Here is a 121896-nt window from a genome sequence, read left to right as displayed (position 1 = left end):
TTGGTTTTGAGTGAGTGCCCCAGAAGAGCTGGGGTCTGTGTTCTGGACCAGACATTCGTGCCTGAGAATGGAACACTTGGCTACGAATAAAGATTCTTGAAAGAAATTCAGCCAAACAGCCCTCAAGCGGATCCGTGTCCTGTTCTGTGTACTGCAGTATTGCACGCTACTTGGACATTGTGTTGTCTTCTACATTCTCAAAAGATGTTTCAGTGTTTTTAGACTGGTATTGGTAAAAGCAATTCTAGGGTGTCAGACTTTCCCAAGGGTGAGAAGCCCATTTTGCAGCTGTTTCGTGGTGCAGTGATTGGTGCTTTGCGGCCATTTCCTGAGCCCAAGCAGCAGGAGAGGGCCTGCTCCATCCAATCACCTTTTCATTCATCGGCTGGCACCTTATGGCGAAGATTTCTCCTGTTTACAGCTGAATTCTCCACTTCATTAGCAGTGCTAACTGGCTGCTCTCTTCTGCTGGGCCTCAGGTGAAAGTGGCTCTTTCACGCTTCCAGGCTGCAGAGCCGTGTCCATTTACCTCTCAATGAGGTATAGTTCCTGCAGTAAATAGCACAAGCTGTTGGAGCAAAAGGCGGCAGCAGCAGCAACAGAGCTTTGTGCAGGTCCAGAGGAGGGAGCTTAGGGAGCTCGCTCAGACGCGGGCCTTGGCACAAGGGCTGCTTGACGGCCAAATCTCGCGCTTGCAGGGGCTGAGACAGCTCCTCCTGCCTGGCTGCAGCCGAGGGGCCTTGCTCTGCCCGCGAGCAGCAGCGGGACCGGGTGCCTGCGGCGTGCTGCCGCTGCGCAGCTTCAGCTCCCAGCAGGACAGAGCCGGGCCGCCCAGCCGCAGCAGCTTTCCGCAGCAGCCCTGCTCGCTCTCCTGCAAATTCCGTAGTTGGGGTTGGAATTCGTCCCTGGGGAAACGAGGTCTGCACGGCCCAGTCCCCGTTCTCAGCAACGTCTGGACCTGGAAAAGCTGCTCAGCAGCCGAGGGGCCTCCCAGAGCCGCTCCGGCTGTCGCGCCCCGGGGTGCCCCGGAGGCAGCGGGACCCGGCGCAGCAGCCCCCGGCTCTCACGGGCTCTGGATGCCCGCGGAGGAAGCCGGGGCTACCGGGCGTGCTCACGAGGCCGAGCCCGCGGGACCCTCCCGGTGCCTCCGCCCTCCCCGAGCCCCTTCCGACGGCCGCCCGTGCCGCAGGTGCGCGGGGCAGCCGCCCGCTCCCGCACCGGGGCGGCCCGGCGGCACGGCTGCGGCCGGGCCGGGCGCGTCCCCGCGGAGCGGCCCCGGGCCGGGAGCGCCCGTCGCGGGCGCGGGGCTGCGCTGCCGGGGCGCGGCGCCGTCGGGGCCCGGCCGGGGCGGCGCGGGGCGGGGCCGGGCCGGGCCGCGATTGGCTCCCGGGGCCGCTGATTGACAGCGGCGGGCGAGCGCGCGGCGGGCGGCAGCGCCCTGATTGGCTGCCGGGGGCGCACAAACCCGCGGCGCGGCGCGGCGGGGCCAGAGCGGGGCCGGGAGCGGGAGCGCTGCGGGAGGGGCGGCGGCGGCGGCGGCGGGCGTCCGACGGGAGGGGCCGCGGGCACCGGGCGGGGGCTCGCGCGGGGAGGGGTCCCCGGGGAGGCACCGGGCGGGGGTCTCGGGGAGCGGCGGGCGGTGCCGTCGGCGGGCAGGGCGAGCCCGGCGGCGCGGGGCGCAGCCATGGGCAGGGTGCGGGGCGCCTGCGGGCCGGCCCTGCGGGCGCTGCTGTCCCTGGCTGCCGGGCTGATGGCGTGCGGCGAGGGCAGCGAGTACGACTACGTGAGCTACCAGTCCGACCTGGGGCCCTACCCGGGCGGGCGCTTCTACACCAAGCCCCACCAGTGCGTGGCCATCCCGGCCGACCTGCGGCTCTGCCACAGCGTGGGCTACGACAAGATGGTGCTGCCCAACCTGCTGGACCACGAGACCATGGCCGAGGTGAAGCACCAGGCGAGCAGCTGGGTGCCGCTGCTTAACAAGAACTGCCACATGGGCACCCAGGTCTTCCTCTGCTCCCTCTTTGCCCCCGTCTGCCTGGACCGGCCGGTGTACCCGTGCCGCTGGCTCTGCGAGGCCGTGCGTGACTCCTGCGAGCCCGTCATGCAGTTCTTCGGCTTCTTCTGGCCAGAGATGCTCAAGTGCGACCAGTTTCCCCAGGACGACGTCTGCATTGCCATGACAGCTCCAAATGCCACTGAGGTCTCCAGGCCCAAAGGTAAGGCACAACCGGAGCTGGAGCCCCGCTTCTGGTGTTTTTTTCTGAACTGGTGAGGCAGGCATCAGCCTAGAAGTGGCTGTGTGGGACCAGGTAGGGTCCTGTGCAGGGCAAGGCTCGCCTGGGGTCTGCTTCTTGGGAGCAGCTCTCCCCAGCTGCTTCCAAGTGCTCTGTGAGCTGGCTGCTCCCAGCTGCTGTCTGCACCATCCTGAGGAAGGCAGGATGCGCTGCTGGCTTCTCACCTCCCTCTTGGAGTAGAAATCCAAGGGCAGGTGGAGCTGCGGGAGATGTGGTGGATGCACGGCTGCTCTGATCCCTGTGCAGGCATTGGGACCAGGCTCTGAGCCTGCCCTCTGGATGCTGCATCACCATGGGAAGAGCTTCTCTTCCCTGCTGGGCTCCCGTTGGGGCCACTCCTTAGCAGCAGGAGGGTGCCTGTTGGCACATGGCAGAAAACACCTGGCGGGAGTGGATGGTGGCGATGCTCCTGGCAGGGACGCCCCGATTCCCAAGGAGACCTGGGGCTTGGCAGTCTCGGTGGAGGATGCACGTGCCGTGGAAAGCCAGCTCTGCCTTCTCAGGGGGCTGTATGGTGGAGAGGGGGCTGCAGGCATGAGGTTTATCAAGAAGCAATTGGAGCAAGTGGGTGTGTTTCGTGTTTGCTTTGATTATGCTCAGCAAGTCTGTTTGTGTCAGATTGGCTTGTTTACAGTCAGTTGCAATGAGTCTCACTTGTTGCTGAAAACTTTTAAAATAAATAAATATCCTGGGGTAGCTTAGGCAGTCTGCATTAGAGCACCTCATAAAATTAACGAGAAAGGTGATTGTAGAGAGAGAAGACAGAGGTAGGTGGGGAGCGATAGCTGGGGACTGGGGCCAGGGCCAGTGCTTGCTGCAGGCAGGGCAGCACGCAGCGGGCACCCGAGCCCCCCTGTTGCACCCTGGCAGTGGTACCCAGGGCAGGTGGGGGCCAGGCAGGGGTCAAGGTTTGGCTCCCACGGCTTACCGTGGCTCATGCTTACTGATGCGATTGCTGGACAAAGCTCTTTGTTTTCAGGGAAGGCTCTGAGGTTGCTGTCCTGTATGAACCCAGACCCTTGGTCCAGACCGCTGTCACGTCCTGCGAGCAGGTCCGAAGGTTGCTTTTATTCCCCAGGGACTTGCAGCCAAGCGTGCTGCTGGGCAGCTGGACCAGAGCTGCTGCCTGTGGGGCTGCCCTGCCCTAGTCCACAGTGGGCTAGTTTGCAGCTAGAGGACGTAATAGCCCGAGATGTTTTCTAGGTGAGCAGCATCTGCTAGGCTTTTCCCTCGTGTAGTTTAACAGCTTACTGTTTGCTGAACTCTCAGACCTGACTTGGCAGCAGCACTAGAGTGGGATAGTTTTGCTTTCTTTTGGTGCTGCTAACGTGTCCAGCAGCATGGTATTTAGGCACCACAGGCAGCACTGAAGCGACTTCATTACAAGCTGTATCAGCTCAGGTTTGAGGCCTTCATGCATTTTCTTCTGCTCCTGTCAGGGGTGCAGAGAGGACTCATTCTGCACAGGCTTTAGGGGATATTAACAACGTGCTTTGAGTGAACTGGAAACCGGAGCTGGGGTGAGTGTTGCAAGAAAGTGTCGCAGCCCCTCCGATAAATGCACTGTCTGCTGTGCGGGTTCAGAAACTTACGTCCCATGCACTTCAAAATGAGCAATTTGTTTGCAGGGATGTTTACAGAAAGCAAGTCTTTAAAATTCTTGTGCAAGTGTGGACTCTCTAGAACATTCAGTGGAAGAATTTATGCAGCCATTTTCATATCCTCTTGGCTGCTTGCAAGCATTTCAAGAGACACTGCTGCCTTGGTGTAGCTGGGCTCCAGGGGAGAGTGGGGTAGAGCCCCTCGTGCCTGTCCTGTTGACTGAGGCACCGCTCTGGGAAGGGACCAGCACTTTGGCTAGAAACACTTCTTGAGGTGAGATGCTCTCTGGTAATCAGCTGGGCTGGACCTTCTGTCCTTGGGTCTGTGAGGTTTTGGGCAGTCAGTGCTAACTGACAGCTGAGGTGTCCGTAATGCCGTGCTGGCATGTATTCCACGAATAACCCTTGCTTGGTGGAACAGGCTCTGCTCACTGCACGCTGCATGTTGTGACCCTTCAGCCCCACGCAGCTGAGAGCAAGCAGAGCAAACCTGCAAGCTGCCTGCAGCCCCTGCTGTTGTCTGGTACAGCCCAGTGAGTCCTGCTCTGGCACCCAGCAGAAGACCTGCGATGGCACACCTTGTGGCTGCGGCACAGCCCTCCCTGGCTTGCAGCTTTCTGTCGGTGCAAACTCTCAGAGCCCTCGTAGGTTTTGGGTGCTGTTGATTTAAAGAAGGTCAGAGCCCAACAGTGTCCCCACTTTTCTCTGAGTATTAATAAGAACGAGCCCTTTCAGTATTTTTCTCCATTAACACCTTAAAATTGGAATTTGTTTCTGCCTCTCAAATAGCTGACCTGCTGAATTCCTTTCTCCTTAAGCATAAGGCGGTAAAGCCTGCAGGCCCACAGGATGCATCAGGGGAGTTGCAGATTAATATAGCATTACACATTCCTTCTCCTGCCCCTGGAGTAAGCTGGCTCTAAAGCCAGGCATTAGAAAATGGTCAGCAGGGAGAAAACAGGCTGGAAACAAGCTAATGTTGTGCCTTGAGTAAAGCTATCAAATGCAGACGATGGGCCCTGACCCAGCCATCGTAGGTCAGGAGGTGGGGTCTGAACTCTGGCCCTGGGGTGCTTGCGGGGTACCGTGAGCACACTGGGAGGCCTGTGCTGCACCAAACACCAGCCATGCTGGGCGTAGAGCTGTGCGGGAGCTGGCCTGTGCCTCTGGCTTTTGCATTTCTGACCGTGACAGAGTGGCCCATGGGTGTTTCCATCCCCTCGGGGCACAGGGTGAAGCGGCTGCTCGCAGCCCTGTGGGACACGGTGCAGGCCTGGCAGCAGGGCGAGGCTGCTTTGTGCTGCGCTGGGGGCTGGCGGCGCTTGTGGTGCTGGTGAAGCCAAGGGGAAGCATTTTTCTCTGGCGAGAGGAGTGTTGGCAGGATGTGAGCGCCAAGCGGCTCAGATGTGCTGTGGGGGGACAGATGTGGAGCCCCCAGGGCCCGTGGAAGGGGCTGCCCAGGGTGCGCTGCCCCTGCCTGAGTGGAGCTGGAGGTCCCTGCCACTGTGGTGCGCTACAGCATCCTGAAGGGCTGTGTAGCTAAAACAAAGCCCGTCTTTTCAGCAGGGAACAATGAGTCTTATTCCCCTTTTTTTGGGTGTGTGGAAAGCTCATAGGGTGCGTGTCATGGTGGCTTTCTTGCTGGGCATGGGTGGGCTCAGTCATTCTCCTAGCATGCGATTTGGCTACTTGGGCATGTTGAAATGGTTTACAGGATGGGATTTGCAGCGATCTGCCAGTGCATGGCAGGTACCCCTGCCATTCTTAGGGGACATGGGCTTGGGGTGGCCCCACATAACAGCTCACCCCCCGGTGTGGCAGCAGGGATGGACCAGTGGGGCCTCCTGCTGGCATCCCTGCTCCGTCATCATGAGCTCATTAAATGTGCAGGCCGGATGGCAATATTCATTTAAAAATAAAGTGTTGAGGATGTCGTCATGTCCCAGAAGCTGCCTCCTGCCTGTGTCACTCTAGGCTAAGCTAATAAAAGTGGCTATTGCATATTAGGGTCTTGAAGGAGGATGCTACCCAGCTCAGATATACCAGGAATGGGATTGTTAGGCCAGCTTTTGGGTGTGGTGAAGATTACCTCGTTACCAGCATATTGGGGCGATTGGAAGGCTGGTCGCTCGGCATATGTGATTAATAAAAACATGGTGCATGACCCAAGGAATTAGCATTTGGCACAGAGCAGATTGGGTGGCGGGAGGGGAAGAACAAGGCACGGAAAACAAATGTCTCGCCTGAGGTCCCGTGGCGCATCTGTGACTGAGAGGCTCAGTGCTGCGGTCTCTGCGGGTCACTGCAGTGCCTCCCTCGCCACCCGTGCGGGGTGTCTGGCTTCACACCCCTCCTGCTGGCAGGCAGCTCCCTTGTCTCTGCCCGGCCGTGCTGCAGGGCTGGAGGGGCGAGCGCTCTGTCTGCACGCAGGGACCGGCAGATGTGCTGCAGCGCAGCTCCTGAGAACAACTCTTGTGTGTGGGAAAGAGCCCTTCGTTCTGCTGGACCGAGAACAGAAGCAGCATCTCCCAGCTCAATAAATTCATCCGTCAGTAGCACAAATCTACGTCTGTGCTGCTGGGTGGTCTCTGCTCAGGCGGGAGGCAGGGACCTGGAAACAGTTTTTTATTCTCTGGGTGAGCTGAGCTTTCCTCCCAGGACGGGTCCTGGCAAAAAGAGGATGGCTGTGCTTGGGGTCATGCTGGAGAGGGACAGTGCACCTGAGAACTGTGTGTGTCCCTCTCCAAGCCGTCCCTGCTCTGGGGAGGAGCAGGAAGGAGGAGCGGCCCTTGCTATGCCTGGGTATCTGGCAGGGCCCCTGGGTTGTGCCTGTCCTGAGCTCTAGCCAGGCTCTGGAGCAGCTGCCAGCCTGGGATGCCCCTTGCAGTGTGAGCCATCCTCGTTTCTGGTCCTCCTCCTGCTGTGCTCTGGGCACCACATGCCAGCTTGGCACACTGCAGGGAGGCAGCATCAGCAGGCAGCTTGCCATGCCCCATGACGAGTGGTTGCCCCCGGCTGGGAGCCTGGCCCTGGAAGCCCCTCTCTGTGCCAGCCCTGTGCTCCTGAGCTCAGCAGCTGCCTGCTTCTGCCCGGTCCTGCAGCGCTGGGACCTGGCACCCCAGGGCACATGTCTTCTGAAAGCGTGTGCAGCCCAGCCCTCCGGTGATTCTCGAGCTTGCTCCTCATCACCTCTTCTCTCCTCTCACCAGGAACGACTGTGTGTCCCCCTTGCGACAACGAGATGAAGTCGGAAGCCATTGTTGAGCACCTGTGTGCCAGCGAGTTTGGTAAGGAAAGTGTTCCTGCTGCTTCTCCTCGATGGCAGGGCTCTGGAGTGCGGAAGGGAGGAGGCACTTGGTACCCTGGCACAAGAGCGTCCTGCTCCCTTTCCAGACGTTTGGGCCGGCCGCGACAGTGCCCAGGGCAGCAGGCTGGGTGCACGGTGTGCCTGGAGGGCATCTCCCCCCTGCCCCCCAAGCAGGAACCTGGGCACCAGCAGGGTGCCACAGCTGCTCCAGTTTCCCTGCCAACCCCGAGAGTGCCTGTGGACAGTTGCAGTCCTTGCCCGGAGGCGAGCGTGCCTCTAGATGTCAGTGTCGGCGCGCGGTGAGGGGGACGTGTCCAGGGACGTGTCCTGCTGGCGCAGCCCGGTGGGGATGGCAGGGGCTGGGGTCCTGGTTGCAGCGTGGTGCCTGCACTTGGCATCACCCCCGGCCTTGGTGCTGCAGCACGGCCAGCAGCTCTGTGGGGGGGTGTACCTGGACATCTCTCCTGCCCGGCTTCCTTGTAGCCTTGGGTTTCTTTTAGCAAAGTTATGCTCTGCTTGTCAAGTCCAGGTATAAAAACCAAGAGCAAGCCCTTGTCTTGCTAAGGCTGAGCAGTGAGGGGGAGAATACAGGGCTGTGTCCTAAATCCATTATGGCTAGCATGTGAGTCAGACTATCATAGGTAAACAGAACTCCATTTTAAAAAAAAGAAAGGAAGAAAAAAAAAAGAGAAAAAACACAACAACGAAAAGTATTGCAGGGAAGAGTAGCTTTTTTCAGATCAAGCACAGAATTAACTGGTTTTGACATCCTTGCTGGTGTATGTAGCTTTCCTGGAAAGTTATTAAAGGCGTATTGAACAAGGTGTGCATTCCTCGGGGATTAGCACTTGAATATGCCCTGTGCCAGAGCATGCTATGCAAACCCAAACCTGCTCTGCATGCTGTTGTATTACCCTTTCTGCTGGAAATGAATTCTCAACTCTCCTGCAGATTTGGTATGCCAAATGTCCTAAGTTCAGTGCAGACTTCTTGTAACAGGGAAAAGCATCAACAGGAGCAGCCATGTAATAGTTTCTCAGGAATGTGCGTACTTCCAGCTGGATCGGGTGATGGGTGCGTGAATCCAGTGCCGCAGCCTGGCTGATGCGGGAAGCACCCGGCTGGCCCTGAGCGCTGCCCCAGCAGCTCTGCTCCTTTTCTGCTCCCCATCTCCTCGCCTTCAGGGGCAAGCGACCAACAGGACAGGTACCAAGTACCTGGGAGGGTCAGGGGAGGTCTTCCATTCCCAGGCCTTCATCTTTTGCTGTGTTTGCTGTTTGCTCTGTAATTTGCCCCCCCTGCAGACAGAGTTGCTGGGTGGGAGCGGCGTGGGTCGTGCTGTGTCCCTGAGCCACAGCGGTGTCCTGCTGCTGGGCAGGCGCTGGGAAGGGGAGCACAGGCATAGCTGCGTGCTTGTCATCAGCCTCTGCTGTTACGTATCCTCCCTGCACTGCGGGGCAGTTGCACGACCGGCAGGAGAGGCCAAACCAGAAGTATTTGTGGGCTCGGTAGAGGGGCTTCAGACACTGACTTGCCCACAGGGTAGGCTGGTTATGGAGAAGTTTTGTGGTGACAATCCAGAGGGTGGAAATATTTCTTGGCAGGCGCTCCCTGGGTAGGGCTGTGGCGAGTGGCCAGATAGAGTTGCTGAGCAGCAGCGGAGCAGCAAACAGCAGCGACATCGACTGCCGTGCATACCCCCAGTTAATGCAAAACTCCTGCGAAGGCTTTCACAGAAACCTTCCTCCCGCTGCGGGCTTGGCCCTGCTGTGGTTTGGGGTGGCAGGGATGGGTCCCCCCACCGGAGGGAAGGAACGGGGCCAGCTCCGTGGCTGGGTGCTGGGGCTGGCTCTGCGCTTCTGGGGGCTCTGTGGTGTCGGGAGCTCGCTGGCAGGGGGCTGCAGCCCCGCGCTGTCCCCGGCTGTCCCGTGCCTGTGCTTAGGTGGCAGCAGCTGGCACAGATGAAGGCAGCCAGGTTTAAACCAGCTTGTATGAGCCTCGGGCCTGGCAGGATCCCTTTAGTTGCAATGCCAGGCACTGCTACTGCATCAGCACACCTGCCTGCCCCCCAGAGCAGTGTGTTTTCCAAGCTTTGTTTAAAACTGTTTGTTTTCTCTGCTGAAGCAGAATCTGGTGTTTTTTCAAGCCATTGCAAGTAATTTGGGATTGTTCTTTGTTCTGTGTACCAGCATGACTCCAACATATAGCTTTAGTCTTTAAACACATCAGAGCTCTTGCTGATGCTGAGGTTGCTTCTATTCCTTCTCCTTCCCATCGCTGCTTTCTTCTATCTCAATTTTTTTTTTGTGAAGACACAATGACCTTCCTACAGTGGAAAAATCCAAATGCAACTGAGCAGGACACAACTGGTGTCTGCTGTGTGTGAAGCATCATTCTTTCTTCACAACGGAAAGCTGGTTGCATCTTGGATATCCTTTTGTTCCCCTGTTCCTCCCTTGTCACCAGAACAAATAGCAGTGGAAAAGTTCATTTGCATGGATTTTCAGTGGTGTAGGTTTCATGCAGCTGCATTGGTATTTTCTTCCTTCTGTTGCTGTGTTTTTCCTCCCCATCCAGGAGAATTCCTGGGTGCATGTAACGCTGTTTCCAGATGTGCCAGCCTGTAGCAACCTGGGGAGCTGGTGTGCAGGAAGAGATGCAGTGCGAGTCTTCCCTCTGCTCCAAGGGAAGGTGGGGCAGGGTGCTCCTGGGGATGTCCCAGCCTATGGAGAGCAGCTGGCAAAGGATGAATTGACTTCAGGAAGTTTTCTCAAAGCACAGTGCGTGGTTCTTAGATCTCTGTTTAGTCTTCGGGGGTTACTGTCACAGGGGCAATTTCTCAAGGAGAGCTGTTTATCTGGCACTAAAATAAACTCCCAGCCATTCAGACTGAGATTTCTCATGCACATCCACCAAGGTAAACACTGGCAACTGACAGGTTACAGATCCTCATCAAAGCCAGACACATACAATAAATGTTTAAACTAACGTGTGCTGCAAGGGGCAGCTGTTTGGTGGGTCCTGCTCACCAGCTCTTCCTTGCTGATCCTCACGATGATGTTACCGCAGGCTTCACTACGTCCCAGCGGCTCGTGAGGTACGGGGTGCTTTGCCCACTGCTTATGTATGGCCTGCTGGGGCGGGAGGCAGCTGTGCAACAGCCCCGGGCACGATGTCGCTCTTGAGGACCACGGAGGACGAGCTGTGGCTCCAGCTGTGAACATGGAAAGGGAGCTCTGTCCCTGGGCAGGAGAGGGGGCCTGGGCAAGGTGCTGGTGCCGGCAGGGCTGCCAGCCTCGTGGGTGAGCAGGACTCTGGGTTTGGGTCTGTCTGAGCGGTGCTGAACGTGGCTTCTCGGTGCTGGTTTGAGGGCAGCCCCGCTTGTGCGACAGCTTGGTGGTTCCTCTGAGAGTGGGCACAGCCCGGCTGCGGGGCTGGCTGCGTCCTGCCTGCCGGTGGAGGCACCCAGAGGTTAGCTTCTCCTTTCTTTCTTTCAGCAGCGTCCAGCAGCTGTCTCCTCTCTTCTCCTCGGCAGCACCAGCAGAGCCCCTCCAGGAAAGGGGAACGTGCTCTGACCCAGCAGCTCGCAGCACTGCACCTCGTTTGCTGCTGGCTCGCTCGCGGCAGTAGCGTTCCCTGGTCCCGGAGAGGTCCTGGCGCACCTCTGGCTACGTGTGGCTGCTGCCCCGCAGCTGGGGCTGGGAGCAGGCAGCAGCAGCAGCATCTGCCATGCATGGAGCAGAGCTGTGGGACCTTCCTGGGGCACAGCAGTGCCGGGGGGGCCGGCAAGCATGCTCGGGTTAATTGCGGTTCAGGTTTTGGTGCAGCTCTGGTGTGCAAGGGACACGGCGATGGAGGTGTGGTGAAGTGCGAGTGCCCTCCTGTGCCCACCCGCACCTCCCTGGGCTGCAGCCAGGTTGTTTCTTACTCTTTGTGCAGGCTGGGCTGGCCACACGCTCTCCTGGAGTTCATTCTACTCTTTCTCTTGCTGATTTTATTTATTGTTTCTGCCCTTTCTCTGGGGTCTGAGGGGATCCTGCTGAACGGGCTCTTGCTGCACTGGAGACTGCAGTACAATCAATACATGCTGTTTATTTTTTCCCTTGACTGACAGTTCCTTGCCTGCAGCCTTCTCCTGTTACAGCCCTAATGTGTCTTCTGGCAGGTTTCCTTCTTCTGAGTGATTTCTAAAGGAAGGAGCAATGAGGCTGAAGGAACAGCAGAGCTTTCCGTTCTCTCACGTTCCCTTCCCTGCCCCTGAGGGTGCTGCAGTGGGGCCCCTGCCCGCGTGCGGGAGAGCGGTGGGGATGGAGTCCCAGGCTCCTGCGTGCTGACGAAGGGGGGCTGGAGGGGCCGGGGCAGGGGGGGCGCAGGCATTGCCGTGCAGCTGTAAAAGTGGGAGCTTACTCAGCAGGGCTGTGCCGGGCAGGGGGAGGTTGTCTTTCCAGCTTCTGGGAGGGCGCTTGGGTGCGCTTTGCTGCAGCGGTGCCTGCCTGTTGCGTGTCTTGCAGGGTGCCCTGTGCTGCACCATCACAGCCTGTGGCCGCGGTCCTGCGGTGCCCAGGACTTTCACCTGGTGAGTGAGCAAGAGTGATGCGGGAGAGGTTTTGCTTTTGTGCCGTGCATGGTGCTGAGCCCTCGTGGAGGGTAGGAGGGTGCTTTGCTCCCAGGGGCACTGGCAGTGCTCCCAGTTTGTCTGGGAGGTTGGGTTTCCTCTCTTCCCTCTGTGTGAGCGGGACTGGAAAGCCGGAGCTGCAGAGGTACCGATGAGAGTGTTTCAAGTGATGCAGTGCAAGTTGTGCTTTCAGGCTGGACCCCAACCATCTCCAGGGAGCCTTTGCTCTCCTTGGAGCTCTTGCTGCCGCAAGTAATTTTGCTCTGAGTGAACAAACACTTTCATATATCCTGCTTCATTTTAGTAGATATAAAGAAGACATTTTTATATCCTCAGTGCTCCCCTCTCTCTGCGTTAGAGATAGCAGAGCTATGCTACAGTCTGATAGGAGCTGTTTGTAGTTGGGGCCAAATTCCTGGTGTGGTTCGATGGGGTGAGCGTTACACAGGCGAGAGTCTTGCCCCATGCTTGGGGAGCCGTGGCCAGCAGTGGGGCACTGCCCTGCGCCCTCTCCCTATTGCATCCCCTCCCGCGGCATCTGGGCATCAGGGTAGATCTGGGGGGATGCACGGGGTGCTGGGGGAAAGGGTTCTGCCCTCCTCTGTGGCACAGGGTCTCAGGCTTTCCAGATGGCGAGGACAGCCCCAGTGATGTGCTTTTATGCTTCGGTGTGGCTCGGCTCTGAGCTCGAGGGAGCAGCGTCAGCCCCGGAGCTGCTGTGGGAGCCAGGCATTTGGCACCGCCTGTCCTGGCTGGCAGCGAGTGCCCGGGCAGGGACCACAGCCTCTTGGCACCAGGGCTGAGTGAGGGCAAGCCTGGGTTTAGCACCCCGGGAGGACTTGTGCTGCTGTCAACACAACGTGGCTGACGGCTGATGAGTCCCAAATTAGATCCTGAAATCTGCCTTTATTGTGTTTTATGTGTTCCCTCCCAGCCCGAATAAAGCTTTCACTTCTGTTCTCTGGGAAGAGCCCTTGGGGTGGGTGGCTGGACGCTGGCTTTCCCTGGTGCTCTGCCTCCACGCCTCGCCTGCGAGCAGATGTGCCAGCAGCTCACAAGGAGGGTGTTTCAGGACCAGATGCGGCCCCACAACAAAGCCTCTCCGTGCACCCTGCAGGAGTGGGTCAGATGCACGGCCCTGCGGCGTGCTCGCTGCTGGAGGGGAAGGGAGAGTCCCACAGGGTGGGTGCTGCAACTGGCCACTGCTACTGCTGGGATGGCAGAGAAAGGCTCTTGTCTGCCGTCACATCTCTGGTGGCTGCTGGGTTTGATGATAAAGATTTACTGGTTGGTTGGAGAGTGAAGGGGGAGGTGGGCTTGTGGCTGAGGTACTGATGAGCCTTCAAACCCCGTGGCTTTGGATCCTCCCTGGGGAGCAACACCCATCCCAGGTGCTGCCTTTCCGATGTGCGTGGAAAGTGCAGGAGCTGCGTGCCCATCTGGCTGCTTGTGAAACCTGCCCCTCGTGCCCAGGAGTCTCTGATCTTGGCTCTGAGCGCTGCTTTGCAGGAGTGAGACCTGGATACATTTTTTAGTTCCCAACTGGGTTTATGGTTCACCTGGGCAGCTCCCATGCTCCCTGAACCTGCATTGCTGGCTTGCAGAGACAACTGCTGCTGTGCAAGGCAGGGAGCTGTGAGCTCCCAATGCACAGGATTTCCAGACCCTCTTTGTCTTCTGTAGACACATGATACTGTATGATACTTGGAGCAGAACAACACCCCTGCTAGTTGCCAGCTTGTTTTCTTCCTCTAGCAACAAGGTTCTAAACTTGCAGCAATCACAGCAAAGCAATTTGCAAACAAGCCACTTCGGAAAAAGTCTCTAATTATGGGTATTACGCTGCTGGAAACTGCTGTGCTCAGTGCAAGAGTTCAAAGTCAGAACTGATAAAGAAATTGAGGCTCATTTTGAGGAATGCTGTTGTTGCTTCCCAAGTAATGTCATGGAGCTTAGAGCTGCCTGTAAACTACTTGCTCTATTTTCCAGATTCATTGCAAATTAACCTGGTTCAGTGTCTTTAGCTCCTTTAAAGCTTGCATCTCTTTAGCTCCTCGGACATCCTGAATTTGAAAAACAGATGGAATTAAAGTTTCACTTAGGTTTCTAGTCCGGAATTACTTTCTTGTACAGTAACAGTATAACACAACAGGGCTTTTGGCAAACGGTAGACCTTTTTAGCACACGGGCAGATAAATACCATTATTCCTTTTGCCAGTGTAGTGGCTGGGAGTGTGAGGGTAATACGCAGACTCTGCTGCATTCTCGGGATTGTCATTGCACTGTGCTGTTGCCATTTGTGTCTGAAACGGTGAACAGAGCTGCCGTCCAGAGGCAACGTGTATTTATTACTACAAGATCCAGCAGAGCAGGACTTCAAGGAACAGTGCTGCGGGGGATTCCTCTCCCTGCCAGAACCCAGGGCTTTTGCAGTGCTGTCTGCTACACACACATCTGAGAATCAAATGGAAAGGGACAGCAGACAATTAATCACCTATCCAAGCGCTATTTATCTGCAACTTTGAAGTAAACTCCCAAATGATGGAAATATGTTAGTAATTTTTGGCCATATGTGCTTTTCCCCCAAAATGAGGCAGAGCCAAATGGCACAGAAGTGATACTTTAATGTACAACACATTTTCATCATTTTTCCCATGCATACTAAATTCCTCTTCATGGTCAGGGCAAGGGAACATTATTATTATTATTATTATTATTATTATTATTTTAATTTGGGTTGTGATTAACTCAGGAAAATGCTGAACCCAAAGAGGAAGATATTTTCTATGGGAGTTGTGTGGGATTACCTCCCTTTGCTGGGGAAGGTGCCTATGCTGCTGGCTGCTCCCTGCTTCCCCATCGGGCACGGGTGCTTTCAACGGGCTTTGCTGCTCTCACGTAGACACATTCGGTGCTTGGGAACTTGTTTCATGAGCGCCCGAGGCCAGGAGTGACTGTACACAAATGTTTGAATGTTTGAGGAGCTAGGCTGACCTTTTAAATGGCCCTTGTAAGAGTCTCTCCGTGTGCAAAAGCTGGGAAATCATGTTCTTACTCAGCCAATGTTTTGCTAGCAAAGTTTGTGTTGCTCCACTGAACGAGTTTCCCTTCCAAATACAAAGTGCCTGGCACGTTTTGTGGTGGGGGACGGGAAGCAGAGAGGCCGATGTCTTACGGTGGTGCTCTGCCAGGCAGGCACGGCTCTGCCTCAGGGGGTGAGGGGTTTTGCACTGCGGCCTTGCAGGCAAGCTGGGGTCCGGGTGTCACGGGGAAGCTTTTGATTGTGCTGTCCTGGCACCCACTGTCCCTGGGGCACCTTCCTGGCAGTGCCTGTTGTGGGGGCAGTGCGGTGACACGGGTGGGTGGATAGCAAGTACTTTGCAAGCGAAGGCTGCTCAGGACTTTTCTGTTTTCCCCTTCTCCCGGGCTTGTTTTTCAGCTCTTAAGATGACCATAAAGGAAGTGAAGAAGGAGAATGGGGACAAGATGATCATCCCACGGAAGAGAAAGGCGCTGAAGCTGGGACCCATCAGGAAGAAGAACCTGAAGAAGCTGGTGCTGTTCCTGAAGAATGGTGCCGACTGCCCCTGCCATCAGCTGGACAACTTCGGCCACTACTTCCTGATCATGGGCCGCCAGGTGAAGACCCAGTACCTGCTGACAGCCATCTACAAGTGGGACAAGAAGAACAAAGAGTTCAAGAAGTTCATGAAGAAGATGAAGTCACCAGATTGCCCGACATTTCCATCCGTCTTCAAGTGATGAAGCGGGCGGCGGGAGAGCTGCTGGCCCGCGCCCCGGGCATGGCGGTTCCAGCCTCGCTCCCTCTGCCGTGGGCATGCAGGGGCCGAGCCCCTCCTGTTCCTCCTCATCCTTCTCAGAGCTTCCTCCCCAGGCCCCAGCCCTCCCGCATTCCCCCGCCGGCATTCTCCTGACTGCCAGAGCATGCGAGTGTGATGAGCGAGCACTGAGCTGTCTCTGAGGTCACAGACTATTTGCATCTGCAATAGCCAAAGACCTATTGCTGCAAGGATATGTAAATTCCTTTAAATAGCAGCTGTCAGGTAAAGAGGGCAGGCAGAGGGGTGTGAAGTTGTCAATTGCATGATTGCAGAAAGGACACTTGTGACCGCTTTCCTCCTGTGTTCACGGCTGCAAGAGCACCCTGAGTTAATTCCTGTTTGAACCAGAGCCAGCTTGTTAGAAAAACATCCCATCCTGACGATAAAAGTTAATAAATGAGTGATGGAGAATCTGCCACAACCTCGGATAAAACCTCCTAATGGCTAATTGCCCTCGCTGTAAAACAAACAAACAACATTCTAGTCTAAATTTGTTTGGTCTGGGCCTGAGCCCTGGCATCCTCGTGGTGCCTTGGTCGGCTGGATGGGAGAGGTCCCGGCCCTTGCGCCTCCCAGTGCCAACCCGCCAAGGCAGAGCCCCGTGCCCGGCTGGCCTCGTCCCTGTGGAAATGTGTGCTGCTTGGTGGCCAGCCCCACTGCTGGCAGAGCCTGTGGCCAGCCCCTCCTTTTTGTGTCACTTGCTCACTTTACCAGTGATATTTTTATGGTGTCTTCAGGCTGCTGGCCAAATATCGGATTGCAGAAGGGCAAGGATCGGTGCCCGTGGAGCACCGCAGGAAATGCATCATCTCCGCGTTTCCCTCCCTGCAGTCACCATGGGACCTATCGGTGTCTGGACTTCAGTCCATTTGATGTGTGACAACTTGGCTTTATATCATTCTGTTTGTTTTTTTTTTTCCTTAATCAAAATGTCACGTTAGCACGAGGTCAAGTCATTTATGAAAGACAAAGACTATTGCATCCAAATGATTACATTTATCGACCAAGCTGAAATTCATTATTCCATTAATTGGACAAGCTCTCTTTCCCATAGACCCATATTGCTCCACATTAATTATACTATCCTGCTTCCATTCATTATTCTCATCAATCATGATTGCTCTAAGAGAATGAATATCTTGCAATTTGAGATAATCCTGTTGCATTGCAGTTAAGTGAAATAACAAAAACTCATTTTTGAGGTTTAAACCAACCCTGCTCAAAGCTGGTGAATTAATTATTTTCTAGCTCAGGAGTGCTGTTTATTCCCTTTATGGGGTTTGAGATGTGGATTTTACTGTAGATAAATTCCATGAATAAGCCAAGCACCCAGATGAATGATGTTTCAAAACTACCAGAGAGCTGGAGTTAGGATGTGAACTCTTTAGAAAATCCCACAAAGTTGTCTTAGACCACCATGTGTAGTAGTGTTGTTTCTTCAATGCAAAGTTAATCATTGTAGACAATGTACCTTATCAGTGAATTAAAACAAAAAACACACAAAAACACCCTAAGCTTTTGCACCACAGATTGATGAGGCGAACTGATGGGGAAGGCGGACAAACGAAGCCTCATCAGAAGGAGGCCGTGGCCTGCAGTTGGGACCCTTTGAGCTACCAGCACGGTTCTCTCGGTGCACCCGTGGCACCAGCCGGTTTCTTCCCGCAACTGAGTGAAAATCAGCAGGACGGGAATTGGTTCTGCATCAGAGAGAGATGCTTAAAGGTTTAGTTGGGCTGGGATCTTCATACTCTCACCAGGCTGCTTGTATGGGTCCCGCTGGCCACTTCTAGAAAAGTGGGCTTTGATTTAGTGTTTTAAAAATGTGTATTTCAGCAGGAAATGTCAAATAAAAGGGAAAATCAGTTCATGTGTGTTTAGAGCCACTGCTCAGAGCTGCTTGATTTCCACCAGTGGCCCTTGAGCCTGAACGCCTGGCATCAGAGGTGGCTCATACAGATGGGGCAGCGCTGTGTTCCCTCACGCCAGCACACAGCATGCAGCGACACACATGAGTTTGTTAGTGCTGCTGGTGCTTTATTTTTCCACAAGCAGTTGGGAAGAACTGGTAATAAGAGAGTACCCAGGAAAGGTGCCTTTTTCTCTTTGCAGCTGTTTTGTTCGTCATCTCATGGACTTGGTCAGAGCTGCCCGGGAGCTCCCTTCCCACTGGTGGCCGTGCCAATGTGCGGCGTCGGGGGGCAAGGGGCAGCAGCGATCCTCCTGGCTGCATCCAGGGCTGAAGAAGTCCCGTTCCTCCACGTCACTTGGGGGAAGAAGAAATTATCACTGTAATTACAGGCTAAAAGCATACTATAATTGTATGTTACTGGCTGCTCTATCAGTTACTTTAAACAGCCCTCTGATCCTGTATGTTTGTCCTTGAGAAGCAGATCAGAGCAGCTGAGTGGATTCACACGTCGTATTTCAGACACAGTATTTTGGATGTTTCCATGTACCTGGACAGGAATTGCACCATTCTCTTGCCTAACTGCTCTGTGATCTGTCAGCAGTTCCTGCATGGATCTAGCTGGCAGATTGACTATGCATTGCTCTCTTCCCTTTGTACTCTCTTTGTATATGGAGGTTTTTGATAAAAATAACAGAACTAAAAGAAATATGTTTGATGTAACATCATGTTTTAGTCAGTTAAGGTATCTTTTTATTTTGTTTTAATGTAATTTTAGATAGTTAATTTAGAAAAGTGTGGCAGATTGGAGGGGATGCCTTTTCTGTTTGGAAGTTTTGAGAAAGAAAAAATGTAAAAGACGAGTGAAAATCAGCACTGTAAAGAGCCACCTTCTTGCAGCACTGAACAAGTGTAAGGCTTTTCATTGCTGTAGCTGGTGGGATGCTAGTGTTCACAGTATGTTATTTTAGTGGCTGTTTTTGATGTTGTGACTTACATTTATTTTCAAGCCTAATGTCGGTTCTGTATTTTTATGCTTTTTCTTCCATGTATCAATGTTCACTTAACCAAAATTGCTGAATTAATGAATTACAGTGTGATCCCCCCCCTCCACCCCTTTTTATAAAGAGATGTTGTTTTCTATCCTACATTGGTGCTGTCAGAGGTGGCTGCAGAGTGGCTGATGTGATGGGATGCTTGGGGTGGCCGTGCTAGGTCCTTCACGGGTGCACATGCTGCATGCTTACAGCAACGATGTTCCGGTCTTAATGCACCGCATTTGTCTTTGTAAAGCAGGTGGTAAGATCGAGACAGTTGGTCCCAGTAACGGAAGTCCCCATGTGAGATTTTTGGCATGTTCTTCTCTTGCATTCATTCCATTTGTGTTTATAGTATAATATGATTTACACTTTCGGCCATTCAGCCTATCTCGTTATTGTCCAGTTCTCTTTAACTTCGTGTCAGTGAAAAGTAATGTGGCTTCACTGTGTCCCATGCTACAACTTCAGATTATTGAAGGAAACTGCCATAGCTTTTCAATAATGAAATGCTGGGGCAAGAGCTGGCGGCCTGCTAGCTAACAAGATGCCATAAACCCAGTGGTGGTGGAAGGCGCCTGTCAGTACCCTCCCTGTCCGCAGGCAACACTGCCTGAGCCCCCACTGTCCCGAGCCCAAAACAGCATGGTGCTGGTAGTTGGTATTTTTATACATTAGCAACTTTTTGGACAAGGTGGGGGGGGAAGAGGCTTCTCGCAGGCCAAGCCTCACGCTCCCCACTGATGCATCCTTGCCATAGGAGCCCAGACTGGGAGACTTTGCCTTGCGGTGCAGCCTGTGCGGTCTCCAAAGAGGTTTGGGAGTGCGAGAGCCATGTGGGGCGAGTCGTGCCGGGAAAGGGGCAAGGCTGCAGAATGGGGGTCGTGGCGTGGCATGGCTCTGCCCCTCCTGCTGCACTGGGAGCTGTCAGCAGAGCACCCAGGCAGGGAGGGAGGCGGAGGGGCGACGGGGCTGGCACTGCGGAGCTGGAGCAGATGGTGGCATGCAGGTGAGGACAGCGGGTGCCAGCAGCTCCTGCGCTTCTGGGAGGCACTGGTGGTGTGGGAGCCCCGGTGCTCCCAGCTCTGTCTTGACTGCACAGTGCGGTACAAAGTCCTGTGGGCTCACCCAAGAGAAGGCCTCAGGGCCAGATCCCTGCCCGGGGACCTGCGGAGAGCTCCTCGTGGCAGTAGTGCCTGCAGCACGAAGTGGTGAGAGCTGCCCCTGGGAGCACCAGGGACTGCTACATGCTTGGCAGAGCTCCGCACTGCTTCAGGGCCTTTGCATGCCTCATTTACCTCCAAGGTGTGAGGGGAGCAGCCCAAGCTACATGTCAAATTTTTTAAGGGCAAATACTCAAGACATAATTGTGATGGAGAGCATAGAAGTGCACAGGCCCTGTTGAAGAGCGCTGATATGTGAGTGTTTCAGAGCAGGCACGGGCACAGGAGCTGTGCAAGAAGACCATGGTGCCTGTGGGAACCTTGCATGAGCACAATGCCTATTAAGGTACTAATGCTAACAAGCATTGCTTGTTTTTCTCACGGTATATTTTGACAAAGAAGTCTGTACTTGATTGTTTTGCTTTATTTTAAACTTGTGGTTGATATAAACACATTATAGCTTCTGTTTTCTTTCTTCTGTGATTGGAGCAAGAAGATCTCTCAATAAAATGTTTTTTTTTTTCTTTCAAAGTTGTTTTTATTATTGCCTTTTCCATATCAATTGCGTTACTCATTCCATGTGGTGCTGACATCTGAGGGCCTCAGTGCATTGTCTTTGTGTGTATCTCCACTGCTGCCTGGCAAGGAAGAATGCAAAAACTTAAACCATAGATTCACAGTGTTGGAGACAGAAAAGTCTGTGGTCAGATCACTACTGCTGGACAGTACTTCATCAGTACAGTTGTTCCCCACTAAATATCCCTGTTACACACCAGCTAGCTGAAGCTCACACCAATGCAAAGAAAGGGAGGCAGCAAGCCCCTTGTAGCAAACAGTATTGTCTGCAGGAATTGCTTTCCTGTTATTTCCTACAGAAACTTTGTATTTGGTGTAGCTAGTTGCAGGGAAAGCAAGCACCTATCCTGGAAACCCCTGCCCCCTTCAGCCAGGCAGTCCTGGCTGCTGCGCTCAGTTATTTTGATCAAAGTAATCACCCACCCATCATTTGAGAAACAACCAGCTGGTGTGAAGGCATTAAAGCCTGGGCTGGGGGTCAGGTGTATGGGAGAGGTTTGATAGCTGGGGGGAAACTATGGAGCTTTCACTTTATGGTGCTTGTGGCCGGAGACATCACCCCCAGGAGCACTATGATGTGACCATGAGAGCAGGTAAGGCCAGCAGCTCTGCTCTGCTGTCTTCCTCATGGTTCAGGCTTGGTGTCTGGGCTAGTTGGATGGGTGAAGCCAGGATTAAGGCTGAGCTTTTTCCTCCATGACTTCCTGCTGCTGGAGTTTCGCTGTGGCTTTTTCTGTAATTATGGATTAAAGCATAAGCATCAGGTTTGCAGAGATGCAGGAAGGTAGTCAATGTATTTATCAAAAATTTACAAGCAGTTCTTTTACTAGCTTCTGGTAAAATTTGATTAGAAAAGAAAACTGTTAATTCCTGGGGTATTTTTAGCTCACGTAGAAAGCAAGACTCGTAGCTGACTGTTGCATGTGGGTATGTTTGCTCTCCTTGTAGCTGTTTTGCTCTCCCCAAAGAGAAGGTTACTGAGGCTTGAAATGCGGTAAGTGTAAACTGTGGGGAAAAGATGTGTGAAATGAGAGTTATGCTTGTGCAGGTTTGTATGGAGGAGCAAACAAACACTTATTGATACAGGAAAGCATGAAAGACTGCTTAAATCAGAAGCTGGGTATCTGCCGACTTAGTGGTCCCTGGGAGCAGAAAGGCTGGTATTTGTGCAGTTTGAGGATGTATGTTATGCTAGAATTTGTTCAAATACCGATTGTTATCGTGAGTTCTATTTACATTACAGCGTTCAAGTAAATCTCAGTCTAAGACGCCTCTTTTTGCTGGGATACAACGTCCCTTTCTGCCTCACTGGGGACCATGGGGTGCTTGAGGAGGGGAACGTGCTGTCTGTGGGGTGTTGTGCTGTGACTGTATTATCTCGAGTCAGATGTATCATCCTTTTGCTTTACAAGGCTCTGCTCTGTATAACAAACGGGGGCTGAATTTCAGGTCTATTTTGTGTACCCCCTGTCTGTGTGAATGCTTTCAGTGACATTAGGACTGGGCAGAACATGCTGTGTGCTGAATGCTGGTGGTGGAAAGAAATGCCTCAAGTTAGGGCAGAACTTCAGATCTTTGCTGATCCCTGAATGTGCTTCATTTTAGGCTCCTGTTGTCAACTTGGAGACGAATCTCTCTATTCAGGAGGCTGAGAACGAGACTTGGTGATGCTTGGGTCTTGCACAGCAGTGCATCTATCATGCCTGTGTGTTGTCCCCCATAGAAAACTGCTTCTAACTTGGTTGAGGGTTGCAGCAGCTAACTGGGAGGACAAGGGCCTCAGGCTTGCTAACAGCCTGCTCTGGGCTTGTCTGAAGTATGAATCTTGCATAAAGTAAAATATCATCCTCTTGTGACTCAATTTATCCTCCCAATAATGTTTATCTTGTTTGCTCCAGCATGCTTTCTGTTGAGTATTGCCTGTTAATTGAGTTTCTGGCCTTCAGTTTGTAGTTAAGTTTTAAACAAATACAGTTTTCTTTTTATGTTATACAAAAGTCATCATCTATCCCACGATTAATTTTTTATGTCACTGGCAGTCTGTGTTCTGCTTTGACCCCTGCTGGGGAATGCGTGGCTGGAAAGAGCAGCTGAGCAATTAGGGAGGATTTCTTCTCCTGGAGAAGAGCAGATACCAGCCTGGTGTGTCTGACATGGAGCTCTATTAACATTGCGCAGGACGGGGAGGTGATGTGCCCCAGCTGCTCTGGCAGCCTGGTGACAGTGTCTGGAAGGGAAAATGCTTTCTGTGTTTACCTGCTGCTGGTCCTAGTGCAGCGCTGCTGCCCTCCAGGCAGGGTTTAACAGCAGTTCCCATCAAAGCCCTCCTCTGTTTTGGTGGTGCTCAGCTTTTGCTAGGACATGTGCTGATGCAGCCTGAAGTTGCAAAATGCCAACTGTCTTTCTTCATGCTTCTGACTGAGGATCTGATGTCCTACAGGAGTGGTAGAGAGCTGTGTAGTTTTGTGTTGTTTTTTTTTTTTTTTTTTTTTTTTTTTTTACAATTGGGAAGGATGTTTATGCTCCAACCTCGTAAAGCAAAGGGTGTCTTCCTTCATGTGGCCACACAAAGCATAGCCTGAGAGAGATGTACAGAGCACAAACAGGGAGCTTGTAATGTCCTGAGATGATGAACAGAACAGGAAGTGGGAGAGAAATGGTTCCTTTCCTTTCAGACACTTCTGTGGAAAAAAGATCCATCAAGGGTAAATGAATACCAAGCTCCCGGCTCTGTCTGAGTGAGCCTTGAGCCAAGGGAGGGCACGCGGACGTGGGAAGTGCTGCTCTGCTCACCCTGCTCCTGCCTCCCGCCTGAACAACTGCACTTGCGTGGGCATCACTTGTCCCCGAGGAGCTGGGAGGAGCACGCTGCCCTGCAGATACATTCTGCGCAGGCAGGGAAGGGTTCGTGGGTTGTGAGTGCATCCACGGGCAGCATCAGAAACACCCTTTCCTTCTGCCCCACTAATGTTACAGGGAAAATGCTGCGTGGTGTTTCAGTGGCTGCTGCTTTCTCAGTGAGCTGTGCTGGATGACCCTTAGGAAGGATGCATACACACATAATTAAAGCCAATCTCCACCCCAAGGCCAGAGCTGTGTTTGGAAACCATTATTCCCTGACGCACAGTCTCTTTTTTCCATTTCAGCCAAGAAATGCCCAGCCAAGCTGTGTACATGCTGCAACTGCCCTGCTGCAGAGAAAGTCCTCCATTAGTTGAAGTAGGGGAAAAAGTCTTCCAGGATCTTTTGCAAGTGCTTTAGCAATCTGTTTTGCAAGGGCTCAGACTTTTTATTTCCTAGCTGACTCCACCTGAGCCCCTGATCATGCTACCCCTTTTATAGTCTAGAGATGATCAAGTCACATTTGAATGCCCCTCTCAGGAGGGGAGCAGGGGGTCTGGCTGGCTCCTCCACTCATTTGAGACCTCTCGCCCCATGTGTGGGGCCCAGGGGCTCTGCAGCATGCAGCTTCCCTGAGCAGAGCCGCACAGGGCGAGCTGCAGGTCGACCTGTCAGGGTGGCCGGCTGTGCTCGGAAGCCTCCCAGCCTTTGGAAAATGAGAGCTTTGTTCCAAGACCTTCCCGGCGGAGGCTGGAATCTTCTCTGGACCGGCCGCCTGCCACAAGAATGCTGTCTCCGTCGCTGGCGTGGGGTCTGCTGCACCCCTGGCTCTGGGGCACAGGAGGTGCCAGCGACTGCCAGAGCCCGCAGGAGGCCTGGCCCTGTCTCCTCGCGGCGCATCGGCGTGATGGATCTGTCTGCTCCTGCCAGCGCGGGGGCATCAGCGCTCTGCTGCACAGTGGGTGCTGCTTGCAGCCTGCCAAGATCTGGAGAGCCGCGAGCAATCAGCAAACAGTCCCACTTTTCTGCAGAAATGTGCACAGCCTGGAAATTCGCTGGTGTTGGTAACATTTTTCCTTTAGAGACAAACAGGAGACGGTTGCCAAGTCGTTGCTCTGGCAAGGAGACGGAGGAAAGCCAGGATGTGGCTGGAAGGAGCCATGCCTGATGGCAGCCAGCATGGGCTGGGGCTTCTGGCTGTCTGTGGGACCTGGCTCTCCACTCCCACCTATACGTGCAGGGAGCCGCTTGGTTTGAGACCCTCTGTGGTTGCACTGCATGCGTCGGACCCAGTTTACAGAAGAAAGATCTGCTGGGAGCAATAGAAAGCAGCATGAGATGGCTGTGAGTCACATCGCACAAAGTGACCTCGGTGGTGTACTCTGCCCTGATCCGGTGTGTGCCTGGGGAGGATGCTCTGACTTGCTTGTCCCAACTGCACCCATGAATCTCAGATCACCCTAGGGTGTGCAACTCCCCGCTTTTGTGTGAGGAAGCCAAGTGGCCCTATCACAAAGTGCTTCCTAAACGGTAGCCTGTGCCCTGACAAAGTGCTCTGGCTGTCCCTGCTGCTGGCAGGGTCCCTGCCAAGGTGGTGTCCCTCATGGGGCTGCTGTCGGCGACAACCCTACCCTGCACTGTGGAGCACTGAAATGCTGACCTTTCCTCTAGGCTCTTGTCCACACAAATCCAAGTTTATGGGTCCTGATGGCCAGAATGGGATGTTCTGAGACCTCAGTCCATGTGCCAGACAGCTGCCACAGAACAGGTACTGATGGGCCATTTGTGCCTCAGCAAGGAGTGTTTCACAAATAATAAGAAAGGAAGATAACAAAAACAGATATGTTGACAGAGGCTTTCTGGGTGCGTGTGCCCTTGTTTCAGTGCTGATGGCAATCAGCTGGTCCCATTGCTGGTCCTACACTGCTGCCAGGAATCCTAAATGTGAAGGTACCTCGGTACAGTCACTAAAAGTGTTCTGTTTAGTTCAGCTTGGGGAACGTTTTACTGTTTGCAACCTATGCCTTTGAGCTTCACTATCTCAGTCTGACCTTCACCAAACTCTTGAGTTGTTAATGTGGTTGAGAGATTAATTTGCTAGAAGGGGTGGTGCTGTGTATTAATAAATTATAGCCCCAGCAGGATTGTGGAGAGCAAGTCTCCACTGTTTCTTGAAAAGAAATGGAGAGATTGGGGCGTTTGTCTTTGGCAGGCAGGCAAGCATGTGCACAGGCTCTCACATACAGTGCTCATAACTACATTAGACTACACAAAGAATGAACTACAATTTCTTTAGCCAAAGCAAATGATGCCTTTAAACCAGCTGTCCTCCAGGGTGGGTGATCACACCCAGCCCAGATGGTCTCCTTAGTTGTTTCACAGCAGGGGTAAATCATGGATTTGGAGAAGACTGAGCTTGTTTGTGGAAGGTCCAAGGTAATTTAGTATGTGGCCATGTGTGATCTAAATTGGGCTTAAATTGGGGAGTAACGGTTAATCTTAAATCTTGTTTCTGAGGGTAAAACTGACTGAGATGAATGCTAGGCTTTTTTGGTTTTGAGGGTCATTAATTTTGGCAATGGTGTCTAATATGGTGCACATCAGGAGGGATGGATCTGCAGACCCAGGTTTGATTTGCTTTTTAAGTCAAAGCCATGGGTTTATTTGCTGAGCAAGATGCTCTGTACCAAATAAAATCCCATTACTTAGGGTTTCCCAAGCTGCTGCCAGGAAGCTCTGCAGGTAGCTCTAAGGGGGTGCTCACACTCCTGGGAGATGTTGGGACGTGGAAGCTGAACCCTCACAGAAACCGTAAAGGGGTGTAGTGCGGCAGGGTGAGGGGCAGCGCTGCCAGAGCAGCACAGAGCGTGCGTGGTGCTGAGGGTTGTGCTGTCCCCACCACCCTGGGGCGTGGGCTCAGCTGAGCACCTATGGGGATGGGACCTTCTCAGCATCCTGTGGTGTGGGGCTGGGGCCATGGATCTGCTGCCAGCCCAGGTCTGAGAGAGGCATGTGGCAACTGTGGGCAGCCGAGATGACATGTGTAAGGTTTCATGTTAAATGGTCTCAATAAAATGTTAATACTAGGCTAAATGTTTATAAAAGTGTCTCCCCCTGAGTTAATACCTGCCAGAGAGCTGAGGCATAATTATGGGTGATACTACTTTAATTATTAAACATTGTGCTGCCCAGCTGAATTACTGTAGCCCCTAACCGCCTTCTCCAGAGTGTTTACAATTTCTTCACCATTTCATATTCTTCCCTCTCACTCACCCTAAATGTTTATTTAATAATCCTGAAAGACCTTTTAAGCTTCCTGGGTTTAATGTTTGCTAAACACCCTGTCACTTCCACTTCTATTGATAATTCCCGGGCTGCTGTGGAGCAGCCGGGACTCCGCTCGGCCTGAGGGCCTCTGCTGCAGGCTGGGGGCAGGCTCTGGCCCTGCGGCTTCCACCCCCGGGGGCCGGAGAGCCCCGCTCCTTCCTGGGAGCAGGGCTAATGGGGGGTAGAGGGGGGCTGGAAGCAGCCACACCAGCCCTGGATCAGCAGCTCAGAGCTGCCTTGCTGGGTTCAGCAGGGTGGGAGAAGGGGCGAAGGTCCCAGGACGGACACTGGGCAGCACAGACGTCTGTGGGCAGCCTCGCGTACGGGCTGTGCATGGAGCGCCAGTGTACGGAGCTGCTGGCTGGATAATCTCGCCTTTGCAGCGCATTACCTCAGTCTCTAAACTCTCTTTGTACTCCGGCAGTATTGGTTTCAGCAAATTCATTTTCCTTCACAAAAGCTTTTGGTTACTTTGGGATTAGGGACTGTTAGAGTTCATTGTTTTCCCGAGCTGCCTTGTTTTGCTGTACTGTTTAGACGCCTGGTCTGTAGGAACTTAATCTCCCTTCTCCTCCAGCGGTTCTGTTCTGTGAAAATCTGTTCTCTGCTCTGGTGCAAATTGTTGATGGGAGATAGCAGTGGGTCTTTCTGCTTCTATTTAACGTGTCAGCAGAGAAAGACATCTGCTTGCAATTACGTGTAGAGCCTTGCTGAAGGATTGGCGTGGTAGATTTTAAAAGATAATAGGAAATCTTTATCAATTCATAATTCCTTGTGTCATACAAAGGAACATATTTCACTTAAAATATTCATCTTTTTTATTTTATGTGTACAAAATTAAAGGATAAACCATGAGATTGATATCAAGGGAAAATGCTGTGTGCTCTGTGAAGAGGCAGCCTTGTGTTTCCCCCACAAAAGCCCCACAGAGCTGGAGAGAGCAGACCTGGGGTGCGGGAGCTCTGTGATGGCCTGCCAAGGTGCATTTAGAAATGTTTTGCTGCTTACAAGCACAGCTTTACAGCGCTCTCAAACACAAACTGTCCCCAACACAGTGCTCAAAGCACTGCAATCCCCTAAAAGCAGCGAATGGCTGCAGGAGAGCTGCTGGGGTTCAGTACCTCTCCCAAGCCAGCGAGCAGCCCCTGCTGCACAGCCCAAGTGGCGTGGGACAAAACGGTGCCTCTTTGTCTTTCCTGGCCCCACAGCTGGTGCTGGTGGCAGGGATGGATGGATGGACACCTGGGGCAGCTGTGGGGAACATGCTCGGGGAGCAGAGATCAGGCCTGGGAATGCAGAGTGGGCATCCTGCATCCAGCAGCACTGCGGGAGGCTCACCCCTGACCTCTTCCATCCTCCTGTGGTGTGGTGGGAGCGCCTGCTGGGGTGCAGTGAGGGGCTGCTCCCCCGGCCCCCGGGGGCTGCTCCTGGCTGGCTGTGAGCTGCCTGGCAGAGCGCTGTCAGCGCAGCTATTCTTGGCCTTCCTTGGCTGATTCGTTAGCCCTCTGGGAGTCTGCTGTAATCTCCTCTGTGATTAAGGGTCTCCAAGCATGTTCAACACCATTAAAGAAACAAGAAAATAATAATAGTGATCTGTGCTCAGGAATGCTCCTGAGTGGAATCAGAATTGCATTCACTGCCTTCTGGCTAAGAAAGCTACTCATGCTTCAGCTCTAGCAGATTAGCAAGAGCTGGATCCCCTGGCTCGGAGAGCTTTCTGTGCAGCTTTTCTGTTTCTATTTCCCACAGTGTGCTCCTCTACTTGGACGTGGATTCTCATCTTTGGGGAGAGGTGGAGGGATATGTGGGACCACAGGAGGCAGCAGGTCCTCTCTGTGAGAGTGGGAAAGAGACAAATGCCATTGCCAGGAGATACCATGAGGTCCAGGTCCTGGCAGCTGGTCTCCTTGCTGATGTGCGAACACTCTCCCTGTTCCCAGTGCATTCAGACAACAAACGTGGGGCTGCCCCTGGGCCAGATTTTGAAGAGTCTAATTCTTTGGGCACAATGGGAAACTCTGAGGCAACAGGCAAAAGTGCAAATTTAGAGCAAAAGGGAGGCAACTGTGGCGTGGGCATGAAGCGCGCAGTGTGTGGCAGCTGTTGCTCTGTGCCTTGCTGCTGGAAGCCTCTCCTTTCCTGACCACTAGTCCTGCAGAGCCATGTGGGCTGGCATAACAAAAGGCGTGCGACAGTGTGCAAGGTTTTTGTGAGCATCTCTCACCCAGAAGCAGCGGGGTGCTGTGTGCTGCTATCAGGTCGTGTTTGTCTATACCTATGGACACCAGTTACTGTCTGCAGGTGTGTGCTGGAGGGAGCTGTCAGACTTGGTGGGGGGCAGAGAAGGGATTATGAGGGACCCTCAACGGGGTCCTCTTTCCAGAGGTGCCCAGGGGAAGTTGTCTGGGGTAGGGACAGCTCAGGGCTTTGGGGAGAGCTCAGTCTGGCCAAGCTGGGGGTGTTTGGGATGGCTCTGCCAGTGCATCTGGCCTGCTCTGAGGGTGCTAAATGTCTTCTGCCTCTGACAGCACTACCAGTGTGCAAGTGTGTGGCAGCACACAAATCTTGGTTAAGGCAGGGAAAAAGCGCGTGACGGGGAACGCAGCCTAGGTAAGCTGCAGGCCAGTCCAGGACATTGTCCGATTTCGGGGTACAGCAGCTGCTCAGGCTGAGGCTCCTGGCACACGGGCAGGAGCCTCTGGCATGTCCCCGTGGCCCTGCTGGTATGTGACACAGGCTGCCAGGCTCCCTGTGCCGAGGATGTTCACTTCTTGCAGTGGAGGAACAGTCTGGTTTCATTTTAAGCTCCCAGATGTTGGTCATGTTACCAACATTTCTTTCTACTGAAGCAAATTCAAAATATCTATTTTTCTTTAAGGTTTCAGACGTGAGACGTGGGGAAGTTCATGTCTGTACAGCTCGTGACCACAATGTAGAGCAGCCCTGTCCTGGCCGGGGTGTGCTGTGGCATCCTGCCCCGATCCCACCACCTCCCCTCTGGCTTGTGCATGGGGTCTGTGGGACTGGGTGTGCTGGGGCGGGGTGGGCAGCCCTGGGTGCACCCTGACCTCAGCTGGGACACCAGCCCTGGGTGTGGAGGCAAGATGGACGTGTCCCCAGCAGTCCCCTCCAGCTGCAGCTGTCTAAATCCCCATCTGCCTGTAAACCAGGGCCTTGGAGCTTGGCTCCCAAGTAGGCGCCAAGGCTGTGCAATCAAACTGCATGGGGAAGATGCTCCTGAGGGGAGACTCAGCCCTAAAGCAGGTTCATGTGGTCTTGCCAGCTGATGGCTGCAGGACTCTTAAAGAAATGTATTTCCTGTCTGTTTCCTTCTGTCTTTGATCACGGTGAGGCAGAAAAGAAGCTCATAAAATCTTTCTGCCTGGATGGGATTAGTGAGAACTGCCTTTCTGTGCTCTTCTAAGGCCTCGCACCAGGCAGCTTGACTGCTCACCCAATTCCTAGCTGTCCCATGTCATTCTGCAGAGCAATCAGGAAGCTTGTGCCTCCAACCCAAGACAAAAACCAGATTTCACTTTGGTCTTAGTAGAGTCTTGGGCATTTGGGCTTAGAAAGTAAAGCCTAGCTTGTTCCACCTCTGTGCTGGGCTGTGATGTTGTAGGGTGGTGATGCAAGATCCAGGAAATCTCCTCCTCGACATCCATGCAGACCCATCTGCAGCCAGTTCATCAGGTTTCACACGCACGGATGTGCTGTTAAACTGCTGGCCCAGATGTGTGGAGTAATGGAAATTCAAAGCATTTTTCATGGGCCCATTGGAAGATCATTACTGAGCAATTAGTTTTTGCTAAGTGCTTGGCCACGGGGCTGCTTTATTTCCCCTTCCCCGCAGAAAGGCAGCAGTGAGCGTGCACAGCCCCGTCTTGCTGTGCTCTCAGGAAAGCTCTGGACTGTGCCGGAGAAGCAGCTTCTGCATTATAGCAGGTGGTGTAAGTTTTGCTCTACTGTTTGATCTTGATACCACCAACGCAGCACTGGATCCCTTTAGTTTCTTGCTGCTCAGCTGAGCAGTCACTGAAAAGCCGAGCAGGCTTTAATGTTCAAAGGGACTGTGAGCTCCTTCCTGCACCATTTACATCCAAGTGCTCAGCTGGCAGGGCTTCCTTCAGGACGCAGTGCAGCTACTTTTGGGCAGGTTTTCATTTTTTATTATCACTTAAAAGACAGGAAGACCGAGAGTGGTATCAGACAATTCCTTGCAAAGCCCGGCCTTGCTGCTTAGCCCCTCGCCTGCTCCTGCAGAGTCTTGCCAAGGTCATGCTCCTGCCGACAGTTCCCGCGGGATGAGGCTGCTGGGCTCTGCTCACCCCGGGGGTGCAGCATAGGCGAGATGGGGTGTGGGGTACGGGCGGCCGCAAGGCCTGGGGCGATGCGCCTGGGGAAGGCATGGGCTGGCATGCTTGCTAGTGGTCTCCTGCTGGCTTAGAGCATTAGATTATGCAGGATTGAGTTTGATTTCTTCCCCCCTCCTCAGATTTTTAGTAGCTGACAGTTGTTACCAGCGTGAGGTACTAACTTTTTATTTTGAATGCATGAGTTCAGGCTTGTTAATCACTTCCAAATGCCCTCCATCTAAAGGCTATATTGTTTCAGTATTCAGCCACTAATTTTTTGAAATCTCTGAAATAAGACACTGCTCTCAAACATGTGCCGGAGAGTTGTTCCTTTCCGCTGTATTTTAAAAATATACATGTGGTTTAATTCAACAAGAGGACTGGAGGGGACATTTTTCCACCAGTTCCCTCCTCCCCTTTTTCTTTAGAGTTGTATCTGCCAAACCACCAGGCTCTGTGCCAACAGCAGCCCCTCGGATGATCCCAAATGCATCTGGAGGTTAAAAAGTGTGCTTCCAGTGAAGCCCGGAGTTGCTGTCTTACAATATGCGACTTGATGTGCCCTGGGGGCTGTTCAGTCACCTGCTGGCTGAGGACAAATGCCACCAGTGCTGGGATGCAGATGCCAAAGAGGAAAAAGGTCTTTGGATGGGGTAGGGCTTCTAGCAGCTCAAGAGCCCTGCAGGCTGCCTGGCTGAGGCAGGATCAGCTGGACTGTGCCCAGGGCAGGGCAGGTTCTCTCAAGCCTCTGGGACATGAGATGAGCAGTGACAGCACAGCTGGGCAGGCGGCTGCCTTTCCTCGCAGGAAAGGGCTGATGTTGTTCTCTTTGCTCTGTTGCTGCTGTTGCGCAGGGATAAAGCCAATGAAAGGAAAGTCCCTACCCAAGGGCGTCACAATGCAGATGCTGGCTGCTGGTTTTGGAAAGACAGCAAATGCTGTGAAACTAGGTGAGAAATGACAGTGCCTTCCGAGAGATCTCACGGCTCAGGCAGACACTGGAAATCACTGATCTGTCAAAACAATGGGTACCATGATTCAGAAAGCAAAGTGCAGGGAGGGTTTCTGCCAGCCCTAAAGCTCTTAAAGAGCTTGGTTGTGTCTGGGCTCAAGGTTCCCGATTTATTTCTGTGATTGAAGTTGCTTTTGTGCTCCCTAGCTTTGGTAGGACTCTTGGACAGAACTGGGTGCTCTGGCTGATCTGGCTGAGCTGCTTTAAACTCAGCTGGTTCAAGAGCTGCTAGCTGGGCTGCCTGCCTGCTCCGTGCTGATGGGCTCTCCTGAAGTCGGCCCTCGGGGAGGATGCTCCTTTGCTAGCGGCTCTGCTTCGGGCAGATGTGCCAGGTGGCCAGACCTATGCTGGGCTGGGCAGCTGGTGGTGCTCCCAAAAATGCAGTTTAACGGCTTGAGTGGCTGCTGCCAGTGGGGCATGCCCAGGACGGAACGGGCGCGCTGGTTTCTCCGTGAGTCACTGTTGTGGTTTAAACCAGGACAGCCACCGATCACTGCCACAACCCCCCTCAAAGGCAACGAGCAGAGGAGAGAGCCGCTTTCGAGCAGCGTTTTGTGCGGCTGCTCAGGATCAGCTTATTCAGCCAGAATAAGCGACCCCCTTTTACCAGAGGAGCGCTGAGCGAGGCGACCAAGCGGCCCTGTGCGGGACCGGGGGTGGGTCCGGCGCTCTGCGCCCCGGGGGCGGTGGGAGCGGGGCCGGGGGCGGTGGGAGCGGGGCCGGGCCCCGCAGCGCGGGCGGCGGCTGCCCCCTGGCGGCGGCGGGGGCAGAGGGGAGAGGGCTCGGGCGGCTGGCGGTGCTCAGCGGTTGCTGGTGACGACCTGAATTTGAACGGTGCCATACCAAGCCAAGCAAAGGGTTAATATGAAAATCTCCTCCGCATCCGCTCCTGCGAAGTGACCTCTGCGGGACCCTCCCAGAGATGCAGCTATCTTGTCTCCATGCTCTAGGAGACGCTGCTTATCCCGAGCCTGACGGTTTGCTGCTGTCTCCAGACACTTCCCCGGCAGCTGGTTTTCGTTATCATCACTATATGGTACCTCACCTGATCTCGCAAACTTGGCACGATAAGCTCCTGAGAGATTGAAGGGGTATCACATGGCGTCCCCACCAGGTTGGACAGGAGTTATTGAGCTGGGTGTCAGCATGGGAGGCTATTTCTAATATAGCTCCTCTGTGCATTGCACTGGCTTATACCAGGTCCAAATTTGTCCCAGTGAATGGGAAACATCTGCAGGAAAAGCTTTTTTTTCCCTCTTGTAGCACTAGGGGTGCACAGGGTTGTGCAGCTCATTTATGAGGATTTTTGGAGCTGGCTTGGTGCGGCTCAGCTGGCGAACTCTGAGTGGTCCGCAGGAAGGAGACTGGATTTGCACAGCTCCTTCCCTCTGCCCTGCGCTGCTGCCCAGCTTCCAGGAGCCAGGTCCCAGAAAAAACTCCAGTTTGGTGGAGAGGGCCCTCAAGCAAGGACTACCAGGTGTACCAGGTCCCCTCCTGCCAGGCTGATGTGCTTTCCTGAGAACCCGGGGAACAGCCTTTTCTGAGATGCGAGAAACTGTCCTGGTGACAGCCTGCTGAGGTTGGACCTGGCCGGGGATGTGGGACCACAGGGCAGTGGCCAGAAGAAGCTGCCTGTGGCCTGATTTCACCACTTGTTTCCCAGGCAAGCAAATGTGAGAGGTGCAGTCCAGAGCCCAGCTCCATCCTCCCCAGCTGAGGCACGTGATGATCCATCGGTGATCTCTGCTGTGGAGATGTGCAAGCACTGTGTGCACAGCACAGAGGCACTGCTGCCTGCTAGCACCTTTCAGAATGTGTTTACACCAACTTGTCAATAAGTTACAGCCTTGAAATAAAGCAAAGGCATCCCAAAGAGGAATGGAAGGACCAATTCATTGAAAAGTTCATATTGGTTCCACTCCCTGGAAAAGAAACAAAGCCCCAAGCCACAACCAGCGCACTTGGAGCCCTTCGGTGACAAAATCCAGACTGCATTTGTTTGGGAGCAGAAAACACACTGACAGGTTAAAGTGAATACTGCATGAGGAAAACTACTCATCACAGGCTCTCGCTGCTGAAGGTTCCTTCCCACGGCTAGCAGCATGCTTCTTTCCTGGAGTCCTGGACTGGACCAAGCACCTTTTACTTGAAGACCTTTTCCATTCAGTGTGAGGTTAGCACAGACCAAACATTTCTAAACTGCTTGGGATCTGCCCCGCTGCAGGGATCCAGCCTGAGCATTCCAACTGCATCCTCTGAGCTCTGTCCCATTGCTACTTCTCTGGTCTTTCTCCATAGCAAGTCCTACCAGACCCATCTCTACCTGGAAAGGACGGTTCATTGGCACGTGTTTGCAGTCAGACTTGCTTTTCAGCTGCAGAGAGCAGCAAAGGGAGAGGATTCCCCATCCCCATGCCCAGGGGCTGTAGCTGGAAAGGCCTCTGCTGTCCAAGTGAAAGCTGAATGCAAGCTGAGGGAAAACAGATGGTTTCAAGATCAAGCCCATCACATGAGTGAGAAGCCAAACTGCTGACGGATAGGGCAGCATTTAGCTCAGGCGTGGAGCCAAATATAATGTTGTCCTCCCTAAAGTGCAGGGTTGCCGATGACTGGGAACACAAACCCTTGTTCAGGTCCAGAGCAGTCCAGCTATAAAGAGAGCAGAACCCAGCTGGGGTGTTGCTGGCCCTTTGCGTTCCAGCTTGACTGCAGCACCACGTCACAGCACACTCTTGATGAACATTTTATGCTTCAGTCAAGTGCTAGCAGCTGGTGTTGATCCACCGGAGGGTGATTTTTAGCTGTCCAGTTATTTCACCTTGACTCACCACAGGTCACCCTGCGGTGAGCTCTCAGCAGCAGCACGCAGTGGTCCGATGGCAGCAGGCACAGGCCTTTGCAGGCATCAGGGTTCAAAGCTTCTTGTGGGCTATGCAAACTGAAGGGAACTGAAGGGGCCGCGTGGTTACAGCAGCCTGTAGGTGGACACAGCAGGCTTCTGCAGGCAAAGGAAAAGGCTGAGTGCATCATGTCTGTGCTCAAGATGCAAATGTGAGTAGGCACTGTGACCAGCCGGGCCCTTCTGGCTCCAGGCTGCTGAGTAGTCGTTGTATTGCTGTACCAAGGCGCTGCCTTATACAGTGGCCTTTAAGAACAGGGAAAATGGCTCTATTTGGATGAACACTGGATGTTGCACTTGGGACATACCATGCGGCAATGAATCCTTCAAGTGTTGCTGCAGAAAGGCTGCCGTGAAAGCACAGAGACAGGAGAGGGATTCCAAGAAGAGTAATTGCTTAATTCAACGCAGAGCCTGGCTGTCTTCCCACTGCCCACATGTCGAAGTAATTAGTGGGCACAAGGCTGTCTTCAGCACATCCCCAGCTGTGGCAGTGTGTGTGAGAGGCAGGCGATGTTGATTGGGAGGGAAGTGCCTGAACAGCAGCACACCTCATTTACAAGAGCAAAGGGGACTGCAGCAGGTTGTAACGGGCCTGGCAGTTACCGTGGTGGAAACCTTGGGCTGGAATGGAGCCGCAGGGAAGCGGAGGTGCATTGAACCACCTCTTGCATGGCGGTGGCATGTGGTGACAGATGCTTGAATTGGGCAGCGGGGCTGTGGTGTGGAGCTGGGACTTGTGCTTGCTCAGCAGTGCGCTTCACCCCCATCCGCAGAAAATCTGTAAGAGGAAATTGGATTTAAAATGGTTCTGCATGGCTCCAGGGAGAAGTTCAGGAACGGATGAGGGCTGAGGGAGGGCTCACTCATCACCAGCTCATTAAACGCGAAAACCCAAGCCCCAGGAGCCCTGTGCTCTGAGGCAGCCCTCTGCAACGGGTCATCTGTGCAAGCACCTCTGCAGTGGTGATTTGGCAGTTGTGAACGCACATTGTGCTGTGCCTCGAATCCATGCCCAAATGGGGACGTTTTGATTATTTTTAGTCTTACTTAAAAAGTATGCCCTATTTTCACCCTGGAGGACCAAATCCGAGGTATTATTTACTTTTGGAGATAGAAATGCTTTGTTTCTGTAAGGTCTCTTGACAGAGTTCTATTTACATCTGCATTTTTCATCTATAACTCAGTATGTGCGTCATACAGAGAAAGTGAGCTTTCCGCTTGAGAATGTGTGTGGCCTGGGGCAGGGATGTCCCTCAGCAAACTTACTGTGGCCTGGAGGGGATCACGGTGGGCTGGGAGCTCAGTGGAGAACAGGCCTGGTAGAGAGGACCGACAGCGGCGCTGGCTGCAGTCCTTGTGTCCTGCTGGGGCAGGAGGGTGTGCAGCAGGGCAAAGGCACAGCATGTACCCAGTGGTTTTCCTCATGTGCTTTCTCCCAGCAGTGCCAGCATCCTGCCTGGGGAGTTGTTCGGCTGGGGAGTTGCCTTCTGCAAAGGATGTCCCGTGTCCACCTGTGAGCATCCTCCCCTTGTGCTGTCCCCGTGGTGGAGCTGCTTGCGTTGGGAAGAGGGACAGAGCAGTGTCACCCTCTGGGCCTCTGCTGCCTCCCTGCTCCCCACTGCCCCGATCTGCATGTTAACGTGCTCTTTGTGGGGTGAATTCAGAAAAGCCACTTTTGCGCTTGTGTATCCAAAATAACATATGGGCAGGCAGTTGATGTCTCAATCCATTTCCAAGGCTCACTACAATAAGCACTTAACTTTACCCGTGCCCAGATGTGTGCGCGTTTTATGTGCTGTGCATAAAAAGGCAGAAATTGCATGGGGTGGAATGTGTTGGAATTGGCACTTTGGAAAATGCACACTCTGCTGGAATGTGCTAACATCCAGCTCACACAGAAGGGCAATTAACTCTATTTATGTTCATGAGACTGAATCTAAAACTGGCTTCAGAAAGCAGCTCACTCACATTAAAGGGCTTTATAATCATTATGCTAAAGTATTTCTTTTGAAAACATTTTCAGTTTCTTAAACAGTTAGGATATTTATAAAATATGGCATCAATTAGTACATATTTTTTTATTCACACTGATTATACAACCTATAATTATACTTAAGCCTCTTATTTGTATATCATGGCAGCATTAAGAAAAGCTCTGTGATTTGTCTGCATGTTATTCTTTCCAGATAGCAGAGGGCTGCAGTCTCTCCCCTCCTTTAGAGAATTAACATAGTTATGTTGCCTAAACAACAGTGCTCCAGGTGTCTGCTCCCCCCAGCCAGCTCTGCACAGAACATACGGGCTGAGGCTTGCAATTTGTTGTGACAGGTAACATTCGGTTTTGTGCTATTTGGACTCCAAACACTGTGTTTACAGCCAGCTTCTCACAATAATTTAGTCACAGGAAAACATTTTCCTGGATCCCTTTTGCTTGCTGTAGTACAGTCAGGAATAATAATTGGAATAATTAAACTCTTGTGGTCTGTCATTAATAAAGGCAGCATCCACCCTGCTGGTGCAGAGCTGGGGCCCTGCGTGCTGTCCTGGGGCTTGGTGCTCCCGTAGACCCCACGTTGCTGGGGTCCCACAAACCCTCGGGGTTCTCAAATGTGAGCAGCAGTTTCAGCTGCTGAAGTGATCGCTTTGAGCCTCCCTGTTATGAGTGGCTGAAAGTAAAAACCCTGCTTGAATTAGGAAAACCAACCGAGTGTAGGATTGGGCCAGACAGTGGTCTCCACTCAGGTGGATGCTGCAGGGGATCTGTCCCCATAGCTGTGCTGTACAGCATTGCACTGTTCTGGGTAAGCTAGCACTTCCCCACAACACCGTGGTGTATGAACACATTAATGACTTTTAAGGGATTTTATGTTTAAGCAAGGACTGTGGAAAGGAGGCAAAGGAGTGTCTATTTGCCTCACTCTTGTTCTCACCACATTTTTCCTGTATACATGTATGGCAGTGTAGGGGTTAAGGGAATGGAGCACTGAGATTTCAGTGCATAGAGCAACTCCCTTGCAGTGGATAAAGCATGTACACAGCTTTCCTTGTTACGCTTGAGAGATGAGCAACAATAGACAATGAGTCAAAGTGGGGAGCCAGAAAAGAGCTCAGGAAAAAGCTGCTGAGAATTACTGGTGTGGCTGGGAGAGCGAAGCCCTCCTATAACAGGACATTGTTCCCCTGGCTATAAATCTCAACTGGAATATGAACAGCAGACTTCCAAGGACTTCCCAAAGCTGGAGCGCGCATCATCAATAATCAAACCCAATGTGCCCTGCACAGAATCCTATTTATCACCTTTATGCTGGGGCATGGGATCTCCACCCTGCAGGGCTGGGATGGGAGGTGGGCAAGTCGGGGCCAAACAGCAGGAAGGGCAGGTGCTGCCTGGACTCGAGCTTGCTGCTGGGATTTCCCTTCCAGCGGTGGAGAGAGATGAGTGAATAACAAACCAAATGAAACCAAACGTTATCTTTGTTCTTTTCCCCCACAATAAGAAGCTGTGCAGTGTGTTTGGTCCCCCGGATTGCTGGTGAAAGTTCTTAGTGCATAATCCTCGCTCTGTAGCTGTTTACAGTCGGCTGCACAGTGACCATTCCCAGGTGGCAGTCTGGAATTCGTACTGTGCTGGCAAGTTACAAGCTATTGTTTCTCTCCTTGGTAGAATGGCTATGCAAGTCCCAGCACAGCATGGGCTATGGATTTTCTTGTTCTGTTTATGACTGTAAAATTTCGCATTGTTTCTGCTGACCTCTCTGTGCTTAAAATGCTTTTCTGCTGTGGTGAAACTGCTGCTATGTCTTCTCAGAAAATTTGCAAGGTTGTACAGTGGGAGATCTGAAACCCGTTTTAATTTCGTTCCACCGTGTTTTCCTGAGTGGTTGTTCTGTTCTCAGTGATGAAATGCTAAATCTGAAAACTGATAAACAGGGGGAGCAGACTGATTGGTCCAACTGAGAGCTTGACTCGCTCCCCAGATCCCTACAGTGTATTTCCCAACCCTCAATCGATCCTTGAACCTCCTCAGTGTCTGTGATTACACCTCTTCTGTTGTCTGTCTTACCTGGGGCTTCTCCTAACTATGCTCCTACTGCTCTTTTGGCTCCTGCTGGGCATGTTTGTTAGAGGCTGAGATCCTCCTGGAAAGAGAAAGGCATCCTCTGCTTATCCAGGCAGGTACACCAGTGTCCTTCCCCAGCCGACCAGAATAGCTCATTTCTAGCTGGGAACCCAGAGGTCCTGTTCTTTGATAAGCATCTCATAAAACCTGAACTGTTTCCTCCAAGTAAAAAAGGACCTAATGGCAGGACACTTGTATCGCTTTTGTGCAAATACCAGATTACAGTCTAGAAGCCAAACTGTCTGCAATTACAGAACTGAATTAAAGGGAAGACAAGACAGCAGCACATACAATATGAAGGAGGGTCACTGTTTCTCTGCAGATCCAAAATGTCTTAAGTTCAGTCTCAGAGAAGCACTGTTGTCTTCCAGAGGGGTAACAAACATTTGATCTGCTCTTCCCTTCGGCTTCGGGAGGGAATTGCAACGGAATTCCCCACAGATCACCTTGCTTTACAAATAAGAGGAGCTCCTCCTGCAGTACCTGTGCTGAGAAAAAACCGGGCGGGAACGCCGCCGTTCCTGCACGCCAGGGCTGTCGGGGGTCCCGGAGCTCGGAGCCATACCCCACCCCGGCGGCGTGCTGGGAGCAGGGCCCGGGCCGCGGGTGAGCTGCTGGGGAATGGGCAGCACGTGGCTGGTAAAACAGCCCTAAGGCAGAAGATCGGAAGCCCTCTGCTTTATGCGTGTTCCCTCCAGAATGCAATTTTCTCTTTTTAAGGCGTGCAGAAGGAGGAATCCTTTAACAGCGGGAAAACACGAGCCTCAGTAGGAGCAGCGAAACGTGCTTTGCCCTTAATTGCACCGCAGCTTTTGAGTCAAACCCCTTGTGCAGCTGGGACTCGGAGGCTCGCACCTCCGGCCGGGACCCCCGAGTCCCAAATCCGGCCGGCCTCCCGCAGCTCCCTCCGCACCATCCCTTAGCCTCTGGTGCCTCCTGCCGACCAGGCTGCGCCGCGGGCGGGCGGCGTTCAGCCCCGCCGCGCCCCCGCTCCTCCCGGACCCCCGCGCGGGACCGTCGCGGGTGGGGCGCTGCCGCCGGGGGCCCGCGGTGCCGCGGGGCGAGCCCCGGCCCCGTGCCCCGGGAGCCCGCGGGGCGGCGCGGTTCGCCCACGGACGCGCGGGCGCTTCCCGCGGGGCTGCTGGGCGGCGGCGGCTCCCCCGCGCGGCCGGTGGGTGCGCGCCCGTGGGGAGCCGAGGGCGTCCCGGTGCCGGCCCGGCAGAACCGCCGGGCTTCTGCGGCTGTGCCTTCCTCAGCTCGGGGCCTTGATTTTATTAATCGGTGAGATTCGGCCCCCCTTAGTACTGCGTGTTTTAAGAGTAAGTCAGAACGCTAGAAGCGGCTCTTTGCAAGTCCTCTGCCCAGATAGTAACGTGTAAAATGACTTATGCGGACAGCATCGTGGTGCTGGGGAGAAATTGCTTCTGAATTTTGCTCATCTCCTGTTTTGCAGTATCAGGTGCAGCAGTCAAAAGCTTCCATTCTGGTCCAATTAGGCTGGCACCTCTATGTGGCATAACCAATCTGGGCACACAAGCTGCTGGTTTATTCATTTCACTAATTGCTTGTGTCTGTTGCAGCTCTTCATACAAAAAAAGAAAAGGGGAGGGGGGCGGCAGAAAACTTAGAAATTGATAACAATCTTTATGCTGGAAGGAATGGAGATGAGAAGACTTTTAATTTGTAATTTGCAATCTAACAAAAAATTAGGAAGGAACAAAAAATAATGGAAGGTCAGCTGGTTTTATTTAACACTTAAAAGAAAATCCAAGTTGGTTATTTTCTGCAGCATGGCTTTAAGTGCTAATCGCATGGTAATTGAAGACCTTCCCATCATGGATCAGGGGTGAGGATGAGGCTCAGCTGCCTGCAGTGGGGGTTCCTGGTGAAAGAGTGCTGACCTGTGGGTGTGCAGCATGTGGGGAGAAAAGCGTGCAAAGGAAGAAGAGCGGTGGCACCTGCCTGGTGCTGGCATCCAGGTGCCTGCCCCAAATAGCAGGATGCTAAACAGGGAAACCAGGCGCTTTGGGAAGAGGGTGCTGCAGCAACGGACATGTCTCACCTGCAGGTCCAGGAGCAGCTTGTGGTGGTGATTTGGGTGCCTGGGACTAATGTAAAGGGATTATGTGCTGCTTTATGGTTTCAATTGCCCTTAGAAGTACGAGCAATGACTGTGTTGTCTGAGTCTGTGGGTTTCTGCTTCCCGCTGTTATGAGAATGCGCTGCAGTGGGTGCCTTGAGCTGGAGCTGGGGCCTGTGTCCAAGTGGGCTGCTTCTGTGAGCACCCGGCCCATCGGAGTCTGGCAGCGGGGGATGCCCGGGGATGGGCTGGGGGCAGTGGTCCCGCAGGTGTGCGCTGAGAAATCCCTGCAGGAGCTCAACTGCAGTGTGCGAGTCCAGCGCCCAGCTCCTGCAAAGGCTCTTGCCTTCACCCTGGGACATAGGGACAAATAGTTTGTGCTCAAGGCCACCACACTGCCTTGCTGGCCGGGCTCCTTGGAGTGGTCTCCAGCACCTCTCCAGTGCTGGGCAGAATCAGGCCCTCTGTTAGCACGAAGCTGGACGTGCAGCTTGGGCAACGTTCCCAGGTATCCGTGCCCCTCTGGCATCCCTCAGGGCAGCCACGAATGCAGACAATAAAAAAAAATGCTTGCTGTGTGGGCATAGTGTATCAAGCTAAGACCCTGCAAAAAAGGGAGGGCAGCCCCTGAGATGTGTTGTGATTTTGATCCTTATTTAGCTCCGTGTGTTGTTTTTTCCTCACTCTGTCTCTGATATGAATGTGCTCTTAATCTCCTTTGTAGAGAACAGGCTATCATACCAAAATTCATTAAGTTATGGAGCCTGCAGCAAGGCTTAATGATAATTTAAATTAGGAACTTGAGTTGTGGCAGTGTAGCACTAGAGTGAATGCTATAATTAGGAAGGCAGCAATTTCCCCGTGACCTTTTATTTTTGAAGTGTTTTAAATGGACCGGTCTCATCTCCAAAGCACCCTCCCTCTGTTAGAAGTTTCTTTCTAATGTGGGTCATGCCTCTGCTGTTTGCAGGTGGCACAGTACAGAATCTGCATTTTGTTTTTCAAAGTTAAAGTGTCTTTGAAATATGATTTTGCATCTAATGCAGAATGTAATAAAAAGACTTTAAAGAGCTGCTGATGCCTCATGGAAAACTGAAAAACATTCTGTTTGAGAAACAATTCTGCCGGGCTGTCTTATCTGCTGTTCCCTTTGCTCATTTTTGATAGCAAGGGGCACTATAAATACACATACTTATACATAAAAATGAGAAACCTTGGCAACCAAATGGAAGGTTAGTTGTTTTCTCATGTTCATTCACCATGGGCAGGGGGGGTGAGGGGAGGTGTAGTTCATCAGTTGGTATTTCATTTTTACAGTGCCGGACTGACGCTGCGGCTGTTTGTTGAGTGTTGGCCGGTGCATCTGAGAGGCAATCGTGTACCACTGAAATATTTTTCCCTAGACGTATTTAGCCCTCTAAAAATAGTGGCAGTGGTTTCTGGGTGCTCTCAGAGGGTCGGTGGGGCAGCAGGAGCTTAGCGAGGTGCCGGCAGCAGGATCTGCCATGTGGATGCGGTGACGGGGCACACGGCCGAGCTTTGCAGCCTCCCCAGGGAGGTGCCACGAGGCCGGTGCTGCGAGGCTGTGGGTGGGCAGCCCTGGGCTCCCCTGCTGTCCCCGCATTGCAACGTCAGCATTAACTGGTGGGTGCTGGCTGGGGACGCCATGCGGGAGCCCCGCACATGGGCCCGTGGATCACACCCCTGTGCCGCGTCCCAGACCTGCAATGGTTCTTGTAGCCCTAACTACATGACACAAGGCACTGCCTAGGGGAACTGATAGAATTGTTATCGCCTGTGAGACCTTAAATTAAACCCGACAAAGAGCAGAATCTCTGCTGCAAAGATTGCCTTGTATTGTTTCCAAATGACTGGACAAAATAACTTGCCTGATCCCTTTCCTTCTGATAGCTCTTGTGAAGAAATGCAATAGGCAGACCGAGGTTTTTGCCCGAGATACTATTTCAGAAACCCAGCGGATTTTGCTGATCTCAGTGCTAGAACAACAGATAGGAAATTTCAGGCAGCACAAGGAAGCCTGGCTTGTCTCTCCCTGTCACGTTGGTGTGACCTCAGAATTGAAACTTGCACTGCTGCAAGTCATTGAAGTGCTCCTTTGTTGTGAAGTTTTCCAGTAAGTTTCCCAGGCAAATTACGCACCTGCCACGTTCTCAGGAGAAAACATTTTTTGCCTTTGCCATCAATCATTCAGAAAATTGAGTTATTTTGGCAACAAAATACTATGCCCCCATCTGAAACTGCATCTTATTCGTGCTGTCATAAATAGGAAAACTTAAAATTCGGAATATGGACAGATACTACCATCAAGTGTTGCAAGGCGTACTTTCCTCCTACTGGTAGTTTTCAGAGCAAGAGCCCTGCTACGTGAATTCTTCCGTGCACTAAGAGCAAGCTGTGGAAAAGACAAGTTTGAACAAAGGACAAATTGTTTCCAGCTCACGTCCGCAAGGACTGCAACAAGCTGGTGAAATGTGAGCAGCTGTGTAACAGTGCAGGGATCAGCCTTGCTGCAGGCTGAGTAGTGCAGGCTTGTGGAAAATGCTCCTTTCCAGGAGGTCAAAGCAAGCAGTTGCCTAGTAAACAAGGAGAGCCAATTTAGAATTGAGGGTTAATTGGGAAGCTGATATGAAACAGGTCTCCAGAATACTCGGGAGGATCAGTGTGAGATGGAAAGAATCACAGACACTGTTTATGTGCAAGTGCAGCTCTGAGATGCCTCTCAAAACAGTTAGGATTCCTTTTAGCAAACTTGGGGTAGATATGGATCCCAGACGTCTTGTTCAATATTAAGACATACCTTTTTTGTCTTGCTGTGCTTGTGCCTTGATATTCCTTGAAACTGGAGTGATGCACAGGTACATAGTGCACATAGCAATCCAGCCATGCGGAGGGTGAGTGGGCTCAGAGATCTGCACGCTATCATTCCCCTGTCACCAACTGATGGTGGTATAATTAGAAAAGTCATTAATCCTTGCTCAGTAGTGCTAGAAACTATTTATAGCAAGGCAGACAAACAGTACCCTACAATACTGGGCAAGGGTGGGTATGGAAATGACTCCTGGTGCCATACATACAGCAGTACACAAATCAGAGGAAAGAATTTGTTTCTGGGAGGGCAATTCCCATTCCAGCCATATGCAGAGAGGTGCAGACCATCTGCAGAGACCATGGTGTCGCTCTCCGTCCGTGCTGCGGTGAGTCACTTTGGACATCCCATGTGGTGCTGCCATCCTAGCTTTGGGGTCCCGGTCCTGCCTGCCGCCTGCCCATGCTGGGCCAGCCCTTGGCTGCCTACCCAGTGGCTCCCAGCGCAATGGCAGATTTTGTGCTACCCTTGTAAAAGGGGTGGGAGAAGCTCCAAACTTTCTGACGCAGCAAAAAGAGGGTGCAGCAAAGGACTACTGGCTGGTACGCAGTGTGTGGGGAGCTACAGAGCTCACGTAGAGGTAAAATTTGCTGCAAAGCTGAGAGTTGCAGGCAGCTGCAAGAGTGGGTGTTGGCAAGGCATGTGGGGAGCCTGCGCTGTCGTGCTGGGGTCAGCTGAGGTGGCAGTGTTCAGAGAAATGCTCCTGTTGTCAGCTTAAACACTTCAGTGGGTTTTGCCTAGTGAGGCACAAATTGCATGTCTGTGTGCTGGCAGTCAGGCACTGGGGAAACCACAGGGGAAATATGTTTCTGTCTGGGCTCACTGCATCTTCTGGGCTTTGTTGTGAGGATTTCTCACAAGAAAGCGTAAAATTATTTTTGCCGATGAGATTAGTGGACCAAGGCTGCCTGTGCTCAGAGAGGATCCAAATCCCTCGCAGAGGCTTTGGGGCAGCGGGGTCACCCTGCCACAGCTCGGACCCAGCATTGGGGGTGCCAGAAGCAGTGGGCAAGGACCTGTTGGGAAGAGGGTGGTCACTGCCTCGTGACTGCTGGAGGTCACCAGTGCTGGCTTTGGCTCGCAGAAGCAGTGCTCATGCTTTGCATCTCACATCTGGTTTGCCTGGATGATAAAAGGTGACCTCGGAAATTGCATTTCCAAAAATCTTCTCCTGTCTGTGCGGAATGGCATTGTTCCCAGTGTTTCAGGCTGGGACTGCCTGGGGCTCTTTGTTTAAACTCCCTGGGTGCTGCAATTCTTATGCACAGAGCTCAAGATGCTCTGCCAGAGTCTGGGCTCCTGGAAGGCGGCTGCAGTTCAGACTTTTGTTATCCCCCTGGATTAAAGACGGTGGTTGAGGATGAGCTAACAGCATCAAAGTAATCTATCTAGGGACATCCTGCAGGCATGTTTAACTGTGGAATGGAGCCAGGGTCAGCTGCTACTTCAGGTTGTTTCAAATAGCATGAGCTGGCGGAAGGGCCCACAAACCTCAATGAAAAAGCATGTAGTACTTTAAACGTGTTTACCAAACTTTGTTTTGCAAAAGGCCTTGCTGCTGCCTGTTCTAGTTTCCCTGCTGAATGTCAGGGAAGGAGAAGCCTGAAGGGCTTCGTGCCTCAGAAGAGAATTTGCATCACTGCTGTCTCGCAGCAGTGAGGACGGTGAGGCTGCCAGGAGGCTGCTGGCCCCTGCTCCATGCCGGGGCTGGGGCTGCAGGATCTGGCCCCAAGCAGTACTCCATGAGCAGCGCTGCTTTGTGCTCTGCATGGGTGTGTGATCTCTGCTCTGACCAGAAGTGGGAACTGGATGTAGGAGAGGAGTGGCGGCAGTGACAGAGGCTGCTCCGGTGAGTGCTGCAGCTCTCACCTGCCCGCAGCCCCTGGCATTGGTGGCAAACCGAGAGCAGGGGTTGTGGGCAGTGTTGTCGTGTCCTGTCTCATTGCAGATGAGTTCCCAGTTCAGGCAGAGTCTGCTGCAAGGATGTCTAATAAACAATGCTCAGGTGACCGTGCCTTTGCCTACGGTTTCCTTTCTCCTTCTCCTTTTCCCCCACGCCTTCTAGCTCAGAAAATGGAACACAGATAGCACAGCACAGCCCAAAGGAGGGAAGGGAAACAGCGAGCGCCGAGAGGAGCAGCAGATGTTGCTGCATTGCACAGTAGAGCATCATCTCTCCTGTCTCCAGAATTCACTCTGAGTCTGCAGACTCATGTCTGATTAGTGGTGTTCCAGGGGAAAGCCTGGAACTGTCCTAGGGACAGCAGAGCATTTGCCACATGTCAATTGTTTTACTGGAATGAGAGAGGAAGTCAATTTTTTGAAGTGCAAAGTACAGCTACTTCCAGCAATTCCCCCTCTGTCTGACAAGGTGACCTCCACCTTACCAGCCCTGGTTACGATGTGCTTGGGCAGATTTCAGAGTGTCCTTTGACATGCTCTGCTGTGTAGGCATTGAGCTGTGAATGCACACATGAGCTGGGCCTTCTGGAAAAAATCGGGTATTAATTTTACTTTGACTATTTCCCTTCCATCCAGTGCCTTTGCCATGCCCCTTGACCTGTGCAGCGACTGCTAATTAACAAAATGGCTTTGAAGAGAGCTGGCTTCCCTCTTTCCTCCCTTGGGGAAAGAGGGGAGAGCTGAGCATGTGCTCTGGGAGCAATCGGCAGTCCCGCGGAGCCTGGTTCTTGTTTGTCCTCTGGCCACACTATGCCATGAGTCCCACTTCCTCACTCACCACCATGCTAATGTGTGGCCTTAGTACAAAGGAGAAGCAAAGCTATGGTTTGCTCTCCCGGGTGGAAAGCAACATGGGACCGTGCTTACAACTGTGACAAAAATCTTGTTTATTTCTGGAGATTTTTATAATTATTCACTGAGCTATGTAGTGTCTGGGGAGCTGGATGTCACAGCAAGGAGTACATCAGTAGCAGACAGTCAGACCCAGGGATTCTTTAGGAAAAATCTGGTTTCTATTTTTCGCCAGGTCACAAGTCTGGCAGCAGCACCAAGAGCAGGGGATGTTGGGTACCCAAAATGTGCTTGCGGCAGTGCTGAGCGCCCTGAGCCTGGTGGCGCTGGGCTTTTGGGTCAGCCACGCTCTGGCAACCCCTCACCTGTGTGTGAACGAGAGCTGCTTGCAAGAGTTCAGGTTCAGGCCGTGCATGCTGGCAAGTGGTCTGCCCACGCAGCAGTGCCGGTGGCACATGTGCATCTCAGGAAGTCAGTCCAGTCACCTCCTTCCCGGGCAGGCAGCCTGGTGAGCTCGCTCATCTGTCCTGGTCTCCTTTTTCCTGCAGGCACTGCAGGAGGGAGCGCAGCTTGCTCAGAGCCCATCCAGGCAGGAAGAGGCCCTGACCTGAGCTCTGCTTTGTTCTGTGGCTGCAGTTGCCTCTCCCTCCTTGGAGAATGAGATGTTAAGGAGATTTTGAGAATGATCAAACCCTTCAGCTTCACTACTGCTAATCAATCACAGCTGCTGCTTTACTGCTCCATATTTTGATGCATTTCAGGTTGTTCCATAATTAGCAGCCCAGTTCAGGGCCAGTAAACACATTCCGAAGCCCTGGCAGGGTGCTGGGACGGAGCAGAGGCTGAATTTTCCAGTGCTGCGCTTCAGACAAAGCCAGGGCTGTCCAAGTCTATCAGGGAGAGCTGTGGGGAGCTATGCCTTTTTGCCTGGCAGAAAGGAGGGCAGTAAAACATTACTCAGACTTGCCATTATTTTCTGCAAGAGGAATTTTGCTGGGAAGCGTTTCTGTTTGGGGAGCCTTGAAGCGCGCCACCCCTGAGCTGCGCTGAGCCAGTGCCACGGGGACACTGCCAGGCTCTGGGAGAGCATTTGGGACGCTGCAGCCCCAGGGGAGGGAACGGCCCCACGCAGTGCAGGAGCCAGGGCAGCTTCTCGCCGTGGTTTATTTAAGGGTTCTTACCCCTGGTCCTGTGCTGTGGTTTCTGCTTTGCTCCCTCTGGGCTGGCTCACCGTTTCCCCAGCTGCACATGTTTTTCAGTACAGCAGTGCATCACAGTGCCTCGGGGGCTGCTGCTGGATGCTGGTGCCTGGCTTCTTCCAGCAGCAGCCTCGTGCCCCTTTCTGGAGGCCGCGAAGTGGGCAGCCTCGCTGGGTGCTTCCTGAGTCCGGGAGCCACAAGCAAAACTGAAGAAGGGCTGTTAGTGCTCCTTGCTAGATGAGGGAATGTGCCAGGTGTTGGGAGGGTGCATCTTGAACAATTTCAAGAGAGTTATTAATTTGCAAGTTATTTCTAAAATTTCTTGTGCTGATGCTGCCTGCCATTAAAAGAGAGCATGTGGTGCTCATGGGAATTAAGTAATCCTTAAAAAAAAAAGAAAAAAGAGGAAGAGATTTAAGAAATATCTCTTCCCTGGATGGCAGGTGCAGGTGTATCACTGCAAATATTGTCTGATCTGCCCTTCTTAGCACTGAAGTATCTGAGGCTCCAGGTGGCAGCTCTGAGGAGTTTGTGTCAGTTTTGGAGGCTTAGATGCATGGCTTAAACCCCTAACTGTTAAGGAGCATTTGCAGCTAAAAAGCCAAGCAGGATCATGAGGCATCATAGCTTGAACAGTTTGTAAAACTACTGCCAGGCAGATTAAGCTGGAAATAGAAAAATTGCTGGTGGGGTCCTTTGGGTGATTTAAAGAGCATTTTACCACCTATGTGAGTGTTCCAGACACCCAGTAGCAAAAGTGCAGCAGTGTGGCTCAGCGACTTTGTACAAGCAAAATCCCTGAGACCTTCTAAAAAGTGTGGTTAATAGAAACAAATCAAACTAAATCAACTTGCTCCTTAAAGGCACCACCTTACTGAGACCATCAGTTACACAGAGTGTTAGGGATTGGAAGGGACCTTGAAAGACCATCCAGTCCAATCCCCCTGCTGGAGCAGGAGCACCTAGATCCTTTCATGCAGGAATATGTCCAGGTGGGTTTTGAGTGTCTCCAGAGAAGGAGACTCCACAACCCCCCAGGGCAGCCTGTAGCAGTGTTCTGTCACCCTCACTGTGAAAAAGTTTCTTCTCACATTTAAGCGGAACCTCCTATGTTCCAGCTTGCACCCATTGCCCCTTGTCCTATCTTTGGATGTGACTGAGAAGAGCCTGGCTCCGTCCTTACAGCTCCATCGTCACAGCTTCACTGCAGGAGCCTGGGCATGCTCATGCCCCAGGTACCACTCAGACCTGGCAGTTGCTCTCTTCTGTATGCAATATATGCTTTCTGGCAAGAAATATTACTTAAGATACAGCATTTTTATCCGGCTCTGGCAAAGGTGCTAGACAGCAGAGCTCTGTCGTGCGGAATGGCAGAGGTCTGTAATCTCTTTGATTAGCCAAATGTTCACAAAGGGAACAAAGCACGCTCATTTTTACCTGGCTTTGGAAGTAGAGGCATAAAGAAGCCTGTGTCAGCATGCAGGACAAATGGATGTGCCGCGGTTCCTCCAGGCCCTCTGCTGCCTTGAGCAGCATAGGCCTTTGAGGGGCTCAGCACGTTGGTCCCTGCTAAGGCGCGTTCCGGGAATAGGGCAGGCAGAGCAGAGCAGAGCCATGTTAGCTGCCTTTCTCCTGGTTGTCTGCATGTGCGTCACGGGCTGTAAATATCACCTGCCAAGACTGGGAGCAGAACCTCTGTGCTCCATCACGTCCTCGTTTCCTACTTTGCAAGTGCTAAGGAATTGCCCTGACATGAGCAACAATGCCATCAGATCAGGGTGATTCAGCTCGTCACCTATGCTGAACAAACCCCATTAATTATGGGGCTTTCAGAGCTCTCCATCTTTCTTCCATCACTCCGTAAAAATTCTGTTCTTCAGATCTTATTTCTATTGCTGCTTTCCTCCTTGTCACATCCAGGTGCCCTTCTTACAGAGTAACAGGTGGGATGCTAGTTGGGGGTTAACTCAAAGAGAAATTGGACTGCAGTGGAAAGAGGTGGACAAAAAAACGTGGGCACTATTCTGCCCTGTGGTGGCAAGTGCTGCGGAGAGGGAAGTGGGAGGGCAACATCTGCATTGGTGACGCCAACGTTTGGGTTTGACATGATGTAGCAGTCTTGTACGGTGATGAGGAATGAACTCATACCACTACTTCGCCACATACATCCTCTAAAACCAAATGGGGTAGCGTGTCTCTGTCCCACCTTAGTGAGTTTTTCTGTCTCGATGAGCTGGCAAAAAAATGTTTTCAACTTCTCAGGTATTTCATGCAGAAATGAGCAATCACAGTGCTCTGAGTGTCACTGTAACATTGTTGTGTATTTGAGGAGTTCTGATTTTAAATACGAATCAAAATAGCAAGAGATTTCTGATATTTTTAAAGTGTATTTTCTAAGTCTCCAAATTAATTGGCCTATGAAATACAAAAGGAATTATCAGGCATCAAAGAGAATATTTATGAGCTGCTGAGAAGGCAGAGGGATAAACAGCAGTTTGAGGACTACCCTTAGGTTTCTGATCCTCTCCCGAATCTTGTGCAAGACAAACAGTCTCTGGTCTCAGACGGGCAAAGCTGTGGGGAGGGACCGTGAGCATTCAGAGACGCCAATGCTGCTGGTCACGCGTGAGGCACCTCTGTGGGCTGGGGCACTGTCCCCAGGTCCCATCACACAGGTTCTTTGCAGCGTGTGGGGTCGGCTCCTTGGCAATGCTGCAGCTGCTTCAGCTGGAGAAGCTCATGTGCTGGCAAGTGAGGTGCCTGCCAAGTCAGCCAGGTGGGAACAGAAACCCTCCGTGGTACCCAGCCAGTCCTCAGCATCCTTTCTCTTTAGGAGCAGAAAGGAGGAAGGTGAGACAATGTCACCTCTGAGGTTTTGCGTCGGCAGAAGGAAGATGTGTGGGTTGTGCATGTGTACACCTTGGTGTCCAGGTGTTTCAGCCTGAACTGTGAAGTGCCTTTGCCTGGGGGATGTTGTTCACAAAAGAATGAAAGTCCACTCTCCTTTTTAAATTACTTGTTTTCAGAGAGAGACCTGTTTTGTTTAAGCCTGGCTGTGCATTACAGACCCCTGGGCTTGTGTGTGGGCTTGTGTGCATGGTGCTGCATTAGGAATGGTCTCCTCATTGCAGATGGTTTGCAGGGCTCTGCAACCCCTTGGTTTCTCCTTCCCCTCTTTGTTGCCTTGCCTTCCTCTGCCCCTGGCCTTCCATGGCTTCTGCATCCCATCCATCCTGGCCAAGGGAATCCCTGGGCTGGAGGTGAACCCAGGCCATTCCCCTTGTTAACTGCTCACCTCCAGTTACTGCTTGGAGAAAGCTGCTCCTGCCCTTCATCTCTGTGTGCAGGGCTTGCCTCCTGTGGTACCCCAATGCTATGCATGGCAGGAGCCTGTGGTGCAAGGTGTGTTTGCTGCACAAACCCAGGGTACTAAAATAAGTGCGTAATCTGCAAAAGCGTGAATCTGGAATTAAATGTTTCCCCTGGAGCCTGCGATATCCTTCACAGCCTCTGCCCTGCAAATCAGACTTGCACATCCTTATATTCTCATAGTAAGGAAAATCCCTCCCAGGTGCTTTGATTTAGGCTGTACCACGTGAAGTTGGGCAGCTCTGCCTCTCCCTGACCTGCCAAGCCTGCCCCAAGACCAGGGCCTGCCTTGGGCCGTGGAAATTGGTTCTGGGGAAGCTCCTGATGGTAGTAGGAGCTGGATCCGGAGGGAGGCTGCTGAGGCCAGTGCAGCCTTGCAGAGCACCACAGAGCCAATCGCTGCTGCTAGGGGTGGAGCTGGAGCTCCAGCAGATGATCGCTGAGTGCCTTTCCAGCACAGTTGGTCTGGACGGCTGAGAGATCTGGTCGCGGGGAGAGGAGAGCTGTAATTGCAACTCCAGTGTGCTCCTTCCCCGGCAGCATCGCTGGAGCAGCTGCGATATCCTCTGTGCGCCAGCCCCACCAGCAACGTGAAGGTACTGCCCCCTCCCTCCCGGCTTGTGTGTTGCTTGTTGCTCGAATCTGTGTTGATTAGAGTTGGAGGAAAGTTTATTGGGAAATCAGAGCTGTGTGATAACAGTGCTTGTGGGAGAGCAGTGGGAGGTGATGCGCTGCGCTGCCGGGATGAGGTGCCAGGTGCAGGAGGCGGCTGGGGCGGTTTCGGTGCTGCAGGCGCCGCTGTCACAGCAGAGCCTGTGCTCAGGGTCCAGCCTGACACCGGCTGCGCTGCCCTCGTGCTGCGGTGGGAGGTCAGAGGTAGCTGGCACACGGTGTACTCGTGATTCAGATGCCTACCGGGTGTCAGGATGCTTTCCTGGTGGTGGTTTTAGTGAACGCGGCATCCACCTGTTAGCAGGTGGCCAAAGCCGAGTGGGCCCCTTGGCAAGGGCTTCCCTGGCGAGGCAGCTCCCATGCTGGGTGGTCAGCGGGAACTCGGGGTGCTTTTACTGAATGGTCTTTGTGCAGTATTTCCCACAGCCCTGCTGGGGAAAGCAAGCTCCTCGGGCTGCAGATGAAAGTGAGAATATCTGCAGATGCAGGAAAACAGCTTACTCTCTCTGCTGCTTGTGAAGTTTGGAGAACTTCCCAAGCCAGCCCCACTTAGAGAGCAAAAGTGGGTTTCCAGGAAGGTAGCTTGGGGCTGGGGCTGCTGACCCTGGGGCAGCCCCGAACAGGCTCGTTGCAGCAGCCCACAGGGAAAGCAGCTGCAAACTTTTGCTGGTGGCTGCTGGTGGAGAAGGGGCTCGGTTTGCATCCCCTGGGGCTGGCTGACCGCACGTGTTGCACCAGGGTTGTCCATAGGTCCGAGAGCCTGAGCTCCGGCCGTCCCTCATGCAGCATGAGCCAGGTGCCTGCTCTTTGGGGCTGCCTGAAAGATCTTTTGTAATGACTCCTGAGACGTCTGAATTGCTGGTGATCCCTATCCATTGACTAGTAATACCCGACCTGAGCAGTGCCTGTCAGCTCCTGATGGGAACGTGCCCAATCGCTGCCCTTCAGGTAGCCACATGCTCCTTTTGCCCTCCTCTGGTGCTGGAGTGACTTTAGTGTGCGTCATTGGGCGCAGAACAAGGTTTGTGAAGCCTTGAGTAGACAGTAAAAAATCACCAGTTTGCATTTTCTGCATGAGGTTGTGCTGTTGGCTCTCGTATGAGCACGTGCTATCCATCTGCAAAACACAAACAATCGTCCCTGAAATGCGAGAGGGCAACACAGGGGAGCCATGGGGCACAGCGGAGCTGGAGTGGGGTGGTGGGGGATGCTGGACAAAGGGGGGACCCGCTTCAGGCTCTCGTCATTGCACAGGAAAGGGATGGTGATAGGGGTCTCCTGCGGCTTCCGTGGTACTGTGCTGTGGGGTGGGAGTGGCGGTGACTCGATATAAACAATTTTGTAAGAGATATTTTGATAAAGGTTGCTAGACAGTGACTCATCTACTGTAGGAAGGGGCAGAGCAGGAGCTTTTTAGGGTAAAAAACCAAAAGGGTCTTCCCTCCCCATTTTGTCAGAAACAGTGAGGGCAGGACACTTCCCCCCCCCTGCCCCCCCCCAAGGAGAGTAGACCTGTCGATCAGAAACCTCCTAACCCCAGTGACCCTGCACCTGCTCTGGTGCCTTCTGCATCTCTTTCCCTGGGGAGGATGCTGCCTTCCCATCGCATCCCTGGGTGGGACTGTGTTCTAAAACCTGGCTTGATTTCCCCCCATCCCAACTGATTTTTTCTGACCAGTCTTAGTCACTTCTGAGTCACTCCAAATAATCCTTGTCCCTATGTAGCGGTTAGCCCTGCGTTTCTGTGTGTACCCGGCCAACCTGGGTATGAATGTTTCAGAAGTCACGTCACTTTGGTCTGTGTTGCCTTGTTTTAACTTTCCTCACAATTCCAACGTCCCTCCCTTGTGCTTTGCTGCCCTGCTCTGCTCGCTGTGCTGGAATCACAAAAAGTGCAGAACAGTTTGAGCGCTGCATCTCCACTTCCTCAGGTGTGCTACAGAGCAAATACAGCCCGACAGGTTTCCTTAGCTATTCATGGCATTGCTAACTAACCCTTCTTGAAAAGGTGTCCTCTATGTATGCGGAGGCATTTTACTGCTATTTCCCAGGATCCATTTTATTTGCTGCTACCAGTTTGCAGCGGGATTGGTGCAGGGATGATCCTTGCTGTCTTAGCACCTCGCTCCTGGCGGGCAGCGCTGCCCTCTGGGCGGCTGTGCAGCCCTGTCCCGAGTGATGCCCCCTCTCCATGCCCAGAGATTTATGTGGGAGTATGAATGGCCGGGCTAGCCCAGTTATGGATTTGTCATCTCCCCGTGCAGGGGAATTGCTGTGGGGCCTGAGGTGTCCAGGCAAGGCCAGCACTGCCGGGGGCTTGTCCTGGCTGTGTGGGGCCACCTGGGTAGCTTCGGGGCTGGGTGTCGTGCTTTATCTGGGTTGAGCTCCTACGGAGAAGGGTGGGACTTGAAACCCAGAACTGTCTTGAGAGATGAAAAGTGGGCCAATTTCTAGGCCAAAACCTGCCCACTGACATTCCCAGGGTGGATTTGGGTACAGAAATACATAAACTTTAGGGGTCCAATCTCCCTCCACTGCTCAGGTACTATCCTCTGATGGATGCAGAGGCAGTCGTCTTCCTGACAGCAACATATGGAAGTTTTCTTATTCCTTACAATGTGTGAAAAATGCCCTTTGCTGAAAGGTACAGAAGTCGTGTAGTGCAGAAGAGTCTGTCCCAGGAATAGTGGCAGTTTCAGGAAACAAGGGGAAGGTTTTCCCCCAAGCCATGCCACCTTCTCCTCCATAGCGAACATTTGCTGTATTTGCATCCACTAAAGGAAGGCTTAACAGAGCTAGGCATTGTTGTGTTGGTTGTGCAGCTGTGACCTTCAGGCAGCTTGTGCATGAGATTGGAGAGATGCCATCTTAATGGGATGCTGCATCTTTGCCCCTTCCTTTAAGTTCTTTTAAGTTCTCAGGTAATGTGGCACCTGAGGGCTGCTGAAAGCCCCTTGTGCCCTGGACAGGATGCAGCATACACCGATGCCCAAAGGCTATCCTGCTTCTTTCTGCAGCATACTCGAGCAATTTGGATTAGCGGGTGCTTATCTGTAGGCAGATGTGGGTAAGTTTAAAAAGTCAAGAGGAATTAAATGCATATTATTCTGGGCTGTGGCTTTTGTAGAAGTTGGGCATAGGAAAAAAAAAGGATTTTCTAAAGGTCAGTAATGCTCTGCTCTCTGCTCATGCCTACTCAGCCTGGCTCTTGCAGGAGAGTGTTTGGGCCTTTGCGTTTCTGGTCACCTTGCAACAGATGCACGCAGTGATTTCTGTTCTTGTTGCCTTTGCTCTGTGCTCTGCTGGCAGCTGCATTTCTGCTAAGCTCAGAGGTGTGAATGCTTCTACCTGCCACCACCTTCTGCTCCTGCCAAGCAGGAAGATGGCATTATGCAGGGGCTGGGGGGGAGCCATGCCATTCGCATCGTGTTTTATTAATTAGAAAGAAATAAAGTTGCAGAGAGATCAGATTTTGAGAAAGACCCTGAGTTCCAAAATGCTCCCAGAGGATAGATCCCTAATTGCTCTCTAATTGCATTAGGGTTTAATTTGTTGTTGTTTTTACTGTAATGTTCCCATTTTTCTCGACAGTTTGTTTTGTTCCATTAACTAGAAATGGCTGGAGATGAATATTCTCAATATTAAAACTTGCCTGTTGTGCAATGCTTGACAGCCTTTGTGCTGGCAGGAGATGCCAACGCTCAGCCTGGTCTGGCTGTCAGACTGTGTGTGGGGTGAATTCACGCATGCAGCGCAGCATTCGCCCCGTGACAGGATTTTGCCCATGTGTGCAAGGTTCAGTCCTAGGAATTTTCGAAAGACTTGGCAGATCTGGTGACACACAGGGTCGAGGGCATGTTGTTCACCAGGGAGCCAGCATCCCGGCGAGCCATCCATCTGACCTGCTGGGGCCACGCGTCCCCCGTTCGTCCCCACGTGGTGTAGCAATGGATGCAGGGCCTGGGTCTGGTTACAAAAATGATGCTGATGCCAGGTCCCACGAGGGATGTGCAGGTGGGTGTGTGGTAGGCGATGAGGGCCCCCACGGCAGAGCGGAGACTCCCACTGGGAGGGATGCAGGGTCCAGCCCTGTCCCCCCGTGGAGTTTGCAGGGTGAGGGGAGGCAGGAGGTCGGCACTGCTGGTGGCGCTGCTGGTGCTGGTGGTGGTCGTTATCTGCCTTCCAGGGTGAGGCAAAATGCTGAGCCGGCTCGCCCTGCGGGGCTGGCAGGCAGCAGCACTTCAAAGGGCTCCTTTGATCCATGCCACTTGTGCAGGGAGGGAGAGCCTGGAAATGCCAGCGGAGAGCTACAGACAGGGCCTTCAGGAACCTGATTTGGAAAGAGGTAGGGAAGAAGAGTATCACTCTCTTTAATTCCAAAGCGTAAATATGTTTATCTTGACTTGTTAAAGGGGAAATGGGGGTAGAAGGTGCGGTTAAGCTTGGACCTGCTTTTTGCCATTATGCGTTTATTGGTGAAACAAATCCTTAAGGCAGGAGAGTGTTAATAAACCTTTCCAGTGTACCAGCTTCTGTACTTGAGGTCCAGGAGGTGCTGCTCGCCTCCCCCTTTGATCTACTTACTTATAGATCACATAGGCACTATTGGTGTGCGCCCCTGACCTGGGCCCTGGCTGCCTGGGAGCTGGGTGCGATGGAGCTGCACGTGTGGCTCGCGAAAAGTGATATCAGTGCTGGGAGGCACAGGGAGCTGCAGTGTGAACTTGAAACTGCTCCTAAATTTGATCCAGCCGCTTAAAACAGTGGGTGGACTCGGTGGCAAAGTGAGACATTGGTATTTAAAGCTGTCTTGAAGGGTACAGCCACAGACACGACACACAGCAGCTAGCTGCTAATATTCAGCAGGCTCCGGTTTCAAAATTACATAAAGAAAATGGGAAAAACTCTGAACGCTGGATCTTCAGCACCCGGAGCAGCTTGTCAGAAACCCTAGGAATGGGATGGAATTGAACACCCACTGCTTTTGAAGCCGTAAATTAATCAGTTAAAGCCCCTGTTGTACAGGATGCTGTGCAAGCTCCTCTATTATTTGAAATATAATAAGCACATATGAGCTGACAGTGTTAGTAAGAGAGGCACAACCTTGCCTGGCCTCTCTGAGCTGGTGTACTGCGTTCAGGCTGGTGTGGGTGCAGCACAACAGGGCTGCCCATTGCTCTGCGCCTTGAAACGTCGGCTTTGTTCCCGGGTGTGTGCATGCATTCGTGCCCTCTTTGCAAGCCAGCAGAAGACTAGAGCAGTTGGTGGATTTTTTCCTTCCGACCATGCAAAAAATGTCAAAATGTTGGTGTAAAATTGTGTAACCCAGTTCATGAGATGGCCGATCTGCTCCCTGGTCTGATTTTACATCACGGGGTGCTGGCGTTTTCCACATACATGCTCGCTGCCCCTATGAATTTTGCAGAGCTCTTGGCTTCAGTGGCAGCACATGCCATTGGCAGCCAGTGCCTGGCTTGACTTAAAATGAAAACTAATTAATCAGTTTTGTATTTTCCACCTTACAATGTCACCGATGAAAGCATCAAGATGATAACTGGATCCAACTGTTCATTTGAAAATAATGAGCAATTATACAAGTTTATCACAATATTAGTTTTTGTCACCAGAGGTGCTTCACGATACTTCTAATTGTAGGAATAATTAATCCATCCGATTTCCAAAGGCTCGGCTGTAGTGCACGGGGCATGGTAGGGGCAAGAGCCACACACAGTCTGGGGGTCTGTTACCTGTTATTTTCTCCTTATAACTGACAGGCGCTCTCACCACCATTTCAGCCCAACGTGCATTTTAGGCTTTCAGGTTCCCAAGCTGAGCGAGTTTCGTTGCTGCTCTGCTGAGGGGTCACGGGGCTGCTTCATGTCACCCGTGGCAGTTTATGCAGGTCATGTTGAACCCCGCTGCATACAGTCTTCCCAGGAATAAGCCACGATTTAAGGAGTGTTTTGTTCTGCAGCCCTGACTGTGCCAGATGAGGCTTTGCTTTGGGAAGCTGGTGTTACATGATGGATGCTTTCCCGTTTCTCAGAAATCTGCTGCTGCCAGGTCTTGACCTCTTAGCTTCTGGTTTGTGTCTTTACTGCAGAATGTCTCTTTAGTCTGCTCTTTTGAAGAAGGCTGCACCTTTTTGGAGGTATTGGACCTGTGTGTGTAATACAAAGGCAGTTGTACCCGTCCATCCCCCAAACCTCATGGATTTTTTGGTTTTGCAGAACATATGAAAAGCCCTTTCAGCCTTACTTTATTTTGCGACAGAAGGGTGATGGCCATGACAGAAGGATAACTTACAAACCCCACCTTGAAAACTGAAGTTCTATGAAGCACATCCACCTGGTTTAATGCCTTTCTATTGTTTCTCAGTACCACAGGGGATGGCTGGTAAATCCTTTAGTAACAGGAGTCCTCAGACTATGCAGAGAGAGGGAGACCTTTCCAACCCCTAGTGTCAGCTCCCTTTCTGGATGGAGCAGGCAATGCCCAGCCTGGAGCCTGCCTGACTCTGGTCATTCTGCAACAGAAGTTTAATTTCTCACTGACAAAAATAGAATAGTTTGCATTTCTGGAGACCCTTTCACATGAGGAACTGGAGTAATACAATGGGCATTGATTAACCATTTCTCATTGCTCATCTGGTGATGAGGGAGAGAATAGTGTTTTTTTTTAAATTATTATTATTTTTTTCTTCCAGAGGGGAAAATGCAGCATGAATTATCTGAGTGGCTTGCTGAAATGCTACCAAATACAAGGCAGGTCTGAAGTCCAGCTTGTTTCTGTTCTCTGTGGATGAGCATGTGAGATGTTCCTGCTTCTTAAAAGAATGCACAAATGCAAACAAAAGATTTTTTTAAGAATCAAAGATAGACAGAGAAAAAGAAAGAGCTGTAGGAGGGATGTAAATGTTTTGTGTTTTACTTGAGATAAAGCTCGTTGCTGTTTGCTGTTGCATGCAAAGTTAATTGACAGATTACATGATAATATGAAGAAGTTTAATGAAATCTGCTGATACCCTTTAGAGGATGTGGAATTTGGAAGTGCAATTAATTTAGGCCAGAAGTTTAGCTGCTTCATGCTAACTAGGGGACCGAGATACACAGCATTTGCATTCCTGGTGTCTGGTTTCTAAATCACTTCATTGATTATGAAAAGTTCTGCTACAGCAAGGGAGCTGTAGCTGAAGGGAATGGAGTCCATCAGTCATTACGAGAGCGGAGGGTTCCAGCCAGCGCTGCTTGGCTACCTTGGGGAGGCTTGGGCTCTTATAAATCCTCTTGCCCGCAGAAGTGGCCTGACCTGTCCCCATGCCCTGCATCAGCCAGCACAATAAAATACACTGACAGCCACATGCTGTCTGGAGTGGCGTTGCACCGCAGAGCCGTCGGTTCCTAGAGCAGAGGGAGGATGCACTCATGCACCCTGGGGTGTGCAAACAGAAGGGCAGCTGCTGACCCTTGCTGTGCTGGGTGGTCGGACGTGGGCTGTCACAGGAGGCTGGGTCCACCTGGGGTCCCTCGGTGCTACAGCTCTGGCTGGCAAATATCAGCTGTCACGGACGGGTGGGGGAACCAGCCCAGGGAGGGGAGAGGAGCTCAGCCCACCCATCGGATGACAGCCAGGAGAACCGGGCGCATCTCTGCTTCTGCTGTCGCTAACTTTGTTAACCTGTGCTGGACAGGGAGTTTTTAGCGCTGTTGGCAAACAAGCGGTGACATAAAACTGATTTGGGGTTGGTGTTGTTGAGACCGAAGCTGTTTTCTGTAAGAGGTGCTTTAGCTTAGTCAGTGAGGCCAACATATGCAGACTTTTATCAAGAAATCCAGTATTAAAATAATCCTCATCAGTGATGGACAGATTTGTTCTCCAAAGGATTCTTCTAAGCTCATTGCCACCTTACATGGCTTTGCCTCTTGGGTTTCTGAGCTGAAGCTGATGGGGACTGACAAGCCCTGATTATGCAAAGTACCAGAGGCTACGAGCTGCAGGCACGGGAATCAGCTTCACTCGCTTCCTACTGTTTTGTACATTATTAGGGAGCGACGGCAAAAAGTAGGTCCTGCTTATCCAAAAATAAAGGTGGCATCCTGATGGCAATCGCTGCAGAACGCCGCACATGGGAGCTGCTCGGGGGCTTCTCCTGCCGGTGTGGCTCCGCGCTGTGGCACGGCCCCGACACCTGGGGCTGGGCAGCCCAAACCTGCGCCCTGGGGCTGGGCAGCCTGGCAGCGCCAGCTGCCCTCCGGGGAGGCGCAGAGCCTATTTATGCATCTTTTCCTGAGAAACCACCATCTCCATGGCAACCACGAGCATCACATGGTAGCCCTGGCTCTGCAGCATGCCATCCCGCCAGGCGCCTCGCTGCGCCCGCACGCTGCCGGCCCCGCGATGCCGGAGGGGCTGCGGTCCCTTGGAGGGCCAGGGCAGTGACTGCGCTGCTGCCTGCAGCACTGCTTGGAGCGGCCAGAAATGCAGCCCTGGGTGGCAGCGGAGGGGGTCAGAAGGGAAAGGAGCCAGGGCTTTGTGCCAGGCTGTGTCAGAGCAGGGTTCGTCCCCAAGGTGGGGCTTGGCCAGGGCTTCCTCAAGGGGAATCTGTGTCTGCAGAGAGGTGCCAGGTCCAGGTGCCTGGTTTCCTGCATCCTGGTGCAAGCGAGTCCTCCCCCTTGCCATCTGGCTGCATCAGCTCCTTCACCCTCAGAGCGCAGCCCTTGCTAGAGCCTGCTTTAGCCCCTTCTTCTGAGAACGTTTCTGGGTTGCCAAGGGCTGAGCTGTGCCACTGGGCTGCTCTGGGGCAAGTGCCAAAGCCTCATCCTTGAAGTGTGCAGGACACAGAATGAATGGCCTGAGACACAAAATGTGATTGCTCTTAGTTCTGTCCCTATAAACTTTAGTAAATCAGGCACAATATATCAATCTCTTTTTTAAATATATTTTTATTCAAGTCAGCACATGTTTGCAATTAAATCCTGCCACACCATGTAGTGTGAATAATCAAAATAATTCATGTGTATAACTGGATACACACCTTTGTAGGGAAGGGATGGTGTCGCTCTCAAAACTGCAGTGTAGCTCCCTTTAAACTTGGCAGCATCCTACCTCCGTCACCCCCTGCGGCAATTCATGGCATGGAGGGCTTGCTCTCTGCTGCATGCGCAGGTCTTTCCTTTGCTCTCTAAGTCTGCGTGCCTGTAGTTTCTTTGTCTCACCCTTTGTTCCCACCTCAGGCAGGCAGTAGGTCAAAAAGGTACTGGCTGGATTTTACTGCTGCTCAGGAGCTTGCATCTCTGCTGTTCGCTCCCACAGGTGCTGAGCGTTGCCTTTGCTGCTTTTCTGCCTGGAAGGCATCGCCCACAACTTGTGGCTTCCCCGGCCAGAGGGCACGGCCTGGCAGCTCCCAGGCTGCTTTCAAAGATGTCTTCACCATCTGCTGAGAGGACGTTGCTGCTGTCGTTCAGCTGCCCCTTTCTTTGTCCTGGCAGACGTCGAGGTGGGTCCCAGCAAGGAGCTGCTTGTGCTGGGGGAAGTCGTGCAGAGCTGGGTGTGTGGGGTGCTCAGGCTGGGACTCCTGTCTGCACCGAGACTCCGTCTCCTCCATGTCACTCTCCTCAGCCTTTCCTCTCTGTTTTGACACATGCAGCAGACACGTGCAGGATTTCTCCTGCTCCCCAGCTCATGCCACACACAATCTTGTTCTGATTTTCAAAGCTCCAATAAAGCGTGTCAAAATGCATCAAAGGCTGAATGCAGAAGTGAAGCAAATTGACTCTGGAGAGGATTTCATGGGAGGGGAGTAAGGAGATGGTGGATGAACCCCGAGCCGAGAAAGAACTGCAGGGAAGGTGAAGCGTGGCAGAGATGTGGGCAGATGTGCAGCACAGCTTGAGGGACTCAGAGCGTCTTTGGTTTGGCAGGAGAACAGGGCAAGCTGAAAGAGGAGTGTACGTCCTCTAGGATGTGGCTCATACTGGGCTGCTGTTGGATAGGGACATGCTGCTGTCACTGCCAGGATGTGTGGTTTTCTAGGTGCCCACACCCCACTTCTGCTGGGGCTGCAGAGCAGCACAGGCTGGTTCAGGTGCTCGTACAGGCAGAGCCTGCGGATTCCCCCAGCACTCAGCCTGTGGCCACGAAATCAAGCATCTTGCCCCAGGCTCAGGGTGGGCTGCAGGTCCCATGCTGGCAGTGGGATGGGAAATCCCATCCTGCCTGCTGCTCTTTGCTGGGGCAAGACAGTAGCAGAGGCTGCGGCGAGCTGCCTGCTCCCCCTGCCCGCCCCCTCGGTGGCCACCGGTGCTCTCTGCGCTGGAGCTGCTGTGGTCTCCAGTGCCCAGAGCACCCCTGTCTTGGGGTGATAAGAGCCTAAGGAGAATTGAACTCATGGAATGGGCTCAACCATCCATTGTGCTGATAGTGCTGTGAAATAAGGCACTTCAAAAGGCCGTATTTTGCATTTCTTCAGATGCCTTGTAAGCGCAGTGACACAGTTGCTGAAAGCACATTAATTATTAGCAAAGACTTTTTTTAATTCCAAGACAAATTAAACAACTGAAGATAACAGGAAGTGTTACACGAGATGTTAATCCATGGGAGAGTGACAGTAGCAAAAGCCACAAATCATAACATGAAAATCAGGGCATTTAACTTTTAGCTTCTTTGCATTTGGCATTCATGCACATGCTCAATTGTCACTTCTCTCGTTCTTCAATACAGAGGTTTCGGAAGCTGTTAATTCTGGGAAAGGTGGTTAAAGCCCTTGAGAGTAAATTGGATAAAGGACCATAATTTTTTTTCCCCTCTTGACTGCAAGAAACCAAGCTGCTGAATTCAGTGCTTTATTGTATAGCATTCCTTGTCCTTGGTTGCACATATGAAAAATAAGCCTGTGCAGAAACTCGGTGTGCATCACACCAAGCAGGTGATCAAACAGCACCTTGGTGGCTGGGCTCAGACCAAGGCATTCCCTCACATCCCAGCACAGGATGGTTGTGCCCCACGTCACCGGTGGGCACAGCGCAAAATGCGCCGCTGCGTGCTGAACACGACGGGTGGACCAAACCCATGGGACTGACGCGCTCCCAAGTCACTAATATGTGCTGGCTAAATGATGATGCAAAAGCAGACCCTTAGGTCTGTGGGGTCGCATTGCAGTGAAGGAGAGGCAGGATGCATGGGGCTGGCAGGTCTGCGGTCGCAGCAGCTGAGGGAGCAACCTCTTTGATGTTTGCCTGTAACTTCTATATGTATACCTGAGGCGTGTGTTGTAAAGTTTAGGCAGCAGTTACCCAGGGATTTGGCTCTGATCTCAGATTTAGCTCCTTTATTTGCTGTCTCCATTTAACATGTCCCCCTCTGAGCCGTTGCTCTAAGTGCCGTGGGAGCTGCCGGTGCGGGCACTTGAAGGCAGAGCATTTGGAAAAGCTGTAAGCCGTCTGCTTTTGACAACAGACTGGTTAGGCTGAGGATGGTGCTGCATTTTCAAACTCCCTGCCCTGAAGTGACGTGAAGTCGTCTGCAGCTTTTTGGGTTTATCATGTTTTTCTGCTTATTGTTGTCGAAATATGGAAATAATTGACAGTAAAAATTACCAAGGGTAGTCTGTGAAGGGATATAAAAGGCAAAACTTGGTATCAGAAAAAACATCTTATTCATGTTTAAGAGCTGGAATATGGGCCAGTTACTCTGGAACGTTTGCTACCATTTGTGAAATTGCTGTTATTAAAAGAGCTCTTTTTTTTCCTACTCTAATGAGCTCATTGCTCAAAAAGGGGGTGAAACATTTGATAACAGGGGGTGTGCAATAATAAAAATAGAAGCAGCTTTCTGGGGGAAGATTGCCTGGGAGGAGATCACAAAAGTATTTATCAGAAACACGAGGGAAGTATTTGCTAGCAGTGACTGCAGATTGTGCTTCGGCTCCTGTGCTGCAAGGGACAAGCCCTGAGAGCTGCCACAGCAGCAAGGGACGGCCGCAGCTCGCGGCTTCCAGCTGGCTCTCTGGGCCTGGGCGGCAGCGGTCTCACTGTCCCAGCTAGGTCTGGATTGCAGAAGCTTTTATTGCAGGTTCACTTCCATCATTCTCCTTTGTGACAGGCACACATTCAGCACGTCTGTGTCTGGTGCAACGCTCGTCCTTAAGGAAGGAATTCGGCTTTGAGTATGTCTCTGATGTCAATATGTGGATTGCTCTCCTCTAAAATTTAGTGCAACTTAGTTAGCATCTTTCTAGCTGTTGCCAGAAACTGGAGTCCGCCCCATCAAATTGATTTTCATTAAGCTGTTGTAGTCACTGAAACTGCTGAGAAGAATCGTCACCATATGGCACAAGGTATTCAAAATGAAGTCTCTTATGACAGTTTGCCACTTCTGGAGGCGCTGAGCTGACATGTGCAGAGGTTACTGATCAGAAGCGGGGAGGAGGGACTCCAACACTCAAGTGCCAATGCAAGAGGAAATAATAAATCATCATAAACCCACTGCAAGAAGAGGAGGCGAGGTGGGCGAGGTGATCGGTGTTTGTGGTGGGGGCACCGCTGCTCCTGTCTCTACCAGGGGAAGATGCAAAGAGTTTTGGATACTTAGACCTTGGTTGTGCAGTCCAAGTGCTTCCACTCGGCTGAGTTGTTGAGTCCGGCTGGTGGGGGTGCGAATCGCACGTTAATTCCTCAGCTCTCAGCAAGAAAAACCTTTGAGAGCGAGCAGGGAACACATCCCTCCTTGCTCAGCGTCTGCGCTTCTCCTCAAGCATCTTGGAGGCGTGCGGTGCTTTGCAGCCCCAGACGGGCTGGAGGTTGCTGGTGCAGAAAAGCCTTGATTCCACTCTGCCTTCTGACAGACAGGTTATGTAGTGAAGATCAGCCAGACTAGTCAATTCTGGGAACTGTTAGGCACTTGTCGGCAGCAAGAGTTAAAATGGAATTAAGTGATTAGAAATACTTAAATATTAATTGCTTATGAGCTCCCTTTATGACACTTGCAGGTGGAAGAAGTTATTGAATCACTGCTGGCATTGACCCACAAAACAATAAAGCAGAGTGTATATGAGACAAGGCAAGAGGAGGGGAAGGAAAGGAGCTTTTCTCGAGCTTGAGAAAGCACTGTTTTTAGGTCAGGTAGTGACACAACAAAGCTGTTTTCTTTTTCCCAAGGCTTCATGTCTGGAATCTGCCTTTTGCTGCAGCCGGGAGCCCTTGCAGTTATGCACAGATGCCATCAGCAGGCCACCTGTGGTTACCTTGCTGCGGTTATGGCATCTCTGTAGGAATCCCTTTGTAGGAAGCAGACAGGTCCCTCTTGGCTCTTGCACTGTTGCAGGCTCTACACAGGCTCCCAGGGAATACCAGCCCTGGGCCCCACAACGGGTGGGGGACCTTGGTTTACATGGCATGGAGAGGTGCGTCTTCATCCATCTGCTTCACTGCATATTACCTTGATGCCCTTTTGAGGTCCTGCTATAGCATGTTATCCTAGAAGGGAAAATATAACAGTACAGAAAAAAATATTAAAAAAAGAAAAAAAAAAAGGCAAAGAATCCAGCTAGCAGCCATCAAACATAAAAGCTTTATTCTGAGCTAGCAGCTTGCACCAGCCAAATTTAATGTCAGTCCTCAGAAAGGCACTCTGGGCAGTAAAGCTGTGTGAGAGCTCTCTAGCAGCGGAGAGGCAATTAAGAGGCATAGTGAGAAAGGAAGGGGATTTTTGCATTTCTATTATATTTATTTGGGACAGGTCAAAGTCTGTTTGGTACTTGAGTTTAAACTTGTTCTCAGGCTGTCTGCGTTTTTGTGTTAGCTTTGCAAGGGTGATTTGTACACATGGGTGCTGGCAGTGGAATGCTTGTGTGAATGCTTGGGTGTAGACCTGGGATCTGTTATCAGATCGTGCAGGGCTAAGCTAATACTGAGCAGCTTTTGATTTAATCTGGTTTTTGCAATGAGAGTTTATACTGTGAGCATTGTGAACTGCATGCAGATGAAAATGATATTACATGCTTCTATCTTGGATGCTGGATTAAGATTTAATGAGATTCTTTGGTTTGTTTTGTGTCAATCTGTTGTATTTTAGAGTTTTTTTTTTATTTTTTTTATTTTGCCTTTGATACAATTTTGCAACACTTCTTGTACTCCTAAAAGGATCTTTTGGTGTCTTTGAAAGTTTCTCAGTACAGCAGTTCTCTAGACAGAGTAAATGAAGATTAAACCCAGGCAGAGAACAAGGGAAAACAAGCAAGTGATTTGCAGAATCAGAGCATGAGGGCACCAGCAGAAGAGCTCTGTGGTTTGTATCTTTTTTCTGGTAGATCACGAACATCAAAGTGAACCTTTTTCATGGGGCTGGGGGTGAGAGCCAGGCTGAGACCCTCTGGTGTCTGCTCAGCTGCTTGTTTTTATAAAACACCCATAACACATACCTTAATGCTCCTGAGACTGCAGTGCGTGCGGGTCGTGGTGCAGCCACCCGCAGCGGGGTTGGCAGCAGTCGAGCCCACGGAGCTTCCTTTCCCCGTCCCGACCCCGCACAGCGGGACCCAGCGGCCCCAGAGCTCTGGTGCATCCCCAAACCCTGCGGCTCTTCTGCTGGTGAGGCATCATAACCTGATTATTTCCATGATGCTTTTCTTCCCAATCAGTGGAATAAACACTATAAAAACTGAATTATCAGTCTTCATTGTGCCTGGGTTTGTTATGATTGTGAATTAATAGAGATTTTATCTTGGCATTAGTTAGAAAGCACTACCCTCTGTTTCACTCTTCAGTTGCACCGTTTTTATCTTTTGTTTTGTTTTAAATATCCTATATAGGAAGCTACATCTGGTGGTTTTTGCTTTGCCTCGGTTCAGTCTTTCATAAGCCTCAACCTTCCTGATATGCACTGTGGTTATCAGTTCAGAGTTTGATACCTGCAATTGCTTGCATGACGAGGAAGTAGGTGTGAACAGAGAACTCAAGTATTCCTATGAATCAGATCACTCACCGAGCTCTTTTTGTAAGTGCAAGCGTCCTCACTGGAAATTGTGGGGAATGCACAAATATTTAAACAGCTGCTTGAGAACAGCACAGCCCGCTAAATCACCTAAGCAATTTCCTTCTGTGTCTAAATTGAGAAATGCAGCAGTGTCTAAATTGAGAAATGCAGCAGAGCACCCTTCCAGCTTGAAAACATCTTCCTCCAGTTTGTAATATCTGCATTTATTTATATATTATTTTTTAAAGGCTGAGGAACTGCAGCACTTCTTGTTTCATTGATGACAACTGCTAACTAATCACTTCCGACCTCGGTCCGTTTCTGCACCACCTTGCAGACAGGGCAGAGGATGGCACTGCTCTGATGCACCTACGCGGTTCAAAGCAGGAGCCGGCGGGCGTGCAGGGTGCTGGAAGGAGCAGGTAGTGGTGCTGGCAGGGCAAGGACTGTGTGTTCGGTGTAGGCTGCCTGTGTGAAAATCTTGGGGACTCCGAACTTGTGGGTCTTGTGAGAAGAACCCCTCAACTCAGGAGTTGCTTGGCCCGTGTTTCCTTAGGGGTCTACATCAAATACGACTGCCCTGTTCTACCTGTGTTTTGGAACTAAATCTGTTTGTTGTCTCTTCTCTTTGTTGCTGTGAACAGATGAAATCATCTGACATTGACCAGGAATTATTCACTGAAAGTTACTGCAAAGTGTGCAGCGCACAGCTAATATCCGAGTCCCAGCGCGTGGCCCATTACGAGGTAGGATGCTCTTTGTTAATCAGTCTGTTGGGTTGTAACTCCTCCATCGATGCCTCTTTCAGTTATGTGTTTTACAGGGTGGCCTTGGCTACTGTATTCCCAGTAAGCAAGTTACATGAGCATTTAAAATTCCTCTTTGAAAACTCAAAATTCAAAAGACTGCTTTTGTTGGTGGCGCATTATTCTGTGAACAATGTTACTGCAACGTTGTCTGCTGCATGTATTTTTTTTGTCCTGCCTAAATCCGCAGTCAGGCTACAATTTGACCTCTAATAAAAGATAGTTTTCAAATAAATGTAGCTAGCAAGGAGATCACTTAAGAGTTCAGCAAAACAAACTCAAGTTTTTATATTAAATGTGCTGCACTATGCTTGGCTGAATAGGAATCACTGATCGTGCAGAGAATAGATTAGTATTTCTGAATGTATTCAAGCACTTAAGAGGTAGGCAAGCAATAAACAATTAGAAAGGATATATCATTAGAGACATGTTAGAACAGCAATTAACAGCACTGCGTATCTTCAAAACAAAATTAAATAAATTCATATTAAACAAGGGAGGAAACTCCTGAAGGATATGCTGCTGTGAAATTCTTCAAAAAAGGAAAGCTGCTGCCACCCACGCGTCAGTCCTGGAGGCTGGGGAGCCAGTGCTGTGGAGGCCTGCGGCAGCGCGGGCCGAGTTCCCAGGTTAGGTGCCATCTTGGCAGTAACCCAAAAGGAGAACAGGTTTTCTCCTTCATATTCAAATGAAGAGCAGGGTGCAGAGTCACTTTTTGTGGTGCACAAAGGATTACCGAGCAGGTGATCACCCTTTGCATGGTACGAATCCCAGGGGACCAGAAGACTCGCCTTGGTGGTGCCACAGGGCTGTGCTGTTGGTGGCATGTGCAAGGGATCATTGATACAGGTTCAGTGTTCCCTGGGGGACTCTAGGAGAAAGAAGTGATGAACATGGAGAGCTTGGGGATGACAGATTTCAGCATTTGCAGGGTCTGAGTGGCTGAGCTGCATTTTGCCCTTGCTTTTGAATATGCTAAAGTAAGCGTGTTTGCAGCATTTCAACAGAACCAGACTGCTACGAGGCCTCGAAGATGAATTTTTCCTAAAATTTTGCTCTGAGTAGGTATAATAGGGTAGACACTTGTCTCAGTATGTCCAGTGAAGACATGCAGGAAGCTTAATCAATGTACGGTATCCAAGGATGCTGTGCTGCATTAATAAATAACAATAACACGCATTTATTTATAAGGCACTGTACATGTCTGTTTTGGCAGATTCCTTGAGATGTTTCCTGTAAATACTCCCTTGGCTGCCCTCTGTGCAGCACAGACCACAGCAGCCACTGTGAAGTCAAAGGCTGCAGTTGTAGGGACACCTTCCAGATCCTGGTAAATGGGTGATGCGGCTGCCAAATTTTGGTCTACAGGAGGCAGAAGCATTGCTGCAGAAACAGTAGTAGCGATGTGAGAGCAGTGGGGTGCTCAGCCAATCTTTTCTTCTGTGTCTGTAATTGTAGGTATGAGCTGAATCATTAATTCGTAGCAGATGTTTTCAAAATGTGGAAAACAACAGCTTTTTCTGTTGTATATTTCTAGCGCGAGGTGTTGTGCTCATTTGTCATCTCCTGTGAAATCCCAGCAGACGCCGTAGATGTTTGGCACGACAATGCCGTTATCCAACCGGGCTGCGTGGCGCAGAGCAGAGCGTGGGCACTGGAGGGATGGAGGGAGCCGGGGGGGACGGGACTGGCCCCTGCCCGGCCTGGCTTCTCCCCCACGGGAGGCTGGTGTGCCTCTGCCCTGCAGCGGTGCCTCTGTGGCAGCCTTTCACTGTGGGACATGGCACTGCTGAGCATTGGCTCCGGGTGCTGCCCCAGAGGGAACGCGCGTTCTGCTCTCATCCCAGTGCGAGGAAACCACGGGCATGGCAGGAGGTCTGCAGATCTGCCCTGAGGTTTTTGGGAAGGCGATGCTGCGTAAGACGCTTCTCCACAGGGGGATGCCAGCAGGGCATGGGCAGAGCAGCGTTCTGGATGTTTCTCCCCATGCTGTCAATGCGTGCAGCATTTGCCCCGCTGTGGCTTGGTGTGGCACTGAACCTCATGGGGAAGCTCTGTGGGCACCCTGTACTTTGGCTGCAAAACCAAACTGGAAATCTTTCTGCAGCTCCAGTCTCTTTTCCAATGCAAGCTGGATGTGGTTCTGAGAGACCTGAGCAAATAATGCGTAGTGAATCATTTATTAGGTGAACTTAGCCTTTTTTTATTCAGACGCTGGACAAGCTGTCTGTGATTTTCCCCACATACATTAATCATGGAAAATTATTGGAGAATAATTTCTGCAAATAATTCTTGCTCTGACACTGTTTCATAAGCGGTTCATTCCGAGGATCTGCTACATGAATGGAGAAGGCCATTCTTCCTGCTAGACACTTGAGTCATAAGGTGTTTCTTTCCCCTGGACAGATGGACAAATTGAGTTTATGGTGAGAATATTCACTTCTGTAATGTCAGGATTCACAACATGACCATTCTTTTACAAAACTCTGTTGGCGAAGGTACGAGAGCTCCATGCTGCCCACAACTGCCAGCCCTTGCCACAGGGAAAAGTGCAGCACTTCAGAAGGCACAACCCTGCTGTTGGCATGTGCCCAGCTTCATCCAGGTGTCTCAGTGCTCCTGGGGGGCTCCAGCCTTGCTCGGGGAGCTACATGGGGACCCTGGGCCCGGGGCTGCTCCCCTCTGCTGTTGCCTGGTGCTGGCCCAGGCGGGGAGCAGGGGGGAGGCACCTGCTGGAGGCTGGGCTGCAAAGCTGGAGTCTGAGGCTCGAGGGCTGTGTGGGTAACGCATCTTCCTCCGTGCTGTGGTTTGTATGGGTCTACAGCACTGTGATTGAGCCAGAACTGGGAGAGTTGGGGAATTCATCCCCTGGCTCCTCATCACAGCCAAGGGAGGCCTGCAGCCTTTGTGCCAGGCGGTGAAATCTTGGCTCCTTTGCACATGCAAAATAAGACGTTTCTCTGTAAGAAAAGAGAGGGAAATGGTGTATGAAAGGGGGATGTTTTTATCTTGCCAAACAGGAATAGTCAGTTCCAATCGCTGTCTCGTCTCCTTCCCCAAATCATCAACCAATAACTCTTATTTTCTGCTGCAGGACTTTGCCAGGAATAAGAAATAATTTGATGTCAGTCGTGCAGTATTATTTCCAAGGGCAACTGTAGTGGAAAAATGACAAAAGAATCAGAGTATTTGCAGCATGTTTTTGCTACCAACTTGACATACAGCAAAATACTACCCTTAATTTATGTGCTTTGTGCAACTCTGTCTGGAGGCTGAGGAGGGTCAGGGGCGAGGGGCAAGGCCCTGGGCATTGCTGTAGGGTTCCTGCGGGGCCGAGCAGCACGCCAAAAAGGCACCTTCCTGCTCTGTCTTTGATTGCACAGACAGCGTGTGTCTTCCAACACAACTTTGAAATGAGAGGACTGATTTTTATTTTTAAGTGGAAAAAGAGCAGTGACCCAGTGTCCACACCTGAGCGCAGAGCCCTTTGCAAGGAGGTGGGAGCCGGTGGAAAGGCTGGGATTCAGGCTTGTGTCACAGCAGCGTGGCCGTGAATCAGCTCCTGCAGCTTTTATCAGCAAAGCATCGCTATTCCAATGCCTTTCACCCTTCAAAAGCGTTGCAGAGAAGTAACTGGTGCTGTTGCTCTGTGAACAGAAGCCCCTGCAGCTGTATGACCACTTCAGCAGTGGATCAATACACTCAGCGACCGCTGTTATCCCTCTGCAAGGGGAAGAGCATCGGAGAAATCACAGAAGGTCAGCGGGCAGCAATGGTTGTGGAAGTGGCCTGTGCCAAGCAGAGGACAAGAGGGGAAATAAAATGTGGTTTACTTGCTGAAATTGCATTCAAAACCTGTGTTCCAGAGAGGATTTATGTATTTCTGCATCCTTCTGGAGTGGCAGGCCTCTTTCCTGGATAATGTCTTGATTACCCATAATTTAACACCCTCTACCAGCTCTGTCTTTGAGAGAGGGCTGTAGCAGTCACTTTGGTGTGCTGCTCTGTAAATTAGAAAGATAAGGTTTCTTAGTTCTGAATCCTCATTGCTGTATAGAAGTATTCACAGCCATTAGAAAGATGGTACAATTTATTTTCAAGTTTCTCCTTGAAAATCCTGCAGGAAAATTACCAAATATGCAAAGTTGCTTTCAGATTCCACCTTGAGCTGCATATTCATCACCACATTTGCTCCTTAAGCTGCTATAACGCTTTTCTTCATTGTAATCTTTATTGCCTCAGGTGTTCAGATGGTACTTTACTTTTTCATTTAAAATGAAGAAATACACCAGGTTTGAAGGAAGAGAAGCCCAGGAAAGTGTCATGTGAATGTGCTGTTATTGGCTCACCTTGCGAAATGAAGGAATGATGCTTAAATGCTCTCTGTGTAGCCTGAGAGGCAGGGGGAGGGCAGAGGCAAAGTATATTAAAATTCAAATGCAGACCAAACTCCAGAGAACAAATACAGTGCTGTGCCCTTTGGCTCATCTCCGGGAGCCAAGTGTTCTTTGGAATTTCTCACCCTGTCACAGTGGGCGAAGCAGGAGAGCAGTATCGACAGCCCCATCAATACTCTGTCTGCACGGGCTGGAGTGGTGCTCAAGTTAATCTGCTTCCAGTTGGGCTGTCCTGCTCTGGGAAACTTTGCATAAAATGATGGCTTGTCAGTAGGAATAATAAACATTGTTTACCATTGGCACATCAGTGCTTTAAGGATCAAAATGTGTGCGCTCAGAGAGGCAATCTTGTATCTGAAATATTAATGCAGTGAAGGAGCATATATTCCAGTTAACAAAATAAATGCTGCACCAGAACACAAGGAGCTGGAATATTCTGTGTGTGATGTGAGCTCCCCACACGAGATGCTACAGGCATTTCCAGGATGGAGGAGCAGAAAGGACACATTTCAGCTGGAAGTGAAACTACACAGGGCTCTGGTCTGTCAAGGTGTCTGTTGGTGTTGGCTGGGTGCTGCTGAAGGGAATGCTAGCATTGATAGCTGGCCTGTTGTGCCATGGCACTTACCTGCAAAGTTTTGGTTTGCCCTAGTGAGAATAACCTGCAAATACTTCAGAGGATGAAGGAGGAGGGGACATGTCCTACCTGTTGTTCCTGTGTCCTTCCCACCAACTGCTGAGAATTTGCTTTGCTGCGTTGTATGCACAGTATATAGTTTCAAGTGGCTGCTCAAACTTCTGCAGATTATTCTGCAGATTGTACTGGTGTTTGGTAGAACCTCAGTTTAGGAAACAAAATTCAGACTAAAGAAAGCTTCTAATGTGTGTGTGTGTGTGGTTTGGTTGCGAAGATGATGTAGGTGCCATTCTGTTTTTTGTATGTGCACATATAGACCTTTGCAAATTGCCTTGGTATCCACTTTGTGTCGTGCCATTTACCAGCAGCAAGTAAAATATGTTGAGGTAAATGCGACCTCACAGCATATATGAAAGATATACGTGGGTGTCAGTTTTTATGGTGAGATTGCTGTGATACCTCTTCCCTTTTCTGCATACAGTAAGTACATACTCACCAGGGCAGTATTAGCTACTGGATCAGTGTGCTCCAGGCAACCAATTTAAATTAAACTGGTATTTTACAAGGCTCCATGTTGCTATACTGTTGTAAACATTAATGGCCAAGCATTATTTTTAATGCACTCCCAGTGTCCAAACCTATTGCTAAACAGCAGCAGCAGCAGAACAGATAAAGACTTCTCATGCAGCTCCCTTCCAAGGTTCCCTCTGTACAGAGTCCCTTTTCTGGCTAAAAATAGCTGAAGTTTGTTAGGCTACTCTCTGAGTGGTGGTAAAACCCACCAGGGATGAGATCCTGGGGCTGAAGGTAATGGAGAGGCACAAGGGATGCCCCATCAAGCCAGGGAGGCTCCTGGGCTGGAATTGAGGGCACCTCGCTCAGCTGTGTGACTGGGATGAGCCCCCGGCCACGCCGTCCCCGGGGAGAAGTCTCTCTTTCCTGCGGCAGCCCCTTTGTGCTGATGCACAGGAAGGCATTTGTTTGTTCCAGATATTGATTCCTGCTTTTCTTTAATATTTTAAACTCAAAGCTGTGTTTGGATTTGGATTCCAGGTGTTTGAAAGCAGAGTCTTTAGTTGTCTTTGTGTGTTGTGACAAAATCCGCCCACGCACTGCACCGGGGCTGAGCAGGTTCTCAGAAGCGAGTTGCACTGACATACTTTAAAAGTGATTTGTTTCAAACACAGAGAGAGAATGAGAACAGCCAAGCATTGCCGCTGTTTGCTGCTTTGCAGCATTGTGCTGGGTAAATTTCGTGATGAGGAGATGTATCTGAGTTAACTCGTCTGGTGCTGTTTCCCGCTTGTGTCAGGACCATAACAGTGAGGTTAATGCAGCCTTAAGCACCCTGAGTACCTGTGGCAGACCAGCCTGAGCTGAGAAACCTGGGCTCGAGCTGCTTGAAATTGATCTGTTTCTGTCAGGGGGAACCTGATGTCTCTGCATGGCTTGGCTCAAGGCAGCAGAGCAAACCCATGGCTGTGGCAAAGGCACCCACCCCCGGCACCTCTGTACACACCCCTGGCACAGCTCTGAGGGTAAAGGCATGTAGTGGCAGGGACACGTGAGGAACTGCTGTTCTACAAGTTTAAAGGGTTTTAAATGCCACAAAGACCTTGATAAAAGGCTTGTGTACAGCTGGGAAGCTGGTTGCCAGCAAACTTGCTGCACAAAGCTTGCCTCAGAGGTTCCTGCCCTGCTCACGTTCTCCCAGCTCCCCTTTCCCTGGGCACATTCGCAGGGATGCGCACTGCTTGCAAAAAAATCCCAGAACACCAACAGAAATGTAAATGCAGAGTTGCATTAGTCTGAATGTACAATTCACCTGCATCAGAAATGCTGGAGAAGTGATGAGGGACTCTCATCGTGTCTGGGGGAGAAGTGGAGCTGGCGGCAGCCGCAGGTGCTCGCGGCGGATGAGGGAGCAGTGCCGAGCCGTGCCGCCCCATACTCTGTGAGCAGCAGCTGGGAGCAGGCAGTGATTGTTCTCCCTGCTGGGCACACTGCGGTGTGCGGGACCAGAGATACTTTGGCTACAGTTGAAATCAGTATAGGAGATGGTGAAGTTAAAGATGAAATGGTGATTCCTGAGACAGAAAATTCATGCCTTACCGTTCTGCTGGCCTGCAGCTATCTATCACGCAGGAGCCTGCAGAGCTGAGCATAGGTCCTGGTTGAATGGGCAGTTGTAGGATGGCAGGGCAGGGATTTCCAGCTAGGGAATAAATCCTGTAAGCAAGCGAGCATCACACAGCTCCGGAGCCTGTGCTGTCCCCACTGCACAGGGCATGGTGCGACCCCCTTGGTGTGCCTGTGGGTTGGAAACTGCACCAAGGGGAGAAACCCAAGGGCAGCATTTTCTCTGCCATTGAGCAAGATCAGCACAGGAACCCTTCTCTCAGACTGTGCGGATCCTCCTAGGTTTGGTGTCCAGGTAGGGGGGGAGGTGGTCCTGGTGCCGGTTCCGAGCTCCTCAGGAAATGCGCTGTGGCGATGGGCGCTGATCCAGGGCCACACTCAAAGGAGTCTCGAGTGAGTAGCAGTTTTCCCTTGTGAAGGTGGCTGTAGCAACAACAATGTTGATTTTAATTAAACTTGCCAGGCTTGGGCTGGACATTTTGACCTTGCGTGATTGCAGAGCTGAGCAGAGCAGAAGACAAAGCAGCCCCTTTAATCCCTTACAAGTCACCGGCTTTGGGTGCAGCAGGTCACCACTATTTGTTTTACTTGGAGCATCTGAAGTCTTTTTTTTTTTTTGTTCCATTTTTTAAGTTGCAGAATAAAGAGTTAGGAGATGCTGCTGGGGCCTGTGAAATGGTCCCCATGGCCCGTAGCAGGGACTGCTCCTGGAGCGCGTCAGAGCCCCCAGGCTAGGGAATTCTCTGGACTAAACAGGCTGGGAGGGAATGATCATGGATGTAGAGAAAATGGAAGGGGCCAGTGGTTGCTTGGGTGAATAGATCAGCAGTAAATTACCTTTATGTGTGAGCAAATTAATGTCTAAACTGGTAATGTGTCTACCTGTTGCTTTAAAGAAGCCAGTTTCCTAGCAGTGTAAATCCAGTTGTATGTAATTGGGAATTACGGACACGTATCTGTGTGCCCAGGAAGTAACAAGTATGAGTAGACACATTTTAAAAAATTAACTCACAGAGGAAAAGGGGAAGTGGATAGAAAGGACCATAAATTATAAATGAGGCTTTGCAAAAATTACAAAGAGAGAAAAAGGACATTGGCACCCAGCAGCGTCTGGAATAACAGACGGAGTTTGTCTCTGCAATGAACAACGGGGATCTTGACAATAGTGTTTGCTCGTTGTGTGGGTAGGAGAGGCAAAAAAAGGAAGACGTTTTCTGAAAATACGTCTGTCCTCTATTTTAAAAAAGCAGAGGATGTTGTTATATCACAGAATGAGGGAGAAATTGGTTCCATTCCAGTAGGAATTGGAAAGTTTGTTAAACAACGATTATGAAATTTGGCATGTTGCTTTTTTGAATCAGGAAGTCCAGTCATTTGCAAACCAGTGCTCGGAAGGAGCTGGCCACGCACCCAGCATCATCACCACTGGCCTTCGTCAGGCCTTGGGAAGTGCAGGGTGCTCTTGGGAGGCAATGGGGGGCAGAGCCCCTCCAGCCTTGACTGTGGGGCTCTGGAGGGGGCTGCATGGGGTGGTTTCAGGCAGACAGTGTGACTGGCCTTCTGCGTGAGGTGTAGGGAACTGGGTCTAGCCAAAATAACTATCTCTTTTGATGAGATTACAAGTAGGGCACATACAGATAATAAAGCTGATGTAATCATATGACTGCATGTTTTGTGGCAATTTAATTAAGAAACTGCCAGCGTACAAAAAAGATCGACACAGTACACACTAAAAGGATTAAAATCCAGCCAACAGTCTTCTGGAAAAGAATTTATTACAAGCTAAGTGAAGCCACAGCCATTAGCATTGCCATTACAGTTCCTTTTCCCATTTCCTGCTCGTCTCTGCCTGTGTCTGACGCACTGTGTGTCCCTGGAAAAAGGGGGTCTGGTGGCTTTGGCTCGAGAGCAGGGCACAGAGGAGGGGGGAGCAAGAAAGGAAAGGCAGGCTGACTGAAAACATGATGCTGCGAGCGGAAGAGTGAAAAAGCAGATGATAAACAGAACTGTGGAGAATAGAGAGATCAGAAGCAATCACAGCGTGAGGAAAGCAGCAGAGCAGTCGGTCTGAAGCTGGTGAGGTGGCTGGGGTAAGGGAAGAAGTCTCTTGCAAGACGGTGAAATATTTCAGACTGTCAGGTCAGCTTAAATCAGCAGTGCAAAGTGGGAACAGACCCTGGGGCTGCCGCAGGCTGCTGGGCTGGGGCTGCCGGGAGCCTCCTGCACCCCCTGCCAGACTGCGGGAAGGAGGCATCGCTGTGGGTGCTGCCCAGCCCAGCAAACCCCCAGCTAACGCCTCTTCCAGAGGCTCCTGGCCCTGTAGAGGTAGAGGTGCCTCGGTCCTTCACAAGGACATTGCTGTTGCTGGTAAATGTACAAAAAAAAGCTGCTAAATTACTGCAGTAGCGAGCAAATCCTCCATAAGCCAGTGCTTTCGCTTCTCATCCCTTGCTGTCCTAGCTCCAGAGGCAGAAATCATCTGCTCTGTCCGAAAACAGCCTCGCCTGCAGCTCACAGGGTCCTGCCAGCTGCTGTCCTTCCCACAGAGCCCTGATTGTCTGCTCTCGCCTCCCTGCTGCACGCTCTGGACAGAGCTGTGCTGCAAAACTTGATTTATGCAAAATCAAATCGCATTTCATAGCGCAACTTAGCTCTGCTTTGTTCTTTTCTGTGTTAGGGTTGCACTGCTGGGATGCTGCTGCCTCAGCCATAGTCCTTGGTTATTAGAATAGATTTGACATAGATAGAAATGATCTGTTTACTTTTATTGATGAGTCTTCTAACAATAGCATGAGCTTACAATGCAGAAGCCTGCAGTTGCTATGTGAAAACTGCCTTTCTGAGCTTCCCCCCCATGTCACACAGAGAGGGTTGTTTTTAAAGCAAGTAGTATTAAGCTAGACTTCTTCCCTGCTATAGAAGTTCTTTCCAGACACTAGAGACAGAATTCAAGTGAAAGTGCCTTTGGCATAACACTTTGTAAAGCTACAAAAGAAATATTCACAGGCACAGAAACACTCTCTTAGTGCACCCTAGGATAAGTTGTGGTGGCTACTGATGAGCAGGCAGATACCTTCAAAGGTGGTGTTCTTGTTCCAGACCACGGATTTACAGCTGTGACAAAATTTTGTCTTTTTTAAGGCTCATGGGTGTTGTGAGGGGGATCAAAACAAGAGCTGTGTGAGCCCTGATCCCATTTATCCTGGTTTTGTGGTTCCTGTGTGTGGCTGTTCCTTTGGCCCCTGTTCCTCATGTACCTGCACTCGGATGGCAAGTGAGCAGCGCCCGGCCCAGCCCATGCCACAAGCCGTCCTGCCACAAGCAGCCATGGAGCATCGCGGAGCGTCGCTGCCAGCACTCACCTTCCCCGCACATCGCTACTGCGGTGGGTTTCGGTGGCTTTGTGGAGAGAAGATAACCAGCAGGGCTGGTTGCGAGCAGCACACCAAGAACAATCACTTCACTCTTGCTGCGGTGTTAGGATGATAAATACACGTGTAAACGTAGGAAAGACCAGAGATAAAATGTTTTGACAAATAGGCTGTGCTACCTCTGCTTCCTTAGAGGGAATGAGGTACTCACTACTTACTTGCAAAAGCTGGGGATGATTTTAAGCTCTGCTTTTATAACCATAGGATAATAAGGCTGCACAGGGAGCTGTGTAGTTTAAAATTATGCCAAACATAAATTATTCCTTTTCCTTAGCATTCATAAGTCCAAAAAAATGCATAAATAAAGTAAGAGGTGTTTTACAAAAGGCTGAAGCTTTGTTGCCTTTTACTGCTGACATTCAGACATCGTGTATTGCACAGGTGAGTGCCACAGAAAAGAACAATAGGAATGATTACTGTTAAAATCTTTTCATATTTAAAAGGTTAAAAAAAAAACAACAACAAAAAACTTTGTCACCTATAAATTCCACAGGCTGTAGCTGCATACAAGTAGACATTGTGAAGTGCAGGATTAGCCCAACCCAAGGGAAGAACCTTGTGTGTGTGGGAAGGATGCTGAGGCTGGCTGGATGCTCCAAGGGCTGCAGGTGGCCACGTCGCCCTCCTGGCCCATCCAACTCTAGCACACGATGTGTCGGGGCCAGGCGGGTGAAGGAGCCCTGTGCCTGCAGTTTGTCCCTGTACTTGCCCCGGTCTGACCAGAGCCAGCTGGGTGCATGCACGGGGGCACGGAGCTCTACGAGGAGAAACCAGACAAAAAACCATCAAGGCAGGAAGTAGGAGCGGCACCAGACAGTGGGGCTGATGTTCCACGACTGTCCTTTGCCTGTCAAACATTTATGTTGTCATTTCTTAATTATGCCATCGCTATCTGGACTGCTAATCACTGGTGGCTGAAGCTTTTGGGGTTTCCTGTGCTAAGCTCTGATAGCAGCAGGTTCAGAGAGAGATTGGGGTCTGTCAGGGAAAAATTGCAGTTTCTAAATGCATACAGGAAGTGAAATTAGGGAAAGATATTTGCCATTATTTATCTTGACTGATTTGCTCCATTAAAAAAAATTATTGCGTAGTCACATTTATGCATACAAATTTAGCTCTGTGCAAATTTAGCTCCACGTTCACACCACAGGAAAAAGAATGTTCCAATACATGCTAATGATAATTTAATATTTTAAAATTGCAAATCTGTGATCTGAAATTGTAATATTATGGTGCCATTGTTCCGTGAGGCAATCAAAAATGGAGATTCTGAGAAAACATTTGCATAATAATAGCTGCCGTGCATGTCTGGGCCCTGGATGCACCTATTTAGTAGTTACAGGCTATTTTCCCCGTATATCTACCGGAAGGCAAGAGCTCTGATTGCGAGGCAGTGCTTTTGAGGGTGCGTGTCTGTGCTCCTGCTGCAGGAGCTTTTACATCTTCCTTTGCAGGGTGACAACTGCAGGGATGGCTCTGCCTGTTGGTGTGACCAGGGCATCGCTCCTGCTGGTACGCCCTGGCTGCGCCCAGTGCGGTGCTGGTGCTGGAGGGCGATGCGGAGCCAGCCCCAGCTGCTTCTGAGGAAAGCAGGAGATTTCATATAATGCACAATTATCTGATAATTTACCCATGGGAGAAATTTCTTTCAAACCTTTGGCAGGTATCAGTTGGCTTATTTCCTAGAGAGTGAGGTTTTATTCTCTTTGTGTATTTTATTCTTCTGGAAGTGTAGGAACTGTGGGTTTCTGTCGGTGTGTATGCATCTAATCCCTTATGATGCCATCCTGTCTTCTCCTGAAGCTTAATAACCCTGATCTTTTCAATCTCTCCTGGTGTGGAAATGGTCTGATAACAAACGCTGCTCTTCTCTTGCCTCTTTATTTCCTCTGTGCCTTCGGGAAGCTGTAGGCAGCAGGACTTCACACAGAGTGGGGTGAAGGTGGACCATTTCTCCTGCTAATAGCAGGTGCCCTAACCTCCCTACAGCTCAGTTCAGCTCGGGGGAGAGCTCTGTGAAAGCTCCTGGAAACCTACACGAGATGCAGGTGTTCCTCACCTGGGTCTTTTCCCCTTTTTTTCATCCCATGTTGGATACACATCTCAAGCGGATGTGAAGTCTTATTGCAGTTTGGTTTTGTATGCAGTGTAGTAGAGCATCTTGCTTTTTGTAACTTCATTTCTTGCTTTTTCTTTTTCCAGAGTCGGAAACATGCCAGCAAAGTTCGCCTCTATTATATGCTTCATCCCATAGATGGAGGCTGTCCAGCTAAAAAGCTCCGATCAGAAAATGTGGGTATAATTTGAGTCCCTGTTTACTCAACTGCTTTGTGAATCATTGACTCTGTGCATTTTTTTTCTGTAACAGCTACAGATAACCAAGTACCCAGAGGTAACATTTAGACTAGCTGAAATGCTAAGTAACTGGAAATAATTTTCAATAAACTGTACAAGAAATATTATGCACGTCAGCAACAGTAATTGCATTTTTAGTTATTGAATGCTCTTTCACTGCAGATATCCAGCATTTATTTAGTTTAACAAAGACCAAACTACCTGTAATGGCCTGGTTTTTGCTGTTGAGAGACTGTGCAAAAGTCAGAAAGGGTAAATTGCTGCAGGGAGGCTTATGGCTGGGTGTTCGGGAGGCTGGAGGCTGCTCCTCGGTGGCTCTGGCCGAGACTTTAGAGCTGCTGTGCTTGAAGCCAGCAGCTTTTCATATGCAACTGCAAAACTTACTGTTTGTCCAGCACTTTGGGTGCAGTGCAGTGTGTTCTAGGCCTTAAGGGGAGGACTGTGCCTTGGACCCTGTGCCCCCCGCTCGGACTCAGCTCCAGGTGTCCCTGCCGTCCCGGTGCCATGATGCAGCTGGAAACCACAGCATGACCGGAAAGGTCACCTGAGACTAAAGTGACCTCCACAGGTCTCCTCTGACCTGATTTTTTCTATGAGTCGATGAAAACAGGATGCTGCAGCTGAAAGACTCCTCGTGGAGGCTTTGCAATCAGTCTGCAGTTTAAAAAAATGCGATTGTTTCTTCAGCTGCATTCAAATAAACAAACAGACGTGAGGCAATCAGACCAGCTCACAGCCATTTGTCGGGCAATAAAGGCAGACTACATTTATAAGTGAATGATTCTCAGTGAATTATTCATTCAGCTCTCTCCCGTGTTCTCAGGCCCGTGTGAGAGCTGCTGATGAGATTCCAGCAGATAGTATCCAAGCCATTTCAGATCTGTGTGACTGTGGCTGTGGCTTAATGCTATCAATATTTAGCGAGATATCTTCTAATTAAAGGAAGAAGCCTGCGAGTGTTGCCAAAGGGATCTGAAAGCTCCTTCACACAGTAATTAAAATTTTAGTAGAACTTTTATGTTGCACACAGGGTAATTGCAGATGCAATCTACCCCATAACAACAGAATCTCACACTATTTTTATCGAATTATTAATTACAGGATGTTAAAGATAGAGTGGACATGCACATATAGACTTGGAACATAATTCTTTAATGAGCTTCATTACATCAAACAAGAAACCCCAGGCCTGCATGTGCACCTTAGCACATGGATATGGTGGACAGAGAGAACCAAACAGACCTTAAGTCAAAGCTGAACAAATTCCCATTTCTTTTATGAAAGGGCACAGTGAGGACTAAGGTAATTCTATGTTTCCTGGTATTTGATTGTGCCAAGGACAGCCCTTAATGGGGCATGAATTGAATAAGTCCTTATGAAACAGGTGAATGATATGCTATGCAAGACCTACATTCTGAAATTATTTATATTATAAAAATGTAGCAGGGAAAATCTGCCAACATTTACAGCGCAGTATTTGCAAAGTAGCCCTATTGCTGATCAGCTATTATCCAAGCTTTTAGCATTTAAATAGTACAGAAATATTTAGGACATCTCTGAGGCAGCATGATAACATCATTACTGTGTACAGAATGCAGCTGTATTGCCAAATTCGGATATCTAGCAGCGTTAGTCAAGCCATGACATACTGACTTTAATGAATATTAGAAATAATCCTTGCAAACCAATTAAATTTCCACAACTAAAAACGGAGTATTAGCCTTCTTTCATCAAAAACTGCACTGTTACATGACTGTATGCCATTTCTTTAGTATCCTTTTGGCCACAAAACAAAAATACTTTGTCTTTCTCCAAATGACAATAAGAAGGAAAAGTTTCTGCAGTTGTAGATGCTCGATGAAATAGTTTGAGAGACAGCATTTCCTACCTGGCCTCTCAATGGTGTGAAGGGTTGTATATGCTATTATTTGAGGAGTATAAAAATATTCTGCATTCCTAAAACACCCATTATCCTTGCAAAGTAAGAAGACCTAGACATACAATTAGTTTTGCACTGGGTGACCTCCTAATTGTTGGGCTATTCATTACTATTTTATCTATCTGTTTATTTTTTTATGGGGAGAAGGGACAAATCTCATGTCTTTGGTGTACTGAGTGACGGTTGACATTTTATTTTAAATTTCCATTTAGCGTTTCAGCTGAAAGCAATCTGAGAAAGTCACAGCTTGTGTCAGGGCCACTCTGAAATCAGGAGTCATAACCTCAAGTCTCAGAATTAGTTTTAGTCAGGGTTTTCTCACTTGAAAAAAACCAACAAAGTAGGACCCCAGTTATAATCAGGGCAAACATGATGAAAATTTCTGATATGCTAGGAAATGAACTCTTTGGGCTGGGAGAAAAGCCTTCCAATTTTTTCTAGCCCTATTTGTACTGTGAGATGGTGGAGTTGCTTTAATCATCATTTTCTTTCTGGCACATGTGCTTGTGTTGTGAAATGCATCCCTCACTTCATCTAGGGTTGGCTTTTTTCAGTGAATGTATAGGTCTTAAGATGCTCCCTAAAGCCTGTTTCGGATTTAGATTGCCATAAATTGGTACTTGCTCTTTGCTTGTACCACAAGAAGAGCAGGCTCCAAAAGAGCAGGCAAGTGGCCTAAACTTCACACAGAGCGTTGTGTAAATAGCACTTTAACAGCAGCAGCTTCTTCATGCACAGAGAATTAACTCAAATTTAAAAGACACTTTGCAGTGCCTTGAGTGGTGTGTTTTATATTGCTGTATTTCAAGGGTTTGTATAATCTTTTCTTCTTAATAAAAACTAGGAAATGAAGACAGCAGATTTGCATCTACGGATTAAATATCCACACTTTTCTTGAGGATTGCTTAAGCAACATCCAGTAAAGGACTGCAACTGCCTGGCCCTGTGTGAGGATTATGCCTTTTAGTGGCTTGTTAACAAGCATCTGAATAACTGAAGTTAATTCTGTTGGATGTACAAGATTTGCTTTGAAATGTATAATATTACAAAGAGAAGCCCTATGAATTAGGCTGGCCTGCGCTGCTGCAGAGCGGGGGGAAAGAGGAGCAATGTCAGTGCTGGGAAACAGATACTTGATCTCCAAGGCTGTGCATGTTGTGCTGTGCTTCAGCTGATGCCAGGTCGTTAGCCCTGTCACTGGTACATCTTTGCAAAGGTTAGAGAGAAGGGACTGCCTGGAGAAAATTGCAAAAACAAACAGTAGAAAAAAAATCCTTGCACATTGGCTCAGCTTATGTAGCATGGGGCTAGAGTTGCTGGTCTGGGTTTTATGGAAGCTAAACTGAGATGTTTTCAGCTTTAGGTTGAGCAGGGCAAGGTGAGCAGTGGGAAGGGACCCAGGGGTGCTGTGGGGTGTGGGGGGCTCCTGCCCTGGTCCGGGCTGGCTGGGCTGCTGGCAGCGCTGGCCCCTGCGTGATCTGGCCGACAAGCGACGTTGTTTTACTGGTTGGCTGCACAATCCTATCAACGCAGTGTCATTCAACAGGTGACAAAAGACACCGGGGTCAGGTTCCCCCCAGCCCATCTGTTTACAGGTAAAACAGCCGCTGACAAAGCACCAAGGCGTAATTACCCTTCAGGGCTGGGTCTAGCCTCTGGACAGCATAGTGCAGAGTCCAAGGAAGGTGATGCTGCAACAAATGCTGCAAGTGTGGGTACCTAAGGTCTCTCCAAACGCCTTGATACTGCTAATGAAGAACAGCATTCAGGGTGTGAAAAATGGCTGGCTGTTAGAGCAAGGGTCTGTTTGTGTTTTAGGCAGAGCCTGGGGCTCTCGGACTGACCAGGAAATTAGGGCCACTGCTCGTCAAGCAAATGCCAGTCTGGTGGTGAAATCCCCACCCAGGCTTTGAGATGCTCACCCAGAAACATCAGTGAGCTTGGATAAGATGTGTAGTGATCTAGGATAAATGTGTAGTGGATTGGTTTAATTGTGAATCTGGGGGGTCTGAGGGTCATTTGAAGGCTTTTCTTTTTTTTTAAAGCAGTGTATCTGTGAAAGTAGGTTGGGAAGAAAAAAACATCACCGAAGAGCAGAGCAAGCAGAGGAAGGGACCCTAGTGCGTAAACACTGAAGTGTATCAGGTTTTCAAATGAGCTCTGTTGGAGCCTCTTTATATGTTACCACCGCTGATGATCAATAGAGTCTGGGAATTTTTCCTCGGCTCTTAACTTTCAAGTGATTTCTCTTTGAAGACATAAAATATGTTGAGAGAATCCTATTTAAAAGAAGTGCAAATTACACCCAGAACAGTACTTATCACCTCTTGAGATTTCTTCCTAAGGTTTAAGTTGATTTATAGTTAATAACAACAACAAAAAGCAATGAAAATCAGTCCTCCTTCTAATTGTTCTTATTTCTTGGGAGAAGACGATCTTAAACAGTGGGTTGGGTGCCACTGCACAATCAGTTCGCTGTTCCAGGTCTTGCAGTGCCTTTATTCTGCTCCACCTCTGCTGGGGGGCTCAGGGGGCACCTCCGGTGCGTGACTCAGGGTCACTGCATGCGGTGCTGCTTTGCGTGGGGGTTGCACGGGGCAGGAGCTTGTGTGCCTGGCACTGTGGGGCACTGTCCGCGTGAGCTGAGGACATGTCTGGAGGAGCCGGCTGGACACTGGTCGGGATGTGCTGGTAGTGGCAGCGCTACTGGGGCTCTGGCGGTGCTGCGTGTGACCTGGGGAGAAGTCTGGGCTAGAACTGTCTCACACATTTGCATGGGGGAGTTAAAAAGCTGGGGCCTTCATTCTCTGTCCAAATATAAGGATGAAATTTGACAAAGGGGAACTGGATTTTTGAGTGCGTTTTTGCTGTGTGGCCAGCACTGGGCTAAACAGGGTGCCCCAGTAAACGCCCGAGCCGTCTTCTATCTTTGCACATGGATGAATTGCAAAATGCATTTGCAACTCATTGTGAAGTGGTTGTGAAGTGAAGATTGCAGCTTCTAAAGCAGACTGTTTTCTGTTTTGACAATATACCAGCAGTTGGAAGAATATTTGTTTAAAAAAAAAAAGAATAAAAGAGTACATGACTGCCTCCAGATGGCTTGTCCCTGGAGGCAGTCTTGCCATGGCATGGGGCCTCTTGCCCGGAGAATGAACCAGGATGCTAACTGCATGCATACAGCAGGTCATTTCCCAGCTTTGGAGAGATCTTGCTCTTCACAGAGCAGTATTTTCAAAAGTGATCGTTTAGAAACTGTGCTAGGCAACCAACCTGCTATACTGCGATCTTCTGAAAAGAGAGGCCATGCATATATGGTCCTAAATGCAATCCTTATTTCCTTTATGGAATGGATTGAATAATTAATTTTGACTAATGGTGCAAATGCGCCTCTTTCCCCTGCTTAACAGTTGTTTGTACGGTTACCCTCGTATCTGTGGATACTGTTTGTTTGCAAACATTTGCTGGCAGCAGTGTTAATGATATTTTGCTGACAGCCTTCAGCTGCAACCACTTTTTCTCACAGGGTGTGCTAAGAGCGATAGGTCTCAGCTCAGCTACACGGCTGGCCAGAGACATGCTGGCTCTTATTCTTTCAAGAATAACTTTAGTGAGTGATGGAGACGATATTCTCATTAAATCAGGGTTTATTTGTAAAAATAAAAATGCAGTGACTGGTAACTGTGAAGAACGAGCCCTGCCTACATCACTGTAGCAGAGAGAACCTCCTGCTGGGACTGAAATACAGTCACGTTCTTGAAGTTTTAATACTTCTGGTCATCTATTAGCTGACATCCCAGAGCTTGCAAAGGGACATAGCCTTCGCACTGAGATGCTTCATTGTGCGGATACCCATGGAGTCTGGGGGAGAAATGGAGCAGGAGACCCTTGGAAATCACGTCCTCGACATAACCTGGAGTCCTCCCCTGCTTCCCCGTGGCTGCCTGGTGGGCTGATGCACCTGTTTTTTGTGTTTTTTTGTCTCCATCCAGGGCAGTGATGGTGACACAGTGGATAAGAACAAATGCTGCACACTATGTAACATGTCCTTTACCTCAGCAGTGGTGGCTGAATCGCATTACCAAGGGAAAATCCATGCCAAAAGGTTAAAACTGTTGCTAGGTGAGCCGCCGGCACTGAAGGCCGCAGGTAGGTGTGAGGCGGTGGGGCCGGAGCGGGCTGGGGCAGTGCACGGGCACCTTGCTTGCGCCCCTCTTGTAACGACCTTTAAGAATTGCTGATACACATTATTGTCTGCTTTGTTCACGTAGATTAGTGGCTTATCAGCCAGCGCTGGCCTTTCTGTGAGAGCCCTATATCTGGTTCCGTGTTTCTGAAATGTTTTGCTCTGTGGAAGACAGTATCTCCTCTGGGCACAAATAGCCGAGCCTCGCTTTAATTATCAGAAGTTATTTGACAGCTCAGCTAATACACTTAATAAACCTTTCCTGTTACTGTACAGAGCAGAATCCCATTTGCTTTTACCTCAGAGGGAAATGTAGTCTTTAAAAATGTTTTGGATCGATTGTCTTTTGATTTTTGCCCAGACAGGTATTCACGCTTTCCTCCACAGTGATTCCAATAATCTGAGCCTATTAACTTTCACATTTAAAACGTCAAATGTTTGAATCAAATAATTTAACCATCTTATTGTTTGCTTAACCATAAAGTCCCTGCAAAACACTAATATACTGTAAAACAAAACTTCCTCTGGGGCTGTCAGGCCAGAGGACACTTGAACAATGTATTCCTCATGCTAAACAGGCAGCACCATTGTGCTGTAGCCCTGCAGACAGATGTCTGTATTTCATTGTTAGTATTGGTGGCGCTTCTTTTAGAACAATATAAATTTTTCTGGGCACTTTAGATCCTGTCTAACAAGATGTGCATAAATCTTAGAAATGACTAAATAAGTTTTTTTTTTGGCTGCCTGTGTGTTTTTATTGTTGTTTTTAACTTTACAGACTGATGATGCTGATGCATATCATTTGTCCTTTATCAGTATTGGCTTGGGAAATGCTGAGGGTATACAGGGACTTGCATTAGATTGTGGCTTGCTCGTTTTAGCTAACGAGGGCGTTCTCAGAAGGCTTGTTAAGTGAAGGTGTGGCGGCTTCCCCGCTGAGGTTGCTGAAATGCACCTGAGAATTTCGCTGGTCCTTTGGGCACGTGGCTGTGGAACCCATGGGAGCCAGCGCAGCGGGATTGGCACCTCTGTAAATGAAATCAGAGATGTGCATGGACAGACAATGTGTAGATGAGACAAATCGTACAGTCTGCTGCACTACAGACCTCTGAAGCACCACGGGGCTGGCTTAACATAGGGTCTCTGAGTTCTGGCAGCGGCCAGCTGTGCCATGCTGCTGTTAGGTACAGGGGCTGCAGGGCTGTGTCAAGGCATGACTTTCAAAGAGCTGCAGCTTTGCATTGTTTTTATCTAATTTTTTAATCATCTGGATCAGCCTCACAGAGGCAATAAGTGATCTGCACCACATGCTCTGTGAGTAATGGGCTCTTCAGTTGCAGTAATCACTAGGAAAGAATAACTTGAGGACTCATCAAGTCTCCCAGATACTTGATCTGATGAAGCTGAGCCACAGGAATATGTTAATAAGCACCTTCTTGCTCTCCAGCAGTTCTCAGAAATGTGCTCTTTGGACATAGCATTTCTCTGGGCTTCCTATAGTGTTCCTCAGCATTCTTCCACTGGAATGCCATTTGCTATCAAACAAAAGTGAGAAAGGCTCTACACAAATATTTGAACTCTCATAATCTTTTCATTCATTCATTCAAAAAAAAAAAAAAAGCTTAAAATATTCTGAAAGTTTCCCAATTGCTTTTATTATGGCTGAGATTAAACATATACAGTTAATCTAAGGAAGTACTGTAGTGGTATTAGGCAAGTAAAAATGGGTAACAACCTTCAGGTTGCAATATGTGATTTGCAGCCTTGCACAAAAATGTATTCTGCTACCCTAAGTAATTTTGAAACTCTGAATTGACCATTTGCTTAATTAGGGCATCTGTTTGTAAAGGGAGAAATGAATTTGTGAAATTCTTTGCGCAACCATCTTTCTAGAAGTCATTTCATTCACACAGACATACAGATGCTTTTGTGGAGCATAGTGACAAAATGAGTTTAGGGGAAAAAATGAAGACTAATGAATGCAGTTGAAACTGCAGGGAAAATTCAGAAAGAATTCTAGAGCTGTTTGAAGAGCAGTGTTTTCCAATTAAAAAAAAGAAAAGAGAAAAAAAAAAAGCATTGGAGAATATGTATTCCTCTCAATGAAAGTGAAAAATTTGAAAAATATCTGCAACTGGAGTTCCATTCCCAGTCACAGTTCCTGGAAGCAGCAGCATCGACCCTGAAGCACTCTGTGCCCCAAGATGCTGTGGGACCTGTGGTGATGGCCTGGGGCTGGAAATCCTCCTCAGCTTCACCTCTGCAGAGCGGCTTCTCTCCAAGTACAGCACCGTGGCTTCCTCCCTGCCTCTCATCCATGTCCATCAGGGAAGTGGCAGAAGGAAGGTTTTCTGCAGATATCTCCTTCATGAGCTGGGGAGACTGAGCATGTGTCTGAGTGCTGAGCACTTGTCCCGGTGAGCAGCGTGGTGCCAGAGCAGCGCTGAGCACAGTCAGGAGCAGTTCAGGGGCTCTCTGAGGAGCTCCCATGCTGCAAGGTGAAATGTTTGTCTCGTCTCTACTGAACTGGTACACAACACGCTTCTTCAGCATTACCATGGAGGCTGCATAAATCCTGAACTTGAAGTAATCTGTGCCCTGTGCAGATGGAGCAGTGCAAGGCCTGAGCACATGTTGTGCCCGGTGCAGGAGCTGTTCCATTGCCCCCATGTTACTACCAGGGAATCCAGAGGCACTTTCTGATTCCCTTATGCAGGAGTTTTCTTCACGCTGGCTTTGGGAAAGGTTGCAGACCTGTTCTGCAGACACATGCTGCACGCACTGATGACTGCAGTCTGCCTCTGAACAAACCCCTTTTTAATATTCTGTGTTTTCTGTCTCACCAGTCCCATAGAAAATTAGATTTATTCACAGCCTCTTTACGGGGCTACACCTTCCCTGTCTATTTTATCATCCTAATGAAATACAGATCTCCAATTTCTCTGCTGGTGCTTTCAGAAGAGGGAGGAGTGCCTTAGCAGTAAGGTTTTTCACAATAGGAAAGCGATCTCTCATCGCTACAGCAAAATATTGGTGATGATTTTCTGTTGCTTCTGCTGTACTAGGTTGTAGCCCTCAGAGGCTTTATGTCACCACTATTTCTGATGAATTTCTCCAATCATTTCCAACATCTTCCATCAGCTTGCATCCAGTCACCAGGTTGAGTTATAAAGAACTGCGGGGGAAAAATAGCTTCATTTATCCTAGTGCGAGTGCCTGCAGTGCCCCTTTGTTGTGGCTCAGTTACTTTCTCCTTCTCATGCTCCGTTCCTGGAGAGTGGCAAGGATGACAAGTTGGGTGCCATTTAAGTACAGCTATGAATAAGAAGCTTTGCATGCAAGAAATAAGTCAAACATTAGTTCATTGCCAGAGTGCTAAATTGTTTCTAACTTTGTGTTTTGCTTCATGCAGCAAAGTAAGACTTTCTCACTTCCCTCCCACAGCAAACGGGAATGTAAGGCAGACTGTCGTGAGCTGTTTAGCATTTTGAAGTACTTGAAATAGTCAAACTTGCAGCTTTTATGTTTGTGTTAGGACAGAGCAACGTTTTTAACATTTGATGTCTTGTGTTTATTATTAATTTTCATGTTGCTGCTCAGGGAATGATGATGTTTCCTGTTCTGTAGTAGTTACGTGCTGAATAACAAAATGATAAATCCACATTTGTGGGGAAGTCAACTTTCATCTGTTTCTCTTCAGGAGGATTTGGAAGACGCACGATGTTTTCATTAGTTGTCAGACTGGGTTCAGCACACCTTAGGACTGCTTGTAGTTGTAAACTGCCCCTGAGGAACATGACTTTACGAGAAAATGCTTTGTGTTGTGAGAGCTGAGAGGAAAACCCTCCCATGCCGGAGCACGCAGGTGATGCAGGCGCTGGGTCCATGCGAGGCTGGGGGACTCGGGGGGTACCAGCACAATCCCCGCAGCAGCAGCGTGTGTCCTGCGGACACCCTCCCTCCTGCTCTGCACTCGAGTGAGCACCAACAGCATCGGGACAGGCCTGGATGCACAGCCACGGTACCGGCTGTCCGGCTGGCAGCCGAGCAGCGTGGCATGCTGCTGTCGTATTTCCTTAGCGAGCGGGAGACGTAACTCCTGCGGACACCACCAGCTCTGCGGAGCGAAGAGCTTCCCCTCTGGTTCCCATGGTTCCCCTCTGGCGGTAGCTAACATGTAAACAGGGATAAAGCTGAGTAAAGGATCCCTTAGATTTAACTTTGTAGCCTGGGGCCTGGCAAGTGGCATGTCGAATACATCACAGAGCTCCTGGGCTGCCGCAATAGCTGTCTGTTCGGGCAGTGCCAGAAGCCTGCGCATCTCTGGTTCTGGCCACTCCTGTGGCCAAGGGCAGAGACAGGAGCAGGACAACGGTTCCTGGTGAGGTGCGGACCGTTGCTGGAGCAGGCGCAGGCCGTGTGTCGCTGCCCTGCGTGAAATAAATCCAAACGCAACGAGCAGGCGGTTGGCTAGACAGCAGAACGAGTAGAATAAACATCTTCAGCAGGAGTCAATTAGGCAGTCACTTTATTAACTAATGCCCAAAAGAGCTCGTTCTGCTAGCACTGTGCAGAGCGTGGGTCACATCAGCAGAAGTGAGAAAATTCTTCTTCAGGTGTTTCTCCAAAAGAGACGTGGACGGGAGGATGACAGTGCCTCACAACCAGCAATAATCCGGGCAGAGAGCATCTGATACCTTGGCAGGTGTCATCAAAACAATAGAGGCTTATATAGCCCTGGAAATGGATAAGGTTGTAAGTAACATGATATGTAAGATATGATTTCCCTGAGGAAGGTTAATAGACGTGCAATCCCGAACAGGTCAGCAGAAGACTTACAGCAACGTGAACTCTCTGGAGCTGTGGAGACAAGTGCAGTGGGCTTGGGTCATTATTATGTGTCTAAATAGGGGTTCGTTGTGCTCCCTGCTGCCGTTCCTGGCACCAGGCACTGAGGTGGTTCCGTTGCTTGCCATCCTGTGCTCTGCTGGGGCTCAGCTGGAGCAGCAAGGAGCCTCCCCATTACAGGCAAGCCTTAAACTCCTGCTTGCAGCCTTAAAAGTTGCCTATCCTTGTAGCACGGAGAGGGTGCAGTTTGTTAATTATTTAGATAGCAGAGATTTCATCTGGAAAAAAAAATAGAGTCACATAAAACGGAATTTTTGAATGAGGTGTGATAATTAAGTACTAGTCGAGTGTTTTTGTATTCCAATGCTATCTAAATTTTATTCTACTTGAAACTGTTTTCCCATGGTTTTGTGATTTATACTGTACAAAGTAGGAAGCTTATGGCAAACAAGGTGCAGCTCCATTACGTGAGGACCTGTCACCGTTTTTTCTTTTGAAGTTATTTGGATCGCATTTGTTATCCCAGACAGCCTTGTGGTGAATCTGAGGGGAAATGGGACTAAATTAAGGTCATGGATTGCTGCATTTGTCACTTCATAATACGAAAACCTTTGAATGAGGGGTCTGAATAAAGAGTATCTTTTTCCATCTGTTATACTAAAATTATTACAGTTTTCCCTGTTCTTTCCAATACCAAATACACTGAAAAATAAGAATGCTGAGATATTATAAATCTGTTTCTCTATCTTGAGAAGCCGATGGCTTTGCATATTTTGTTTATTCTCCACTGGCAATTTTTCCTGGATGTAGCAACTTAAGCAGGAGAAATTTAGTAGATTTAGTCACAACAACAATGAGCTGTGTAACTGCAATTTTTTATTTTATTTTATTTTATTTTTTATGAGAAATGGTACATTTCCAAGCAGTGCCATCTGGAATATCTGGTGGGACACTGTAACCACTGTTGATTATTCCTGGCGTCTAATGCAGGATCTGCTTCAGGGTCTGGGGCTATTTAGGTGGCAGCACTCACCTGTGGAAAGCTAACCCCCCCGAGTGTTCTCTTCTGCAGAAACCGCTCTAAGCTCCCTCAAGCAGCCGCACACGGACCGTCCCGCCGTGGTGTCCTCGCCGCACCAGCGAAGGGATTCGGACCGGTACTGCCAGCTGTGCGCTGCCTGGTTCAACAACCCCATGATGGCCCAGCAGCACTACGACGGCAAGAAGCACAAGAAGAACGCGGCCAGAGCTGACCTGCTGGAGCAGCTGGGGAAGACCCTGGACCTTGGCGAGCTGAGAGGTGAGGGCAAGGGGAGAGCGGGGGTCTGCTGCCGCCTTCTGAGTTTCACGCTGCTGAGAGAGCATCTCTGCTGAGATGGCGCTCTGCGGTTCAGCGGCATTATTTAGAAGTTGTTTTCTAGGTTTTTCTTTTGCCTCTCCCTGAAGTAGTCTCATCTGATAGTACATCTGTCCTTGAGCAAGTGTTGGATGATCCCTCTGAGCCTAGAGGAAATGAGGGCAGAGTGCTCAGCCCGGCTGGGAGCCCAGGAGCTGGGCTGCTCCGCTGCTGCAGGCAGAGCCCACCCCTGCTGCAGGGAGAGGGAGCACACGGTGTCTGCTGTGACTTGGTCGATGTGTGTGAAACTCTGCAGTACCCTGGGCCAGCAGTCCAAGAGCAGTATTGATTGTTTGCTATCGGTGTGTTAAACAGAAATTTGCTGTGTTCCTGCAGAAGGGAGAGTGGCTTTCTGAGCTGGTCCAGGCAGTGAGCGACCCGAGCCCTCCTCGGCTGCCTTGCCTGCTGCTGGTATATCGTGTTGGTGGCAGACAGATACAGGTCATTAGCTCGCTTGAAGTTGTGTGTGTTTATGGAGATGTGCTAATTTAAACCACCTGAGGATGTGGCCTCACACTGAACTCTGAACAAAGCTCCTTTTTAATATAGAGATATAATTACAGGAGAATAGGTAAGGAACTCCATTTGAAAGAGTGTTCTCCGTGGTCTCCAATTATAATCCTGCATGTACACAGTATGTTTGACTAAAATGGGCTGAGGAAAAAGTACAGGTTTGATTTTCAAAACCATATGGGAGAGCATTAACATTTTAAGATACCTTTTTTTTTTTTTCCTTGCTAAATGAAATAATTTTCCTTTAAATACTAATGACTATGCACTATGTTGTGCATTTCTTGATCTCCAGTAAGCCTTGTAATGGTTATCCAGATCCTTCGTGTGCTACCCGGTGTGACTCACAATGCCGTAAATGATTCATGTGGCTGAGTCACTGCCCACTGCTGAAAATACACGGGGAAATAAAACCTGGGACAGTAACATGGAAGTGCTTAGTACTGCGAACCATGCCAAGCTCAGGAGTGGCTGAAGATGTCACTAACTGTAAACAAATCAACGGCGAAGTGTTTTATTCATTTAGCTCCCGCTTAGGAGAGTCGGAGGGCTGTGCGTCCTGCCAGCACCAGCAGGACCGTGCGGGGTGTGAGCACCCGCAGCGCGGGCAGAGGTGAGCTCTGGGTGCTGCGAGCTGCACGGCCAGGCCAAGGAAAACAGGGCAGGCTACTGCTCTCCTGTATGCGACTGGCTAAGGCTGGTCTCTACTGATGTGGAAGGCAGACCTATGCAGTAAAAACAACAACAACAACAACAAACAAACAAAACAAACAAACAAACAAAAAAACACAGAATGAGATCTCCCGGATGTCCAAGGAAATAGTTTACTTTGGCAGATTGTGTCAAATATTACTTCAAGAAAAACGTTCAGAATTACCCAGTGGCAGCCTGTCCTGTGCTGGCCGCTGAGACTTCGTTTGACCATTGATTTCAGTGTCCTGCAGTTTGGTGTCTGCAGGACATGGTTGGTGTCATGGCCGTGTGCTCTCCGTTCCCTCTGCTTGTTTTGCAACCTCAGTGTTCAGTAGAATGCAGACTCATTTCCTTTCCATGCTATCCCTGGCTTTCCCAACACAAGTTAAATATTAATTCTATTTTGACTACTGTGGGAGACTAACATTTGATGTGTTGTGTAAGCCTGGAAAGAGCAGTGTCAGTTGAAGTACAACATTTCAGCAGCCTTTGATGCTTTGATAATGGCTATAATAAAATATTTATTGATAAATATGAATGTGTATTTGGAGAAATAAGAATAGAGTTATATTTTTGGACAATTGATATTTATGGGAAACAAAAACATTGATTCTTCTTGCCAAGTGCTCATCCTGCAATTTTGAAATCTTACTTCTTTTCAGAAATGAGAAAAGGGAGGGGGGAAGCAAAAAGATGCCTCAGTAACAGCACCATTTCTCTAGCGTGTTCCGAGGTAAAGTTACGATGCATGTGAGCATTCGGTCACGTAGTCTGAATGCTTTGGCCAAGCGGTGGGTGCTGTTCAGGGTGATTGAGAATGATGATTTTGTGTGAGATCTAAGTAGCAGGGCAGGGTTGCATTAAAATTAAATGCCATTACAGTGGTGCTGCAGAGTGCAGAGCAGAGGGAGATGAACCACTTCAGCTCCTTTCAGCTTGGGTCTCGCCTTTCTGCTGGCTCTCTCTGGCACCTGCCAGTGAAACTTGAATTTTACTGAGTGATGGAGACAGATTCGGGGCCAGCCTGTAGATGGGATGCTGTAAACCATGTGAACATGAGTCGTCTTCCCAGAGCACTTGGCACCTGGTGAACAAGAAAGGCACCAGTGCCTGTCAAGGGGATTGCACCATGAATCCCTAGAATAAAATATAGCAACCTCTGCAGTAAAGCAGAATCGGAATGGTTGCACAGCGTTGTTGTCACCTATAGCCTTTGTATTCTCCATACAAAGGTAAATTGTCAGAGGTGCAGATGCTATCTTGAAAAATCAGGCAAAGAACTGAGTTTAATTTTCCTTCATGGCTCGTAATTTCCTTGTATGCCTTATAAATACTTTTTGTACTGTGCTGTTGCTTTTGGTTAGTAAGAAGTGATTTAACAAGTACTCCCCTGGAATGTGTTTTAATGCATTTTATGCAGAATGACATTAATGACTTTACTTTTTAATATTTTATTTAATGGATATAAGAGTGCATTCAATTTTATATGCATTTCATGATTCAGGGAAGAGAATGCTGATATGTCACGAGGATGCAAAAGTAAATGTGAGTATAGACAGAACACAGAATTTACTAACAAGCTACTCTGGCTGGGACCACCTTGGCATTGCAGACTGCCTTCTGTGCTGATACTCAACTCCAGCACACTTTGTTCAGGCTTTGGTTGGGCGCATTTTATGACACTGGTTTCAACCGAGTTGGCAGCCTTGGTAAGCTCGAGTGAGATCAATACTGTTAATTTTGATGTTCTGGAGGTGGTTGTTGCTTTTAGTTTCATCTTGCAGTTTATGCAAGTACTTTTATTATTCTGTGCCTAATTTCGATGGAGTCCATTTCACACCTGAGGCTTCAGCTCCACAAATCCATCTCAGGGCGCGTGATTTTGGCTGGCAGGTCAGGCAACCCCTTGTTTGTAACTGCGAGACGCTCTGACATGCTGTGGAAAGAAATCGGTGTCCCCAGTTAGGAACTCTAGTCACTGGTGGTGTTTCCACCTACACAAGTAATTAAGATTCAGTAAAGCTGTTGTTAGTGTCTGCCATTAAATTAGCTGCTGAGCATTAGAACCTTATTACCTTAATTTAAAGTGTTGCCAGGTTCTTAGGCCACAGTCCTGGTCTCTGCCTTGCTGGGGTCACGGCATTGTCCAAAGGCTTGGTCTGCTGCAAGAGGTGCCAAGGCACCTCCTGTCCCTGCTGCGGTGCCTCTTCCATCCCTTGCCCTGTGCTGTGGCACAAGCGTATGTGGTCCCTGCCTCCTAGAGCCCAGTGCAATGTGCACGCCAGTGGTGGTCAGAGCTTGGCTGTAAAACCATTGCTGCTGCATCTCCAGTACATTCAGTAAGGAGAGCATCCAAAAATGTATTTGCAGTGTGATTTTTTGCCATGCCACATCACAACACAAAAAGTTGTAGGTGACTATTTCAATACCTTTGCCCTATAGCTTACTTCCTATTCTCAAGTACTCACCTGAATATTTTTAAAGATGTTTAGCTTTATGTTGGGCCAAATTCCTAGGTGAGAGATGCTCAAGGTGTTTGAACAAAGTGGGGCTGTTTTGTCTAGCTAGGGTCTGATGTTCAAAAAAGATAAATGTGATTTTATGAGAGCCTGTAAGACATAGCTGGGGAATGGTTAGTGTATATCCTATACGGTTAATTATGGTAAGCATAAACTGATCACATTTGATAACGTTGTACATTACTTATTCTAAACGAAGTATTTGAACAATTTCTTTGAAGAAATAATACTGTGGAAATTCAAAGAGACTATTATATGGTACATTAAAACTGTTCTTAAAGAGCTCAGCAGCCCATGGTAAGAATCCCACAACTCTGGTATTTTAAGCTGAGCCCTTCAATTAAGGTTGAAATGCTCTGTTCAGATCTTCATGGAAGTGAATCAGTGCAAAGCAGAAACCTGACCACAGAGACTCTGAAATTCAGAATTCTCTTTATTTCTAGGAGAACAGGACAGAAATTACTTTAGCATCAATGGTTTACTGTAATGCCAATGTATGTTTAATGTCAGTGGTGTTAATACTGCCTGTGATGCCAAGGGAATTACTAGGATGTTAAAATACAAAAAAGAGGGGAGGAGAGAAGAAACCACTCTCTTACATTCAGGGTATTAAGGGAGACAACAGAATCGGGGGATTGGAAACACTTAGGCCTGCATTTATATGCTTAATTTATGTCAAGTCTTGCCCTACATAACAGCAATAAGAACACTCAGATTGCCATCTCTCTTTTTCAAGGATATCCAGGAGGGAAACAGGCATTTAATGTACATTCAGCCGCACTCTGTCTTTTCAGTAAAAACATGTTAGATGAGGCACAGAAGTGACTGTTTCTGTAATTCTGCTTTGAAACCACTGTACTCTTTTCCCAAGGTGAAAGAATAATGGAGTTAAATGGTATGTACACAGCAGAGAGAAGAGAGCCTTATCCTTTCCCGGGCACTCTGGCAGTCTGAGTTGTACTGACCCTTTGCGCCTTGTTGCCAAGTTTGCTCCATTTATAGAAACCAGAAATTGCTCGTGTTTTTCTGCCCTTCATTCTGGCACAGCGTGTGGAGCTGGGTGGGCACGGAGCCTGTCCTTGCTGTACGGTCCCTCGGCATGCTGCTGGCACTGCGTGGAGGCTCTTGGCCCAGCCGTCCTCGAGCCCCTGCTGCAGCACCCGCGGGCCTGGCTCCAGACCCCATGGGTCCCACTGGGGCACAGCAGCAGCCAGGGCGCTGTGGGAGTTGGGTGCTGCGAAGGGCAAGGAGATGCTGCTGCTGTTGGATTTCCTAAAAGAGGCTTCTGATCCCTCCTGCAAAAAATAAATGTTGAATCCAGATAGTGGTCTGCCCCTCCTCATTTATGGACAGAGAAATAATAATAATAAATAATAATAAAAGAGAAACAAATTGAATCTGCTATGCCCCAAAGCTCTAGCAGGTGTGGAGGAACTTGCTCGACAGTATTGTGTTCTTATGTGATTGCAAAAGTCATTAATGAATGGTTTGGGTGAAAACCTGCCTAGAAAGGCAAAATCAGAACATTAGTGTGTAAATAATTACTTGATCTGTGATGTGCAAAGCAGGCTAATGTCCTTTCCAGAGGGAGGGAGGAGTGTACCAGGGCACTAGGAATAAATACTTCAGAAGTGGACCAAAATGAGCATCTTTCCAGGAAATACACACTGACGCGAACCAAAAATAATATCGGTCATTTTGACCAGCCACTGGGCAGCAAGCTGTCTTGGGAAAAGGCCTTTTTCCTCTGCCTCTAATTCTGATTGTTGCCTGTATGCTATGTTATTATTTTTAGATTTTCAGTTTTTCAGAGAATGCAAAGTCTTGATTTTGTTGTACTGCTGAGAATTGAGAATGCTCTCAGCCTTAAGTTAAATTATATTTTAATTGTCATTAAATTACACTTCAGGGAAGGAAATTGTCAAATGACAAATTGGTTTTTATTTAGTGCAAGACTTTGAGAATAGTTTTTTTTTTATTTCTCTGGACATCACAGGCGCCTGTTTTTCTCATGCTTTGCTGTACAGAGATTCCATCCTTAACCCTGAACTTTTTCTTAACTCCGAAATTCCCTGTTCCCTGAGATACAACCAGGACAATTCACTTTATTAAAAGGTCTGAAACAACATGCAGTGGGAAGAATGGTATCAGAAGAAAAGCAATAATAACTCTCCCAGTCTGAGTCCCAGTCGACAGCAAAAAAAAAAAAACGAACATTGGTAGCAATGTAAAAGCTATTACAATTTTTAAATGAGCAATTTTTATTGTATACATAAATCATCTCCCATCTCTTGCTTTTTTTGCTGTTACACAACAGTTAGACACAGTTTGTATGTAACTTAAATATCTCCAAAGAAAGGTGGCTCATCTCTTGTTATCATGCTCTTATTTGCGTTGTGACTGCCCTGATAACCCTGCAGGGTCTCGTGGTCATGTTCTGTGCATGCACACTCTTGAGGTGAATAAATGTCTTGTCTGCAGTGAATGTCTCGGAGCCTTTAGATTTGATCATAGGTAGTAGACGAAGCACAGGCAAATTTTGTTGATTCTTCATCTTGGATGTATTTCAGTGAATGTGCAGAGACTGTTTTTGTGACTTTGCTCATAAATTGTTTTGCAGCTTCTGTCTGAGATGTCCATGAATCTGCTTAATTGTCTGGGTCTTTTTTGCCCTGCAGTCTGTGCCCAGACACAGAGCAGTGAATTAGCAGAGAAATGCTGCCTACTCTGAGTGCTTTTTCTGTGCACGAAGTTGTGAGTGCTCCTCTTCAAGCTTAAATGTCTTTCCCATGGGGCTAGTTGGCCCAGTGTGGGAATGCAGCTTCCACCCTTTTGTGGCCCCTCCCCGCCTCCATATTCCTGGAGGTGTCCATGTGCTTTGGTTCAGTGCTGCTGACACCAGTTGCCTCCTCTTTGCTGGCAGCAGATAAAGCTTGCATGCATGTTACTGGTGCACTTCGGTGGAGACCAGCACTCCCCTGTGCTGCCTGCTCTTGCATTAACTTGTATTAGCTCTCTGCAACTTACATTACAATAAAATAAAATGTGAGGTATTTACTTGGAAAATGACTTGTAGCTGTGGCTGTATTAAAAAAAAAAAAAAAAGGAAAATGGAGAATAGCAGGCGCAGCTATGAGATTTGTTGGATGTTAAAAATGAAAAACAAACAAAACCCAGACATGAAACAAATGAAAACAACCCCAAAAGTTCCTAATAACATTTCCACTGTGAGCGCACTGCAATGTTAGTTCAGTGGTGCTCAGCTGGCCAGCAGTGAGAGTAACGCCTTTATGAATAGTTGTTTGCATCCACGGAGGGCTAAAATTAGTAAAGCAAGGGCTGCTCTGTGGTCGGGGTGCAGACAGGTATTGCAGCCAACAGTAAATCTGTCAGGCAAACGAGCTCCTGGCTGCCAGCTTTTGGATGGCCCCCAGGCAACCCGTGCCAGGTTTGCAGCTCAACCTTCAGACACAGGCTGCTGGGTGCCTGGATTTTGGAGATCAGCTGATGTGCTCAGCAAATCCAGCCTCTCATTTCAGTGGATACATGTGAGTTGATCCTTTTGGAAAAAAAAAAGGGGGGGGGAAGAAGAAAGAAGAAAACAAAAGCCCCTAAGTGGTCCGGCCTCTAAATGCAATGATGAGGAATAACACTCTGATCTGTGCATGCTACAAAAGAGCAGAGGAATAAATGAGACCTCAGTACTCATTAGTGTGAGCAAAATTATGCTTTGTGAGAGTCGTGGGAGAGAGGTGCCTGCGATGGTGAGCTGTGGGGACTGTGGTCTCCACAAGGGAGTTGCCTCTGAACCCTGCTTGGTTCTGCTTCCTCTGTGCCTTTTACAAATATTCCTTTAGGCTTCCCTAATGCTTGTGTACCCTGGACTGGAAAAGTAAATAGAAAGGTTACTGTAAGGAGAAAGTCTAGGAAACTGGAAATGAAACACAAGATCTGAGTGCCTTCTAATTAATTAGATGCTAGCAGGGGGCAAGGGTTAATGCTTTTTTTTTTTTTGGTAGTTTTTTTCTTCAGACATCGTCATCCATTTGCACTTTCTAGCTGCCATTTTGATTCAGAACAGTCTGTGGCACAGGCAGGATTGTGCCAGGGACCTGGAATGGAAGGGAAGTCCTCTGCTTGGCAGTGTCTCACTTTCTCTCCTTCAGAGGATGAGGAGGCTCAGCACATTTCCTAAGGCAGATGCCTTTTGCAGTGACAGTGACAGCCCCTGGCCTGTGTTGTGTGGAGCACAAAGGCGGAGGGAAAGAGGAATAGCAAATTGCAACTGCAAAAGAGGAGGAATAGGTCCTTAGCTGTGGTGACCACCCATGCATTTTCTCTTGGCATTACCACTGTTCTATTTTCCCCAAATGGTTCTCCATAGGCAAGATAAGAATTACTTCACTTTCCCCCTTGGTTTTCATGGGTAAGAGCAAATTCTGCCATTTTCTGCAGTATAGAGGTGCTTTTTCTCCCTACACAGCCTTAAGCTTGCCCCCAGACTACTCCAAAATGCTCAGCCGGTGCACAATTAACACTTCTGGCTTTTCTTTGCAGGCCTGAAGCGCAGCTACACGTGCAACATCTGCAACGTCACGCTGAACTCGATAGAGCAGTACCACGCGCACCTGAAGGGCTCCAAGCACCAGACCAAGTGGGTATCTCCGTGCTCCTGGGGCCCTTCTGTCTGTTTGTGTCTACCTAGGTGAACAGGCAAATATATAAAATAATGCTTTATGCTTCTCATCTGAGGCGCTGCCAGTGTTACACGTAGATGTTGGAGGCACCCATGGAGGGGGAACTGCGGGCTGAGCCCAGGGGCAGCCGGGTGCCCCTCCGAGGGCAGAGCAGTCTGCTCGCCATCTCCTGCCCATCGCGGCGTGAGGCCACGGAGGAAGGTTTGCTGTCTCTCCCTGATGAAATGCTTGATTTGAGCATATCAGAGCGTGTTGGGAACCCAAATATCTGCCCATCCTCACAAAACTGAACAGTGTGTGTTGGTTTGGAATGGACAAAGAACAAAGGAGCAGCAGTGAACCAAGAAGTTAACAACATCTGGTGTGATGCCATACCGAGTCGGGAGCCTCTTTCGTGTGTTAAGCCTCAGGAGAGGCACTGGAAGCAAAATGGGCTCAGGTGTTTCCAACTGAAAATGTTTGTGGTATCATTTAGAGCAATTACATACTACCCAAGTTTCTGAGTATAAGAGGAAATCTGCTCTGTCAATTAGTACAAATTATTAAAATGAAGTGATAGAGATATGTGGTACCAAAGAGTAGATGAATGAACTAATCTCTCTTAATACACTTACATGTGAGCTTTGGGAACCATTTCAGGCTGAAGTACTGAGGGTTGCCCAGATTAGAAGAGGGATATCAAAGGTGTATTAGTTACTGAAATATTACAGGTAGTTTTAAGTGCAGTCTGAATGATGAGGGAGGATGATCAAATCCGGCAGTAAGCACTAATGTCTCATTTTGCTTAAGCTACCAAAGGACAAATGCAGCCCTTCTCCTGCTAATGTTAGACCTTCAAAGATTCCCTGTAATATTCGTGTTATCTCTGCCCTGTTTATTCACAGAGTGTTTGAATGTCTTCCAGATATTACTCTTCCTGGACCTGAGCATGTAGTCATATTCAGGATCCTAATTAGCAGAAGGAACTGATGGCGTCAGATTTTCTAATGAGGTGTTGTTCTGCCTCCCCTTCTTTGCAAAGGATGGATGGAGTGGAGGGAAAGGCAGCTGATGAGCGGCCGTAATTGCTCCGGCAGCACCTCCCAGTCTGGATGGCTTTGCAGAGGAGAGGGCTGAGGCGAGGCAGTTAAGAGGTGGCTGCAGGCTCTGCCACGAGTTCCCTGTGAGACTCTCAGTACTTAATTTCTTGCCTCCCTGTTCTCTTTTGGTACGTCCAACTGATGGCACATCCCCGCTCCAGCAGGTTGAGCATGCAGGGACAGTGCTGATGGGATCAGTGTCAGTACCCGCCGCAACCAATTCCCACTGCAGGAAAATAGAGCTGACAGCTCTTCCTGTTGGATACCTGAAATGAGAGCAGCTGTGATGTGCTGCCGGGGCATGAAGCTGTAATTTATCCCCCCCCTGCCAGTCTTTCTGAGTTTGTATTATTATTGCTGTTGTTGGTGCTGCTCTTATTGCAAAGGAAAAAGGAGTTCATTTCAAATCAGAGCAGCCTCATGGATAGGAGATAGGATTGTGCAGAAGAGATGTGCCACTTTTTGTTTTCAGCATGGGTGGGTGCTGCTCATTCTCTGTTTTATACCCACACCTTCTCCTTTTGTTTTTCAGTCACCTGCAATTAGTCACAAGAGTGACTCTTCCAGACCAGAAACACCAGGGCACTGGGTGAGCAATAGGAAAGCACCAGAGTATGATGTACTGAACATCCCAGGACAGTGAGGACTGGGTTTGGCATCTGGGGGCTCCTGGTGCCTCCGCCCGCCTCACTTGGATGGCAGCAAGCCACATGACAGTGTGCAACTGCAGGGCCAAGGCGCAGTGGGACTCCCAGATGTTCCCTGAGCTTTCCGGAGCTCTGAAATAACATGAATTATTGATAGGAGGGCCCATTCCTCTTTCATCTCCATGAGGATCAAGTCAGCCTGTGCAGGGATCACCAGAGTGGCTCAAAGGCCTGCAGGACTGTTAAGGACCTCCTTCTTTTACAGATTAATAGTTTTATCAGTCTTTCTAAATTTAGTTTCTTACCATTCACTGGTAATGATTCAAATCTTGTCCCAAGGGATTTTCATAGGCATTCAGTACAAGAGGAAACAAAGTAATAAATTCACACAAAAGTGTGTTACAAATGTAATAATGAAATGCCAATTAGAGACATTCGTCTGACCAATTTCTATGGGAAATTGCTCTGATTATTTTATTTCCTCTATCCATTGTTCATTCTTATACAATTTTCTTTGAGCCTAAGTGTCTGAGTACTGCACAGCTCTCTCCAGCTCCTATAGGAAAGCACAGAAGCATGGGAGACAATAGATCGACAGCTTGGGTTTGTGCAAAACAAAAGCTCTTCCCACCCTGTAATTAGCGTGTAACCAGATTTTGCTCTCCTTGTTTAGAGGCGTTTTTGTAGCTTCATTGTCCTCTATATGGGACTGAGGAAATAAGTTACCGTAATCTTTTATCCCAAACCAGCACAGCCCCCCCTCCAGTTTAAGGGGTCTTTAAGAGCCATCTGTGCTGCTAAAGCAGCCGGACCAGGCGTGCAGCCCTGCGATGAGCCTGGGGCATCTCATGGCCCTGGTTCTTCCGTTTGCTGTATGCACAGAGCATGTACACAGTGCTCATGCAGGGCCGGCTCTGCGGGTTATGGTAACAGCATGCAGTGAAAGAATTCAGAAAGGTAAAGCAGTTCTTACAGGTTGTGTTCCTGACTCCAGAAGACATCTATAGTGCAGACAAAGATGAAGAAATCTTCATTTCTAGTGCTATAAATGAATACGTTCTGAAAAGGGATTCTCCATTGTATCTTGGCCAATGTGCAAGTGACAAAGGGGGCACCAGCCCTCTGCTGAGCCTTGCTTCCAATGCAAAGGGAGAGTGGAGCTGCACAAGCCTGGTAGATTTTGGCAGGGCTGCCTGTGTTTGTTTACACTATGCTTTCTGCAAATGATTACCTCTTCCATGCACAGAAAGCTCATTTTGAAATCCAGATGTGGCTCTTCTGCACTCATTTATACTGCTGCCTTGTCCATGAGCTTGGACCTTGTGGGTGCAGGGGAAGCAAATTGCTCTGCACGTGTGTGCAAAGTAAGGAAGCCACGTGCCTTGTCGAGTTTCTTGCCCACTGGTTTTTGCTATTCTCATTATTGTAGGTTAGTGTCAAGACTGTCCTCTTCCTTATAACCCAGATTGAAGCTAGTGCATTGCAGTTGCCAAGGCAACAAAACATTTTACGTAGTTGTCATACTTAATATAATAAAAAAGGGGTTGTAAAGGAGAGGGATTTAGCTTTGGGACAGGTTAACAGGGAAGGTGATTGCAAGTTGGAAGCTGGTAGCACCCAACATATACCAGGCAGTAGAGTTTTCTGAAAAGCTGCTTTGGCAGAGAAGAACTTTTATGAGGACCAACTCAAGTAGTGGATATTTATTATAGCTCTTGAGGGCTCTCCAGAGGGCACCATACATCCAAGGCATTGCTGGAGTTGCTTTAAATAACCCACTGTACGGCAGCCCCTGGATGACTGCGCAGCAGGCCGTGCCGTTTGCACCTTCCCTTGTGTCTCAACACGGGTGCTGCTGGTGCCGGAGCCCCGTCAGTGGGGCAGGAGGTCAGAGGCTGCTTCGCCCACGGCTGACCTGCTCTTCCTTCGGCGGGGTCTGATGGGGAGAGCTTAGCTGGCTATATACAGGAATGTTGGGGCTTCATCTGAATGCTTCCTGCTGAATTTATTTGCATGACCAAAATGGAGGAAATGTGGGGGAGAAAAATAGCTGAAAGGGTCTTGGCTGGTATTTTGATGTTGAATAAAAGCAGCAGAAGGAGGTAGCTAGTATTGAGCTAGTCCTTATCCCACTGGCAAATCAATTTGCAAAGCAAGGTAATGTCTACTAGCTCCTTTTTTCCTTTTTTCTCCAGGACGCAGATACTTTAAGTTGTATATGTGAAAATGAAGCAAAAATGCATCCTTTTTATTAATATCATATAATAAAGTGAGGAATTTGGAGCCAGAGCCAGATACAGAAGAATATTTCTTTTAAGCCATCATAAATCTGGCATCCTGTCTGTTTACGTCAGGGGTCAGGCAGTGTTCATCATCGCTCTGATGGGAGTTGTGCGCTCACACAGAGCAGCTGAGCAGGAGCTGCAGGTTACTGGCGTGTAGCGGCGGAGCTGCGGGCTGGGTGCTGATGTGCGCCAGGGAATGCGAGCACATGCTGCACAGAAGCGGGGTTTGAAATGTATCTGGACTCTGGAACATCTGCAGTGGGAAGGAGAGCTAAACCTTTAATTAGGGATTTATGAACTGTACAGTGATGATTGAGTCATTGTTTGACTTGCTTTCCAGAAATAGATGTGTCATTTTTTTTAAATCCCCCTTCTCCCTTCCTTCCCCCCCCCAAAACGAGCAGAAAACAGCAGAAGGACGAGCGCAGCGTGAGGTGCTGGGCTGCAAGCGCCTGTCTCAGCTGGACCGCGGTCAGCACCAGCGGCTCGGTTTCTATGGGGACCGGTGGCAACCGAAAAATGCGGCTTGTGAGGAGCCGTGCGAATGAGGTCACGTTATCTCTCAAACATTGGAAGAAAATCACATGCTGGCCTTGCTCCTTGCTGCTTACAATAGGAAAGACACAAAACTCTTCGCTCTTTTGTGGTTTATGTAAGCTGCAAAGATCTGCTAAAAGTCCTTTTCAACAAATAAGGGAGAATTGGAGTCCTAGTGGTTGTGAAAGGAGAGAGGCGATATTCAAGTTCTGGGGTCAGAGAAATGCTAGCGCAGAATGTCAGCTTGCGGCCCTGTGAAAAGCACTTCCCCCCTTTTATCTGTGTGCACGGGCGGGGGATCTGGGGAGGGCGCGCCGTGCTCCTCGGGGCCGGGCTGGAAGCGTTCCCTCGGGCGAGGGGGGCGCGGGGGTCCCGTGGCTGCGGAGCAGAGCCCGGCCCCGCGCTGGTGCCCGAGCTGGTCCCGCGGCCTCGCGCCCCGGTAAGGTGTGGGGCAGCGGGAGCCCTGTGCTGCCCCCGCCCGCTGGCTGGCTGCGGGGAGCCGAGCGGGGCCCCGGCGATTCGGAGCCTGGCTGCGCCGGGATGGTGATTCCGGCATCCGTAGAGGGGTTTGATCCGCTCGCCTTCATTTTGTCTCTTTGATCAGGCAGACCTCTCTGCCGCATCTAGAATTTGCAAATGTATTCTGGTTTTCTATAACCGCTCATTTACACGTTCATAGACGCTAATACACATCTAGGTTTCCCCTTCGAACTCCTGCTTTCTGATTAATTTTAAGATTTGTGCAGCGATGGGACCTGATCCTGCAGCCGCCATCGGGGTAGGATCGATTCAGGAGGAATCTAAACGTACTGAAGGAGTGCAGTGTTTGCTCAGAACCAATGTTGGAGGGTTGGGAATGGCCATGCTTACTTTGAGGTGTGCTCTGGAGATCTTTCCTCACAGCCCATCCCACAGTCGTTGGATTGTAAAGCCCAGATGATTAATGGCCTGCTGAGGAGCAAATGACAGCAGGCTTAGTGCCTGCGAGTATTTTTTTTCCTGATTCAGAACACAGATGTCTAATTGGAATAGGGTGTTTATTAACATAAACTGCTTGGCTATTCAGAAATCGGAGCTAATCAAAACATTGTAAATATCATGCCTGGACAAATGTCACTCTTCACTGTGATTGCATTTCCATATTTTTTCCAATCTATTTAAGAAAGTGTAAACAAATATTTACAGCCTGTTGTGGCTGACAAGTTCCTCGCTGTGGTGTCTGATGTGGCAAGCGTGCACGTAGAAGCAGCTCAGTGATGTCCTGTCTCACCAGGCTGGGATAACATTTCCAATAAATTTCAGGAATTTCAGAAAATTATATTAAATATGTGAGTTGTATCATGTGCTTCACAACAAAGTAGAATGATTTTTTTCTTACCTTGATGACTGCAACTTTTATTGGTAGCAGTACCATTTTCCATGTGCTTTCTGTAATGTATAGTGGCTGCTGCCTAAAATATAAAGAATCCTTTGGAGCGATAATAACTCCAGAAGATGAATAGTTATAAAAGGTGGATGGAATTGAAAGGCATTTTAATTTGTCATTATTTCAGTGATTCTGGAGAGCAGCTGAATAATTACACTGCCTATAAAGAGCAAGTGTGTAATACTTTCTCTCATTACAGGATTAAATTGTCTCCCTTTCCTTTAAAGTAAGTGAAAATAAAGATCTCTCTGATATCTGCTGTTTTGATCGTAATTTGAAAGCCACAGAATGGCTGGTGCAACTTTATTTCATGCTGTCAGCTGTACAGATTAATTATTTTCATGTAAAGCATTAGCAGCCTGATTTCTCAAAGTGTAAATCTGGCCTCACCCGTGGCTACTGAATGAGGAACTCCTCGTTGGCCGAGAATGTGCCAGCTCTTAAACAAGGCAAGTCTCGCAGGCGCTGTTGGTCTCTTAAATTGAGGATTCAAAGAAAGTGCCCTTTTTTCAAGTTGTTACAGCACTTTTCTTTCATAAAATCCATGCTTATGCTCTGTGCTTAAAATTTCAAATGTTTTAGGCAGAAAAAGTGTGCTCATATTTTTTTTAGAACTGAGGTTTCCTCATCTCTCACATTAAAAGAGCTGAGGTGGTGGCATGGGGCAGGGTCCGGTCTGCTGGGGAGGGGCAGCGAGAGGCTCCTGTGGAGCTCAAGTGAGGGGCATGGAGACTTAGCCCCAAGCCAGAAATAACAAGGGTGAGAGTGACTTCTGCTCCGTTTGTCTTGCAGCCTGAAGAACCAGTAGCAGTTCATCAGTCAAAACAAGGAAAAGCACTGAGACTTCTTCTGCGGGGAGGAACTGCGTAGCGAGGAGAGGATACTTTTCTTGGACAATGATCCTGTGGGGATTCGGTAATTAACATGTAACTAACCTTCGCTTTGGACAAATACATGGATTTTTTTTTAATTTTGTGGTGAGTTAAAATATTTCAATGGATTTTTTTACCCTTTCAAGATAATATTTATTCAGCACAGAGTCTAGAGTATGATAACTATCCTGTAAATACAACACCTAATCATCACTCATCGTCAGAGACAGTGGAAAGAAAATATTTTACTTTTTCATATTTATTCATAGATTTCTTCTGAGAGTATAAAATTATTCTATTACATTATCCATGGTAGTGATGTAATCAGTCTTCAACCAGAAATAAACATGCTTTCTTCACCTTCTCCAGCATGGTTTGTGTCAACGCATAGACAGCCAAAAATGAATCGCAGGGATTGTGTAACGGATGAATGTTTTCCTTTCCTCTTTGTCTTCAGAGAAACAAATGGTTCACTGAACAAAGAAAACTAAAATGAAAGAGTAGGATCCTTTTCCTGCTGGTAGGATTCCTAAAGGCTAGACGGAAGCCGTCCGCTTTATCGACTTTGAATGCACAGCTAAAGCCTGGCGCACATGGCACAGCCCCTGCTGCACGCGCTTTGCCCGCCGCACCCGCGGGGAGGCAGCGGGGCACGAGGCCGGCGTGGAGGCTGCGGTCAGGACACGGAGGCCGACCTGCGCCTGTCCCCGGAGCTGCCCTCGCCGCACGGGAGCTGGGGCTGCGCCAGGGCGAGCGCAGCAGTGCGGTGAGCTTTGCGCTAAGGCAGGAATCAGCCTTAGGAGCTGCACGCCTTGCAGACCCTTCAGGAATGCCTCCCGGTGCCGGCTGCTCAGGAAAGCCCTCCAGGCCAGGCTCTGCTCCGCTGTGCGCAGGACCCTGGTCCGAGTGCTGTGCAGCCAGCGCCCCGCGGCAGGGACTGGCTCCTTGCTAACAGGGAGGAAAAAGCCTCAGAAGACTTGAAGGGAAAAAAATCAACAGCCTTGAATGTCCAAGAGGAACGCTGTGCAGATCCCAACTAGGTCCCAGTCTGCAGCACTTTGGTGCTCGTTGGTGAGGAGAGTGTGAATTCCTCCCTGGCTTTGGGGTGAGCTGATATGTAAGTAACTGTATCCACTGGAAATAAGGGAGCTCGCAATGATTTTAGGTTTTCTACTGCAGTCAGCAGGAGGAGACTGGATTTCTTACCTAGCCCATTGCAATGCAAAGAACTGTAAGAAACAAGATCAAATTTCGAGCAGGTCCTACAAGGAATGCAAAATAAACCTTGCTGTGGCCTGTGTTACACCTACTTGGTTAGTGCACTTTGCATGCAGCACACCTATCTTGTGAATGCCGATAGAGATTAAGCACCACCTCTTTAAAGAGCAGTCTGGTTGGTTTATATGTGTAGTAGCACAATTCTTCCGAGACTGGCCATTTCCCTGCTTCTGCATCTCTGAAATAACAGGCTCTGACATTTCCTTTTTGGGCACACTCAACTAGAGGCTGTCTTGTGTCTGGAAGTGAGCAGTGATGTCTATGGATCCATCAGTTCATTTAACAGAATTCCAGCATCTCATGGAAGAGCAGTGACCCTCCGCTGCTGGTTCTGCATCAGGCAACTTCTAATTTAATCCACAGCTCACCACAGTGGCCTGCAGGTTTGTGAATTTTCTGCCAAGTGAACAAATCATCCATAGGTGATTAATCTGTGTCCTCCATCTGCTTCTCTGCACATTAATAAACCAAAGCGAAGAAAAAGTGTATTGCTCTGCATTTTGGTGTTGAGCAGTGCTGTTTGTTTCAGATGAGAGACAGTTGGGCACGTCACTTGGAAACCTGCAGTTATGATGCAAATGTCACTGGCCTGTTTACAGTATTATTACTATTGTTGTATGTTTGTAATATGGTCGCCTGTAAGTTAGCGAGCTCGGTAGCAGAGGATGCTGTAGGCACTGCTTGTCGCCTTAATTTTGGTCTCTGAGTGAAGCAACACCCAAAGGGATTGTACAGCAGAGCAGATCTGAGTGGCTGATGTGCAAGTAAAATCAAGGCACCTTCCTTGTAAACTTATGCTCAACCACATTTGTGGCAAATGCAATATTTAAAGTCATTAAGTCACAAGGCAGCACATGCTAAGAAGTGATTGTCCTGAAACCAGTGTTGGTACCTGTAGGACTGTATAGCTACAAACAACTCTAGGTGTAATTGAGCCTGTGGGATGAAGCAAGAGCAGACTTCTCATGGAGGGGACCTTGTGGTGCCGCAGGAACAAGAAATAGTCTCACTGCTGCTGACGAGGTTCTGTTCTTCGTGCCTCTCCCCACCCTGGGAAGAAGATCCTCTGCTGTGGCCTGCTGATCTGCACTGCTGCAGCCAGCTGCAGGGCGTTTCTGCTGCAGCCCTGTGACAGCCGCTGCAGGAAGCAGAGCCAGGGAAAGCTGCTCTGCTTTCCTTTCTTATGATTATGCTGTGCAACTGGCTTTTTAATTACTGTCTCATCTGGGACTCTGAAATCCCTCACTACCTCGCTACCAGGGTAACCTTTTAATGAAAACAAACCTATTTTTGCTGGTGAAAATGATTCTTATACCTTGAAAAGGTGATTAAAAGCCCAAACTCAACGGATTTATTTTGAAAAGACTCTTTGCAAATCTCTGGGAGAGAAGAAAAATAGTTCTAAATCAGGAAGGAAATCAATAGTAGATGTTGCTCCACAGAAGCCCATGTTATTTTGCCTGTCATCAATGAAGACTAAAGAGACCCCTACTAGTCTAAGAAGAAAAGAGACTTTTTTGACTTTGCATTGTGGTTTTTTTTGTTTGTTTATTTTTCCATATGAAATCCATTTGCAAATATACTTAATGTTCAGTGCTTTATTTTCATTTGGCATTAAATCAGAGGACATGCTATGTGTGTATGACAGCTGGGCTAATTGACTTGAAAGAATGGAGTGATCCATTGGTTACCTTCATAGCTGATTAACACAAAATTCATGCAGAATTTTAAATTTTGCCTAAATGTCTTTATCTGTTTTGAAAATCTTTCCTGTTATGTTTTGTTTGTGCTTAGTTTAGTTTAGCCTGAGTGGCTTTGTGAAAGATGTAGAGAAGCACCAGTCTTATTCGAAATTAACGTTTAATGCTTGTTAAGCTTTCTCCCTGCTCAGCACGTGGAGAGCAGCAGCAGGTGGTGGCTTCGATCACGTCACCCATGAGAACAGTGGGCACAGGCTCAGCTCTTGTGTCCTCAGCCCTTAGGAGTCAGGGGAGTGCCGAGGAGGTGCTGAGGTTTTCTGCAAATAAGTGCACAGGATGCTGTTACGTGCTTGAAGAATATCTTCTGCTTACAAAAGGGACAACTGAAGTAAGTTACAAATTCTTCCAGTTTACAGTCTGTCTGATGTGATTTTTTCCCTTCACTTCTTTGGATATAGTAGTCAGGAGAATGTCTAGTGGAAGAAAATGATTGTGTTACTGAGGGGGAGAGTGAGGACCCGCGGAGTTCATCACAAAAACTTGTCCCTTCAGTGCTCTCACCTCTTCACTGACTCCTGCTGATTTCATGTTGTGTGTTTAAAACGTATTACAAGCGGGGTTATTTGTGTGCCTGTATTTGCATATGCCCGTGTATGTAATACTTGCATTGTTTTTGTGCGTGCTGCATTGCAGTTGTGTTGAGAGGTTCCCACACCTACAGCTTTCTCCCGTTAGAAAGCTCGTGGCGTGCAGGGAGGTGCCTGCACATCTGAGATGTCCCCTGCGCTGTGCCACTGCTCCGCACTCTGCAGCACACCATGCTCCTCCAGCCAGCAGCATCTCACTTCCTCTTCCTCGCCTGGGGATCCAAGCACAGCACAAGAACGAGCAGCACGAGGGACCTTTGCTCATCCTGGGGACTGCCTGGAGCTCTGCTCGCTGTGGAGCCAGCCCCTGGGGATGACCCGTGCATTTCTGCCTTCGGTCATACAAAGGGGAGGGTCAGATGCACTGCAGAATCTAATTGTTTACTCTCTGGGGACAGTAAAAAGTACTAAGGAAGCTCTATATGATTAATTTGTGCACTTGCATCAATGCCTTTCATGTGTGGAGGAGAATGGGTTGTTCACAGACGAGTAAGCATCTCCTTAGGTTTCATAGCTATGGGGCTGTTTCATTTCTTGTGTTCTGCACGATAATATAAGATGGTGTTTCTGAAGCTAAGCTGCCTCTTTACAGAGAGACTGATGTACAGAAATTGGGCACATCATTCAGGCATGTGCAGCCTGACTCGTTTGAGCCTCCTTCCCCCCAGATTCTTCCTGCAACACGTGCTCCTTCCTCCAGGTTGCACTTAGGCTGCTGCAGAGGCAATTTTGCCAGGAGAAAAAAGAATCCTCTAACTTGTGTGCTCAGGTAATCACTACAAGCTAATTGCAGCAAATTAATTACAGCACAAACACAATTGCTTTCCCTAGGCATGTGTATAGACAGCTCTGCTTCTTCTGCAGTGAGCTGGGTTGAACTCGGACCCTACAGCCAGCACACAAATCCTTTTCCCCTGCTGTCCTGCCCGGCCTGGAGTTGGTGGCTTGCCTGGTCTTAGAGAATGACCAAAGGTGTAAGACCTGTATCTAATTTATAAAAGCAACATTTTATGCCACTCTGGCAGCTTTGTGATAGATGGTTTGTCCTGAGACACTGCAAAGGTGGTGCAAAGATAGGTGGGAGCGCAGGAGGAGAGGCACTGAAGACTGCAATGCCAAGTCCCACGCCACCACATCCCAGCGAGCAAGAGGCATGCGAGGTGAGTGCGAGACAGCCTGTCACCCCCTCTGCTGCCCTGCTTCAGACCAGGGTAACCAGGGCAGCACAATATTTGCTTCTGTTGCCAGCGTTGTCCTGGTCCAGTCAATCAGGCTTTGGTCCCTAAATCCTTTTAATCTCTTGCTTTTCCTAAGTTCATTAGGCCTTCAAAGCAAGGCATAAAAAGACAAATCTCCTAGTGGGAAGTCAGTGATCCCTACAGAAATGCCTCCAGATTGCACGCTTCTCTCTGATGTTGAGACTAGTATACCATCCCAGGCTTAAATGCTGTGTGCAGATATGTTTGAGGGCTTTGAAAATGGATACAGTGAACCCTTGCATCCCTGAAGGTTAGTTTAAATTGAAGGGTGAAGACACTTGCTTATAACTTCTTTGTTAAAACAACACAGGCTGCATTTTTCATGCAGCATGTCTATACGTTACAAAAGTTAATTTTGTTCTGATCAGTTTCCCAGCTTAAAATTCTGTGCAAGACAGTCTGTAAGGAAAGTACATCTCAATAATTGTCAGTCTGGTTGTGTCTTGCCACACACACATTTCTAAGGAGCCCGTGCTAACTGGAGCACTGCAGGCACTGGGTGGCAGCTGGAAGTGTGATTTTAAACACCAGAACTGTAGTCTTGTAGATGTGTTCCATTCAAGTTTTGTAGCACGTACTAATACGCTTCTTCAGGCTCTGATGCAAGACTGCAGGTTATGTTTCAGAAGGCAAGACGCTACCTTTCTGTAGTGTTTTATGCGCAGACATATTACAGCACAAATAATACATGTTTCTTAACTGGCTTCCTGTGCTAAGGCAATAAAGCTCTATGGCAACAGTGTGTAAAGTGACTCTGCCCTGAGACACTTCACTTAATACAAAGAAATTAACCATGGGAGAAGAATACTCCTGGTACGTAAGTGGTACTTTCTTTGTTAAGTTCCTCTTGCATCAACTTAATTAGCAAGTCCTGACCTTTAAAACCACCTTCCATAATCTTCAAATTATGTATGCAAAAGTATGCATTCCTCCTCCTGGCTATGCTAGCAGTTTGCCACACTTCTCTGGATTTCTCTGAGTTTCTGCAGCGTCTGGCCGGCTGGAAGTCCTCTCCCATCAGCGAGAAGTGATTGGGAACCTCCGCCACTGTTGTAGTGTGAGATGGGGAGGACCCAATTCGGTTGTTCGATATTCATAACATTAAGAAAGAGAGAGCAAGTAGCCATTGACTTTCCAATGTGTTCCCCACTTATATTACTGCACTGAGCTTGATTTCAAGACTCGAGAATAAATTTTCTAGTCTAATTTCTATTTTCAGTGTCAGAATAGGAATGATGGAGCTATTCCTATTGACCTAGTGATGTTTATCTTTGCTATGTATGTTCTGGCTTTCAAGTGCTGGGCCAGGAGGCAGCTGCAGAACTCTTCAGGACTGAGCAATGTATTACACTTTTATATCTCTTTCTTACTTATTACTTGTACCCTAAGTCACAGGAGAGCTAAAGCAAACTATAAAATTCCTTCTCTATATCATTTCCTCATTTTCCCAGCACCTTTGTGCATGTCATAATCCTGCCAGTACTACTCAAAATCATCTTTGAGTGCAGCTGGCTCATACCCTTGCCAGGACCTCATTTCACATCCTTTAACAGAGGGGTTGCAGGCTGTGGTTTTGCTAAAGGCACGGGGCCGAACTTGAGCAGCTGAGGCTAAACAGTTGCCTTGGATGTCTCTCCGTGCCAGAGGGCCACCAAATGCGCCAGAGTCCTTCATCGCCCCGGCCAGCCTCTCCTGGCTCCCCTCCCACACCCACAGCCCTCTGGTCCTGGAGCTGACCCCCACCTAGTCCTGGCTCCGGCTGGCTCCTGGGGGGCTGCGAGAGCTGGGCTGCTCCCCCAGGGCAGACGGGGTGGGAGCCACACTGAAGTGGTGCGGCAGTGGTGATGGTAACAGCTTGCTTGCCTCAATGGCACGAGCTGGATTTGCCATGCCAGGGCTTGAAAGAGAACAGTTTAAGCAGCATCCCCTTCGTGGCCCACTGCTTGCTAATCAAGCCTCATGGTGTTCTCATAGATCTTTGACAATAGCCTTTGTCTAATATGTTTTTAATCAGTGTGTGCATTTCAATTTGCATATTAATAGCAAGGAGATGTTATTATATGCTGCTGTTGATGAGATGGTTGTCATGCTTAGCCTTCCAGTCTGAGGAAAGAAAGAAGCTGTGTCTATTGTACAAAAGATGAAATTGCACACTTTTTAGGATCTACTATTCTCTGCCTCTATCTTTATTTATATCTGCTTTTATTTTTTTTTCTTAATAGCTCACATGGGATCTCTCTTTCTCTCTCTCTCTCTCTCTCTCTCTCTCTTTCTCTCTCAACAAGCATAATTTAATAGGATTTTGTGTCTGTTGTGACAGGTCCAAGCTAACCTAACTATCACATTTTTCTGGACATTTTTGACTTGTGAAATGGCAAAAGCTTGACCCAGTCTAGGAGCCTGTTTATTGCAGATGACCACAGCAGAATATTTAAATGAATGCCAGCAATGAACAATGGCACTGCTCATTCTCTGGGTTTCTGCATTTCACAGCTACTATAGGTGTAGGCTTCGAGCAGATGCCAGTTGCCTGGATGCGGTCTCAGAGCCACTGCTCACCCTCACCCACTGCAGACGCTGGAGCAGAACAGAGCTGGAGCCGTGCGCCGCTGCTCCCTAGCAGAGGTGCCAGGAGGAGCAAGATGAGTGGGGGCTCGAGGAACAGCGAAGAACAAGCCCTGAGTGCCAGTTCCTCATGCTGACTCTTTTCCAACTTCACAACACCGCAGGATAAGCAATGCTTTTGTCCCAGGTTCTCAGACTGATGAGGAGGTGAATGTTCTGAAGTGTGGCTAGGTGACTTAGGAGCCAAACTCCATCTGGTTGCAGTTCGCATCCCCTGCTGTCAGCATTTAATCCCAAATCATCCCCAAGGCTTCTCTCCAGATCCTGGCACTAGGAGAGTGTTTATCTTGTTTTCTTTCTGCTTTTTCTATCCCCTTTCTCTCCCCTGCTGTGTCAGATGCACAGACCTCTGTCTGGCACAGCACAGACACAGGCTCTCTGCGGCTTTCAGATTTGGGAGGTGATTTTGTGTGTGCTGGTTTTGCTCTTCACCTTCCTTCCCTTGTGGCTCAGCAAGAAAATGGCCTGAAGGCAAAAAGCAGAGAGTGAAAGGAGAGAGATGAAAAGAGAAACTAAAGAAATTGGAAACAGAAGAAAAAAATCTGGAGGAAAAAACACATCCCCCTCCCAGCCTGACTCCTCTAATTGCTGTCGTAGCTCCCTGGCAGAGAAGTGGGGTGGAGGAAAAGCAAACCCTTTTGGCCAGTGTGGGCTGGATGCCAGGAGCTCCTGCTGGTTACTGCTGGGGGGAGAGTAGCAGCTTTAAGCCCAGTCCAGTTTTAGCATCACTAAATTTTAAACATGCTCTCCTAATCTGAGATCAAAGCACACAGTCAGCAAAGGGCATCTGGAGGGAGAACAAAGCTGTATTTTTCGTCCTTTCTCCTCTGCCAACAAAGCTGCCCTTGCTGAGGAGTGCCCAGCAAGGGGGTGCTGGAGCTCAGCGCTGCGCTCCTGCAGCTGGAAACGGGTCCCTGCCCTCCCATGCCTGGCCCTGGAAGGAGCAGCCAGAAGAAGGCAGGGAAAGCCTCTGCCAGCCCCATTTGCACTGCAAAATGACAGCAGTAGGCGCATGACTGAATAGTGGAATAGGCACTATTCATGTAAACGCTGCATAAATATTGAGTGACAATATTTTGAAAGAGAAACCTCTCAGTGATCTGTGAGCAGGGAGGCAGTGCAGAATTAGGTGTTTTCAATCTCACCAGCTCCGCAAGAAAAGGAACCTGGCTGCTGATCTGAAATCAGCCTGCAGTTTCTGCAGCCACCCACTGCAGGCTGTACAGGACAAAAGGAGCAATATGAGGTAGGAAAAAAACCCCTGTGAGCATTTGCTGTAGAGAAAGTGGCTGGAGTAATAAGACCAAGCAAAGGCGTGGGATGGATGTTTCACTCCAAAGCTTCAATTCATTTATATAATCATAGTTGTTATCATAGTAAATGTAAATAACTGAATGAGTTCAAATTTAGTATTTGACAACACTGACTCTTTGTGAGTACACACTGAATTCTTGTAGAAAGCCTTTATTTCATCAGACAGTCTAACAATATTTTAAACAGTCCTTTAGGCATTTAGTTAGGACCATATTCTGTGATTTTTCTTGCTCTCCGAAGCATAAAGCCTCGTACAAGTTCATGTTTTAAGTGATTGCTTGAATCAAAATATGTGGCAGTTTGGCAGCTTGCCTTTTACTGCATTGCTATAGCCTGCAATAATAGCAATAATGGTATGATGAAAATACAAAAAAAGCTGTTTTGCACCTTGTCAGCCAAAGGCAACAAATATCCAGGATAACCTTACTTTATTTTCTATTGGGTGTGGTGGCCCTGAACCCTCAGTGGCATCCAAGACAGGCGTCAGAGCCACAGTCTGTCCCACCACGCTAAGGAAGCATCCTTTTTAATTAGCACTGCTGGCAGGCTCCTGTCCTTGAGGCAGAGCTGAGCACAGTGTCCTTCCTCATGGGTGTTCATCGTGGGTCTGGATCTCACAGGGGCTTTGCTCTCTGCACAGATTTCCACTCTATGCCTTGATGAGTGCTGGATCCCCACGAGCCAGGGCCAGTGTGATAGGGCAGAGCACGACAGACCCCACCACATCTGGCAGGTGCTGGGGCAGGTGCTGTTCCCTTTGCTGAAGCAAAATCCCCATCCCTCAGTGGCCTTGAGGTGCTTTGCAGGTGGGCTGTGGCGGAAAAGTGCTGCTCTGTGAGGTGAGGTCAGCACCCTGGGGCTGGAAGGGGGTTTTCAAAGGCCTGGAGACAACCGGTATTCAGAAACAGATCAGAACAAGCACTTCCATCCAGAAAGGAAGAGCTAGTAAAAAGGTGGTTCAAAATAGAATCTTCTGTGATGTCCCACTCACACATATTTTTAATGAGACTAGTGCTGGTCTTAACAGGCAAATGACCTAAATTCAGCCACAGCTCTGTACTATTGATTCAATAGCTTCTCTTAATGAGGAAATGATTATCTTCATTGGGAAATATGGAATGCTGCAGGTGCACGGTGTTAAATAATGAACAAGCAACCTGGCTAGTGCCAGGAATGTGATGGTGCCTTGCTGGGGATGAGGGACCCTCGGACGGACCCTCTGCAAGGATGGTTCCTTTGTGTGTGGCCTTGCAGAACACGAAGAGGTGCTCGTGCTACTGGCCATTTTTATTCAGGCTGCCAGGTGGGGGCTCTTGATTTGTAAGGTGGCACTGTACTTTCTTCCTTGACCCTGCCCCTGAAAGCAGTTTGAGGCACAGACTGCACAGGTCTATGCCTTCAACTGCTTCCGCAGGCTTAAGCAGTGTGCAACGTTGGAAGGTCTGGCCTGAGCCCAGCTTAGAACACACTTCTGTAAATCACCACGAGTCCTGTCACAACCGCTTCCCCTCACCCTGATATGAGTCACTTCCAAATACACCTTTAGTTCATTAATGCAGTGATGCATTAAAATGAATCTCAGTAAAATGACAATGCTGATGACAACAATTCCCACCTTCCACCCATCCTCTGCCCCAAATCCTCAGGTTAATTTTTGCCTTGAATCGGGCAGATGGAAACACCAATATTATGCAAAATTGTGTCCAGATCCTGAGGGGAGCTGGGCACAGCCAAACAACTTCTGCACCCTGAGACCATGGGCTCCTGCAGGGGGAGGCCACCTAGAAGAGATGAGCTGCGTTAGGCTGCAGTAGCTCAAGTGGGGTACAGTCTGATGGTGCTCACTGTGCAGTCCTGTATCAAGCCCTAAGGACTGCATTTGTGTTGGCAGTGCACTGACTTTGGGATCCATCGTCTGGAACAAGACCAAGCGGTAACTGGATGACCGTAAGGTTTTGCTTTAGCATTGATTGAATTAGATGGTGATTTGTGGTATGTTACTCCATGGAGCCAAGCAGGAAAAGGCAAAGGAAAATGGAGGACAAGTATGCTTTCTCAGCTGGCAAAAACTAAAGCAAAGCGGCTTGTAGAGGAGACCAAAACTGCCACTGGGCTAAAACCTTACAAAACAGAACTAAAAAGCTAGATGACATGCTCTTTTCTAGTGCTTTTACTCGGTGGGCAGTGAAGCACAGTTGATAAGCAGGGCAGTGTAAATCAGCAAAGTGTCTGATACAGCCCAGCATGCACTGATGTGACCTGGAAAGCTCCGTAAGCCAAGCTATTAAATCATTTGAACAAGAAAAGCAGTCAAGCCCTGCTTTTCCAGTAGGAACCAGCACTTTGGTAAAACTCATCTTTATTTTGAATGTTGTCCTCAACATCACATTGGTGGCCACTTAACAGTAAGTGCCTACAAGCTCTGAAAACAAGATGGCAAAAATCAGACTTTCTGCTCTTTTGACCAAAGGCCTGTTGATTTCCTTCTCCAAATTACCTGGCTTCAGCCTTTTCCCTGCCTTTCCTGGCCAGGACTCCTCAGATGGTTTGTAGGACTGAGCTCTGGTGGTGTCCAGGCATCCACGCACGTCTCGTCTCCAGCAGCAGCACGGAGCCGCCTGCGTCCCCCTGGGCCGGCGGAGCCCTCCCCAGGCCAGGCCCCATTCCTCACCTGCCCGGGCTCAGCTGGTGCCAGGAGAGGCACCAGCTGGCGATCACCCATGCCTGTGGCACCGTGCTCGGCTGGGGAACAGGCTGCTGTGCAGACAGCCTGCTCCCTCCCGCTAATTAAAAACCCTGCGTGCACTTCTGCGGCAGGGATGCTTCCAAAGACCCAGCTGCCTTGCTAGCTCCAGGTCAGATCCGTCCATGCGCTCACACAAGCTCAACCGGTAGCCAGCTAAAAATGCCTCGGCGATGGATGCAGAGCAAACCGCCAGGGAGCCGCTGCTCAGCGCAGCACGGCCATCAGCCCGCGCCAGCCTCCCAGGGCCAGGGGGGAGCCGGCATCGCCCCAGCCCTGGCGGCGCAGCAGCGTGGGTCGGTGCTGGCGGGGCAGGCACGGAGCCACCTTTGAGATGCGGGTTTCTATTTGCATATGCTTTCTGGCTACAATAATAGCAATAGTGACTGTGTTAGAGTTCTTGTTGACTTTCACCTTCATAATCAGCTCTGTGTAATTTAGGATTAATTGTAGTGGTGATGATCTAAGGATATAAGCAAATTAAGGTTTATAGCAAAATGTACCGCTTTTTTATTAGAGTATCCAATATAGTTAGAACATGGACCAGCTTTAGGGTGCACAGATTCTTCTTTGGGTCTGAAATGGAAACAACGAGCTTTGAGCTAGACAGAGACTGGAAAAAATTTCAGCTTCAGTTTAACATAATTACGGCAGCAAACTAGACAGGAGGAAAAGGGTAGTAAGCACCTGCAAAATTAGCTATTATAAACGTCATGTATTATTTCAAGTCTGGGATCTTTAAATAGTGTTAGAACCATCACCTAATTTCCCAGCACTTGAAATAAATTTATTGTTTTGCAATGGACAAAAAAATTGGAACTGTCACTTGGCAGATGAGAATTACACACATTGTGATTTGCATGTAGGGTGTTTTTGTACAATACTCTCCATTGACATTCAGCGTGTCGTGTGTTTTGTACGTGACAATGTCCAACCTGGTAATTTCTGTTCTGAGAACAGGATATTTGTGTATGTACCATTTCTGAAGTAAGCACAATCATAGAGAAGTATTTCAAAAGGAATGTTAAAAATAAATAATTTGAAATCTGTTAGATTGTTGGATTTTTTAATTATTTTTTCTATTTTATTTATTTATTTATTTATTTCGAGGATGGGTTTCAGTTGCACCTATTTTCTGCCAGCTAAATGCTGTCCACCTTCAACATGCTCTGGAGTAGCAGGGTGCCTGTTTTCTTCACAGAGACACATGGCAGCCACCAGCCGTCCCCTCGCCCACCTGCAAGCCTCTGGCGTAATCTGTGAGGCAGGGACCTGCCTCCTGCGGGAAGAACGGCCAAAGCTGCCTTTCCTTTCTTGTGGCAGAGCCATCATTTCCTATGCTTAAAATAGGCACTCTGTATCACTTGGCTCTATCACTGCCGTGCTCCGCAGGGAGCATGCGATGGGAGGCGGCAGGCAGCACTGCCTTGGGGTGTCCGCTGGGGAGGACGGGGTGACGCGGGGGTGGTGGCAGGGCAGGGGACAGGGGGGATGTGCAGGGAATGGCCAGTGCCAGCTGCAGCTGGCTGCCCCGGCTGGCTCCGGCCAGGTCACCCAGAGATCGGTTGTGCTCTTCGGCTGAGACACTTTCCCCTGGCACCTTCATACCCAGCTCTGCTCTGCATTCCCACCCACTCAGTGAGTGCTCCTTTTCTCCTGCCAGATTAGCAAAACAAAGCCTTCAAACCTCTGAACAATCAGATGCTAGCAAAGTCCAAAAGAAAAGGAATTTGAAAAAGTATATTAATTTTTCAGCCCCAGTTCACCCATTATTAACTGGTCACCCAGCACAGGCTCCAATACAACCTGTTCCTGCCAAAAGCATCTTTCTTTGGACCTGTTCACTCTGCTGGGGATTTAATATTCATGGGTCCCCTTTCACCATTTTAATGAACTTGGCAGCCATTCAGAGGGCCAGCAGATGACGGCACAGTAATTTAGTGTGCACTTTCCCACAGGGGCTGCTGGCCTCGAGGCACCCCTTCGAAGCACCACTCGAGGGGCCGTCACCGTGAACCCCTGAGCACCACTGCTTTGTGCTGTGCCATCGTCTGTGCAGCTGGCCAGCTGCTGCACCATGATTCTAGCGAGTGTCT

General features: G+C 49.4%; 2 protein-coding genes across 4 annotated transcripts; both read left to right on the top strand.

Moving 5' to 3' along the window:
* The first annotated feature begins 1631 nt into the window (after positions 1–1631).
* Positions 1632–18714, top strand: SFRP1 (secreted frizzled related protein 1). Its single transcript, XM_040538568.1, has 3 exons — positions 1632–2219; positions 7108–7185; positions 15260–18714. Exons 1-3 carry the CDS (start codon positions 1685–1687, stop codon positions 15580–15582), a joined length of 936 nt encoding a protein of 311 aa, XP_040394502.1. The 5' UTR covers positions 1632–1684; the 3' UTR covers positions 15583–18714.
* A 2074-nt stretch (positions 18715–20788) lies between these two features.
* ZMAT4 (zinc finger matrin-type 4) lies at positions 20789–108598 on the top strand. Of its 3 annotated transcripts, none has more exons than XM_040538380.1 (7): positions 20789–20940; positions 67480–67581; positions 80448–80537; positions 86532–86688; positions 92646–92873; positions 101249–101345; positions 108155–108598. In XM_040538380.1, the coding sequence occupies exons 2-7, from the start codon at positions 67480–67482 to the stop codon at positions 108168–108170; spliced, it is 690 nt and encodes a 229-aa protein (XP_040394314.1). In that variant the 5' UTR covers positions 20789–20940; the 3' UTR covers positions 108171–108598. The 3 variants fall into 3 exon arrangements, with proteins under 3 accessions (XP_040394314.1, XP_040394315.1, XP_040394313.1); XM_040538379.1 differs by lacking the exon at positions 20789–20940 and adding an exon at positions 51490–51789; XM_040538381.1 differs by lacking the exons at positions 20789–20940; positions 80448–80537 and adding an exon at positions 51487–51789.
* Positions 108599–121896: the final 13298 nt, after the last annotated feature.

Source organism: Cygnus olor, chromosome 27 (assembly GCF_009769625.2).
Source record: "Cygnus olor isolate bCygOlo1 chromosome 27, bCygOlo1.pri.v2, whole genome shotgun sequence".
In the NCBI taxonomy this organism is placed as follows: domain Eukaryota; kingdom Metazoa; phylum Chordata; class Aves; order Anseriformes; family Anatidae; genus Cygnus; species Cygnus olor.
Note: the sequence above shows the minus strand (reverse complement) of the source record. Positions and strands in the feature narration are given on the sequence as shown.

Coding starts and splice junctions, on each gene's coding strand:
- ZMAT4 (XM_040538380.1), top strand. CDS start 67,480: ATGAAATCATCTGACATTGACCAGGAATTATTCACTGAAAGTTACTGC. Junction 80,538..86,531: donor AAAAGCTCCGATCAGAAAAT/GTGGGTATAATT, acceptor GTCTCCATCCAG/GGCAGTGATGGTGACACAGT. Junction 92,874..101,248: donor GGACCTTGGCGAGCTGAGAG/GTGAGGGCAAGG, acceptor TTTTCTTTGCAG/GCCTGAAGCGCAGCTACACG.
- SFRP1 (XM_040538568.1), top strand. CDS start 1,685: ATGGGCAGGGTGCGGGGCGCCTGCGGGCCGGCCCTGCGGGCGCTGCTG. Junction 2,220..7,107: donor TGAGGTCTCCAGGCCCAAAG/GTAAGGCACAAC, acceptor TCCTCTCACCAG/GAACGACTGTGTGTCCCCCT. Junction 7,186..15,259: donor CCTGTGTGCCAGCGAGTTTG/GTAAGGAAAGTG, acceptor CTTGTTTTTCAG/CTCTTAAGATGACCATAAAG.